The sequence below is a fragment of the Carya illinoinensis genome, chromosome 11 (assembly GCF_018687715.1).
Source record: "Carya illinoinensis cultivar Pawnee chromosome 11, C.illinoinensisPawnee_v1, whole genome shotgun sequence".
Classification (NCBI taxonomy): Eukaryota; Viridiplantae; Streptophyta; class Magnoliopsida; order Fagales; family Juglandaceae; genus Carya; species Carya illinoinensis.
In genome coordinates, this window is record NC_056762.1 from 1,204,324 (window position 1) to 1,336,737 (window position 132,414).

General features: G+C 35.4%; 6 protein-coding genes, 3 long non-coding RNA genes and 1 pseudogene across 11 annotated transcripts in view; 8 read left to right on the plus strand and 2 right to left on the minus strand.

The window, feature by feature from the left end:
* LOC122280413 overlaps positions 1-1,446 on the minus strand; it is a 7,686-nt gene extending 6,240 nt beyond the window's left edge. For both annotated transcript variants that reach the window (XR_006229898.1, XR_006229897.1), the window contains exons 1-2: positions 1,354-1,446; positions 1,211-1,257 (exon numbers count right to left, since the gene is read on the minus strand). This is a non-coding gene — a long non-coding RNA (uncharacterized LOC122280413). The remainder of the gene's footprint in view (positions 1-1,210; positions 1,258-1,353) is intronic.
* A 22,656-nt stretch (positions 1,447-24,102) lies between these two features.
* LOC122280588 (F-box protein At5g50450-like) lies at positions 24,103-25,612 on the plus strand. Its single transcript, XM_043091550.1, has 3 exons — positions 24,103-24,382; positions 24,476-24,638; positions 24,745-25,612. Exons 1-3 carry the CDS (start codon positions 24,225-24,227, stop codon positions 25,477-25,479), a joined length of 1,056 nt encoding a protein of 351 aa, XP_042947484.1. The 5' UTR covers positions 24,103-24,224; the 3' UTR covers positions 25,480-25,612.
* Positions 25,613-28,822: 3,210 nt separating this feature from the next.
* Positions 28,823-31,087, plus strand: LOC122280982. Of its 2 annotated transcripts, XR_006230110.1 has the most exons (3): positions 28,835-29,396; positions 29,508-29,556; positions 30,822-31,087. It is a non-coding gene; the product is annotated as an uncharacterized LOC122280982 (long non-coding RNA). The 2 variants fall into 2 exon arrangements; XR_006230109.1 differs by having other exon boundaries at positions 28,823-29,396; positions 29,508-31,087.
* A 5,623-nt stretch (positions 31,088-36,710) lies between these two features.
* On the plus strand, positions 36,711-37,621 carry LOC122280352 (ATP synthase delta chain, chloroplastic). Its single transcript, XM_043091208.1, has one exon. The coding sequence runs from the start codon at positions 36,816-36,818 to the stop codon at positions 37,545-37,547; it is 732 nt and encodes a 243-aa protein (XP_042947142.1). The 5' UTR covers positions 36,711-36,815; the 3' UTR covers positions 37,548-37,621.
* A 432-nt stretch (positions 37,622-38,053) lies between these two features.
* LOC122280353 lies at positions 38,054-40,539 on the plus strand. The gene is made up of 2 exons (XR_006229887.1): positions 38,054-39,125; positions 39,974-40,539. It is a non-coding gene; the product is annotated as an uncharacterized LOC122280353 (long non-coding RNA).
* Positions 40,540-44,823: 4,284 nt separating this feature from the next.
* Positions 44,824-50,390, plus strand: LOC122280538 (probable inactive purple acid phosphatase 27). The gene is made up of 12 exons (XM_043091484.1): positions 44,824-45,139; positions 45,635-45,726; positions 46,018-46,087; positions 46,185-46,307; positions 46,515-46,607; positions 46,831-46,960; positions 47,569-47,650; positions 47,734-47,866; positions 48,650-48,855; positions 48,946-49,071; positions 49,508-49,811; positions 49,978-50,390. Exons 1-12 carry the CDS (start codon positions 44,930-44,932, stop codon positions 50,281-50,283), a joined length of 1,875 nt encoding a protein of 624 aa, XP_042947418.1. The 5' UTR covers positions 44,824-44,929; the 3' UTR covers positions 50,284-50,390.
* Positions 50,391-63,027: 12,637 nt separating this feature from the next.
* Positions 63,028-64,405, minus strand: LOC122281292 (uncharacterized mitochondrial protein AtMg00810-like). Its single transcript, XM_043092663.1, has 2 exons — positions 64,260-64,405; positions 63,028-63,508 (listed from the first exon to the last, which is right to left on the minus strand). Exons 1-2 carry the CDS (start codon positions 64,403-64,405, stop codon positions 63,028-63,030), a joined length of 627 nt encoding a protein of 208 aa, XP_042948597.1.
* Positions 64,406-67,707: 3,302 nt separating this feature from the next.
* On the plus strand, positions 67,708-73,001 carry LOC122282006 (probable inactive purple acid phosphatase 27). The gene is made up of 12 exons (XM_043093914.1): positions 67,708-68,145; positions 68,719-68,810; positions 69,100-69,169; positions 69,277-69,399; positions 69,607-69,702; positions 69,874-70,003; positions 70,604-70,685; positions 70,771-70,903; positions 71,187-71,392; positions 71,492-71,617; positions 71,860-72,169; positions 72,542-73,001. Exons 1-12 carry the CDS (start codon positions 67,954-67,956, stop codon positions 72,845-72,847), a joined length of 1,866 nt encoding a protein of 621 aa, XP_042949848.1. The 5' UTR covers positions 67,708-67,953; the 3' UTR covers positions 72,848-73,001.
* Positions 73,002-84,526: 11,525 nt separating this feature from the next.
* On the plus strand, positions 84,527-90,491 carry LOC122282746 (probable inactive purple acid phosphatase 27). The gene is made up of 12 exons (XM_043094753.1): positions 84,527-84,906; positions 86,945-87,036; positions 87,303-87,369; positions 87,453-87,575; positions 87,672-87,764; positions 87,959-88,088; positions 88,380-88,461; positions 88,552-88,684; positions 88,874-89,079; positions 89,193-89,318; positions 89,463-89,772; positions 89,919-90,491. Exons 1-12 carry the CDS (start codon positions 84,694-84,696, stop codon positions 90,222-90,224), a joined length of 1,881 nt encoding a protein of 626 aa, XP_042950687.1. The 5' UTR covers positions 84,527-84,693; the 3' UTR covers positions 90,225-90,491.
* A 14,782-nt stretch (positions 90,492-105,273) lies between these two features.
* On the plus strand, positions 105,274-124,403 carry LOC122282747 (annotated as a pseudogene).
* The last annotated feature ends 8,011 nt before the right edge of the window (positions 124,404-132,414 follow it).

Consider the following 132,414-nt stretch of genomic DNA (forward strand, 5'->3'; position numbering starts at 1 on the left):
CTAAATAGGTGTAAAGCTATATTGTCATTTTCAATGTGCTTTACAGCTTGCATGATGTGATAGCTTGGCAAGGATTTTTTTTTTCTTCACATCAGTTTTACGCCCACATATATTTCTATCTCTCTTCGATTCTGATTTCCCTTCCTCTCCCTCCCCACCTCTCTTTCAATCTCCTTCTCTCTCAAACAACTTCATCTTCCATCTAGATCTCTTTCTTCGTCCCTATATTTCAATGATTTCGATGGCAGACTGTATTTCTTTCTCTAAACCCATTTTCGGCCCTCCATTTTTCATCTTGAGAATGAGTTAAGAAGTAAGGTAAAAACCTTAACTTATTTTACACCTCTTTCTTTCTCTCCCGCTTAGAAGCTCTCTGTTTTTTTTTTTTCTTGTTTCTTGCAAACAACATCAGATCTATATGTGCTCATTTAGATCTTTTAGTTTTCATTTTATTTTTTAGATCCTAGAGCTTCTTATGTTAAACATGGGTTTGCATGTTTTGAGTTTTGTCTTTGGGTTTTTTTTTTTTCACATTTTTCGTTTGATCGACTGGATGTTTTTTGGTTCTCATTTCATTTTTTAAAAAATATATAATTTTTGTGGTCATTTGATGGGGTTTTTTTATTTTATTATTTTTATTTTTTGCTTTTGTGGATTTGCATATTGTGAGTTCTGTGTGTTTGGATTTTTTTTATCTTTGTATCCTAAACTAATAATTTGATAAGTCTTGAAATGTTGATCGGCACATGAACTGGGCAGAGACACAATAGTATATATGCTGCTAATTAAGAATATAATCTGTTGAGAGCATGTATAAATAAGTATTCAAGTCGCTGACTTTTGAGCCAAATTTCAAACATCAAATTCTAATTTGCAAATAATATTGTTGATAATAGTGTTATTTTCATGGTTCTACAATCTATCACTATAGGATGAACCACTTCTCCAGATACTTTCTGACTTTTTATTACCTCAATTTTTTAGCTTGATTTTATGATTACTTATGTCACATTTTTCTTCTTATTATTGCTTGACTATAGAGATTAGGTTTTATTTCTTCTTGAGTTTTTGTATAAGTTTTTTAATAAATTCTATGGATCTCTAAATTTTATGATATTAGTTGTTTAATTTCTTAGAAATATGAACAAACATATCAAATGCATAGATAGACTATATATAATATAAACACACAAAAGGCAGTAAGACTGACCTTTTTAATGTATCTTCAAATCTTTGCACCACTGCACTACTTCACACCTGATTTGAGAGAGACAAAGCACGAATAAACATGAACAAACATATGTAATGCATAGATAGGCTTATACTATAAACACGCAAAAGAAAGTTACTCACTTTTCAATCTTCCTTGAAACCGTAGCACCAATTGACTGAAACTAATAGAAGGTATCAGTCACTTTTCAAATGTTTGCACCACTGCACGAAAGTAATAGAACAGTTTTCTTAAACCCCATTCAATGCCTCTTGAGTTCCTACGAAATGTCTCTTGGTATTCAAACTTTGAACATGACTATTGCACTACTTGGCCATTAGGCTACCTCATCAAGTGATTAAAATTACTAATTTATCCCTGCCTATACATATGGACATAAAAAGTAACTTATTGTAAATTATAACTTATACTGTATATTATAAAAATTTATTATAAATTTCTATTACATGTGATTAAAATCTGCCTTCACATATTTATAATTTATATTCTCTCTTTTTTTGTAGCTTCCATTCCAATGCATGGACAATATTCAAAAATTCAATAGCTGGCACATGTACAAAAGGGGAAAAATAAGAGCAAATGGGACTGTAGTTTTTCCAAATTATAACTTATTATAATGTTTTGCCATTATAATGTATAGGAAAAGACAATAGTATCCCTGCTTAGAGTCAGGGAATTTAATTTTCCACTGTTTTTCTCCAAAAATTTTAGTTATTATGTAATAGAATTCAAACATACACAAATGGCCACTAACGGATATACTTGTAATTTGGTACTGTATTTTTCAAGATTTTAAATTATTAGATAATGGAATTCAAGCAGTCAAGATAAATGGCTACAAACGGTGGCTTAATAGCTAATTAAGGAAACAATAAAACTAATATAAATGGCTACAAACGGTGATTTAATAGATATTTAACGGAAACAATAAAACTAACGGTGAAATAAGATTGTCTGTTAAAACAACAAAATACCGTTTTATAGATACTTTTTATATATAGAAGATATGAAATGGCTCTCTAAAATACTCTCACACTTTGTGAGACATTGTGTCGAATAGTTTATATTCAACTGTCTTTAATACTGGTTGGCACAATGGCGTATACAGCAAATGGTTCCACAATTGCATTATAGATTATACCTTTGATCAATCACAAATGTTGCAAGAAATATATGTGATTGATTAAATGGATAATATATAATGCAATTGTGGGACCATTTACTGTGTTTACTTCTCTAGCTGGCTTAATGTACAATGCAATTGCAAATAAATATAATAAATCATGTTCAAACTTTTTAGTTTATTAATAAACATAGTTACGAAAGAATTTCATAATTGTGAATATACAATTACTTATTTGTGCAACTGAATCTTTATAACTATTTAATTCACTGAATGAAATGATATTATAATTTGGTGGCTGCAATGCTTCTTCATTATCTAAAATTTCTTCAATGATTGTCCTTGAGTTTAAGATCCTTTAGTATTGATGGGTTTCAATTCTGTATTTAGAATCTAATGGCTTCATATAAGAATTACTGATGTAGTATGACTGAAATATATACAAAGTGTCATTGTGCGAATCAATATCTTTATCAAATATGGTGGCTTGCAGTCGATTTTCTTGCAAAATATTAAAACCATATATTTTCAATACAGACTAATACATGATTGTTATTATTATTATTAAGATAATGTTTTCTGTTATGAAACATAAAATTACAATTTTTTTATAAAGATAAGAAATAACAAGTACTATACCTCGACATTAATCAAGGTTAAGTTTTGATATTTTAACAGTGAATATTGTGTTGTACATTTTGGAGACTTGTCTGCTACAACCATTTTGATTTTTCAATTTCTTGTGTTTGGCAAAATGTCCTTGATAGATGTATAAAGCTTTCACATCTTGAACACTAATCATGTAAAAAAGAAAAAAATGAACTAGTATTTAAACTTGAACTTTTATAAAATAATGACAATAGAGATGTAGACTATTTAATCAACTTACTTGTATAATGTTAAGATGAAAATGCCAAATTTAATAATTCTCTATACACTATTTTTTGTGTAATTTTGTTGAGATCTATCAGTTGATATAAGCCTTATTAGATTTTTTACTGAAGTAGCAGTCTTAGCTCTTGATAATGCTACGTATAATTGTCTATGAGAGAATACAGGTTGTGGCAAATATATCCCTACAAAATCAAATATTTTGCCTTCTGCTTTGTTGATTGTCATTGCAAAGTTTAATCTAATAGGAAATTGAGTTCTCTTGAATGAGAATCCATTGTTTTCATCAGGATTTGGCAAGAATAAAATTCTTGGTATAAAAACTCTTTTACCACCATAATGACCAACTACAATTTCTGGATCAATGGTGTTATATTTAAAGTTGCGACCTATCATATGAGTTCCATTGCATAAGCGTTCTAAAGGATTAATGTTTCTAAGCAACATAATTAGACCATTTTTCTTAAGTAGCAATTCACGAGACGGAACCCCACTTAGTGTCAAAACATTCAAAAAATCCTCCATAATGCCTTCTTCAGATGAGCAGAGGAGCAATATAAAAAGTCAGCAGGCAAATACTAGTGGGTTATCAACAGTGGACCAAATCCCTCACATAAGGGATAAGATCCTTAAACCAAACTAGGGGAATTAATGGGCGAGTTGTGTTGTGCATTAGTGGGATACAAATCCACAGAATCCACAAATCAATGCCATTTGGTGCCCACTTTTCTACCACTAGTGCATAAAAGGCCTTTGAAACAACCAATAAATAAAGAATGGACCACCCTTTTTTGATTAAACACCACAAGAAAAAAGGACCATAATGTATGATAACTTAGCAAATATGGATTGCTGAGTATCTCAATAAGCTAAAGCTTAAAATGATGACTTACCTGAATCAGCTGCATCCCTGCTATCCAACTCATTATCATCGATGATGCTGAAAATTCAACAAAAAAAAGACATCACAAACCTTGACATGGTAAGTAATACAAGCCCAACAAAGGGAATAAGCAATTCTCCATTAGGTACATATATGCTTTAACCCCAATTATAATCAGCATCAACCTATCATCTAAAACACATGTAACTCATAAACTTCTCCTTTTTCCCACCTTTCAAGCACCATGAAATATTTCTTCGTTCACAATAAAAGCAGGAGGGAAGCGCTCATAGAACATGGTCAATAAGATTTAACTGCATTAAACCACAACAGTAGCCTTACAAATACACACATGCACGTTTCCATCTCTTCTATTTCTCCAAAATTTGATCTATTCTTCCCAAGTAATTCTTGGTACCAACTCATCAAGCTCTGAATTCTTATTGAAGCCAAACTCATTATTTTGTTATAGTATACATTATATACTCAAAACAGACTAACAACATATGCAAAACAATACCACCTAAACTGAATTTGGATTTGCAAGCGTGCCATTATAATAAGAATGGGAAAAAAAAAGTTGAGCCTATATTTGCAGCATTGATACTCAAAGGATATCAAATTGTATCAAACTAAAAGAAATGAAAATATTAAGGTATACTAATAAAAAGTAATTTAAGTTGGTAGGGGTAAAACTATTCTGATAAAAGCTTTCCTCGTATGAGCAGTTAAAGCCCACAAAACAAGGAGGTGGGTTACTGTAGTGGACGGATCTCAATACATCAAGTGATGATGGTTAAGAAAGAATGATAGATAGATCATTTCTATAAAAAGAAATATCAGTGAACAGTTCCTCAAAATCACATATAGAATTGAAGATGATGTAAACCTCAATATGTAATGAAGCCATAAAACACAAAATTTCTGTAAAGCATTTACCTCCAAGATAACATCAGGATTTACATATGAAAGGATTTGTATACCAGCATCTTAAGACTAAACTGAAAAGCTAAATCAACTCGCATCCATTATTGGCGTAGTCATATGTTCCTTCACTAAAATAACTTTCTTATGCTCATGAAAGACAAGCATAGTTGGTCTGGACAACAGATAGGGAGATTCAAAACAGTCGATAAAGGTGGAAAAAAAAGTACATGTTATTATAAAAAAATCACTAACACAAATTGAGAAAATTATATGATAAAATTTTTAAATATGAATCAAGGATGAGAATAATGTGGATACTTGTTCTAGTCGAAAGAATAACCTATTCATGTTTGCTAACTCCACTTTGTCATAATCATAGAACAAAAGACAACCTATCCCACACCTTGTCAGCATCTCAGCAATAACACTTCCTACACCACCTATGCCCTGTGACCAATAAAAGAAAATTAGAACAACCCCACTATATGTGTCGATTTCTATAATGTATTGTGCATGTTACAAAGAAATATGTATAAGTTGGGAAAATGATGGAAGGGGGCCAAAAGTAACTCGATTGAACCAGATTTGTTTTTCTATTACTGTCCAAAATAATCCCAAATAATATCAACCAGCGAGCCATGCTAGCATTACTAGTTGAAGATAAATGAATCTACTAATTCATCTTTCTACTGAATCACAAGTGATGGGTGTTTTGTAGCAACAATTTTGGGATTTGGTTTTAAACACCAACTGAACCATATTTTGATGCCATATATTGCTTTAGTTTCATGAACAAAGTAAATTAATGGATAAACTGTGATGACCCGCTTTTAAGTGTATTTTCGCTGAAATAATTGTTTTTATTTTAATTAATATATCAGATATTTTATTTTATTTTATTGCGTTTTTAAAGTTGGTTTTTAATTTAATTTATTTATTTGAGGTTGTGTTTTATTTCTTTTAGTTGTTTTTGTGGTTTTAATCTTTTTGGCGGTTTGTTTCTTTTCCCGGAGTGAGGACTGGACCTCATTTCTTTTCACATCTTTTTTCTTTTTCTCTTTTTCCTTTTTTTTTTCCCCTTCTTTTCTTTTTTTCTTCTTTTTCTTTTTTCTCTTTCTTTTCTCTCTCCTCTCTCCCCGACTCGGACCCCCCCCCCCCGGTGCACTCTCTCTCTTCTCTCTCTCCCTCACGCCGGCGTCAACCTTCCCCAGCCCCTACCGCCGCCGTCCGGCCACCGTTCGGCCTCCCACCGGTCCCATTCTCTTCCTCTCCTTCCGGTCTACCTTCCCTCCAAAACCCACCCCCAACCGGCCGGCCATTTGGCCGGAAAAAGCTCAACAAAGGCGCACGGATTTTGCTCCGATCCGCCGCCGTCGCTCCACCACCGGCCACCATTTCTTCACCACTTCATCACCGTTCCCTTGCCGTCCTAACCCACCCATTTCCGGCCTCCAACGACCACCGGAGCAGCTCCCACGAGCTTGTTTTCCGATTTGCCATTTTCGGCCATTTCCGGCCATTCCGCCGCCACCCACGGCCGTCCGTCACTTCCAATAGCTTCACAACCACCTCTAGACCATTCCCTATCAATCCCGTGTCCTAGTTTGTCCCCGTTCAAAAGTGGGTTTTTCAGACCCACGGCCACAGTGAATTTTCACTGTGACGTTGCTGTTTTCCGCCGCTTGCAACGCCGCTTGTTTTCTAAAATTGCCGTATAGCGCTGTAAGTATTTTCCAAACCCTACTTTCAGATTTAAATATATATTGCTCATTCCATAAATATCTGTTGTTGGTTGTTGATTCCGGACTGAGTCCGAGGAGTTTCGGGGGTCGGATGGATGGAGGACGGAGTTACTTGTTTTATTGATTTATATTGTTGGATTATTTTAAAATGCATTGATTTGGCATTTCAAGGTGCATGCACGTGTGTTTGTGGGATTGTGTGAAAAGCCTGTGTATTGGCGTGACTGGTTTTACGGGTGCGTGTATATCACGAGCCCAAGCCGGGATGGGTTATTATCTCGGTGGAGCTCCTCTGGTCACTCGGGAGCGGAATAAACTGAGTGATGTCCCCTGAGTTATCGAGAGAGATGACGGGAGCGGGACTAGGGGATGCTTGGCTACGAACGTGCCGGGCATGGAACCGGGCATCGCCCTACTCACCGACTCCGTGGCCCTTCGCTGGCGAGGGCTAGAGGATGCTTGGCTACGCACGCGCGGGGCGCGGAACTGGGCATCGCTTGTTAGGTGTCACATGCGTGGTGGTACTCTGCGGTGTGACACTGGAGCCAGGGTGTGCGGATGACTCCTAGGGGAGGTCATGGTGCATACGGTTAAAATTGGATAATGGTTTATGAGGCCAAATGTGACTTTTGGCGTGTTTTTCGGAATGGATATGTTTTTGGGCCAAGTGGGTTTTTGGCGTGTGTGGAAAACTGGTGTTTTTGGGCTTTGTGCATTGAGCATGTTTCATGCATCTTGTTTGAGTTATATGTGTTTTTATCTGGTAGTGTTTGGGGTTTTACTTACCTGCGGAACCATTTGTGGTTCCGTAGCTTTTGGTGCAGGAGTTGAGGATGAGGAGGAAGAGGCTGAGCCCGAGGATACGGCTCCGCCGGGTTGCTGACGTTATCTTTTTATTTGTTTAAAACTGTATTTGTGTTTTGTAATATTTTATTTATGTACGTTTTAAACAGCTTGTATTACGTTAAGAAAAATTCTGGTACTTAGTTATGACTTTCTTATCCGCTGCGTGTCTCTCTGTACACAATTGCTGCCTTGCACACACTCGGCACCCGTCGATGGGATGGTGACCCGGGGTGTCACCATCCGGACGTCTCAATTTCCCCGTGTTCGGGCGTGGGGATTTTGGGGGCGCCACATAAACAGAACAAAGTAATTGGAAAAAGATAATACATCATTTGTAACTTCCCATTCTTTATAGTTTTCAGCAAGTTTGTAAAATCAATCAAGAAAATCCAACACTATGGCATTAAAACCAAAACAACAATTGCAAATTTTGGGGCCTTGGGGGAGAGGGTCTTAGTCTCAATCTCGGAATTACTTATCTGAAACACCCAATAATGACTTAGATTCTTCACTAGGAAATATGACCAACAATGTACTTATTGTTACAAGGATAATTTAGGTATATATATATCTAGCTGTATATAGCAGACAATAAGGCTGTAGATAACGTGGGAATACTTAACGTATGGGCTATAGTTAACGTAGGAAATATTTTACGTGTACAGAATACTTAACGTATGGGCTGTAGTTAACATAAGAAATACTTTACATGTACAGAAAATTCTGCAGCAACATATATGTAACTCTTTCTATAAATAATGAAAGGAACCCAAGGGAAAAGCGATTTCAGACCAAACTTGACATGGTATCAGAGCTTTTACTCTGATTATCGTTTCTCGGTGGTCTTTATCATTGAAAGTTTCTGAGTTGTGACAGTGGGTGAGTTTCTAAGTGTGTGGTGATTGTTTTCTCACACGTCTGTTGAGTTCCAACTTGTGGGCTCGTTACCTTGGTGGATTTGAGGCTTTCGGCAGGTTCTGTGTGGTGGTTTGCCGTGATCTTGTTCTGGGCAGTGTAGTTTGGTGCTTGTCGGCAGTTTCTGAGGAGTTTCTGGTGGCTGAAGACGTGCGGGTATCTCCTTTGGTGAGTATCGGCAACTTCTGTGGAAGTTTCTGGTGGAGTCTGAAAATTTCTGGGTGCTTCTTGGCAGTATCTGAAGATTTTCTAGTGGAGTCCGAAAGTTTCTGAGTGCTAGACAGGTCCTTTTTTTTTTCTCTCCTGTTTGAACTGTGGGATTTCCTTGTTTTATTTTTGCCGTGGGATTTTTCTCTGCTTGGTTTTTTTATACTGGTTGAGAACTTGAGTGGGTATCGGGCTTATTTGACTGTCTTACTTGGAGTTAGCTCTTTATTTTCTGAACTGGGCTATTTGACCGTGGGCTATTTTCTGAACTGTTCTGTTATTTTTGAGTTCACGACTGAATTACTTGGAGTTAGCTCTTTATTTTCTGAACTGGGCTATTTGACCTTGGGCTATTTTCTAAACTGTTCTGCTATTTTTGACCGTGAACTGGGCTAATAGTATTTGACTGTTTGTTCTCTTTGCCTTGGTTTATTGATTAAATTTGCTTTTTGGGTTTATTGAAAATACTATTTTCATCATGTCTATTGAAAATACTATTATTCGTTTTACTGGAAAGAATTTTCCTACGTGGGAATTTCAATTTAAGATGTTCTTAAAAGGAAAAGAATTATCGAATCACATTGATAATTCTACTAACATTCCAACTGATGAAAAAGAATTTGCTCAATGGGAAGTCAAGGATGCCAAGGTAATCTCTTGGCTATTAGGGACAATTGAGTCTCACCTTGTGACCAATCTTCGCTGTTTTACCACGACTCAAGCTATGTGGGACTATCTCCATCGCATTTATCACCAGAATCACAGTGCTCGAAAATTCCAATTGGAGGTGGAAATTAGCAATTATACTCAAGGTAATTTAACCATTGAACAATTTTATTCTGGTTTTATTAATTTTTGGAGCGAGTATTCTGCTATTGTTCATCCTAAAGTTCCCCCTACGGCCCTCGCGGCTCTTCAAGCGGTTCATACTGAGAGTCAACGCGATCAATTTTTGATGAAACTTCGCCCTGAATTTGAGCCTGTTCGAGCTGGTTTATTAAACCGTAGTTTGGTTCCTTCTTTGGATATTTGTTTGGGAGATTTATTACGTGAAGAACAACGGTTATCCACTCAGATGGGTATGACTTTTGAGAAAGTCTTTTCTGAGGCTGTGAATATAGCCTATGCAGCACAAGGGAGATGGAGGAACAAGGTACAGTGTTTCAATTGCAAAGAATTTGGTCATATTGCCCGAAATTGCTCTAAGAAAGTTTGTAACTACTGCAAGAAAGAGGGTCATATCATCAAAGACTGTCGAGTGCGGCCTCAGAATCGCCAATCACAAGCTTTCCAAGCTGCTGTTCAATCCTCTTCTCCTTCTTCTTCTGCACCACCTATTGTAAACTCTGATTCATCTGTTCTCACACCAGCAATGGTCCAACAGATGATTGTGTCTGCTTTTACGGCCTTAGGCCTGCAAGGTACGGATACTAACTCAACCTCTTGGATTGTTGATTTGGGCGCTTCTAATCATATGACTGGAAATACGACGGGTCTCCATGGGGTTCATAAGTATAGAGGCTCGCAAAATATTCAGATCGCTGATGACAATACTCTTCCTATTACTGCTGTTGGTAAATTGGGCTCTTCATTTAGTGATGTTTTTGTCTCTCCTGGATTATCTACCAATTTGATCTCTGTTGGACAATTGATAGCTAATAATTGTGAGGTTCACTTTTCTCGTGGTGGTTGTCTTGTGCAGGATCAGGTGTCGGGGACGGTGATCGCGAAGGGGCCTAAAGTGGGACATTTATTTCCTTTACAGTTTTCTATTCCTAATGTTGTTTCTCTTGCTTGTACGGCTACTGCCAATACTAATGAAGTCTGGCATAAGAAATTAGGTCATCCTAATTCTGTTGTCTTGGCTCATCTTATGAAACATGGTTTTTTGGGCAATAAAGATTTCGTTTCCTCTTCTCTTGTATCTTTTGATTGTGCTACTTGTCGTCTTGGTAAAAGTAAAACTTTACCTTTTCCTGCGCATGGTAGTCGTGCCTCTAATTGTTTTGAGATTGTGCATACTGACGTTTGGGGTGTGAGTCATGTTATTTCTCATGGTCAGTATCGTTATTTTGTCACATTTATTGATGATTATAGTCAATTCACCTGGATATATTTTCTCCGTTCTAAAGCTGATGTATTTTCTGTCTTTCAAAAATTTGTTGCGCTTGTCGAGACACAATTCCGTACTTGTATCAAAACTTTACGCTCCGACTCAGGTGGGGAGTACATGTCTCATTCTTTTCAGAATTTTCTTCAGCAAAAGGGGATCATTTCCCAACGTTCTTGTCCTTATACTCCTCAACAAAATGGAGTCGCTGAGCGTAAGAATCGTCATCTCTTAGATGTTGTCCGTACATTGTTGATTGAGTCTTCTGTACCTTCTAAATTTTGGGTAGAAGCTTTATCTACTGCTGTCTATTTGATCAATCGTTTGCCTCTTGCCACTCTAGATTATGATTCTCCCTATTTTCGATTATTTGGCATATCCCCTGAATATCAATCCTTTCATATTTTTGGATGTGTTTGTTTTGTTCATTTGCCTCCTGTTGAGCGTCATAAGCTTGCTGCACAATCTGTCATGTGTGCTTTTATGGGATATAGTCCTACTCAGAAAGGAGTTGTTTGTTATGATACTCATGCAAACAAATTCTGAATCTCGCGGAATGTGATTTTCTTTGAAAATCAATATTTTTTTCAATCTCAAGTTATTTCTGATCCTCCTATTACTCTTCTTCCCGCTTTTGATGATGTGTCCTCTTCTATTGAGCGATTTAAACCAGGTAGGGTGTATCATCGACGTCTTCCCCCTTCTTCCACGCCCCTTCCAGACACTGATCCGTCATCTGATTTTGCGGTTCCTATACCTCGGCACTCCACCCAGGCTACACATCCACCAGATAGGTATGGTTTTCCTCATATCTCACTTACTGCCACTCTCGACACTGTCTCTGTTCCTCACTCTTATACCCAAGCAGCCACCCAAGTATGTTGGTAGCAGGCCATGCAAGAAGAAATCCAAGATCTTCAAGACAATCACACTTGGGATCTTGTGATTTGTCCTTCTGGTGTTAAACCTATTGGTTGTAAATGGGTGTACTCAGTCAAGTTTCAAGCTGATGGCTCACTGAACAGATATAAGGCCCGTCTTGTGGTTCTTGGGAACCGACAGGAGTATGGTATTGATTATGAAGAGACATTTGCACCTGATGCCAAAATGACTACTGTGCAGACTATCTTGGCACTTGCTGCGTCGCAAGGGTGGTCTCTCCAGCAGATGGATGTAAAGAATGATTTTCTACATGGAGATTTGAAGGAAGAAATCTATATGTCTCCACCTCCCGGCATGTTTACTATACCTTCCTCAGAGGTTTGTCGGCTACGCCGATCCTTGTATGGACTGAAACAGGCTCCGCGTGCATGGTTTGATAAATTTCGCTCTACACTGCTTGCTTTTCATTTTACTCAGAGTCAGTTTGATTCCTCTCTTTTTCTTCGCAAGACTTCTATAGGAATTGTATTGCTTTTGGTATATGTTGATAACATTGTGATTACTGGCTCCGATACTAAGTTAATTAAGCAATTACGACAACATCTCAAGGCCTCTTTTCACATGAAAGATCTTGGTCCCCTGCAGTACTTTCTTGGCCTTGAGGTGCAGCTTACTCCGACTGGTACATGGTTACACCAGCACAAATACACACGGGAAATTATTTCATTGGCTGGTCTCCAATCGGGTAACTCTGTTTTTACTCCCTTTGAGGTAAATCTTAAGCTTCGTCAGGAGGAAGGCGAGCTTCTATCAGATCCATCATTGTATCGGCAGCTTGTCGGGAGTTTGAACTACTTGACAATTACTTGTCCTGACATTTCTTTTGCTGTGCAGCAAGTAAGTCAATTTATGCAGGTTGCCCGACATCTTCATTTAGCCGCTGTTCGTCGCATTATCTGATATCTAAAGGGCACCTCTACACGTGGGTTGTTCTTTTCTAAAGAATCTTCCTTACAATTGGTGGGATATAGTGATGTTGATTGGGCTGGATGTGCGGATACTCGTCGCTCTGTTACTGGCTGGTGCATGTTCCTAGGCAATGCACTCATTTCTTGGAAGAGTAAGAAGCAAGACAGAGTTTCCAAATCTTCCACTGAGTCTGAGTATCGTGCTATGTCTTCCGCATGCTCTGAGATCACATGGCTTCGTGGTTTATTGGGTGAACTTGGTTTTCCTCAGCTGCATTCCACTCCTCTTCATGCTGATAATACTAGTGCTATTCAAATCGCCGCTAATCCTGTCTACCATGAGCGTACAAAACATATTGAAGTCGATTGCCATTCTATACGTGAATCCTTTGACAAACATGTTATTACTCTCCCTCACATTTCCACTGAACGTCAAACTGCAGACATATTCACTAAAGCTCTTTCTCGGCATCGACATCAGTTCTTGGTTGACAAATTGATGCTTCTCGATCTACCAGCATCAATTTGAGGGGGGATGTTACAAGGATAATTTAGGTATATATATATATATCTAGCTGTATATAGCAGACAATAAGGTTGTAGATAACGTGGGAATACTTAACGTATGGGCTGTAGTTAACGTAGGAAATACTTTACGTGTACAGAATACTTAACGTATGGGTTGTAGTTAACGTAAGAAATACTTTACGTGTATAGAAAATTCTGCAGCAACATATATGTAACTCTTTCTATAAATAATGAAAGGAACCCAAGGGAAAGGCGATTTCAGACCAAACTTGACACTTATCAATTCACACACAAAACCGTATGTGCATTACAAAAATGTGTTCTTGTGCACCAGAGTTCCATTCTATAGCAACAAAAAAAATACTGAAAGAGGAGATAAATACAGACAACTATGGCAACTGAGAACTCCCGTATTCTCTCGTAGCCCTCCATAATTCCCATTCTCTGAAGTGCCATTAGCCTGCTATAAGGATTGCTATCCACCACCTCTGCACTCATATCCTGCCACCACGGCAATTAAGGTATGATTTACTAATATTACCATTGATGATTAACGCTACTCATTTCACCACAGGGACTTTCAAACGCTGAATGGATACCGCCTCTTCCGGACTCGTGAGATGTTCTACAGGCAATCATAGCTACAAAATAAATTACAGATTAAAAAAATTTTTTAAAAAAAAGGTGTTATCTTTCAAAATGAAACATTCTTAGTACAATCGGATAAAAACAAAACATATCGGGCCAAAATTAAAATTTTCCATCTTATGAGACCAAGGAAATCCAAAATAGAAAGTTGTCAATTTCTTCCTCACCAACACAGTAATATGCATAAAACATTAAATTGTACCCTACCAATGCCGAATATTATTAGCGACTAAACATAAACACACCAAAAACAGGACAAGAAAAAAGAATGCCGCTTCAGTTATACATCGAGCAATTATGTTAAATCATACTGTAAAATTGGACTAAATATTAAAAAACTAAGCTACACAAAGAAAGGCAAGTTTCTATTTTGAAATTGTTTTTTCATTTTAGAACCAAAAAGTATCAATATAGATCAGAACAAAGATTTCTACGTCAACAGAGCTACACCATCAATATATATTAGAACATAGATTTTGTTCTTATTCCATTTTATTCAAGTATGAAGTATTTCGTCTGAATACGTAAAATCCAGAATTCAAGCTAAGATCCATTAATTTTAAATTCATGAATTGTTATATAGCTACATACAAAAATGCATATATGTACATATATGCCCCATGTGAATTGGATATACCTTATCGATTGAAGCACAATGAGAAGGATCAAAAAGAGATTGGCTGGGAGATTCAGATCATGCAGCAACTCCTTGAATTCTACCTCCAACACCTCTCTCTCTCTCTCTCTCTCTCTAAATATATATAAATATGATATATCTCAGAGACTGCGTCCCGTTTTAGATTCGTTTCCCTGCTTGCAATAATCGTCGTGGAGACAGAGGTCATAGGGACGGAGCTTCGTTTTGGAGACTTGGGGAGTATTAGAGGCAGAGCTTTCTGTGTGCGCGCTGTCACTGTGTGCAGGCTGCCAAGTGGCAGTGGAGATCTACGTTAGCGTTTGTTGTGTTGGGCCATTGAATGGCCCACGGTTCTGGGCTAAGCTTAGAGCTGTTGAATAAAGTTTGTAGGCTTGGACCCTCTGATAATTGGGCTCTACATACTGTTATCTGCTTGCTTGCATGAGGGAGCTTCAAATTGACTTCTTCATCGATGTTGTAGGGTCTTCTATTTTTTTTATTATTTATTTTTAAATATGAATATCAGAAGTCCCATTGTAAAAGCTAGCCGATTCTCTGAAGATTCGGTCTAATATGTTTGATTAATTGCAAGGTTGATTGTTAAAACCCAAAAGCTAATAATGAAATCATTGAAATGGATAGGCAAGCAACTTAATCATTTTCCTTTCCATAACGTTCAATGATCTTTATTTATCCCAATAATTTTGCGCTTTCTACATCAGCTGTCTATTCTCCAAAATTGGGTGGATCCCACAAAAATAAAGAAATTTCAGATCCCAAAAGCAAATATAATCACAAGTTGCTTGATGTCCAGGCTTCTTTGCAATATTGTTAAGAGACAAAAGAGTTTGATAGCCCACCCACCACCAGTCTTCCGGAGATCAATGTTACATGCCCTCGCATACTTCAGATCTGTCACCACTAAACATCCATCTCAATGCATGTCCGCCTCTCTTTAAATAATGGAATAGAGTTGCACATAACTGTGACACATAAAAGATATATACAACATGATCAAAAGCCCATATAATGTAGCTATAGTACTAGCCATCTCTCTCAAGAATTGAAGAGATCAATCTCGTTTTAGTTGCGCATGGCATGAACGGATTGAGAAGGCCTTCGTGTACGTACCAGAATTTGATTTTGAATATGTACGTACCTTTTACTTTTAGCAACTGACCAAGGAATTAATGGTTATTTTGAGATTTTCTGTTTATTCGACATCTTTATTCGGTTCACTATTTTCAGAAAGTAGAAGTACGTACTGATCATACATTGGCTGTACATGCAGCTTTCAGCATGAGAAGCAAGTGCAGCATGTTAATCATTACGTATGATGTTAATCTGCAGCGATTCTCATGCATGGGGTCTCTCTCCTATGCTTTGATCATTAGGATCAGACTCAATGATTTGTTACATAAAAGTGTCCCATGTAGAAGTGGTTTTAGAACTCCTCAGCCTCATCAATATTATTCTTAAATATTCCTGGTCTCTAGTATATATTCGTCCCCATCGGCAGCCCCGAAAATGCAGTGATGGCTGCTTAGGAGCATCTGTTTGTTTGGTAAGCCATAAAACAGTCATGACTGAAGCATTATCCATTGAAATAATTGGGGTGGATGCTATCATGCTCGCACACTAGTTAGCAATCTATCCTTCGGCTTTTTGCCGCTCTCAAGTTTTGATATATATTCAAGCATGCATGTGTATGCAATTAGTGCTGTAATAATGCCTCTGAGGAGTAATCACATGTACTATATTCTGTAATTCAGTGCCTCTCTCTCTCTCTCTCTCTCTCTCTCTCTCTCTCTCTCTCTCATGCACATAAATTGGATATATAACGACGATGTGGGGTTCATCGATGATGATCAGTGAATGTAAACAAAAACATGAGACGTGCATGCGTTAATTCATCAAGCACTACCATTTACATCAGTCATTTTCATGCTTTTCTAAGCAACAAGTTTGTGGCCCCTTTGTGCATTATTAATTTGCTTAAGGTCATGACTATGTAATCGAGGAGAAAAACAAAAGAGTCACAATAATCATGCGTGTATTTCTGCTGAAGTAGTTAGGTACCGACCATTCATTAATTAATTTCTATGTATTTAAAAAGAGAAAAAAAATTATTTACAAGCCTATTTATTAACATGCCAATTAATACATTATTATATTAAAGTTTATCTTATTAGCTAGTATAAAAATATTGCTTGTTTGGATTTAGAGATCATGGGATGTGATGTTTCAAATGAAAGTTGAATAAAATATTATTATAATATTATTTTTAATATTATTATTATTTTAAAATTTAAAAAATTTCATGAATTTGGATTTGAAAAGGCTGAATTGTTTATTATATATTGTGAGAGAATTTGAAAAGGTTTTAATAATGAGATGAAGTAATCTCTAACCAAACAAGCTCTAAACTAGCGGGGTTCGATGATAAACAGTGTTTACGTATCAATTTGTAAGTAAAACAATCCAATTAGAAAAATAAAAGTGATTAAACTTATTTTGAGTACCGAGGAAAAATAATATTTTGATAATGTGTGATTGATATATCGTAGCAAATTATGTGCTTAATTTCTGCCTCTTCAAGTCCAAATAAGCAACAATATTAAGGGTGAAAGCAAACCAAGAGGAAGCATGGGTTGCCCCAAGGGCCAAGAGGAAGCGAGCCCGAGGCAGAAAGCAAACCAAGAAGAAAGAAGAAAGACTTCTTCTGCTCTAAGCTCCCAAAGAAATTAAGGGTGACATAATAGTTCATCTTATGTAGTTCTATCTTCTTCTTCTTTTTATACTTGTGGGCGAGATTTTTCCCCGTTAGTGAGTCCTAAATACGTTTTTATTTTGCATATATATAAATATATATATATTTTTTAAACAATACCTCAGTATTTCATTTCTCAATGTCTAGTGTTAATACAACGTTTATCAAACTCGAGACTCCTTGCTACAAAGTTTGGTACATCCTCTAGATCTATCCAAACTGTTTTTTCTATCAAAGTTAAAGCTTTCTTAGCTAAAGTTTGTGCCACTATAATTTTTTCTCTGTAAGCAAACTGAATATTCTAGTGATCTTCTATTAAAGAAAAACTTTGCATCATCAACTAAGGAGCCAAAAACTAACAGCTCCTCTTCAGCACGTTGCACTACCTCTATAACATTCATTGCATCTCCTTAAAAAACAACCTTATGTATGTTGAGTTCACTGCATAGCTCCAAAGCCATCCTCAAAGCATAGCACTTTGCCACCACTGGGTTATCCACATTAGCCTTTTGATCACAAACAACAACCAAAGCGTTTCCCTCCTCATCTCTAATTATGATTCCAACCCCCATTCTTCTCCCTTTTATATCTAGTGAAGCATCTTAGTTCAACTTCACATTTCCACATTTTGGTTTTTCCCACTTCATTAAACCCCTTGTAGTACTAACTTGCCCCTTCCCAGCTTCCTTTCCTTTTATTCCCATCCTTACTTTGACCCTCTTCCTTATCACTCCCTAAACCATATTTCCCCTCTTTCACTCCATCTTTCCTCCCGTAATGCCCCAATTTTTCAATCCCTCCTCCAATTACTACCTTCCTCCTTCCACCATGTGTCACCACTATAGCTCCTTGTTTTTTTAATCAGCTTGGCCCTCAGCCCAGAGCCATACTGCTCTTCCATCCCATCATTGTCACCTTGACCCCCATTGCACCCATTCACTCCATGAACAATGCATCCACATGAGAAGTATATTTTTGGCAATTTCTCATAACTGAAAGGGGCCCAAAAAATGCACCCTCTCACATTCACAGTTCTACCCCTAGCAATAGGCTGTGTCAGATCCAAGAGAACTTGAACCCTTAAGAAATTTTTCCAACCACTCCCGTCTTCCTGCACACCAACCCTCTCTACCTTACTTACTGAACCACCAATTTGTTTAGTCCTCATTTTTGTCAGACAAGAGACATGCAAATTATGGATTCTCAACCAAAAACTTTCAATGCCAAACTTCATTTGATGTAAGGGTGTATACCCCTCAAAATCCTTCAGAACTAGCACCTGCTTGTCAAACAACCAGGGTCTCTCTTCCCACACTCTCAGTTTATCAGTGATGTCCTCAAAGATAATAGCAAAAACATTTAGACTTATCTCAATGAACTTTGTCGCCTTTCTTATCCTTCAAAATTTTGCCATTATCGACTCCAGCACCTCCTTGCTAATTGACCTCAGTGAACAAATCCTCCCCAACACGCTTCTTTGTTTCTTATGTATGAACTCAATCGAAGAGTCTTCATCAAGCTCAATGCCAACTTTCTCCTCTTCCAGCAGCCTAAGCCCCTTCCATTTTTCCTCCAGCATTTCCCTTTTCCCTAAATCTTCGACCACGTACCATTGTAGCCTGTAGAATCCCTCCCCCACTTGACTACCATTGCCACTAGAGAATAATCCTACTAGATAATAATCCTCTCTCACCTTGGCCCACCACCATTTGAGAATCAAATTTTGTTATAATTGTTTACTCGTGCCACTATCACACCCCGCACTTCATCCCTTTTCTAGAGAGAAAAGAGAAAAAAATTTTTACCTCGTATTCAATATCCTCCCACTCCCTAGACTAATGTTATAACCTTCTAAGTTTGAAGCCAAATTTCAATTTCTAAGGTACCCCTACCTCTCATCTTTATTTTGCATATATAGTTCTTATAATCAAGTGTGAATTATCACCAATGTTGGATTAAATAGTTGAGATAAAAAGTTTCAAATTTTGTGCATTACTTGAGGCATAAAAGTCAAGAATCAAGATCAAAATGTTTGCATATGTGTAATAAGGGTATATAATGCTATATACTGTCTTAAAGTGTGTAGTCAACATGTACTCTTTTAAAAAAAGTGAGGTTTCCTATTAAAAAAATAATTTTTTTCATGTGAGTTTAATATTTATCCACTTTTTTCAAAAGAAGTGCGCAAAGACTGCACACTTCAGGATTGCAAATATCATTTTCATGATATCATAATATACAAATTAAAAGTTGAATAGCTATATATAGGTATTGTTGTTCAGGGATTTTTATGGTAATTCAAACTGAGAAATAAGCTTGGTTTGGTTTCACAAACTTTTTAAACTATTTTATCCCATTTCATCTCATTTCAACATCCAAACATCATTTAAACACAAATATTTTTCAATTTCAAATTTTTAGATTTTCAAATTTTTTATTTAATTATTACCTAATAGTTTTAACTTTCCCAAATTCACAAGCAAACACAAAAAATAATTTAATTTTTTCAAATTTCAAAACAAAAATAATATTAAAAACTTATATTCTGATCCTTTTTTAACTTTATAATTTTTTTATTTAACTAGTTTTTTTCTTTGCTTTCCCAAAACTCTATAAAAATTTTAATTCAAATTATTTTCCTACTATTCATAAATTATTTTACTATTAATATTTATAAATTTTTCATCTATCTCATATTATCAAGGAAACCCTTTTCCTCATTAGTTAGCTGCTAGGTGTTTTTCCTACAACACTCACTCCATTGATTAAGGCATGGTATATATACATATATATATATATATATATATATATATATATATATATTTATTTATTTATTTATTTATTTATATATAGAATGGTTTTCCCTTTTACCACGGGTCAATTGATAGATCATAGAACTATGGGAAATGCTTGTCGGTAGCTCTCTTGGGGGTTATCGTTGACTTTTTTTTATTTATTTAATAATTAAGTTAGTATTTTTTAATAATATTGTAAATTTTTTTATAAAAAATAAAATAAAATATTAAAAAAATATATATGTAAAAAAAATTAAAAATAAAAACACATGCTACAACTAGCTGTAGCTGTAGCTGTAGCGCTGCCCTTGAACTATATATGCTCTTACAGTGATTTCAGAAAGTTCAAACTTGACATGAGATTTTAAATCAGACATATCCCTTTCACATTAAATGCTGGACTACCTATTATCAAGAACCGAGCAACTAATACTTTGACATACGATATCATAATTAAACCAACGAGATTGTTGAGTTGTCAAATCATATTTATATATATATATATATGTAATATCAACTCGTTCATCATCGATCCATGCCATTTCAATTTGACGCGTGAAACACTCATGTTACTAATTTCACACCACTGCTCACAAATCACAACTTACGATTGAATTGTATTAATTAAGAATCTTCGATGCCAAGATTTTAATGGGCTAGCTATGAAATTCTTTTCAAGTGCCGTGAGGGGCTTTCTTCTTATTAATTTATTAATTCTAGTTATTTTTCTCTCTTTTATTTGGTCTCAGGCTTTTTTTCTTTATAGGAAATTATTGTCATCCGGCGACAATACTTAGAATTCATGTCAATGATCAAATTGTGTTATATACGTGACGTATTGCATATATATATATATATATATATATTTGAATCCATCTTACCTTTTGTTCAAAATCTGAACGCAGCCCGGTCTAGGTCTTTACCAATTAACTCGAGTTTGATCATGTTTGTCACGCGTCATGAGGGTGAATGAAGTTAGCTGATCTCAAGATTCTCAACAACTACCTAGTACCCAAGCATGCATGCATGTTGCAATTGATGTACCGGCCGGTTACAATTGTTTTCTACCTATTTTAAATATTTACATCACCGATAATTTGTGATTAATTAATGCTTTCTACAAATTTTTATTTTTTAGAGTTTTTGATCTAACACAAAAGCCTAAAGTGAGAGAGGGCCGGATATACACATAAATGTGTATTATACAATATTTATAAGAAATACTTCAATCACAAGGAGATCATATGTACAAAAATAAATTTACAAACTGACGTGACTTGATGTACTACATATATTAGATTGTAAAACTAATTTTATTGTAAAGTAAATCTAATGTATCATATAAAATCATATCAATTTATGAAATAATCTTTTTGTGACAGTAACACTTATCAATATTTATTATTGCCTGAGTGAGTTTCTTAATAGTATTAGATGATTAATAATTATTAAGAAACTCATTGAATGCGTCTATCTATCTCTCTCATTCTAAGTCGTAGAGTTGGATAAGAAATTTTAAGGCATCTATATATGTTCTAAAGTTGATAATTAGGCTGTGTTATAATTTAGTGAATCCAGAGGAAGAAAAAAAGGAATAATAAAAAAGGTGAAGATTAATGAAAAAGGTTTAAGAGATGGGCGCCGGGGCATATGGCAGTATTGATGCCGCAATCGTTTCCTACCAAACCGAGCTAGAGATTCTTCATTGATGTTTAGCTTTTCGTTGTGATCAGTGGAAAAAAGATCATTAATTTGTTATTGTTCGGTTCCACCAACTCGATCCACATGATATTCAAATTCAAACCTGATCCAAACCTACATTCCCGGCCATTTCCGATCCAATTCAAAACAGTCCCAACTTATATTGATCATTGTCAACAACACAATAAATATCATGTAGCTTAATTAATTAGCTTGATTTACGTACACATGAATTAATTAATTTGAAGTAGTACCTCCACATATATATAAGGCCTTATTCCCTTGTTTAAACCTTAAGTATACCGAGATCAATCATCACGATATTACGTACACACGAACCGATCAAGTGGACTTGATTGGTGCAAGCAACGTACAATGTTATAATCAGATAACGATAAACATCGATAATATTAATGCTTATTGACGTTATAATTGCTTCGAATATCATTTGTCTCACATTATATGTATTAATTAAAACTTGAGTTAGATCTAAGTCCTTAATTTGGCGTTTCCGTCACTCTAATATATATATTGTAGTCAAAGAGCACGTTTATATATCGGGCTTGCAGTTTTGTGGGGTTTAATATACATATAGAGAGAGCTCTCAGATTAATATATAAAGAGATATACGCAGATCATTGATCGAGTAGGATGCACTTTAGGTGGCTTTTCTTTATCCAAAGTAGCTAGCTAGCCGCAGGGCATGCACTTAGCTAGCTAGGGTTAAGACGTTGGTGTCTGATCTCTTAAGTTAAACCAATTGTATATATAATATGGTGACCATCACACGGTACTACTTATCAACAAAAGTCATTAATTGGCCGTTACGTTAATGAAACCTCGTACTTAATGCATAGTAGCGCACCTCTTGTTACTATTTGCATTTTGAAGGTAAATTAGTTATAATTAAGTGGTTGATTTTTGAACCGGGATATTAGTATTTATGGGCATGTATGCAAGCTCTCTCTCTCTATATATATTATACATACATAGGTTAAAAAAAAAAAAAAAAAGCTAGCTACCCATAATTCAACTAAATATCATCTGTTCAAGAGTTTGATGGTGATGACATATTATCTGATTTTCCAAACAAAGAACTTGAGTTTAAAACCCCTCATCTCGTGTATCAAATTAAGAAAAAATAAAAAACAAAGAGCTAAGTATCAAATTGGTCCGCTTAAAGTACGTCACTACAAGAAAAATAGACAATTACGACTAATTAATAGTAACGAAAAGACTATTAACAACTAAAATTGATTGTTAATAGTATTTTCGTTACTATTAATTGATCACAATTATTTATTTTTCTTATAATCCGTCTTTGACCAATCGCTTGAGCACCACAAATATTCATGAAACTAAACCAAAGCACTTAGTCGTTTCAATATTTATTCTCTTTGCTAAATGAATGCCAAACCAAAGCACTTGCTTACAATTTCAAAGTTGTCAACTTGGCTGCGACAAGTAACTTTTTCTTTATCTACAACAAATTTTCAACGAAAGATCATTAATGCATGGGCACCGAACTTTCGAGTACATTTTTTGTTTTGGATTTAATATTCATTAAATTATCAAAAGTTAATTAAATAAGTATTTTCATATGTTGAGTTTGGATATTTATGATTCTATTTATCCGAATCTTACAGACACCACACATATGTGTGTGTATAGATATATATATAACTTAATAATAAGATGTATTTAATTAGTTACTAACATCTTTTTCATTGCTATTAACATATGCATATTTAGTTACTAACCTAATTAGTAATTACTATCCCCCCTCCCAACCCATAGATTTTTAATCCACATCGTATATTATGTATAGAATTAGAGTTATTCTATTATTAAATTAGTGTATAAAATATATAATATACATCATTTAATCATTTAAATGATAAAATTTTATTTATAATATTCAGATTTTAAAATTTATATTTTAAATTAAATTATATTATGTAAATATTATATTAAGTGTGTTATATATACTGACTTGATAATATGATTTTTATTTAAACTATGATAATATATATTTAGATGTATTTCTAAGTTAAAAAAAAATAGAAAAGAAAAGATAATTATATACACGAATTTACTTGTAATACAGAAAGAAGGCGCAAAACTTGCAAAATGGGAAATCAAAAATGGAAGGGAGCGCTCGTGGTTAGGGACGTGGTGTAATTAGGTTAAATAATTAATTAAGTCACACGTGGACCCAACCCACATTACCTGTTGCAGACGTCGCTGACGCTGAGGTTCCACTCTCCATTTCCTCTCTGCCATATATAGCCACGATGCCCCTTAGACACATTCCGCCCGAATATTTGAGATCAGGAACCCCACTCCGCCATTCCAATTTCTAACACTTCCTACGCTTGCAACATGCAGTATAGAGGCTAGAAACCAAGACCGCCCTAGCCATGTTGTTCAGGAAGAAGCCAAGAACTCCAACCAGAACCTCGCTCCCCGAGAATCTTGATCTCTTCGACGGCTTGCCGGACGATCTCGTCGTCTTCATCCTCTGCAAGCTCAGCTCCTCCGCTTCTTCCCCCTCTGATCTCATCAACATTCTCTTCACGTACGTACGCCTATATATATGCATCATGCTCCTTTTCTTTTTCTTCTCCTTATTTTGTGAAAACTCTTTTCATGGGGCTAATTTCTGCAACAGATGCAAAAGACTGAACCGCTTAGGTCTACATCCTCTGGTTTTATCCAAAGCAGGGCCAAAGGCGTTTGCAATCAAAGCCAAAAACTGGTCCGAACCCGTTCATCGTTTTCTCAAACTGTGTGCTAACGCCGGCAACGTCGAAGCCTCCTATACTCTAGGAATGGTCAGTAGTTTTATTTCTGAAAATTGTTAATTTATTATAGGTTGAACTTCGGTATTTCGGTATGTTGTTTTATTTTTAACTGATTCTTCGTTTTCTTCTGTTGTAGATCCGATTTTATTGTTTCCAAAACCGAGGAAGCGGCGCTTCGCTTATGGCTAAGGCGGCGATGAAGTCCCACGCGCCGGCTCTGTACTCGCTAGCAGTGATACAGTTCAACGGTAGCGGAGGATCCAAGAGCGATAAGAACCTTCAAGCCGGCGTGGCTCTGTGTGCCCGAGCCGCCTTCCTCGGTCACGTGGATGCGCTTCGCGAGCTTGGACATTGCCTCCAGGACGGCTACGGAGCCCGCCAAAACGTTGCCCAGGGACGCCGGCTCCTCGTCCAAGCCAACGCGCGAGAGCTCGCGTCCGTCGTACGCTCCCGCTCGTCGCCGACGTGGCGCCGACCCCACCAAAACGACAGCTTGCCGTGCTCAACCGGTCCGTGTTGCGGAGGGCTGTTGAGCGACTTCGGGTGCAACGTGCCGGCAGCGGAGGCGCACCCAGTGAACCGGTTTTTAAAGGAGTGGTTCGAGTCGAGCCGGGGAGGGCTGGGTCAGGAACTGAGACTGTGCTCACACGGAGGGTGTGGTCGGGTCGAGACGCGGTCGCACGAGTTTCGGCGGTGCTCGGTCTGTGGCAAGGTGAATTACTGCTCGCGTGGGTGTCAAGCGCTTGATTGGAAGCTGCGGCACAAGCTGGAATGCATGCCGATGGAGCGGTGGTTGGACGAGGTAGGTGCAGTGGACAATGGCGCCGATGGTGTTGGAGGGATGGTTGAGGTTGAAGATGATATTGAATGATACAGAATTAAATGCTAAATGTTAATTAAAATCCTGTATTATTAATGGGAGAGATCCAACTTTTTCCCTTTCGTTGACGTTATGTTTTTCTGTACATAGGTTGAAAAAATCATAAATTTTTATTTAATTATTATTAGGGTTTGTTTCTACACTAGGTGAAGAAATTTATGATACAACTTTATATTATCAATTATTGCCATGTAGTAATTACAAAATAGAAAAAAAGCCAACAAAAGATGATCAATAATTGATGTTTCCTATAACATTTTGGAGAAATATTCTATTTACATAGTACCTTACAAAATAAATCTTAGGTAAGATATATTAGATTGCAAACTTGTTTTTATTGTAAAATCAACTTGATATATCACCTTAAATAAGGTTTCGTTTGAATGTTGATCAGTTGAGTTGAATTGAGATGAGTTGAGTTTTTTAAGTTGAAATCATTAAGTGAGTTTTAAGATGATTTTGAATATATTTATGAGAAATTGAAAAAGATTGTGTATTTTACGTGTAAAGATGTATTAAGTTGAAAAAGGTTGTGAGTTTTCGTATAAAGAAATTTTAAATTGAGATGAGTTTAATAATTTAAAAGTTGAGGTCTCGTTTGGTTATACAAATGAAATGAGATAAGATATTTTAAATAGTAATAAATAAAATATTGTTATAATATAATTTCTCTATAATTTTTGAATATAAATTTTGTATTGAGATTTAAAAAAGTTAGATTGTTTATTATATTTTGTATGAGAATTTGAAAAAGTTGTAATGATGAGTTAAGATGAGATAAGATAAAATTTTTAGTTTTGGTTAACCAAACAAGGTCTCAAATATTTGAATGTTAGATTTAGTTTAAAATTAAATTAAATTAAATTAATTTTAATTAAATCTAATTCCGACTGCACAAGTCAGTTTGTAAATTTCTTTTTTTTATACAACCTCTTTTTTTACATTTCTCAGCATTTTATAACTGTTTTAGTAAATGTTTAATAAATAAGATTATTTATGTTTTACTTTTACCATTTTACCTTAAATTTAAAAGCTAGACGAAAATATAAAAAAAGGTATAAGATCTTAGAAAGGTGGGTAGGAAGATCCAGCGGAGTAAATGGACAAAGGCTGGATTTGTGTACAAATTAAGCATGGACAAAGAAAGATCCACAAGGAAAGGGACATAAAGTGATTAAGAATGTGTGTTTTGCTGGAAAGAATCGATATGACCATGAGAGCAGTAAAAAGTTAAAACCTTTTCTGTTCTGCTTCTATTCCCTTCTCTCTTTTTTATATTTAGCGTGCGAGCATTAAACTCTTCGAGGACCAACTGTTTCAAACCAAAGAAAAACCTTCTCGTGGGTCGTGGTAAAGTCTCCCAGCTCTTGTAGTCGTGGATGTATAGATATTACAGTCTTTTTAAAAAATTAAATTAATATAAAATTTATATAAAAAAATCAATTTTTTTAAAACGATTATGTGACGTTTATATATTTTATAACTACGCTAACATTACTTTTATGTATATATCCTTGCAAGACCAGGTTTTCAAATCTTTATAGCTTTCGGTGGATATTTGTTGGTCCTTGCTTTTCATGACTTTCCAATAATAACTATTCTAAGATCTAACAAAAATATGTCAATTTATAATTTTAATTTTATAAATTTTTTTTGTGATTATAATTTTTCAGGGGATTTTTTGCTGCTAATTCCAATTCATTATCAAGCTGGAGAATGATGTTGTAACCTCTATATATATATGTATATGTATATGTATATGATGATCTGAAAATCAATGAAGCCAGCCCAATACTTTTGCATATTTGGCCGAGAAGAAGCTAATTTTGGTCCTTTCCTTTCGTTGCTCGGGCATAGGAGTTGGATTTGGGAAACTTTCGATAAACTTTTACTCGGATTTAAGAATGTCGTTAGACAAAGATGGACCTATCTCCCAAATTCGACAGTACAACAACGAGTGGGGGCGGAAAAATCGACCACTCCGCCACAAATCCAAAACAAAGACTTGGATATGCGGTCCCATTAAATATTTTTTTTAGGCAAATCATTAATAAAATAAGGTAAGGTAATGATACTCGGCCTAATTTAACTAAGAGTCGTGTTTGTAAGCCCGAAGCCGCATGAAGTGCTGAGTCACAAATTTATTAACTTATTTTTTTATATATTTATTTTAAAATTAAAAATATATAAATTATATTTTTACATAGTGATGTCACATCAAAGATAGCAGGCGCGCCTGCTTGATGACCTGTGAGTGAGCGTGTGCATCATACTGTGCATGAAGTCGTCTCTGTACAGCTACTGCATTATAAGCTCTGGATACGTACCATACGTTTGTTCATTTAAATTATTTTTTAAAAAAATATTTATTGGCAGACGTAATTTATCGTTATCCATTAAATTAAATTAGATTTAATATATTACAGTAATTTCTATCGGTCTTAATTATTTTTTTTTAAAGATTTATGCGTAGATTTAATACTAATATATAATTTTACAACCTTATAATGAAAATTAGTCGTATTCTCTTTTAAAAAATAGTTAAATTTAAAATTTACATTAAAAATTTATTTTTTAAAAATAAAACATATTCATTTTCAAAAAAATTAAACGAAATTTGTATATTATTTAACATTGCTTATAATGTACAGTGCTCTGGCTCCCTATTCTTGCAAGTCACATGACTAAGAGCATTGGCATTGGTTTTGCCAAATTCATCTTTAAATTTGACCAAAAAAACACTTTTTTACATTTGCCTACTCTATCAAAATTCAATTCACACATTGGATTAGCCATTTATTCTCTACATAATAATAAAATATTATTAAATTAATAAATTTTTTATTTAATTTATTTTCTCATATTTTGTAATTCTACCAATTAAATGTTAATAATAATTATATTATATTAAATTAATATTACAAAAAGTATTATTAAATATTAATAGTAATTATATTCTAATTAAATTAATATTAAAAAAGTATTATTAAATGTTAATAGTAATTATATTCTAATTAAATTAATATTTAAAAAAGTATTATTAAATGTTAATAATAATTATATTCTAATTAAATTAATATTAATATTACAAAAAAGTATTATTAAATGCTAATAGTAATTATATTCTAATTAAATTAATATTAAAAAAAGTATTGTTAAATGTTAATAATAATTATATTATATTCAATTAATATTAAAAAATATTGTTAATAATAATTATATTCTAAATGTTAAATGTTAATTATATTCTAATTAATTTAATTTATTTGTTTGGAATGAAAAATTAATATTTTAATGTTTGATGAATGAATAGTGGTCTTCCATCTTTAGAGCACTGGCATTGGTCTCGGTAAAATGAAGAAAACTTCAAAATTTGAATGGTTTGGAGGTTAAAACGCTGGCATTGGATTCGGCAAACGGTAAAAGTCAAGCTTTGAGCTACAGTAAATTTAGTTTCACCTTCATCTTTGAAGACTCACTGTTTACCGTCTATCACATTATTTTATTATAAAATCACTTCTTTCAACTGCTCCTTTCCTTTTCGCCCGTGATTCCGTTTCTTTCTCACCATTTCTCTTCCTCTGCCTTTCTTCCTCTCCCAGACGTTTCTTTCGCCTGTGAATCCGAAAAAAAAATTTCATTTCTCTCTTTCAATTTTTGCTCTCCATTTTCTCTCTTCTTTTTCTCTTTCTCTATCTCTCTCTCTTCCCTCTAGAGCCCGATACTCCCTCTCTCCCTTTCTCTCCATTTTTGATTTAGTTTTTGCTAAACCCAACCTCATAAACTCACCCTTCTCAATCTAAATCACGCTTGAGGAGCATAAGGAAATTTTAGTGATGTCGTTCAAGTAAATCGCTCTTGAGGGGTTGAGGAAATCACTGCCCAATCCAGGAAATCACAACTTGAGAGTATTTTCTTGCATTTTTCTTGCATTTCTGTTCTGAATCACAAGGTTTCTCAACTCCGAGCTCAATCGAGCACTTTTTCTAACCTTTCAATTTTCTTTTTACAAATTTCAGCGAAAGGACTCGTAACTTTTTTACCCATCAATGCGGTTGCTAAGCAGCGGTAGCCTTTTACTTCAATTTTTCCTTCTTTTGTGTGCGTGAGTGTGTGTGTGTTTTTTTTTTTAATTATTATTGTTGGTGACATTCCTTTTCTTGTTACCAGGTTGGTTAATAATTCGTGCTTTTTTCTATTAAGATTCGCTTTGCTTTTATCCATTTCTTGAAACTTTTACAATCCCCAAACAGCTTCCCTAACTTGGATATTGAACTCTATATTCCTGTGATTATTATGCCATGGGTGCATGTACCCATTTTTTCTTTCAGAAAAAAATCTTTGAACAATGCCATTTTATAAATATTTAGTGGTTAAGTGCATATTTAGAAGGAAAGCATCTACTCAACAACTTGTATATCTGAATTGTTTGAACAGTCAATGCTTTGTCTAATGAGCAGGCTCAGAAGAGAATTTTTTCTGATAAGATAAATTTTGCAGTCTGTGTAACTAATTATTTGTTGGAATAGGGTAATTATGTGGTTCAAGTGCTTGGGATTGTTGATCGATGCTTGTAGTATTGATTTTTGAATTCACAAATATGCTTTCTAAAAGATAGGATTTAAAGACTAAGAAAGCAATTCTTGAAAAAAGTGGAGGTTACAGTATTGCAGAAGTAGCTGCAAATAAGAGGGTTTTAAGGATTTTTTGGTTGGTCATTTGATGGCTAAAGAGTGTGAAAACTATATGTGAATTTGGGGTTTAAATAGGTTAAAGAAACGGATTTGTTTTGGGGGTAAGGATATATCATGCTTAACCAAGCTGTCTTTGTGGCATCAACTACTGAGTTGATGCTGACTGTCTTTTAACTTGCCATAACTTTTTAAGATTTCTCGTGAGTTGGCTATATTCCTGGATTGATTTCTTGTATTATCTAGTGTTAGAACTCTCTTGATATTTAGTTATTAAGTTGATTGATTATTTTGGTTCTTTCTTTTTCCCTGTTTATCATATCTTCTTCTTGAGTCACTTTATCAAGCTAAAAAAGTTCTCTTGTATGATTCCCCAGCGGTTAACATGAGATATTATAGATTCTATTCTCACAACCTTGATAACATTTTCAGTCAACAGTCCAAAGTCCCAGGTTTGATCATGCTTCTACCCTCAGTTTGATTACTAAATTTGATCATTGGAATTTCCACATTTTCTCATCTTTATTCTGAGGGTTCATATTATCCTTCTGCTTTGTTTGTTTGAGATCTGTGGTTGATAAATGACATTTACTATAGCCAATGAGCAGACTGCTGCAATAATTGATGGTAAGTCAATTGCAGGGTAGATTATGTCCAGAATAGCTTGTGAGGTCTGGAGGATGAAGGAGTCCATTGGAAGCGTTCCTGGATTGGCTGTCATTATGGTGGGATAGAGAAGGGACTCCCAAACTTATGTACGCAACAAGATAAAAGCTTGTCATTATGGGTTTTCAATATCTTTGTATAGAAGAATTGGTGGCCACTGATATTGCACTTAAGTGTGATTTTTCCAAATTGTAGATGTATATATTTGTTTCATAAATTGTATATATAATTGTTGGGTAGAAGAAGGGTTGGCAAAATGAGTTTGTTGGATAATTAGGTTGAGGAAAAAAATTAGTTAGGAAACAATAATTTAAGTCTCAAATTAAATTATTAATGTACATATGGTTAGTATAATTGTAAAATATGAAAAAAAAATTATATTTTTTAAAATATTATTATTAAAAATAATATTATATTATTATTTTGATGAATCTAATAGCTAATCCAATGTGAGGTTATAGATAGAAAGGTTATGAATTTATGGAAAATATGTACTTTTCATCAAATTTTGAAGATGGCTTTGATGAAGCCAATGTGAATGCTCTTAGCCAACCACTATAGCAAAAGTCCAAATTATTTTAGATTTGCCCAATTCAATGTGAAGAATTTTTGAGCTAAATCATGTAAAATTTGGCTAAGCACCTCATTTGACCAAGCCAATATTGATGCTCTAATATTAATGAGTTTGTTCCAACTGCGCGCATGCCCATTCCATACGTTCAGACGAAGACTTGACCTGCCCCTTACATATATCACACGAAAGCATGATCTTCTGGATCATTGACCCTACCCCCCGTTTCATCATTTTAAAAAGAATAATATAATCGTTTTTATATAATTTATATATATTTTATTGATATAATTAGTTACTTTAATTTTTTTTAAATATATAATCAATCATATGAATAAAATATATAAAAAATATTTAAAAATAACTGTAAATAAAATTTTTAGTTTAAAAAAGCAAAGACCTAACAAATGGAATTTTTATATAGATTTGAGTCCTTAATTCTACGGACAGTATGTCAAAAACAAAAAACAAAAGACAAAAATACAAAGTAAACGTTGCGTGATCATGCATGAAGCATGAGATCTTCACATGATCTGATGATGATTTTGGTACATACGAAGTGTCTATATATATATATAGAGAGAGAGAGAGAGAGAGAGAGAGAGTACTGTTAGAGATAAATTTCAAATGTTCAAACTTCACATCAATCTTTTGTAAAAAACTGATCCTCACCGTTAAAAATAATATGCAAGCCTCACTTTTTCTTAGTGGGATCTATTATTTTTTAAAAATCATGTAAAAGATTAGTATATTTGAGATTTTATATATCATAATTCATATATATATATATAGAGCAATGTTACATATAGTCATGGAATTGTAAACGTTGAGCAATCGTTTTGAAAAAAAGTAGGGTCCACGATTAAAAAGTTAGTTTTTTTATGTGAATTCTATATTAATTCATTTTTTTCAAAACGACTGCACGCCGCTTACACAACTACGACTGCAAATATTATTTCTCATATATATAAGTGTTACTATAATAAAAAAATTTCATAAAAATAAAGTCATAAATTATAAGATTTATTTGTAGTTACAATATTTATAAATATATATATATATTAATGGACGGATGTTGCATGCATGCAGCGTCAAGCTGACGTCTAAAGGTTTGATTTGTATTTGTTTCTTGCCGCATTGATCACGTAAAAGAAAACGTCCCAGCAATCAGCATGCAAGTAATGCTCGATCCTCTCCGGCATTTTTCCGTTTGTTTATAAAGAAATTATATTTGTGATCGTATATTTCGCTATTATTGTTAACTTTTTTTTAAAAGGGAGTAAATATTAGATTTATCTAAAAAAATAATATTTTAATAATAGATCTCATTTTTTAAAAATTAATAATTACAAGAAGGTTGCATACTTCACAAATACTATATGTAACATTACTCTTATTTATATATAGAAAGACAAACAACAACATTGGTATTCCTTGGGGCGCCGCTTGATGTAAGTTGGAAGGATACTTCAAACACTATATATATATATAGATGTAAGTTGGAAGGATACTTCAAACACCATATATATATATATAGCTGATTTCTTACCAAAATTAACTTTTTAGAGCATTCTTATGCGGTGTCTCAAATTACCGGATTCTTCATAATTTGAGAAAATATTTAAAAATTTCATTCCAAACCACCTACATCTCATTCTCTATTTTGGGATGAATGGATGAAGTTGTTACAGTGAATTTTCAAATATGAGGATCTATTATTTGTCTCCAAACTATTATTTTAAGTTTATAAAATTATTTGTAGTTAAGTTTATAAAGGAATGTGAGAGACAAATATAATAAAAAAATATTATTTTAATAGAATAGAGAAATGATAGGAAATGAAATGTAGAAAGTTTTTGAAAGATAGATAAAATTTAAGAAAAAATTTTAAAGAATGTATTTTTTAATTAAATTATAAATAATTTTATAGATAATAAGATGTGAATGCTCAACCATATATTTTTCTGAGATAGAGTTTAAACAATATTATTGATGTACGTGACAGACAGACAGACATGCGTACCCGTATTTGTAATCAAATCAAGCTTTACTTTTTTGTGTTTAAGTGCTATATATGTCCTAAGCTGTTGGTGCAAGTTACAATAAGTTTCTAATAGCAAAGGAGGAAGACAGCTTTGTTTCGTTCTTGGAAATGCAGTACTACAAGTCTACCAAGGGAGAAAATGCATCTTTCATTTTCACCAAGTTTCAAAGCACTCGTTCCAACGCGTTTAGGCCCTGTTCGAATCTAGAATTTCTGGACCAAGATTCTCCAAGTCAAGTGAAAAGAAAGAAGCGCATAAAACGAGCCTCGTAATGTTTAAGCAGTAACAAGTACTGTTTTGAAAACTACGACAGAAAAAGGTTGAAGGCAAACAAGGAAAATCAATCAATCAATCACATGCACGTTGTAAAATTAACACCATCAGACAAATTAGTGTCTACTTTTATATAGAATTGTAAGAGATTTTATTATTATTATTATTATTATGATAAATAAAATATATTTTGGAGTAAAATTTATTATTAAGAATAAATTATATTATTCATTAAATACATATTTATAATATCATATTATAAAAATCTTAATATTCACTTTTTACTCTATTCGTTTGAGTGAACTTTCTATCTAATAATTACTCGAACAACTTGTCGAGCAACTGTCGAAAAAATTCTCTACTTAATTTCATTCGAATGAATTATCAGATGTATTTCAACCGAACTCTCTAGCGCTTCCTAAGTTAAAAACAACACCAAAATTTTTCTTAAGAGCTGCCCAAAGTCTAACGGACATAGACAAGCCTAATTGAAACTCCATACAAAAAAACAAAAAAAAAAGGGTGATAAGATCTTGCTGGCTCGGTCATCAAATTGGCCACCACAACAACAGACCAGACTCTACAAAATTCAATAATACTATAAGACCTATTTAATGTATTTATTTCTTTTCACTCGAGGTCCAAAATCCTAATTCTAAATTCTAGATTTGGACAGACATTAAGATAAACTTTATATAACCATCTCTTTTTAATTGGAGAAAATATTTTTCCAGAATTTCATATCACATACATATAAAAGGTAGTCGGAAATGACATGCTCTTAAGTAATCGGTGCTATCTTTGAACGTGACTGAAGACCATACCACTAGCAGCACCATGCGCAGAGATATGCGGGAAGTATGAGAAAGATGGGTATGAGCTGCACATCGTCTGTCACATCCCATTATGGTTTACCCACCATATATATATGTGTCAAAACTTGGAGCAATAAGTTCGCCATTGCTAAGCTTGACTTTTTACCAAGTATTGATTACAATATTATTTTGGATCAACTTACATGGTAATTATTAAACTTTTGACATTAACTAAAGTTGACGCGTTTGATGTTAATTTGTCCTTACCAGTTACATCGATCATTAGGGCTCGAAGAACTTTTGAAAATAAAATTTAAAAAAATGGCCTCTTTGAGCCAAAATTTCAAAAAATCAAACCCAAAAGATTAATTTTAACCCAAAAGATTAATTTATTTTAAAAAGAAATAAAAATATATATAAATTTATTAATAATTATTTTCTTTGTCATTAAAAAAATAAAATAAAAGTGCGGTTAAAATGATGCGCGATTTAGCATTTCTCTTTGTTGTTTGCCATTTTACTTTTTCATCACGCCCCTCTCTGGCAATTAGAAAACCTTCGGGCTTACGTGGGCCGATTTTCTAGCCCCATAGTCCATTACTTTCTTTATTAAGTGTTTTGAGCCCAACTTCCGATCAACTACCCCATTCCCATGTCGGACTATCGTTTGATTGCATCCGGTCCTTGAGGATTCTGTTTTTGCGGTATCATCATTTGATTGCATAAAATATTTTATGTTTTGAGATTATTAAGGTAAAGATTGCTTTTTAACAGCATGATATATCATGGTAAGATTAGAGAATGCTCGGTGGGGGAGCATTTGAGGTTGAAAAGTAGAACAAAAATAAAAAAAACTAAATTAAATAAAAATTCTACTTATTATTTCTTATACTATGTATTAATATATGAGTTATTATTTTTATTCTTCTATTTTTTTAAAGAAAACTGTCATCATTCATTCATTAATAAATTTACATTCATGAACAGATGTATTTTGAGATGTCCCCATATCAAATATGACATCATAAATCAAAATAATACATTTGAAATTTTACCAGTCCACTATTTTATTTTGTAATTGGTTTGGTTTTTGTTATTACTAATACTCTTTACATACAAGCTTTCAAGAGAGAGTTTAATCTCACCATTCATAAAAGGAGATGACTTAACTTTTTTTTTTTTTTTATTATTAACAATAAGAAAATAAAAAAAAGAAAGCAGTAAGATAGATGTGAAAAATAATAGATTAAAATTTAAATTAATGCCGATAGATTTTGAAATTTGTGACTCTGCATGAAGGCAAGATGCTTATCTTTTTTTAGCCACAATGGTCAAATTTGAAAATATATGGTGGTGGCAAGTTCAGTGATTTGGCACGTGTGGTGAAAAGAACTGTTAGAAAAGGGTGGTGTGTGAGGACCACTCGTGATGATTTTTTTAAAACCGCAACTTTCTTTCAAACAATCTGTTGCTTGAGAGTTTACTTGAGCTATACATATTTCTTTAGAGTTGTTGAAAAGTTATAAATATATCTTTTTTGATCTTGAATGAAACAAAATAAAATTAAGTAAAAAGAGCTGTCTTGATAGACAAAATGGATGGATAGAGGAAGGAAGAAAATGTGAGGGAGGAAGAGAGAGAAAAATTCTAGCAAAAATCAGATTTAGACACCTTAATTTTTTAGAAAAGAGAGAGATGAGAGAAGGAGAGAACTCAGGGCTTCTCTCTTTATGACGAGTACCTTCTATTTAAATACATATATATTGATATGAAAATATGTATATTTAAATAAATAAAAATAATAAATCACCTAAAATTAAAAAATAATGTTAGATCTCCGTGAGAGCTATTGTTCTCCAAATTTTTTTTAGTGATTAAGAAAAAATTGTTTAATATTATTATAACTTTTTTTATATTTTTTTAAATATTTAAAAATATTAAAAAATTAATGTAAATTTTTTTTTTTTTTTTTTTTAAAACCTAACTGAAGCTATCAGTGGTGCCGTAGCATGCTCTAAAATTAAATGAGGCTTCTCTTGAATAAAAATCTCCGACACATTGAAATGCATACGCGTGTCAACTCCTTATCTTTTGTGGATAAGCGGCTACGCTTTTGCACCAAATAATTTAAGATACTGTTTCAAAAAATAAAAAAAATTCAATATACTGTTCTCATATTTTAGCCACCGTATCAGTATGTCACCGAACTCGCCAATACACTTCCTCCACCCACAGCCTCAGCCAAAGCAATCCGCCACCAACAACCATGGCCGTCCTCCAACACACCCCTATCTCCCTCCAATCCCCCAAATCTCCAGTGTCCGCTAGAATCCCAAGAACCTTAACCCACAGCCTCTCTTTCTCCACCGCATTCCCATCTCTAAGACTCAAACTGAGACTCTTTGTTTCTAATGGTAAGGGTGGCGCCAGAATGTCCTCCGCAGCCGCCGGAAGCTACGCCTTGGCTCTCGCCGACGTCTCGAAGTCCAAGAACACCCTCGACACGACCAGCGCAGACATCGAGAAGATTGAGAAGATTTTCTCGGACCAGCAGGTGTACGATTTCTTCGTCAACCCCACCATCGACGAGGAGAAGAAGCGCAAGGTGATCGACGAAATATCGGCGTCGTCGGGCCTCCAGCCCCACACGACCAACTTTCTCAACATCCTGGTGGACGGCAAGAGGATCGACCTGATCCAGGAGATCGTGAAGGAGTTCGAGGTGGTTTACAACAAGCTGACCGACACGGAGGTGGCGGTGGTGAGCTCAGTGGTGAAGCTGGAGTCGCATCACTTGGCCCAGATCGCAAAGCAGGTGCAGAAGCTGACTGGAGCCAAGAACGTGAGGATCAAGACCCTGATTGACCCGAGCTTGTTGGCCGGATTCACCGTCAGGTATGGGAATGCTGGCTCCAAGCTGATTGATATGAGCGTCAAGAAGCATTTGGAAGAAATTGCTGCTCAGCTTGATGTGGGTGATATTAAAATTAGTATATGAATTTTTGTATTTTAGAGTTATTGGCTGTAATCTACTTCCAAATCAATCCTTACACTCCTTTCTGCTTCTCAATATTTTCTGGACTAAATAATAGTAAATATATCACATATCTATATAATTTAGATCAGTTAAAGAGAGTATTTACGATACTTCTTCATTAACAATAAACATTAATATGGTATGTTCGATTCTTTTGTTTTTAATGGCGATCAATCAATTTTGGAGATTGCGAAAATAAAATATGTATATTGCACAACTATTATTAATCTAAAGTTTTCTTCTTTTCAAGATTTTTCAGCTTGTTAATGAATAAATGATCATGGGATTGGTTCTCCGATCTCCAGCGTTCTTGTTCGGCTGGAGAGCATCAAAATCTCTCTCTCTCTCTCTCTCTCTCTCTCTCTCTCTCTCATATTTATGTTTAGAATTTTGCTACGTACAAGTAAAATTACATACTAATTTATGTATCAATACTGATTATTTCATACTTAAAAATTAAAGTAACACTGTTTTTAATAAAATCTATTTTTTAACTAATCATAATAAATTAGTGTACATATTAATACATAAATATATTTACAACTAAACTTTTCCTTAGATTTATATTTATATTTTATTTTTCAGTCATAGCTACTTTAATCACAAGTTGGATTTGTCATCTGTGAGGAGGTGGAAAGATGGTTTGTGCTGCGAGAATTCCTTCTAGCTGGTCGGGTTGGCTTTTCCCATTTAACAGCCACCCAATAATATTTTGACACGTAAGTCTTCCACCTGAACTAATGTAGACTTTTGATACATCGAATCATCCTCACCGAAATCATCACTTCCACCTGTGCTCGTGCCCTTCCACCCAATGAGACCTAGAATCGTATAGTTCGAACCCCGAACGCGTGCTCGTGCTCGTGCCGTTGCAGGTGAAGGAGCGAGTCGGGAAATACTTCGCCGAAGGAGCGAATCGTGCTCGTGCCGTCGCAGGTGAAGGAGCGAATCGGGAAATACTTCGCCGCGAATCATGCTCGTGTCTTCTTCTCTACGATTTCGACGCCGGTAAGCATTTTTCCAGCCACTGATTTCACACTCAGATTGTCACCACCACTCACGTACACACACTTCAATTCGTGAATATACAAATAGTTATGAAATAGTCATGAAATTTTTAGGATTTGTAGTCTCGATCTAAAATTTGAAATTTAGCCCCAAATTTATGAAATTGGATCTCAGAATTGGGTCAGAAAACTCATTTAGAAAAGAAAATTAACTTTGTTGCTTAAATGAGTGATGATCACTCAGAAGAGTGACGGCGGGAAAATGAGTGAAGCCAACATGGAAAGAGTCAATGGCAGAGAGAAATCTCCCACACGCAAGCGGATTGGCTGCATAGTGAGAGTGAGGGGAAGCTTCACAGATATGGAAAGGAAGAGCAGAATGAGAGTGACAAGAAAGAGAAGAAAAAGGGGATGGGCAAGGATCAAAACGTCAAGATGACATGATCTTGAGGCCAAGGCTTGTCTTGGATAAGAGGAGCATCAGAGTGAGGTTTATGAATGGTGGAAAGAGAGAGCGCAAATCCAGGAGGAGGTAAGTCATTCTTGTATATATGGTAAAATGGAAATGGAAATTTGATATTGCTCCTACTTATTGAATATATATTCAATGTAGTAGAGAATTCCTTCTAGCCTCGTTGGGTGGAAGGGCACGAGCACGGGTGGAAGTGATGATTTTCGGTGAAGATGATTCGGTGTATGGGTGTTATATTTGCTTCTGCTCTGGACTGACCTGTTTGAGTCTTTATCTTGACATATTTAGCAGAGGACTCGAGCTGCGCTGTAGGATTGCGGCTTGAATGTATACATTAACATAAACTGTAGGAATTCTCCTGTCTTCAATATAAGTGACCTTTCATGGAGAAGAATTTTGTTTCAGATTCTTCATATGGTTTGCGTAGACTAGTAATTGCCGACTCCCGAGCAATGTGACAACCTTAATTTAAGTGCAAGAACAATTGCACCATCATGGGACCATCCCAACGCCTAAGACACCCAGAGTCGTGTTAATATGGTTGACTTCTTTTTCTTTCCTTTTTTTTTTAATTAAAAATGAGCAAACATTACATGAAATTAAAAATGTATGTACTAAAATAATGATACTTGCAGTTGTGATATGTTGTACTTTGGTTGCTGATGTAAGTGTGGCATAGAGAACTTTGGTGTTTGTAGGCAAGAAAAACAAGCAAACATATGCATGCCTTCCCTTTTTCTACACTGAAATTTTTCTTGCTTCTCGATGTCTTTATGTTCAAGTTGGAATATTGTGTTAACATTCTCAGAATTTTTTACTCTGCTTGGTTAGTTTGTGTTAACATTTTGTGAAATTTATTAGCTGCTTGGTTCTTTTTTAGTATAGATTTTCATGCCTCTTTTTTACAGCAAGTTCTAGAGAATGGCCTCCTCTTCTGCTTCAAGTGAGTGTACTGGAAAAGGGGAAGACAAAGCGTGTGTTGAGCGACCATTCTGCTATTGTGGATGCCAAGCATCGTTACGGATTTCAAGAAAATCCAATAGTTTTGGTAGAAGATTTTACAATTGTCCAAATTATAAAATGAAGCAACAATGTGAATTTTTTGAGTGGATTGATCTTCAAAGTGACCAAAACAACTGCTGTAAGCTGACATTAGAGTTAGCGGAACGAAGAAACGAGAGGGTACTTCATGAGCGTCTACGCATTGAACAAACTAGATTCAAATCAATGGAGAAGAAGTACAATAGAGTCTTGATTGTGTTAATTTTGTCATGGTTTTATTTTTTTTGGTTTGTGCTGTAATTTAAGACGTCTTGGTTAGTGTAATTTAAGACATGTTTTGGTTAGTTAGTGTAACTTGAACAGATGTAACTGGATGGTTAGTTTATGTAACTGGATGTAACTTGTTGGCCCTTTATGTAACTGGATGGTTAGTTTATGTAACTGGATGTAGCTGGATGTTTTGGTTAGTTTATTCTCTAAGTCCATCTATCTTGTTGAGTGGAATTTTTTGGAATAAATTGCAATGTTCAAATGCTGAAAAATACCCTGCTATGTTATACCTGCACGTTACATTTTTACCCATCCATTACTACGGCTAACAATTGACCCTTAAATCAAGCATGTTCTCTCTACCCTTATAATCATAAGGGTGCCGCTGGACTCTAAAAAAAATAACAACCTGCATGTTTTTGGAAGACAAAATCCTAACAACCTGCATGTTTTTAGCAACCCGACTAAATTCTGCATGTCCTTAGCTCAATTTTCTCCATACATACAAAGCTTCCAATTCGATACGGCTATCAAAGCTTCCAAAAAATATAATGGCACAAAATGCATCTTCCAAAAACAAAATAATCAAAGTTTCCATTTAACAAAACTTCCGCCCAAATAAAATTTAACTTAGAATTGTTTTTAACAAAATTTAACAACCAAGTTACCAAAAAATAAAATTGTACAAAGCTTCCGCCCAAATAAAATTGACTAACTTAATTTCCATCTATTCGGAATTTAACAACCTCCATCTACCAATATACAAAATTTAACAAAGCTTCCAATAAACATGTAATTTCTCAAGAACTCTACTACTAGCTCGGAATCAAGTAACATGTGGGCGTCTTCCACATCCTCAAATAACATACCAATGAATGGCTCCGAAGGACCACTACTCGATGAGGAAATGACATTGGCTCCTCCATCAACATTCGCTCCATCTTCCACTTGGACTCCATCTTCCAAATTAACAATATTTTCTAAATTCACATCTTCCAAATTCACATCTTCTAAATTCACACCACCTTGTACACTTGTGTTACTCATCAATATCTCAACTTCATCACTATCAGAACTCATTGTTTTGTCCTTTGTGTCAAAGTAAGAAATACAAGTCAGTACATGGGCTATTTCTATGGTTATATTTACATTAAAAAAATATATATTTCATCTTAATATTTGTAATACAAACTGCATATTATTGGAATTACTCAAGTGTTTAATTTAAGAACGATAATGAAATATAGAACTTCTAAGAAGTTAAATAACTTGCAATTAAGTTGAAAATAGAGACTTTCAAGGGTTACCATTTTGACCTTTTTCTTATCTTTGTTTTTTTAATTTTACATAAATTATTAATAAGAAATATTTCCTATTTTGTTATTATTAACTTCATTGCAGGTTTTCAGATACGTCTAGTTTACCAATTTGTTTGTTGCAGGATCCTTTCTGGTGTCACATTGAAGTACTTCCTTTTTTGGGGGGAGGGGTTGGGGGCACTTGGGTTGAGGTGCTTCTTTTTTTCTATGTTTATTCTGTAGAATTGCACTCAAGATGAATGGTATCATGGTCCTGTGATCGCTATTGAGTATGGAGTATGGAGTAAAAGTAGAGCATACTTTGAACAATTGGTGGGCCATTGTAATCATCATATCAGATAAACCATGATGATGAATAAATTCCTTTCTTTCCCAAGAATAACTTTAGACCGGTCGGTCTAATAATCATCAAATAACAGCCCTCTAATGTGCTGTTGACAAGTAGACTCCCCATTCTAATTTTGATGTACTTGCATCTCAAGTGAAAACTTGCACCCACTGAACGAGCCCATCCTCTCCCCTCCCTCCTCTCCCTTGTCTCATCTTCTCACAGCAAAACCCACATATGTCTACTTGTTCACAAAGTCAAGCAAAGCTTGCTTCTCCTCACTTTGCGTTAAAATCCTAATTCTTCAACCAGATAACAAGTTGTTTCTACCAAAACAAAAAACTTCTCTTTAACATGTATAGTTCTGGTTGAATATGAACCAAAACAAATAGACAAAAAACTAAAAGAAAATAAAATGAAGGAACTGTCGACAAAAGTATTAACGGGTCTCAGAAAATTCACACAAAGAAATGAACTTGCAGACTTTGAACGATGCATTTCAGTCAAAAAGAGGTTTATTTTAATCTGAAAAACAATTTGTTCCAGCTTAGACACGTATGCAATTTTAATTTAGGGCAGATAAACCTTACCACAAGGAACCATCTCCCTCTTTATACCTTTTCTCCCTCTCTCCCATCTGCGTCTGCGTTCCTGACCCCATCTCACTAAACAAAAATGGCATTTGCGTCTCTGTTCCCTCCCCCATTTGAACCCCACGGGAAACTCTCCTCTCTGTTCCCTCCCCCCATCTGCACCCCACATCTTTTGTATTGGACTATCAAGTAGTTATGTATTGGACATTTGATTCACGATTTATTGTTTCTTTCTCGTGCATTCTCGAAGTCATGACTTGCAGGCCGAGGTAAGATATTTTCATCAATCTCCCAGCTCTGTGTAAACTTGACAACATGCTTTAAACGTTTTTAACAAAGCTTTAAACCGATTCAAAAAATAAATAAACCGATTCAAAAAAAATAAAGAAACACAAAGTGTGCGGAAAATCGTTTTTACCTGGGCGTCAACAATCGGTCGACTTTCAGGCATTGTGGTGGAAATGGCAGCCTCGGAATCAAAGCCCACTGGCAGAGGTGGCAGCCTCGGAATCGTGCTGGACTGGTGGAGGTGGCGTCGGGAGGTGGTTGGCGCTCAGGCTTGGACGTGAATATCGGCTTCGTGCCCGACTAAAATCATGGGCAAACCAAGCACGACTCAGCCTCGGAATCGAGGTGGTGGACTGGTGGAGGTGGCGTCGGCGAGGTGGACGGCGCTCAGGTGGAAAAATGTTGGGGGTGAGGTTCATCATCGTTCGAGTTTAGAGAGGGGGCTGCTTTCTTTTCACTCGATTTCAGAGATGGCCGTGTTCTTTTCACTCGGTTTCAGATTGTTGCCTTCCATCCTGTGTAACCGGTTCTACTTGTATTAAGATGTAATAACTGACGTGTCTAAATTCTATTGGCTGGCTGTAAACAGCCCTTTACCAGCCCGACCGCTTAGAAGCGGTTTTGTTGTGCTGCAATGGCACGAGCCCAAGAAACAGGTCCTATTTTCAAGGTGTACCTATCAAGAAAGTGATGCGAGTAAATGCCCTCAGGTTCTGGTGGCCTAGGAGTCATGGTGGTGGTGTTCCCATGTTGAGACGCTAATTTTCTTTTATTTTCTTGAAAATGCGCTATTTCCATTCAATCTACATGCGAAATCTCTGTTTTTGTGGACAAAGGTAAAACAAATCGTTTCGTTGAAAAAAATCACCGTAAAATTAGAAAAAGGTGCCATCTTCAGAGATTACTCATATAATATGTAACTTCAATAAAATACAGATAGATGCCGAGAGGATGAAGAGCTTTGTGATGAAAAGGATCGATCAACATTATTGCTTACCCAACCATCCCCCGCCCACTATGACAGAAATGGTCCAAATTTGTATCGTCCCTCCATGTTAGAACGATGAAGGGTACGTACGTAGGGTCGTCTTGCAATTCCTTGGAGGCTTCTGCAGTGCTGATCTATTCTTATTTGACTAATGTTACCTACAAATTTTAAATACACAAATCTTGTATAAGTCTTTTATAAAAATATGAATTTCATTAAAAATATATATATATTTTTACATTTTTTCAAGATAGGATTTATTTATTTTTTTAACAAAAACCTGCACGAAACTTGTTTGTACAAATCATTTCATTTCTTTTATATATATATATATATATAGACATACATATTTTCGTTTCCGTGTGAAGTGGTAAAGGAGAAAGTCAACCCCAGCCGTTTCACTCAAACAGAAGCATGCATAAAATACATCTTATAATATCAGTTTAATAATATCAAAATAATTAAAAATAATAATAAAAAAGAAGAAATTGCCTGTGCCGTTTGAAATTAACGAGAAAGTCATTATTTTCAGAACGTGATCTTCAATGTTATTAGTTTAAGCTTTGTACCACGCACGTGGGTTTTGAACTATCAGACAACAAAGCATGTGAACATGCACGCTCTTGTGAACCTCAGTTGTGTGCGCTGAGAAAAACAAAACCATGAAATTAATAAAGAAACCAAAGTTTCAATCATGAAATTACACATTTTTTTTCCTTAATAATTAATATTAGAGGAATGTTACACATCATCTCACACTACATATTTTATATATTAAAATATTATTTTTTATTTTTTTATTTTTATTAAACTAATTAAATTATTCTATTTATCATCTATACACTATATATTTATTATAGATAAAATGAAAAAAAATTAAAATAAATATAGTGTGTGAAGTGTGAGGATGAGAAAAAAATTTTCAATTCTCAATTGGCACGAATACGTCGAATAGTCAATATATACGGCAGAATGACAAAAAATATAGTGAGGGGGGAGTCAGAGATGGCCATGGCCGGCTTCTTATATACACAATGGCTGAGGCTTCAATGTAAAGAATGAGTGTTGGATGAATCATGCTTTGGTCGTTTTATACAATGGATAGATTGGTGTCGTTCCTGAGAGTTCCCTTGGTTTTGTTGTTGCTAGTGCGTTGTGTTGCAATTCATGTAGGAGGACATGGAGTTGGTGAGCAGCCGCTGTCCAAGATCGCCATCCATAGGGCCCTCTACGCCCTTCATGATAATGCCTCCATTAAAGCTGAACCGGTCCTTCTCGGCATCAAGGTAACAGAAACTACTGCTACTTCTTCTTCTTCTTCTTTTCATTTTTGGGTTTAAAGAGGTTTACTTAGTTGACTTCTGAAAGTCCTTGTTTGGTTCGTTTTGAAAGGATGGGGAATAAAGAGATTTTGAAAGCTGCTAAAGCATGGAACTATGGAAGTGATTTTATTGTGAACTTAGATCTGCAATTTTAAAGCTTATCTCCTCTCTCTTTCTCTCTAACTTTCTCTGTCTGATTCAACAATCAACATTGAGGGTAATATTAATTTTGAAAGGTATTATTGGCCAAAAAAAAAAGTCTTAAGAGAGCGGATTTATCTATAAATTCAATCGCTTAATGACTAGGGGTACTATCTCATGTTGGTATAGTGGCCATTCATTCATCTGTAACTATTAATGAAGTTGAGACAAAGCCGAAGCAAGTCCCACGTACCTGTTTACTGTGCAAGACACCAACATCTATTTAGTAATCATTTTCTGATTGATTTATATACGCAGGGGGAAGATTCTCAGTGGATAACAGTGAAAATTGACAGTCCTGGCCCTTCTGAAGATGATTGGGTCGCTGTCTTTTCTCCAGCAAAGTTCAAGTAATGTTTGCCTTTGTACCTCTTATGAATTTTCCTCGTGATCTTTCTTACATAGTTTGACTGTTTGGAGTACTGGAATTCAAAAAGTCATATACTAAACTCGGAAAGTAATTGTAAGCCTTAATACTTGGTGTCGCTGAATCCATTAGCAATCGTTTCTGAATGTTTTATAGGACCATAATCATGCTCATTACAGTTGATATTGATAAGTTCTCATTTTAGGATTTTTGTTAATCCATATCTTGGAGCCTGTGGATTGAAAAATATAATAAAATGATCCTATAATGACAGCTCATCTACCTGCCCATCCGATGATGAACCACGACAGCAGGCTCCATATATATGCTCAGCTCCAATAAAGGTATTTGCTAATATATCCTATGCCTAACTCGATTCAATTTTGAACCATTTAAAATTAACTTTTTCTCAGACTAATTAATGGTGGTTTGGATTTTCAGTACAAGTTTGCCAACGATTCCACTGCCGATTATACAAAGACAGGGAAAGCATCTTTGAAATTTCGATTGATCAATCAGCGGTCAGATTTCTCATTTGCATTATTCTCAGGCGGTTTGTCAAATGTAATTTCTTATCTGTCTGCCGTTTTGGTGATTTGTGATCAATTCTATTCTTATTGTTCAAAGCTTCATTATACTACATATTTCCCTCATGGAATTTGTGCTGTACTGGGCAAATTACTTACTTTCTTCTAATTGTCAAGCCTTAATTATTCAGCAAAGCCAAGGACGCCTCAAGTGTTGAACTAAGTTTGTGTTGCTGTATTGCAGCCAAAATTGTTGGCAGTATCAAATACTATAGCTTTTGTGAGTCCAAAGGCACCACTTTATCCTCGCCTCTCCCAAGGGAAGTCTTGGAATGAGGTAAGTTCATTTTGTCTTTTCTGTTCATGGATATTAATTACTAAGCCTACGTACATTATCGATAGAATATTATTTATAACATCGATTATCACTAAGTTTTAGTTTTATTGTGGAAGCCAAAGTTGTCGAGTGTAATGTAGCAATGTTTTGTGTAATTTATTGATCTGGACTTAAGAATATGAGCATTCACATGTCCATAAAATATTGTTATGCTATAATTCAGATGACAGTAACCTGGACCAGTGGCTATAACGTTATTGAGGCTGTACCGTTTGTTGCGTGGGGTCTAAAGGGAGAACCTCAATCTCAAACGCCTGCTGGAACATTGACTTTTAGTCGAAATTCCATGTGTGGTATGAACCACGTTCTCCTCTAATTATGCTACTTTGATGAGGCTGTACCCTTTTATTTTTAAGTTGCTTGATTGGTTACTTTCAAATGAAAACCCTGTTCAGCTAGCAAGCTATTGTAAGCAATATCATGTTGAAAATCCTGACATGCTAAGCTTTTATATGAAACAACTATTCTTTAATCAGGCTCATCCCTTAGTGATTGATAAAAATTAAACAAGAGAACAGAGAAACAAAAGAAAGATAGCAAGGAAGGAAGGAGAATATTATTATGGATTAATACTCGAGAAATTTTTATAATATCTAAATAAATGAGAACTTCTCACCGCATGAGTTGGGAATTGACTCTGTCAAGATTCTATTTTATATCCCTACTGAAGACTACCGTTTGGCCAACCGTTCAGGAGAAATTTGGAAGGCGGGGGTAGAATGTGAAAGAAACACAGAAACTACCAAATTTTACTTAAATACAGAAAACTTGAGAAACTATAGGAAGAAACTAGGAGAAGCATTTGAACTTCTATGTGGACCTAAACAGAGACAATTTACCCAAGAATATGAAAATGACACTAAATCAATGTAATAACAAATCTTGGCTCTCCATTCTGCAGCTCCACCGGCACGAACAGTTGGTTGGCGTGATCCTGGCTTCTTCCATACAAGTTTCTTAAAAGAATTGTGGCCAAACTCACTGTAAGTACCTTAACCAAGAAGCTTTATGTTATGGAACTGCTTAGATTATTGTTCTCAAGGCTCTTATGATGATGGTTATTCAGGTACACTTATAAGCTTGGCCATAGGTTATTTAATGGTTCCTATATCTGGAGCAAATCTTATTATTTCAAGTCATCGCCATATCCAGGGCAGGACTCATTACAGCGTGTTGTAATATTTGGTGACATGGGAAAGGTAGTAGTATTATAAGTCATAGAAAGTATGATAAATGAGGAATGAGTACCTTCTGCTAGTAAACCTTTATTTCTTACTCTATATTTTTATTTCCTGACCTGTTAATATTACTTCCAGTTCCTGTACCTTGAATGATATGGTTTGTTTCCATCATTCCATCTGCTTTCATTCTTTATTTATTGATCAAATGGAATCTGATTACAATAATGAATGATAATTTTTGGTTCTCAAAAGAATAATCTAGAAATTCTCTTTACATATGTTTCGAAAGCCAATGCATTGATCTTTTCTTTCCTACTGCAACGAACTAATACTGTATTATTGGTGGAAGAAATGCATCAAGAAATGTCTTCCTAAGCACGCCTAACCAATTTATGAGTGAAAGTAAAAAGAGCAATGATTAAAGAAACTATTCAACGAGTTTATAAACTGTAATTGTGATTTAGTGCAACAATTATTTCCTATGCAATTGGAGAAGATGAAATCCTAGCAACTGTTAAGCACGTATGTCCTATAGGCTATAGTTGCTTCTCCAAATCTCTGCTTACCAGCGGTACCTCTTCCTTTGGTGTCAATAGATCTTAGAAAGGTTCATTGTTTTTATTCCTTTGTTTTTCCCAGTTCTCATTGTAAAGTGTATTCCCTATCAAGTATCAACTACCAAAAGAATGTTGAATGGACGATAAAAGTTGTCACCAGTAAATTTGTAGCTTTCTAGGCAGATATTATACATTTTCCCAAATTTAAAATATGATATTTACACTTTGTTCCCATGTGTTGCAGGCTGAACGTGATGGTTCTAATGAGTACAGTAATTATCAGCCAGGGTCACTCAATACCACCGATCAACTCATCAAAGACTTGGATAACATCGACATAGTTTTTCACATTGGAGACATCACATATGCAAATGGATACATATCGCAGTGGGACCAGTTCACATCACAGGTCGAGCACATTACATCAACAGTACCATATATGATTGCAAGGTTTGGATACTTGCTGCATTGCATGTAAAAGTTATGTTTGAAGCATAGTTTGGTTATATTGGTTGGAACTCACAAGTAGTACTCCTGCAGTGGCAATCATGAACGAGATGTGCCAGGGACAGGATCCTTCTATGACTCTAATGATTCAGGTGGTGAATGCGGTGTCCTTGCCGAGACCATGTTTTATGTTCCTGCTGAGAACAGAGCCAAGTTTTGGTAAATAATATCGACTCTTCTTTGAGTTATTAATTTTTTATTAGTACTGTGAATTCCCTCTTCAGAGTTATTAGAGGTGCCGTTAGAAGAAATAGTTCAGAAAGATAAACAGTAAATGTTAGTGATCAGGGGGGAGTTGAGATTCAGGCATTGATAACTCAATTTTTCGAAGAGTATTTAGAGTATTGTCTACCAGGTTACTGTCTACAAGAATTGTTAAAGCATGCCAAAATGTGCCAGTATATTGCTTAGTTAATAAAATCTTCTGCACTGGCTTATGATAATTCCCAGTTTTCGAACAAATAAAAAAGAAGGTTATTCTGCTTCTATTAAGGACCATTTTTACAAGTTTCATTTTGAATTGCTCTGCTTGCTAAATCCCACACTGACATGTCCAAACTTCCCTTTTGAAAATCTTGTTGATTGGTCGTTACAGGTATTCAACAGATTATGGCATGTTCCACTTCTGTATAGCCGACAGCGAACACGATTGGAGGGAGGGTTCTGAACAGTACAGATTCATAGAGAACTGTCTTGCATCAGCCGATAGACAAAAACAGCCATGGTTGATCTTTGCTGCTCATCGTGTGCTTGGTTATTCCTCCTCTTACTGGAAGGATGGCTCATTTGGGGAGCCCATGGGAAGGGAAAGCTTGCAAAAGCTCTGGCAAAAGTACAAAGTAGATATTGCATTCTTTGGCCACATCCATAACTACGAGAGAACATGCCCCATTTACCAGGTTAGGAACAATAGAAATCTTCCCATGTTTTGAATGAAAATTTATTTATTTTATTTATATTTCCAGTATTGCCAAATGCTTATTCAATCAAAGGGCAAGCCCTTTCTGTTAGATACTTCACACAAAAGTTTTTTTTTATCACTTAAAGCTTACGTGGGTGATGCAGAATCAGTGTGTGAATAAAGAAAGATCTCACTACTCGGGCACTGTGAATGGAACAATCCACATAGTTGTGGGAGGCGGAGGGAGCCACTTATCAGAATTTGGGCCAGTGCAGCCCACTTGGAGTGTTTACAGAGATGTTGACTTCGGCTTTGTCAAACTGACTGCATTCAATCACTCATCCCTTCTGTTCGAGTACAAAAAGAGCAGTGATGGAAAGGTTTATGATTCCTTCACCATTTCCAGGGACTACAGGGATGTGTTGGCCTGTGTATACGATGGCTGTGAACCCACCACATTAGCTTCCTGATCTAACGTGATTTATTGCTGTATCAGTATGATTGACAAGAAAAATGTTTCAGCATTATTAATGCAATTGATGTCGCCATTACAAAATAAAAAAGAAAGTTATATGCACCTTCTCTTTCCTCCCTTTCCAATAGATTATGTTTAATAATATGGAAGATAATCATTCTGAGCCGTATGTTAAATTGCCAAAGCCCAGAGGAATCAAGTTCAAATTTTTATCAGTACAGCTTTGTATGGACTTTTGGACACCCCATGAAAGATAATCAGTGTTTGATGTATCATTTCAGGCCGAATTCTCTGCTTTGATTCTTAAAGATAGACAAGGAGGTCGCTGTTAATTCTTAAAGAGAAGTGCTACGTTCCCAAAAAAACCTCACAAAAAAAGCTCTCCTTTTTTCCTTTTTCTTTAATGGGTAAGTAACCAATGGCATCGCATCCAAATTCAATGATTAGAATCTATTTTTTCCCACGGAAAGTGGCGGCGCACCCCGCCGGGGGGGGGGGGGGGGGGCGGGGGCTGGACAGCACTCTACAGATCTGTTGTAGCTACCACTAGGGCTGTGCAAATTTTCGAGATTTCCGACTCTGCTCCCAATTCCGCTCCGAATTCGACTCCGACGGAGTCGGAGTAGTCGGAATTCGGAATCGGAGCCACTCCAAAAACGGAGTCGGAGTTCGGAGTCCGGATCTACTCCGAACTTCGAACTCCGACTCCGATGTTTTTAAAAAACAACACAGAAGCAAAACGACGTCGTTTTGCTTCTGTGTTATTTACATTCTTAATTTAAACGACGGCGTTCCTTTAAGATAGGAACGACGTCGTATGGCTGCGGGCTGGGTATAGACTCCGGCCGAGGCTGGTTCTTCACTCTTCAGTTCTTCTTCGTCTCGACTCCCTTCTTCCATTCGCGAAACGCCGAAACATCCCCATTTCTTCTCTCAATCTCGGACTCGTTTTTAATCTTCAATTGTTGGCCACCTCAAAGTCAAAGCTCTCCCAAGCCGTCAACACAGTGCCCGCCGAGTCGCCTGCATCGATTCACCATTACAAACTGGTAAGCCGTAGGCCCGTAAGCTTTGTATTTAGGAATGAAAATTTGGCCACTGATTTTTGCTGGATGTATTTAGGTCCTATTTAAAGTATGTGTTTTGGAAATTGCTGGATGTATCTAGGATAAATTTACAGTAAGAATCATATGCTGTTGAGGTGTAAATGGATTCTTGCGCCAGGTGTTTGAATAAATGCCTCAAAGCCTGAAAAAGCTTTGAGGTCCATCTGTATCTCCCTCTCGGTTCTGTCCATCTGTATCTCCGTGAATGTTACTCAAGAATGTTGAAAATATGGAGGCTTGCTTAATGTTTATTCTCTTTTTAGAATTTCTAGCCTTGAGAGAATATTGAAAATAGCTTAAAAAATATTGAAAATAGCTTAATGTATCTCCCTCTCGGTTGTAATTGCCTTCAATAATTTAATTATGTGCCGTGCGTAAAGTCATAGAAAATGATGAAACTTTCCCAGCTTTCCCTTTCCTTTTCCCTTTCCAGACTAATGCATGTCATTTGTTTCTGATCAACACGATCATGAGTCCTTATTAATTTATGTAATAATATATATATATATATATATATATAGAAAAGTCTCAACTCTCAAGTGCATATATAATGCAGACCACATTGATCTGACGTGTTTCCATCAAGTTCTTACTATGGGTATATATTATCTCTACGTTCAGAAATTTTCATGCATGGTACGTAGCATATTCATTTATTATTTTAACATTATCTCAGAATCGGATCTGTCCATCTTGATTCAACTCTTAGAAAAATAATATATTGGGTATTTTGAAAGTAAATAATTTTGAAGGTAAACTTGCACTTGCAATTTATTGTGGAGTTCCTAGCTAATTAATATGCAATTTATCATACTTGAACAAATCCAAAATGTATATTTTTTTATATTAGCAGTAAACTTCTACATCAATAATATTTCTTTTATATATAATATTCATGTATCAAAAAATGAGTTTGAAAATAGATATTTTTTTTCCTAAATAATGCCCTTCTAAATGCGGTATTCTATTTTTTTAAGTTTTAGGCATTCCTAGCAACAAACACAACAAATGAAACAACTTCAAAATGCAACAACTTCAAAATGCAACAACTTCAAAATGAAACCACCTGCAGGTGCAACAACTTCAAAAGGATTTGGAATCCCTAAAACTTTTATTTATTTCTTTATTTTTAATAGGAAAACCAATATCATTGATAGAAAGAAACATTACAAGTACTTTTTGTCAAGCCACATGGCTTGAGAAACAAACTTGGGAACATTCTCACTCATTCTCATAACTATCAATATGTGAATCCCAACTCAATTTGCCAAATGGGGCCCTATCACACCACAGAAAGTGTGAACCTTCATTATTCTATAAATTGCACCATGAAAACTTTATTAAAGGTGAAGGGGGAAAATAACTATTTTTAAAATGGTACAAGATACATGGTGATTTTCATGTGGCATATAGATGAATTTATATTAACTATTTATTTTATTTTATTTTTCTATTTATATTAACTATTTCTTTTATTTTATTTTTTATAGATATGGAGGCTTCACCTAGTAGAAGGTCAGAAGAGAATCCAAGCCCCACAATCCCGTCACCGACACCGAGATCTAGACCCACTTCTAAAGCAGCTACTTCTTGTGCAAGTAGCCGATTTCCAATGCCAGTAGACATAGAACAGGAGGATGAGTTTAATGAGGATGAGGAGATGGGTATTGGGGATCTACCACCTCCATCTACAACTCCACCTCAACCACGAAATACTAGAAAAAGGTCTTGGACATGGGAGCATTTTACCAGGATTCCTGGTAATCCTGAGAACCCACAGGCCCAATGCCACCACTGTGGGCAACTCTGCAAATGTCATTCAAAGAAGCACGGCACCGCTGTCTTAATAGCTCATCTCCAAGGTTGCCAGCGATATAAAATGTCGAAGGGAGATGCAGCCACTGATCAGACCAAGCTTAGTTACGAAGCTTCTACGACTACTGATGGTACACAGATAAAGAAAATGGTCATCCCTCAATACAGTGAGAAATTGGTGAGGGATATGCTTGCAGAGATGATAATTGAAGATGAGATGCCTTTTACCACAGTCGATAAAAGAGGCTTCCGAAAGTTTGTCAAGACTCTTGAGCCACGATTTCCATTGCCATCACGGTATACGGTGATGCGGGATTGTATGAAGAAGCATGCAAAAGAGAAGGCAGAGATGAAGAAGATGTTCACTACCACTAGCCAGAGAGTGTCATTTACGACTAACACATGGACTTCCATACAGAACATTTCCTACATGTATATCACAGCGCACTACATTGATAGTGAATGGAATTTGAGGAAACGGATTATTGGGTTCAAAGAAATTATTGATCATAAGGGAGCATCAATTGAGGCACTGATGGATGATTGTTTGAAGGATTGGGGAATTCAAAAGGTTTTATGTATTGCAGTTGACAATGCCAGTGCCAATGACACCGCAATTGAATGGTTCAAGAGAAATACGAGTATGAAAGCTGATGTCATCCGCAACCACGAATTTATTCATGTTCGATGTTGTGCTCATATCCTCAACCTTATTGTCAGTGAGGGGTTAAAAGAGGTTGATGATTCCATTACCAGAGTCCGCAACATTGTGCGGTATGTGAGGGCTTCCCCTCAAAGGCTGTCAAAGTTCAAGAAAATAGCAAGCCAGCTTGGAATTTCATGTTCTAAGACATTGTGTTTGGATGTTCCGACTCGATGGAACTCAACATACTTTATGTTGGATGTGGCACAAAAGTACCAAAGAGCATTCGAGCGGATGGAGGTCGAGGATGGGGCTCTTAAGTATGCTTTGCTGGAGTCTGCAGGAAAGGGGCTTGGTGCGCCAGACACACATGACTGGACTAGTGTGGGGTATTTTGTGAGATTTTTACAAGTTTTTTATGATATGACTATGCGGATATCTGGATCCGCATATACAACTGCAAACTTATTCTTCAGCGAGCTCTCAGAGCTTCACTACCACTTGCAAGAAGGTTGTACGGGTTCATGTGGATTATTATCTGGTATGGCTATGAGGATGCAGGCCAAATATGATAAATATTGGGGGGATGTTGAGAAAATAAATAGATTGCTTTTTGTGGCTGTGATCCTTGACCCCCGATATAAGTTGACCTTGATAGAATTTTGGGCAAATTCCACAATGGGGGCAGTGAAGGCTGCACGGTTTATTACAGGGCTTAAAAAGGATCTTGATGACTTATATTCTCACTACAACAATAGTGGTCAACCTTCATCCGCAGCGGGCACCTCACACTCGAGGCCGACACCTCTATTCGATGACCGTAGCTCAGATGACTCATTAAATCCACCTCGTCGAGGTTATAACATTGTGAATCAGTATCATCAGCTCGTTGCAACGAGGAATATTATGCAGTGTACTTCTGAGATTGAACGGTATTTTATGGAAGAGGTCGAGGCACCTAGCGAGTCATTTCAGCTTTTAACTTGGTGGAAGGTTAATTCCACCAAGTATCAGATCCTTTCTCGTATTGCCCGAGATGTGATGGCCATTCCAATCACTACAGTTGCCTCTGAGTCAACATTTAGCACTGGAGGTCGAGTATTGGATTCTTACCGGAGTTCATTGTCACCGTCAACTGTGGAGGCCCTCGTTTGCACACAGAATTGGTTGAGTGATACGCTCATTGGACTAGATACCATTGGCTTTGATGCTGATAGTTATAAGCTTGAATCAGGTAACTTTGTTTGAGTATTTCAATTGATTTATTTAATTCTTTTTATGATTTCATAAATCTATTAACCTTATACTTTTTATGATTTCATAGATATAATTGTGAATCCTAGCATACTTGCCGATGACTGATACTTGGAGTGTGGCTAAGTTGATAAACTAGCGATTAAAAAATATTGGTGAGAAATGATAATCATTTGTTTCTGAATCATTTTTATTTAATCATTTTTTTTTCTTTTTATTGATTGTGACTTTTTATTTTAATTTCAGGTATCACCAACGAGTCAACGACAAACCACGATATATTGAAAGATGTTTTGGAGCACCTCTGTATTGGAAGATGTTTTTATTTTGGTATTGGAATTTGGAAGATGTTCGGAATAGCATTTAAACTATTATCAATGTTTTGGACAATTGTATAAGAGTTTCTTAAAGATGTAATATGTATTATATATATATATATCTATATATCATTTAAAAAAAAAAAAAAAAACTCGGAATCGGAATCGGAATCGGGCGGATGTCGGAGCCCGATTCCGTTCGGAATCCATCGGAACTCCGATCGGAGTTCGAACTCCGAACAAGGTATCGGAGTCGGACTCCGACTCCTCGTCGGAGTCGGAGTCGGAGTGAAACTCCGTTTCCGACTTCAGTTGGAGTCGGAGTTCGGAATTGGCAATTCCAACTCCGTCGGAGTCGGAGCCCAGGCCTAGCTACCACTGTTGACAGTATCACGTTTGCATTGGAAAAGAATGGTACAAAAATCGTGTTGCGTTTTGTTGCCATTGTGTAAAAAAGAACCCTTGTTTACTTATTAGCATTTAACTCGACACTTTCTCTCTTAATGAAATTGAGAAGTGTATAGCTTTTTTACAATTTTATTTTAAACGAGGATTGCTTTTATAAAACAAGTCACATATATTTATTCATATATAAAAATAAATAATAAAATTTTACTTTTTTTTTATTAATTTTAACTTTTTATATAAGTAATAATTTCACCTAATATTATAATAGACATTTGACTTGATCTGAACTCTTTACTCTACTCCATTAATTAAACTTATGCCAGTAAAACGAGACACTGTGTCAACTTGGGTTGGCGATTCTTTCGAAGTCAAAACAGAAAGTGATGCTTTATTATTTATTTATTTATTTATTTTTAATTTCTCTCTCTCTCTCTCTCTCTCTCTCTCTCTCTCTCTCTCTCTCTCTCTCTCTCTCTCTCTCTCTCTCTTTTTATTATAAATAAAACTCTTTCATTCATATAATTGTGTGATCAATATATTGTTTATCAAAATGTAAATTATCTAAAACAAAAGTTGGGACCTCTTCTATCCACACCTTCTCCTCCTCATCCAATATGGCAGTTTTGCCAATTTGTGAGCTAAAACATTAGTATTTCGATGAGAGTATTGGACCTTCCATCTATTACATCCTTTGAGACTCTTCCTCATCTCTTCAACAATGCTGCCAATATATGATAAATTTTCTACTGGAGCATTAATTGCTTTTATGATAACTTTAGTGTCACCTTCAAATATGACTTTATCAAAATAAAGATCCCTGCACAAATCCATAGCTTTTCTAAATGCATAACATTCAACTGTAACTGGTGTTGCAACATTTTGTTTCCGTTCATGACAAGCTACCATAACCTCTCCCCTTTCATTTCTAATTATCACTCCCACACCCACCTTCTTTGCTTTAACATCAAATGCTGCATCCCAATTGGCCTTTATCATGTTCTGCTTTGGTGGGTTCCATTTTTTTCTCCCCCCCCCCTTTCTGCACTATTCAATCCCTTTGGTATAGACTGAACTAAATAATACTAATTCAAGTCCTCCTTTGCTAGTCTGATAACACAACTTGGACTAACAAACTTTTGTTTGAAAATAAACTTGTTTCTTCTGATCCACAAGCTTCTCATAATAGCAGCCATCTCTTTTATTTCAAATTTATTGAGCTTATATGATAGCTTATCCCATAAACCAACAAATCTTCTTCTTCAATTCTCCATTTCTACATGATCTTCGAGTACAAGCATCATTTGCAGCAGGACAAGACCATAGCACATGCATAACATTCTCATATTTTTTGAAACAAACTGGACACCTTGAATTATCACATACTTTTTGAGCAAATAAGTTGCTTTTTGTAGCCAATAGATTATTACCTGCTTTCCACAAAAATAGTTTCATCTTACTAGGCAAATTCAGGCTTCAAATGTGTTTCCATCAAGCATCTAACTCAGTACCTCTAGAAGACTCCCCTTGACACCTCTTTGATCTATCTTGTTCTAAAAAATAGGCACTTTTCACACTGAATAAGCCTTTATTAGAGGGATCCCAAATCAACTTATTCTCAACCTTCTTTCTGCTCAATGGGATACAACATATCTGATTAGCCTCCTCTTCTCTGGAAATGGATCTAATTAAATTTTCATTCCACTCCTTCTTACCCTTTACCATAAGCTCACTGACTTTTGCTTCTCCATTTAACTTAAAAATTGGAGACTGTACCTTATAAGAAGAAGGAGTAGATAACCATCTATGATTCCAAATACGTATCATATTACCATTTCCCACCCTCCACCTTAATCCTTCCTTCAACTACCCAATAGCACTCCAAAGACTTCTCCAGATCAGTAAAGGTAAGGAACCTAGTGAAAGGCGGTCTTGCATTTTCTCGGAGACTTTCAGTACTCTTATGTTTAGTTGCTATAAGAAGGTGAAGGAAAAGTGGATTAATATCTTTTGCATGAACACATTGAAGAAATTTATAAATCTAACTCATCTCTTAGAATATGTTCAAAAAGAGAAGTTTGTTCCAACCTTATAAACATGTTCAAGACCTTATCTACAGGCAATGTAAGATTTATTCATCAACATCCTCCCTCACGTGCATGTCAATATTTTTTCCTGGTTCTTATCATGAGGTAAGTAGTGTGGATTCACATTCCTTTTGTGGTATGCTCTAATACTATTAAGAAATTCATGGACCTAACTCATCTCTTAAAACCGGTTCAAATAGACATGTTTACTCCAATCTTATAAACATATCTAAGACCTTATCTACAGGTAATGTGAGATTTATTCCTCAACACATATTATAATCTTGTTATTTATACATACAATAGTTAAATTCATGCATTTACTTAATTAGTTTCCTTTTATTTTTCAAACTTTGATTACCAAGAAAAAAATAAATTCCCCTTGGCATGAGTAGTCAATATAAAGCGCTGCTTGACAAAACTATTGTAAGAGGACTTGAGATGATGGATGTAAGACCCAAGCCCCTGCGCGACCCAAACCAGATTCAGTCTACGTTATAGAGCCAAAACGACATCGTAGTGGTAAGTTTTTTTTTTTTTCCCCTTTCAGTTTCATCCTTTCCCGATTGTTTCTCCTTGTTTTCACATTTAGTTCCTCTATTTTTCTCCCTCAAATCCTTTCTCCTCTCTCTTTTCTTTCAGTTATCTCTCACTAGTTTTTTGCTCTCAACTTCTTGGCAAAACCGTGCTTCTAATTTGTTTTCCTTGGAGTTTTAGTGCTACTTTTTGAGTAGATTTTCAACGGTGTTGCTGGCTTTTGTTTAGGTATAACAGTAAAGAATATCGATGGGTGCGGAGTAGAATTTAAGAAGATTTGGATATTTTGTTTTGTGGAGTTGTGAATGGAGAAGAGGTTGACGTGGTTATTGCTTATTTAGTTGAGTTTGTGGTTGTTTGAGTCTTGGGTTGTTGTATTGGTATTGATATTTCTATTATTTGAGTTGATGGTTGTTGATGGGTGTATAGGTTAGTATTGAAGTGGGTATATGGTAGATTGGGTTGAAGTGTGGGTTGTTCGGGGATTATTATGTGGTTGTTTGGTTTGCGTTAATGTGCTGATATTTGATGTGGAATTATGGATTTTAATTAATTAGATCGAAGTGGCGATTGTAGGTATTTAATACTTAGTGTATATTTATTTTTTATGAATAGGTGACGAGACTAATAGAGGTTGAATTCAAGGCATTGATAATACACTACAGGAAGCAAGTAAGCGGAGTTCCTATGCTAGATTTGCATAAAAAAAAACAAAAGAAATGAATTGAGGCTGGTTTGTAAAATGGGCATTATTATGTATTTTTAAAAGAAAACATGAAAACAACCTCAATATATGTGTTTTGCATTCACTCATGAAAAATATGTACGAAAAGAAAAATTCTTTCTGACATGAATAGTGTAGACATGAGCAATTTTTGACATGTTTATGAAATATGCAAAAGAGAGAATATGAAAATTGAGTTTTTATTTTTATTTTTTATACATGTTTTAAGAAATGTTTTAGATATGTTATTAATCATTAGAAAATGATATGAATGTATTCAGCACATGGTTTACTATGATATGAATATGAAAAACTTTTGGCATACTTATATGTTATTCTGATTCTGAATATGGTTTTGATATGATGATACTGGTTCACGTGATATGGTTGGTACCAACATGATATGATATGAGTGCAACCACTTTAGAAACAAAGTGGTCTTTTATGTGTTCTTTCCTGTGTATACACTCAGGGCTCCGATATTGAAAAAGGAAAAGTTTCACAATATGATACTGTCTGATTTAGCCACCGGGGATAGCACAACCCTACCACGGGGGTTAAACATGGTATATGATATAATATAATACGATATGATATGATAAGATGAGGATATTCAGTTATGTTATGCCAAAGTGGTTTTTAAATATGAACAGTTGTTTTATTCTGAATATGAAAAGATTGAAATGTCGCTTTGTTTTTCCTAATAATATGTTTTCAAATCTACATATGAAAATGAAATTTTTTCGTTTCCTGCATATGAAACTCTATGAAAATGCTCATGTTGTGCACACTAGTATATGTGCTTCGCTTATTGACTTGTTGATAACTCATCCCCTTATTTTCAATTTTTTTTTTCAGATGATATGGAGGGTACAACTGAGGATCAAGAATAGAAATTTGTGAGTGTGGATGTGGAAGGTTAAGATGATGGAAATAGAGTGTTGAATTCTTTAGGGTACTGTTAATAGAAGGACTTTCTGTTATTCTTTAGATTTGTTATTATTTCTAGACTTAGTAAGACTTACGGGTTCTTTTTTTTTTTTTTTTTCCAGTTATTTTGTTGGGACAAATGGGAAATTGTGGACCCTTCGATTTATGTTATTCATGGAAATGACTATATGGACATCTTTAAGCGTTAGTTGTGGAAAATATGATATTGTTTATTTTTTGAAGTTTTTGAGGATTTTAGATTTGATGAGATGCAAGTTTACAAGTGACGGGTAGTAATTCTCCGACCCCTATGGGATCGGGGTGTTACAATGGAAATTAGAATATAATAGAATTGCAAGGGAAATGAGAGGAGGATGAGAGAAGATCTTTGGGTACTATACTTTTAAGATAATTCTATGTATCACACTTTTATTCTATTGTGATAAGGTGATATTGCCCATTAACTTTTAAAATTTTCTTTTCAACTAATAGTGATAAAAGTAACATATTTTATATGACGGAAAGAAAGTGTACGTGGAAGTATGTAATGTCTAGCATTACTCACACTTTTTATCATGACTAATGCTACTACATACCACATTCACATTTCACTTGTATCTCATTATGTAAATTGTGATAGCTTTTATCATCCTGTGAATCATATTTTATTTTTATTTTTTAAAAATCTAAAAGTTAAAAGATAATGTCACATCTTAATAGTGGGATGTGAGTTTAGTGTGCAAAAATTTCTTTTTAGTATCCTCAATGTTAGATTAATGTTAGATTGAATCAAAGTTTATATATCTATTTATAAAGAAAGTATATAAAGATAAGATAAATCAATAATTATAAAAATTCAAATCTTTAGATCAAACATCCTAATTGGAATAATAATTTAATCAAATTCAATGTAGAGAACTTTGATATCTGAATATAGCCCTTATATTTGTTGAATGATTGTAGTTGAGATGATTAAAATGTATGTATTGATGAAGTGACAATCACAAATGGTGAGATCGTGATTGTCAATTAGAACATCAAATTTGGAGCTCTCATTGGCAAGAATTTGATAATTGGCCAAAATCAACATAAGGTTAATAATAGGTAAAGAGATTGAGTCAACAATGAGCTAAATGTGACCTTAGTAACTGCACTAAAAATAACAAGATGCCAACAAAAATGGGTTTGAGAATTCAAATCATGCTCACAATTAAAATAAAATAAAAACAATTAGACCAACAAATAATCTGTTATGAGGCCCATAAGAACAATGAGATCAACTGAGAGCCCAAGCATTTTACTATAGGATTGGCCCATTACCTTAAATCTTGGAGGCAAAATGCAGCATGAAAGGAGATTGAATAAGTGACGTGTTGAGAGAAGGGAACAATGTGTTTAAGTGTTCTAGAAACTAGTTAGTTGTTTTCATAATATTACTTAATTACCAATTTTCCCTTTTGTAATTCATATTTTATAGTACACGTGTCCTTTATTAATTAGTTTAGTTTGTTATTCCTGAAGAGCATAAGAGGAGGGAATTGGGGGTGAAGAGTCATTTTGGAACTTTTGTAAAAGCTTGATCTGTGTATGGAGGTTGGAAGCCCTCGAAGCCTTCTCTTTCAATATACATACGGCTATGATAACTTCTATCAAACACCTTTCCTATGTGATTTATTTCCATTTCTAAAGCAGTTTATTACATTCTGTTGGTTCTTTTTTAAATTCGGCAACTCCATTCAACATCACAACAGAAATAGAAGAAGATCCATTCAACACAGCATTCACTTGTTAAATTCATTTCATTTCTCTATTATACCCATTCCATACAAGAGAGTTCATAACATAATCTAATAAAATAGGCTTGTAGCTAACGAAGATGCTCGAAAGATATAGTTTTGAGATGAGAAGTGGTTAAACGACATTAAAGATTCCTTAAGAGAGGTAAAGCCAACGAAAGGGTTGAACAAAAAAAATTATTCCACAAGATCAAGCCTGGCGTTAGCCTAGGCCTTTGTACTATGATAAAAATTAAAATATAATAATAATTGAAATTGAAATAAAGGAAGGAGGATGAGGGAAAGAAAAGAATTCCCAATACTACATTTTTATTATTCTTAATAATTGAATAAAAAGAATTAGATGATAGTGTTAAGTTTCAGATGAAACTTAAAAATGGAACTCGGGATGGAGCAGAGAGACTTAGAAACTAAGAAAAATATCTTGTATTGACTGAATGAATTAATTACAAAATAGAATTATGTATTTATATAAGTACAAGAAGAAAATAAACTAACTGACTAACTAACTAACTCTCTTCTTCTTTCATTTTAACACGTGCTGCTTTAGACTTCAATTCTATTTGTTCAATCTTGGATGCTATACTCCAACACCCCCCTCAAGATGAACATGGATATTAATGATGTTCATTTTGCGTAAAGTATGGTGAAATTGGAGAGAACAAAGGGGTTTTGTCAATATATCTGCCAGCTGAAATCTTGAAGGAATGTGAAATAACTTGATGACTTTTTGCTGCAATTTTTCTCTGATAAGATGACAGTCTATTTCTATGAGATGACAGTCTATTTCTATGTGCTTTTTACTCTCATGCTGAACATGATTGTTGCTATGGATAAGGTTGCTTTGCTATCTATATAAAACATAGTTGGCTGATAGTGATTAATGCCCAAGTCTTACAGGGCATAAAGAAGTCATTGGATTTCATACGTTGTTGATGCAATGGCCCTGTACTCTGCCTCTGCAGGTGACCTACTTATTGTTGTCTGCTTCTTACTTTTCCATGAAACCAGTGAGTTTCCTAGAAAAATAGCAAACCTTGTTACACTTTTTCGAGTGTCAATGCACCTTGCCCAATCATTATTTGAAAAAGCCTTCAATTGCAATTCTGATGATGAGGGAAAAAATCATCCCTGTCCTAGTGTTGCCTTCAAATATCTAAGAACTCTAGTGGCTGCTTGATAATGACTGATTGCTGGCTTGGCAAGGAGCTGACTTAAATCCTGAACTGAATAGGCAAGATCAGGTCTGGTGAGGGTTAAGTATAGCAATCGGCCAATCATTCTTCTGTAAGCTGATGGATCATCATACAAGACAAAATCTGTTCTAGTGAGCTTAAGGTTGGATTCCATTGGGAATGTAGCAGGCTTGGCAACAAGTACCCCAGTATCTTGAAGTATATCAAGAGCATATTTCCTTTGACATATTGAGATTCCATTCTTAGACCTTGCCACTTCCAAGCTGAAGAAATAGTTGAGTTCTCCCAAGTCTTTAATTGTGAACTTATTATGTAAAAAATCTTTGAGCAATTGAATTTCTATCAAACTGTCACTAGCCAATAGAACATCATCCACATAAACCAGTGTAGTTATGAAAGATGATTCAGACCTTTTGATGAACAAAGAAGAATCTGAATTACCTTGGACAAAACTATATTAAAGCAAGGCCCTTGACAGTTTTTCAAACCATTGTCTACTAGCTTGTTTTAAGCCATAAAGACTCTTAAGAAGTTTGCAAACTTTGTTTTCTCCCTTTTGAGCCATATCGGGAGGTAATTCCATATAAACTTTCTCATGTAAGTCACCATGTAAAAAAGTATAATTTACATCTAGTTGGTGAAGATGCCAATTTCTAATGGCAGCTATGGCTAAGATCAACCGAATAGAAGTAGCCTTTGTTACTAGAGAAAAAGTGTCAAAAAAATCCAATCCCTCTTGTTGATTGTAGCCTTTCGCTACCAACCTAGCCTTGTGTCTCTCTATAGTACCATTTGCTCTATATTTAATTTGAAATACCCACTTACAGCCTATGGTCTGTTTGTGTTTAGGAAGAGTAACAAGTTCCCAAGTCTTATTTAACTCTAAGACATTTATTTCTTTTTGCATAGCAACTTGCCATTCAGGTATTTGGATACCTTGTTTAAAGGTTTTGGGTTCTTGGGAGGCTGAAATTAATGCAAAAAGCTCTATGAGATGAAGACAGTTTACTTGTAGATATAAAGTCAGAGATGGGATAGAGAATACATTTGTTAAGAGAACAAGTAGCATGAGGAGATGAAGAATTTGCATGTATAACATTTTGGACAGAACCACAAAAATAATCCTGCAAGTATATAGGTGCTTGTTTAATTCTTGAGGACCTTCTAAGCCGCTGAGAATGATCAACATTTTGAGGATGTTGATCACCAGAGGATTCAGTATTTACATATGATTCAATGGAAGAAGAGTTTGGTTCTGACATAGCATTTGGACCATTTGGTTCAATTTGTGTTTCAGTGCTTGGCATTTGTTCAATCTATGAATTTGATTCATTGGAAGATGGATTTGAAGGAGTTTCAGAAAAAAGGAAAGAAAATTTTGAAGCAGAAGTATTTGGTAAAAATAAAAAGGAATTAGCTTCAGAATTAGGTGGGAGTGCTTTAAAAGGAAAATTGCTTTCATAGAATATTACATTTCTTGAAATGAATATTCTATTTGTGTTTAGATCTAGCAATTTGTATCCTTTGATATCAGGGGGATATCCTAAGAATAAACACTTTGAAGCTCTTGAATCAAATTTATGCTTGTGATTTAAAAGTGTTGATGCAAAACAAAGACATCCGAATACTTTTAGATGAGAAAGATTAGGAGCTTTATGGAAGAGCATTTCGAAAGGTGTTTTATTTTTAAGGAGAGGAGTAGGTATTCTATTTATGATGTGTGCTGCTGTCAACACACAATCACTCCACAAAGTTAAAGGGATGTTTGCTCGAAACATTAGAGCTCAAGTAGTATTTGGTAGGTGTTGATGTTTCCTCTCCACAACACAATTTTGTTGTGGAGTTTCCACACAACTCTTTTGCTGTAATATGCCATTATCATGATAGAATTGAGGAAGAAGAAATTCAGATCCATTGTCTGACTTGAGAATTTTGACAGAAACACTAACTTGTGTTTCCACCATTTAACATAACATTTTTAAGATGGAGGAAACTTCAGATTTTGCCTTGAGCATATATACCCAAACACAACGTGTGAGATCATCAACTATTGTAAAGAAAAATCTGAAGCCAAAATAAGAAACAACACAAAAATGGCCCCATATGTCACAATATATCAAATCAAACATATTATTTGAATTTTTATGAGAAATAGGGAAAGAAAGATTTCTTTGTTTTGCAAAATGACATGTATCACAAACATTATTTGAATAAAAAAATATGGAAGATTCTGATTGTCTAAGAAAAGGTAATCTGGAAGTAAAAACATGACCTAATCTGTTGTGCTAGATATCTAAATGGCGTTGGGTAATAGCTGAAGTAAAAGGTAAAGAATGAAACTTATTCTTGGTGCAAGTAGTAATTTGTTTGAAGTGTTAAAGTCCATGTTTTTCATAAGCAATCCCAACCATCCTCTTTCTTGATTGATCCTGTAAAAGGTAGTAAGAGTTAAAGAAAGAGACAGAGATATTAGTGTCTTTGGTTAATTTTGAAATAGAAAACAAATTGAAGGAAAAACTAGGAACACATAACACATTATTTAAAGATAATGTGTCAGAAAGGCAAATGATACCAATGTAATTGGCAGAAACTGACTGAACATTAGGTAATAATAAGAGAATTAATGGACCTAGGTGTAAAAGAATATAGAAGAGGTGAACAAATCATATGATATGTTGCACCAGTGTCTAATATCCATGAGATTTCATGCTTTAGGATTGAAGAAACAGAAAAACAAGAAGAGGTTAGAAGGTTACCAGAGAAGTGAGAAGTAGCAAGATTCATAGCTGGTGTGGGGTTTGTTTGAGTAGGTGGAGTATTCGAATTAGCAAGTGCTAGAAGTTTGGTAAATTCCTCATGAGTTAAAGAAAACTTTTGGTTCTCATTATTGTTGGAAATGTAGACCTCTTCATTAGAAATAGCTGCATTTGCAGTAAGTGAATGACGCTTTCCTTTAGGTCCAGTCCAACCAGGGGGATAGCCATGCAACTGGAAACATTTCTCCACAATTTGTCCATTGTACCCATAGTGAGTACAGTATAGAGAGGATCTCTTTGGCTTGTATTTTGAGAATTTAGGTTACTGATTAATTTGCTTGACCAACAAAGCATGAGTTTCATGTTCAACAGAGTTATGCAATTGTGGTTGACTTTTTTCTAGAATCAGCAAAGAGAATACCTTTGCCATGCTTGGCAATGGAGAACACAAAAGTAATTGACTCCTTATTGAAACATAAGAGTCATTTAAACCAACTAAAAACTTCAAGACATAGTCAGACTGTTGTCTCATTAGCAAAAAATCAAATAGATTGCAGGTACATGAAGCCATCTTCCCACAGCTACAAGTTGGAAATGGTTTGTAATTGAGATATTCATCCCATAATGTCTTGAATGAACTAAAGTACTCAGTAATCATTAAAGAATCTTGAGTAATGGAACTTAGAGATTTTTCAAGGTGAAAAACTCTAGGACTATCACTTCTCAAATATCTGGTTTTCAATTCATTCCATAAATTGACAGTAGATGCAACATAAAGTAGACTATTTCGTATTTCTTTCGATATGGAGTTCATGAGCCAAGAAAGTACCAAATTATTGGCTCGCAGCCAAGCAGTGTGAAGAACACGTTGATCAGCAGGAGGAGCAAGAATTGATCCATTGATAAATGCAGCTTTGTTCTTAACAGTTAACGCAATGGTAATCGATCGACTCCACACGATGTAATTATCACCAGCAAAGATTTCTGAAACAAGCAACGCACCAGGATTATCACTTGGATGCAAATAGTATGGACTGGCAGAATCGTCCGAAGGATTTTGACGAAGATAAGAGGAATGAACAGAGACATCATCATCTGAAGAACTCATTTCTGGAAATTTCCAAGAAATGCAAGAGAAGATTTCTAGAGATTACAAAGATTTCGAAGCAAAGAACACTGTAATCGAAGCAAGAATTGAAAGTTGCGGAAGCAAAATTGTTCTCAATCTGATACCATGTTAAGTTTCAGATGAAACTTAAAAATGGAACTGGGGATGGAGCAGAGAGACTTAGAAACTGAGAAAAATATCTTGTATTGACTAAATGAATTAATTACAAAATAGAATTGTGTATTTAGATAAGTACAAAAAGAAAATAAACTAACTGACTAACTAACTAACTCTCTTATTCTTTCATTTTAACACGTGCTACTTTATACTTCAATTCCATTTGTTCATTTTTGGATGCTATATTCCAACAGATAGCTTCCTATTTATAAGAAAATTATATACAAATGCATGAAATAAAATAAATCAGTTAATAATTATAAAAATTAAAACTCTAAATAAGTTAAACCTCTCAATCAAGTAGGAAAAATTTAAAAATAGAATGTGCCATAAAATAGCTAGACCTCTAAATCAAATATTGGTGGCTGCCAGCCATTGGATTCCGACGTCCGCCGACTGGATCCGGTGATCGGCTACCCGATTTTGGTCAATTTTGTCGAAAAAGTAATTAACAAAGTTCTTCAAACAATTAGCATTAGAGTTTTTAAAGTTTAGAGCTTTGTATTTTAGGATTTAAAAAAAAAAAAATTTAAATTCGAAGTAGTTTAGCTCATCGATGAATTTGCACTCATAGGAGGCTGGTGCGCAATTGGAGGACGTAAAACGATACGTAGTTTGAGATTACAATCAAATTTAAAGAGACGTTCTTAGGCCATAGATTGAGATAACAATCAAAAGATTTGATTGTTATCTCTTTCACGACGAGACGTTCTTAGGCCGGCTTTTATTATATATATACGATGGGTTGCTCAACTTGCTCATGAGGCTTCAACCAAGTATTGAGTTTTAGATGAATGCTTGGTCGCTTTAAACAATGGAGAGCCTGGTGTCGTCCCCGAGATTTCCCTTGGTGGTGTTGTTGTGGCTAGTGTGTTGTGTTGCAGTTCATGTAGGAGGACACGGAGTTGGCGAGCAGCCGCTGTCCAAGATCGCCATCCACAGGGCCCTCTACGCCATTCAACCTAATGCTTCCATCAAAGCTGAAACGGTCCTTCTTGGCAGCAAGGTAACGTAAACTTCTTACTCTTCTTCTCTTTGATAATACCCGGACCTTTTGGTGGTTTAAAGAGGTTTACGTTGTCGACTTCTGAAAGTTCTTGTTTGGTTCGTTGATAAATGATATCAGGGAACAAAGAAATATTTTGAACGCTGCTAAAGAATGAAAGCCATTTTTGTAACACTTTCAAGCTTAATCTTCTCACTCTCTCTCTAACTCTCTCTCTCTCTGATTCAAGAATCAAACTTGATGGTAAAATGTTGAAAGGTAGTATTGGCCAAAAGGAAAAGTCTGAAGAGAACGGATTTATCTATTATAAATTCAATCGCTTAATGGCTAACGGGGCATTATTCTCGTGTTGGTATCGAGGCCATTCGTCCATCTGTAATAATTTGATTGAGTAGAGAGTCAGAGACATAGCTGAAGCAAGTCCCAACTGTTTACGTACCGTGCAAGACACCCACATCTATGTAGTAACCATATGAACATGTGTATCTGGAATATATTGGTTAATCCTTAAAGCTATATCTCTGTGTCTTGAGGTAATATGGGATTAGCAATGTCTGATTGATTTATGCACAGGAGGAAGATTCTCAGTGGATAAATGTGCAAGTTGAGAGTCCTGTCCCTTCTGAAGATGATTGGGTTGCTGTATTTTCTCCAGCAAACTTCAAGTAATGTTTGTCTCGTTACCTCTTATGAATTTTCTTCATGATCTGTCTTACATAGTTTGGCTGTCTGGAATACTAGAATTCACAAAATAATACTAAACTCAGAAAGTAATTGTAAGCCTTAATACTTGGTGTCGCTGCATCCATTAACAATCATTTCTGAATGTTTTATAGGACCATAATCATGCTCATTATAGCTGATATTGATAAGTGCTCATTTTAGGATTTTTGTTATCTATATCTTAGAGCTTGTGGATTGAAAATTAAAAAAAATAAAATCCTATAATGACAGCTCATCAACCTACCCATCTGATGATGAACCAAAAGAGCAGGCTCCATATATATGCTCAGCTCCAATAAAGGTATATATGTGTTATTGCAATATATCACTATGCCTAACTCGATTCAATTTTGAAACATTTAAAATTAACTTTTTCTCTGATTAATTAACGGTAGCTTGATTTTTCAGTACAAGTTTGTCAATGATTTCTCTGCCGAGTATACAAAGACGGGGAAAGCATCTTTAAATTTTCGATTGATCAATCAACGGTCAGATTTCTCATTTGCGTTATTCTCAGGCGGTTTGTCAAATGTAAGCCCTTGTCTGTCTGCCTTTTTTGTGATTTGTATTCAATTCTATTCTTCTTGTTTAAAGCTTATTGTACTATATTTTTCTCATAGGGAGTTCTGTGTTTTCCTGAGGAAATTACTTATTTTCTTTTAGTTCTCAAGCCTAAATCTTTCAGAAAATCACAGGACACTTCAAATTTTGATTAATTTTGTTCTACTTTAATGCCAGCCAAAATTGTTGGCAGTCTCAAACACTATTATAGCTTTTGCGAATCCAAAGGCACCTCTGTATCCTCGCCTCTCCCAAGGGAAGTCTTGGAATGAAGTAAGTTCATTATCTCTTTTCTTTCATGGATAATAATTACCAAACCTACCTAAATTAATGATAGGATACTACAACTAATGTAATGGAACAATATTTTGTATGATTCATTGTACTGGGCTTAAGAATATGTACACTCACATTTCCATCAAATATTGTTATGCTCTCATGCAGATGACAGTAACTTGGACCAGTGGCTATAACGCTACGGAGGCAGTACCTTTCGTTGCGTGGGGTCTAAAGGGAGAACCCCAATCTCAATCGTCTGCTGGAACATTGACTTTTAGTCGAAATTCCATGTGTGGTATGAACTATGTTTTCCTCTAATTATACCACTTTGTTGAGGCTGTACCCTTTTATTTCTAACTTTGCTTGATTAGTTACTTTCAAATGAAAAACCTGTTCAACTAGCAAGCTATTGTAAGATATATGATATTGAAAACCCCACCATGCTATTATGTTATATGTTACAACTATTCCTTAGTCAGACTCATCCCTAAGTGATTAATGAAAATTAAATAACAGAGAACAAGGAAAGGAAGAAAGAATATTCTTGTGGATTAATACTTGAGCTTTTCTCATAATATGTAAATAAATGAGTATTTTTCACGGCATGAGTTGGGAATTGACTCGTTCAAGATTCTATTATATATCCCTATTGGAGACTACTGTTTGGCCAACTGTTCAGGAGAACGATTTGGAAGGCTGTGGTAGAATGTGAAAGAAACATAATACAAACCACCAAATTTGAATTGGTACAAAAAACTTGAGAAACGATGGGAAGAAATTAAAAGAAGTATCTGAAATTCTGCGGACCTAAATAGGGAAAAAATTGATCCAAGAACATGAAAATGATGCTAAGCGAAACCAATGTACTAATGAAGTTGGGCTCTCCATTCTGCAGCTCCACCTGCGCAGACAGTTGGTTGGCGTGATCCTGGTTTCATCCACACGAGTTTCTTAAAAGAATTGTGGCCAAACACGCTGTAAGTACCTTAATCAGTAAGCTTTATGTCGTGTAAGTGCTTAGATTATTATTCTTAAAGGCTCTGATGATGATTAGCTATTCAGGTACACTTACAAGCTTGGTCATAGGTTAATAAATGGTTCCTATATCTGGAGCAAGTCTTATTATTTCAAGTCATCACCATATCCTGGGCAAGACTCATTACAGCGTGTTGTAATATTTGGTGACATGGGAAAGGTAGTATTATGATTTTTATAATCTTCGATTCATACCTAGGCTACTTCTCCAATCATTATATGCCATGATGCAAATCAGCATCCCTGATTAGAGAACTAAAACTTGCACCCGTTTAGATTGTTTGAGATCATTGCTATGCATTTAAGGCTCCATTGTGAGCCTTTCCTTCACATTTTATGTCTGGTTTTATATTTTTTCTTTAAGAACAATTCAAGTCAATTGATTTTCTTGTGTTTGATGATGCACACATAAAACTATCAACATTTGTTTTAACGTCTTTTAGGCGGAGCGCGATGGCTCAAATGAATATAGTAATTATCAGCCGGGTTCACTCAATACTACCGACCAACTCATCAAGGACTTAGAAAACGTTGACATAGTTTTCCATATAGGAGATATAACATATGCAAATGGATACATCTCGCAATGGGACCAATTCACTTCACAGGTGGAGCCAATTGCATCCACTGTTCCATATATGATTGCAAGGTTTGTGCAATTATTCACCCTATACTTGTCTGTATACTGATTTGGATTTTAATATTACTTTTATGACTGCTTGATTTTTATTTTTAAATTCCTCTGCAGTGGCAATCATGAGCGTGATTGGCCAAATACTGGCTCCTTCTATAACAAAACGGATTCAGGTGGAGAATGTGGTGTACTTGCTAGCACCATGTTTTACGTTCCGGCTGAGAACAGAGCCAAGCCTTGGTAACTGCATTTTTTCTTTACGCCTATTTTAAGCATTTGTAGGTTGCTAGTATAATGGATGGTGTTCAAAGATTCACAAACAATTAAACCTCCCTTGATAATTTTATTTAAGTTCATTCTATGAGCACGTTTGTGTTTGGTTAGAGTGATTGGGAAAGGGGTCCAATCCTTAACAGCGGTGCTCCTAAAAGGCAGTTTTGTTTCTAACTTCTTAAATAAAAATACTCTAAATATGCATGCAGGTACTCCACGGATTATGGGATGTTCCGCTTCTGTATAGCCGATAGTGAGCAAGACTGGAGGGAGGGATCAGAACAATACAGATCCATTGAGAATTGCCTTGCGTCGGTGGACAGACAGAAACAACCTTGGTTGATCTTTGCTGCCCATCGTGTCCTTGGGTACTCCTCTGACTATTATTACGCCTTGGAAGGCTCATTTGCAGAGCCCATGGGAAGGGAAAGCTTGCAAAGGCTTTGGCAGAGGTACAAGGTGGACATTGCCTTTTATGGCCACGTCCATAACTATGAAAGGACATGCCCCGTTTACGAGGTAAAGACAATAGCAAGTTTATCCAACTTCTATAAAGTTCATTCAAGTAAGCTTGATTATCTATGAATCCACACATGTACAGAGTTTCATGCTGCATACATCAGCCTACAAAGATGTGATATCTGTATTTAATCAAGCCTCCCTTTCAATATGCCATATCTGTAGTTAATTAAGTTTCAGTAGTTAGTATTAGCGAGTTCTGTATATCAGTATCAACTCCATTAGTTGTGACTCAATGAAATAGTATTCAATGCCTGTTAGGTAGCACTACAACTTTTAATCATTTTCAATTCCAAATAGCTCAATAACTGGGTTTTAGATCACTTCAATGCAATGTCTTTAAATAATAATGTTAATTTGTTGGTGGTGCAGAGTCAGTGCGTGAATGCAGAAAGATCTCATTATTCAGGAACTGTAGAGGGAACAATCCATGTTGTTGTTGGAGGGGCAGGGTGCCACTTATCAAAGTTCACCCAAGAGACACCCAAATGGAGTCTTTACAGAGATTATGACTATGGATTTGTCAAACTGACAGCATTCAATCACTCCTCCCTCCTCTTCGAGTACAAGAAAAGCCGCGATGGAAATGTATCTGATTCCTTCACCATAGCAAGAGAGTACAAAGATGTCCTGGCTTGTGTGCATGATGGTTGCGAAGCCACCACTTCAGCATCTTAAACTTTACCTTGAAATTCAAATTCTTTTAAGGTTACTTGCACCTGAGATTCTCCTCTCCTGCTAGTTGTGCCATATTCTCACATCTTTCCTATATTTTTGTTTGTTCATATATTCAGCTAAAAGGAAGAGGCCCTGGAAACTTGAAAGGAAGTTATATTTGGACTTGCCAAGGATAAAAGAAACATGAAATATACAGGCATATGAGCATATGAGAAGCTTATATATCACTTCACTATACACTAGGGCTGTGCAAAATTCCAAAACCTCCGATTCCGGCCAACCTCTACCTCCGACGGAGTTTAAGTTTTCAAAATTCAGAACGGAGTTTGGAGGTGCTCCAATAATTTATACGAAGTCGGAATTGGAGTAGGAGTCTGGAGCCCCTAGTTTGACTCTTAAAAAAAAAAAAAAAGAGAGATTCTAGATGTACAATTTACATCTAGATTTTAAAAAATAAAATAAGAATGACGTCATTCCACTTAAGCCTGTATGTTTACATTGGCACTATTCTGAAAAAATACCAATAGCTCTGAAAATTAAAAAAATGGACAAATTAGATGTGAACAATAATGCAATTGTCTTTTGAGATGCGGTTTACAACTTTCAAGCTACCGGATCATTACCAATACTTCTTTAGCCCTTTTGGGAACACAAACTAGCTTATCTCATTTCATCTTAAGATTTTTCATAATTTTCTTCTTCAACATCACTCATACATAGATATCTTGAAATTTCAAATCTTCAACTTTTTCACCTAATCACTTAATTATTACAACTTTGCCAAATTTTTAAACAAAATACAAAAAATAATAATACTTGTTTAAATTTTAAAACAATAATATTTAATTCCTTTGTGAATGAATTGGTCGCCAAATTAAATTATTTTGCGATGGATCTTCAAGTTTTTTTTTTTTTTTTAAATGTTTAGTCTTTCTTTTATTTCTCTTAGGCCTAGTTTGTTTTCACAAACCTTTTAAACCATGTTATCTCATCTCAACATCAAAATACCACAAATAAAAATATTTTTTAATTTAAAATTTTCAATTTTCTCATCTAAGCATTACAACTTTTCCAAACTATAAAAAAAAGGCAAAAAATAATTCAAATTTTTTAAATTTCAAAACAAAAATTATATTAAAAATTATATTCTAACCCTCTTTTAAATTTATAGTTTTTTATTCAAAATTTTCTCTCATTTCTTAAAATCTCATAAAATATCTTAACTCAACTCATTTCACTATAATTTATAAATTATTTTCCCATTGTTCACAAATTTATCATCTCATCTCATCTCATCTATATAACCAAATGAGGCCTTAGTTTTGCTACACCAAGAAACCGGTGAGAAAATCTTGGTAGAAAAATCAAATATTTGAGAAAGATTAAGCAGAGGAAGAAGATAATAATAGAAAAATTCTACTCATCATCTTCATACCATACATAATTTTTTAATTTTTAATGTTTTTTCTCTTACTAAATATATAGTATATAGATGATGAGTAAAAAAACTCAGTTAGTTTAAGAAGAATAAAATTAGAAAAAAAAAATATGGTTAATTACATTTTACCCCCTTGAACTTTCACTCAATTCATAATGTACTCCCGAAACTAATAATTGCAATAAAGTGGACCTACTTACTTTCAAAACTTATCAATCGCCCATTTCGTCTACTAGCAGCATCAAATGTAAAGGAAAGTGCCTCCACATGCTGCTCCTATGACGCCTCAACTCCCAAGTACGAAAACGCAAGAATCGTGACGTCAAGATGCTGACGACACGGGTCACGCACCCCAAAAAAAAGTGGTAGGTGTGTGAACATGCACTATGTGTAAAAATAAAAGTCGCAGCAGATAAATTAAATTTAGTCGACCAAGTATCAAAATTTTAAATACAAGTATCCCAAAATTAAATGCCTTCAAAAGTTATATAGTGATTAGATAAAAATATAATACAAACCAAATATGCACAGCAAAATAGGTAACAAATCTCAAACCATGAAGAAGCAACCACAATCACTTCTCTGGCAGAGCCAAAGTCTCAAGTCTGACGTCCTCATTTGTATCAAAATTTACCGTACCATAAAACAGTACCGTAGGGTATTAAATACCACGTGAGATATGAATTTCAGTAAATAATCAACCAAACAATCCACGAGATAAAAGCACATTTTTACAGCCAACAAGTATGTATGCATATACTGAAATATGTATAAGATCACCATCATTTTTCTAAAATAATTATTTTCCAACGCACACCAAAAATCCCATTTGGTTAAAAAATAAATTCATTAAAATAATTATACGCCATAGCTCTACATAAAGTCTACAATTTTTTCAGAAAATGGTCCACATAAATCCATTTATCAAGCCTGCCATTTTTTCTAGAAAATGGCCTAATATCCATTATATCGTATGCATCATTATCTCCCATAGGCACCATCTGCACACCCTGTCTTCTTTTGTTACAACACGAGTAACAACTATGCATGTGACTTCGTAATGAGCGATGCCCAACTCCGCGTCCGTGGCAAAGCATCCTTTAACCCCCTCTAGCAGAGAGGCTACAGAGTTGGTACAAGAATGTTACTATCTTATCCGATCCCGTTGTCTCACAACGACAACTCAAGGAACATCAATCAACATATTACGCTCCCAAATGACCAGAGGAACTCCATCGAGATAATGCTTCATCTCGGCTTGGGGTCGTGATACACATATACCCAAAAATCCTTCTTGTATGAAAATCCAATTTTCATTTATAACACATAAACATGCATGAAATTATACAATGAATAACATGATACCCAACTCAACATAAAAACACCAAGCATAACCCAATTTCCACAAATAGTACATCCTCCAATCCAACCTGACTCCCATACTCCTCGGGCTCAAGGCCCGACACAATCAATAGACTGCAGAAAATTGTTAGTGTAAAAATATATTTAAATCTAATAAATTTCCTTGGAAAGTCATTTACAATGAAGAAAGACAACTTTGAACAATCAAAGGTCACACCAAAAGTGGCGGAGCAGCGGTAGACAGTGTTTTCCAAGCAATGACCGTGTGAGAATTTCAAATGGGAGCTATAAGAGGATTGGGTTGGCTTTGAAGAGGCTTAAGGAAGTTAGTGGAATTGATGGTGGTGGCTTAGAGTCGTGGGTGGCAGAGCTTGGCTGTGGGTCATGGAGGACCCTTGAGATAAAGAGGAGAAACGGGGAGAAGAGGGGTTGTTGTGGGTGCTGGGTTGAGTGGAGGGAAATATTGCCGATATAAGGAGAAGATGCTGGCAGCTTGAAGGTGGCCTACATCAAGGCTAGCAGTGGTGAGAGGAAGAGAACCTGTAGGGATGGATTCGTGCATGAGAGAGGATGGTAGGGAGATGGACGCTAGGTTCAAAAGAGGTGGGTCATCGGCGTGAGAGGGAGCCGGTGAGGTGGGTTGTGATAGGTGGTAGGGCACGACGGCACGGCTTGGGTGCTTTGCAACACACACACACACACACACACACACAGAGAGAGAGAGAGAGAGAGAGAGAGAGAGAGAGAGAGAGAGAGGTTGCGTGGGGAGGAGCTCGGCGTGGAGGGGTGGTTGCCTACGTGGGGGGAGCTGCTAGTGACTGGTGGTGAGGCTAGGTGTCTGGCAGCGGGGCTGGTTAAGCTGAGAGAGCGAAATGAGTTTGGGGATGGGTAGAGCACAGTTGAAGGGAGAGGGGGAGAAAGAGAAAAAGAGGAAGAAGGGAAAACAAAAATGAAAAAGAAAATGAAGGGAAAAGAAATAAGGTCCAATCCTTTCAAGTCGAGATCTCAAAACTGATTCAACGAAAAAGATTTCAAAACGGTAATTTAAATAAAATAATTTAAACACGGTAACTAATTAAAATAAAATAATAAAATCCAAAAATAAAACAATAAAATAATTTAAAATAAAGAGCAATTTAAATAATGAACAATATTTAAAAATAAGAAAACACTTTAAATCAAATTTCACAGTTAGAAGTCAAATAATACCACGTAAGTCATCTAAAATTTAAAACATGAAAGCCTAAAATCTTAGTTAATTAAAAAAATCATTTAATTAAAATACACGTAAATACGAGGTATCACAGCTCATGTGCATAACATTCACTGTAACGACAAAAGCACTCCTAACTGCATCGAAATTATTAGTTTGGGGGGCACATTAAAAATTACATGAAAGTTTGATAGGACAAAGTGAAATTAACCCTAATTAATAAATCTAAAATAAAAAACTAAGAGAAATATATGGTCAAAACTCTAAAGTGTATTGGTTAAATATATATATATATATATATAGATTTCTATCAATGTGAAAGAAATAGTTGTGCTTCAATGATTTTTTTTAACTTTAAACAATTTTACTAAGAGGTATGATGCATACAATTATTTTTGCATATTTTTACTAATTATACTGGTGTAATTAGACAAAACAGTTATTTTATATTGAAAAAAGTGATGCAGCTAATCACATTAATGGAGTGCACAAAAAATACGTAAAAGTGTTTACAAATAAGATTTTTGTTAATCAACCACTTTTTAACAATAATAGAAAACATCAATTACAAATAATTTTATTAATATTTTAAGAAATATTTATAAATACATATAAGTCACGTGTATTCTATCGATTTGTAATTATTAGATAAAGTTATGTTAGATTTATTTATTTATTTTCATTCACCTAATACAAATAAATTTATATAGAATAGTATATTCATATGTATTTTTGAATAGTATAAAAATTTCTAAAATACACATGTACTTTCACTTTGCCCACTCAAACTTTCACGCAATTTACAATATGCCCCTCAAACTATTTTCAATGCAGTCAGGAGTGTTTTTGTCTTTGCAGTAAATGTTATGCACGTAAGCAACGTGTGGAGGAAGTTTCTATTACATTTGAAGCTGATGGTAGATGGAAGGGAGAGATTGATATGTTTTGAAAGTAAGTGGGTCTACTTTGTTATAATTGTTCGTTTCGGAGACACATTGTGAATTGAGTAAAAGTTCGAGGGGGTAAATTATAATTAATTCTTAAAAATAAGTGTTGTATGTTGTGTGTAGGGATGATGATTAGCAAAACTCATTTTTTAATAATGGACTCTATTATTTTTTAAAAAAATTACGTAACACTTATACACTCTATAATTGAATAAAGTATTACTCTTTTATCAGAAGAGAAGTACTATAATCATAAAAAGAGTTTACAAAAATATTCTAGTAGTTGATGTAGATTTATATGATCTGTAAAATCTATTTTATATTTAAAATAATTTTATAATTTGATGTGATTAAAGTATTTCTGTTTCCAAAATAATAAAATCAATGTTTATTGAATTTCTTCAACGAGTATGTTAAAGAAAAAGGTGAATAGGGGCAATTGACAAATAAATCCTATTAGTTATTATTATTTCTTTCGCCGGCCCGGCTGCTGTCAAGTTGTCAACAGATCGAGATAAAATATTTCTTAGGTGGACCATGTCGGTGGATTTATTTAAAAGTCACATAATATGAAACGCATGGTCGAGCAAATAGTATAAGTGCTATAAATGTTTGTTTTAGGTTCAGTTGGAGTGTTTTGTTTATTAATAAATGTACTCTATTTTTATCTATATATATATATAAGAGCTATATATACATACAATTTTATGCATAATATTATAATTATTAAATAGCAATCTATTATTTTAAAAATAGATAGTAATTCCATTTTATTAATATTTTTATTTTCAATTTGAAATTCAAATTTCAAATTTTAAAATTTTTACCATTTTTAATAACTGTCATATCAGCACATAGGGCTGTGCATCCGGATCTGGATCCGGATATCCGGGAACAACCGGATCCGGATCCGGCTTTTTAAAACCGGGCGGATATCCGCCCGGATAAATCCGGTAAAAACACGGGCGGGTATCGGATTTGATACCGGATACCCGGATTTTAACCGGATCCGGATTTTTTTTGCATTTTTTTTTTTTGCATTTTTTTTAAATTATATTTTTAACACTTTTTAAACTGCTTTCTGAAAAAAAACCTTTTTATCACTTTCTAAAAATATTCTTTTAGCACTTTTCTAAATGATTTTTTTTTTTAAAAGATATATTTCATACAATTTTAAAGCATTTTAAAAATATCTTTTGAACACTTTTTGAAAGGGTTTTTTTAATAAGCCATTATGTTGATTTTTTTTATAGGCATTTTTTATATAATGCCTATAAAGCATTTGAAACTGTTTTAATCTTCAAACAATGTTGATTTTTATCATAGGCATTTGAAACTTTTTTTTGCCCATTCAAATTTTTATATAAAAAAAAAAATTAATAACAAATATCAACACACAATACACATTACATTGTAGTTTACATTATAATGCAAAAAATCCACTTAACGAATAACAAATAAGAAATGCCCCCCATAATTCAGAGCCATCATCCTGCAGATTTGGAGGTAGCTCCATTGTTTGAAGGACTTGGTGCCAGCTTTCCTTGAAAAACAAAATGAAAACAAATCTGGGTTATTTTTATCTTATAGCGTGATATTGAATATAAGCAAGTGAAGAATGAACTGCTAATTACATACCAAGATTCATTAGATAAAAGACACGAGTTACATGCGTAATGAAAAACAAGAGACATGTTCCTTATCCAGTAAATCCAACTCCTAGTAGAACTAAACTCAAACTAATTACATCCAATTGGATGGGAAAAAAGAAAAGAAAAAGCAACATTTTAGTAATGAATCAAACACCTACCACGCATGCTTGCATGATCTTCTCAAAACTTGACTTGGAGATGAAGTAGATTCAAGTTTGGTTGATCTGGTTAAGCTCATGTCATATAGAAGTGATTGAGTTGTATGAGAACTCAATGGAACCAAAAATCAAACATATAATTAGGATGAAGACAAGAATATAAGATCATGATAAGACTTGTGACTTGTGATGAGTACAGAGTTAGACAATTATAATAGGATACTGATTGTATGCAATTGTAATAGAATACTGATGCTATGTAAAAACAGGTCTACCCCCAATATCTTTGCATCTCTTGCAATTGATAAGACAAAAAATAAAGGCCAAGAAAATTGAAAGATGGTCAGAGGGGATTTGCGTAGGAATGTGGTAGTTGAGTGGAGCCAAAGAAATTAAGGTGGTTTGGATCGAGGAGTGGATATATAGGACCATTAGGAAGCTGGTTCACTAATTCATAATTTACAATGACTGATGGATCAATCACATCCCAACTTCCAAGCAGTTACCCCACCCATTACAACGATGATGTTGGTAAGGAATCTGAGAAAAGGAGAACAATCAAACCTCAGTGCAAGAAATTTATAGAAAAAAGACCCATAGACATACCTGCAACGAAAAAATATATTTTTCAAACCTCCAAGTACAATCAAAGTCACAATACCCAGATTTGGGCAAACTACATCTAGAACTCAAAAATATTATTGAGAACCCATATCTCCAATTTTTTTTTTCTTGTTTTTAGAAAGCATATTGGGCGGTTCATCACATGGGTGTATGGAAAACAAAACTAAGATATGGGAAACAGAGGAAATACCCACTAAATCTGACGGCACAAACAAAACCTAGACAAGAAATTAGAGGCCCGAGATAAAGAAATCAAATAAGATGAGGAACAGAAAGGGGAGAAGACAGACCTCTTTCTTGTTGTGCTCTAGGATGGCGAAGCGTGCGAGGCTATCGATCTCGGCGCTGTTCTGAGAACCCTTGCAGTCGTGATGGGTTGTGCTGATGACTCTACAAGAGGGAGAGACGATCGAGACTGAAGAGAGGGAGAAAATGGCTTAGGGTGGGCGCATACAAAATAGAAGATGGCTTAGCTTTTGCCTAGGGTTTTGGCCAGAGAGAGCAAGGGAGAGAGTGAGGAAATGGTCTTCGACTCTTTGTTGTGGTTTGTAATTGTTGCTGGAGGCGGGGACGAGAAATGCTTCTTGACCTAATGTATTTTTTTTTTAAACAATGCGGTCACGGTAAACCGCATGGCCAAACCGGATCCGGACACTAATCCGGGCGGTTACAGATTTATTTTAACCGCCCGGGTGTAATCCGGGCGGATAACCGCCCGGATTCACCCGGATCCGGATTTCCGGACCGGATCCGGAAAAAAACCGGTCCGGATGCACACCCCTATCAGCACATATGATTATGTATGTAAAATTATAAATATAAATAATATTTTATATAAAATAATACTATATACAATTCTAAAATGTGCAACTCAGTGCACTCTCTTTAAAAAAAATAGATTCTATATTTAAAAATAATTTTTTATGTAGATCTTATATTTACCTTTTTCATTTTTTTTTTTTTTTTTGTAAATGAGTATACAAAACTTGACTACCGTCCACTATTATCTTTTGTCTTTTCCATAAAATAATTAGTTAAATAAGTTTCTAGAAAAGAAAAAAACAATTACACACAATTAGTTAAATAACTTGACTACCGTCTACTATTATCTTTTTTCTTTACCCATTTCTTTTCCTTTATTTTACTTTCATTTCTTTTCTCTCTCTCTCTCTCTCTCTCTCTCTCTCATTAATTCAATCACAAACAATTGTTTCAATTGTGAAAATCAAACAATTAAATTTAACACAAGAATTTATAAAAATTTGAAGGAAATCAATGAAACCCTAAAATGATAAAGAACCCAATAGTCTTAATAAGATAAAATTTTGGCCAACACAAAAACCTTAATAAATAAGATAACTTGACAACTTCAAGATGATGTATTTTGACCAAACAAACTCTAGGATAAGCAATTTAATCAAACCTCAAAAAATAATGAAAAATCCGCAGCCTTTTTAGTTTTTTTTTTTTTTTTAAAACCCTATAACTAAGACTGTTCATATGGGCCAGATAAAATCCGGCCCAGCCCGGAACCTGCCTAAACCAGATTCCGGTTACGAGTTTCAGACCGAATCAAATTCGAGCCAGTACCCGTATCTTTAAATCCGGATCCATCCAGCCCGGATGTGGTTTTATAACATCTGATGCCAGTTTAAACTCGTTACCCGTAATAAAAACCTGTCCTAAGTTACACTATGTTGCCCTAGCCACCACTCCCCCTTCCAATTCAGTCCATCTTCTCCCTCTCACCCCGATTCACTTTCTCTTTTATGCTCTCTCTCACTTTCTTTCATCTAGTCTATCTCTTGCTCTGCTCTCTACTCTTTCTTTGTGTCTCTCACGTGCGTCATCTTCTTCTCCCTCTCCCCCCTATTCGCTTTCTCTATTATGCTCTCTCTCACTTTCTCTCATCTACTCTATCTCTTGATCTGCTCTCTGCTCTTTCTCTGTCTCTCTCGCGTGCGCGCCCCAACGGTAAAGCCCTAAGTTTTTATGGTTGTCTCTCTCAATGTTCTCACTACTGGCATTTCGTTAAACCCCTCTCTCTCTCTCAATGTCGATTTGGGTATTAGAATATATCTTATATTGAGTTTGGGTATGTCTTATTCTCTTTATTTTTTTTTTCTCTTTGTTAATTTTGGGTTTGTTTTGATGAGAATGTTTGAAGAGTATTTTTATGGGTTAGATCTATATTGTTTTTATGAGTATGTTTGTTCTTTCTATAATGGCGTGAAAATTTTGATGAGTTTGTTTGTTTTGTTTTACATTTTGTTTTGGTTTGGAAGCTGTCGGATGGGGTTTTTCTTGCTAGTGTATTTGGATTGCTCTGTAATGTAACCTTCAACTTTGATTTGTGTTAGTTTTGTTATGTTTTGTATAGATTTGATGAACTGAGTCTCTTTTTTGTACTTGGAACTTGTCAAATGAGTTTTTCTTACTTTATCAAATAAATCTGCACCTTGCTAACAATATAAAGTCGATTTTTGTAAGTTTTTCTTGAGTTGTTGGGGAGATGACAAATTGGAATATGTTTGGTGTTGATAACGTTTTCAGTAGCCACCACATATATGGCTTTAATCACTGTAGCATAACCCCTTTATTTTCTATGCACGTTTTGACCATTAATCATCATGGAAGATCATCATCGATCATGATGATGACAAAAGAAAATAGTACTGTAAAACATGGAAGGTTGTGAAGGCTAAAAAAATCACGTTTTGACAACAATATTAATTTACTCTGTATTTCAAGCTCGTGATCATCGAGTCTGATCTTGACAACTAGCCGCTGGCTCAATGCTAAGAACAAATTGAACAATAAGGCCATCGTATTTCCATTTTATATAAGACCTCTAAAATTAAAGATATTTTTTTTAAAAAATAAAACCATTTTATTAAATAAAATTTTAAATAAATTTATATTTTTAAATATATACAAGGCTCCATAATATTAAATTTAATATTTAATATAATAAATTATTTATATTTTAAATAATTTTTAAGATATTATAAAATTGAGATACAAAATTTATATTGAGATCTTATTTTAAATCGTAATATTATATATAAATTCAAAAATGTTTTATTTAAAAATTTTAAATAAAATTTCATTTTATTAAAAATTAAACAACTAACTTAAATTTTATATTAAATCTCAACTTGTATTGAGTTGCCCGGCTAACTCCTCTATATTATATATATAACACGCCAGTGTTGCCTTTTACCTCTACCTCACAGCCTAATAACCCCTTGCAACCTCCATTAATGGCTTCTTACAACTAGTACTTCAGCTCTTCTCTTCTCTGCATTTCTTCACTCATTCCAGAACTCCCCCGATCCTTCTAAGCCAGAAAAAATTAGGTTAACAAAAATGGCAGACACGGCCTTGAGCCGCGGTCTGATGATGATGAAGTTGTTTACAATTGGGATGCTATGGTGGCTGGGGAGCATGGGCTTGGCATCAGGTCACGGTCATGGTAGATTTGACAAGCACCCACTGTCTGAGATTGACATTTACAAAACCCCTTTATAAATAAATAAATAAATAAATAACGTTTTCAGTAGCCACCGCATATATGGCTTTAATCACGGTAGCATAATCCCTTTATTTTCTATGCACGTTTTAATTATCAAAAATTTTATGTGCAGTTCTTTTTGTGCACTCTTTTGTGCACTCCAGTGATATAATTGGTTGGATATTAAAAAAAATTAATCCAGTCAATTATATCAGTGGAGTGCACAAAAAATATGCAAAAATGACTGTATATAGCATTACTCTTTAACTATTAACCATTAACATGGAAGGTTGTGAAGGCTATAAAAAATTACGTTGTGACGGCAATATTAATTTACCTCTGTATTTCAAGCTCGTGATCATCGAGTCTGATCTTGACAACTAGCCGCCGGCCGGCTCATTGGTAAGAACATTAAAGCCATCATTTTATATAAGATCTCTAAAATTAAAGGTATTTAAAAAATAAATAAAACCATTTTATTAAATAAAATTTTAAATAATTTTTATATTTTTTAATATGTTCAAGGCTCCTTAATGTTAAATTTAATATTCAATATAATGAGTTATTTATATTTTAAATAATTTTTTAAGATCTTGCTAAATTGAAATATAAAATTTATATTGAAATTTCATTTTAAGTTATAGTATTAAGTAAAAATTTAAAAATATTTTATTTTATTGAAAATTAAATGACTAACTTAAATTTCATCTTAGATGTCAATTTGTTTTAAGCTGCTCCGCTAACTCCTCTATATATATAACACGCCGGTGTTGCCTTTCTCTACCTCACAGCCTAATAACCACTTGCAACCTCCATTAATGGCTTCTTACAACTAGTACTTCAGCTAGCTGAGTTTATTCCTTCTCTTCTCTGCATTTCTTCACTCATTCCAGAACTCCCCCGATCCTTCTAAGCCAGAAAAAATTAGGTTAACAAAAATGGCAGACACGGCCTCGAGCTGCGGTCTGATGATGATGAAGTTGTTTACAATGGGGATGCTATGGTGGCTGGGGAGCATGGGCTTGGCATCAGGTCACGGTCATGGTAGATTTGACAAGCACCCACTCTCTGAGATTGACATTTACAAAACCACTCTTGCCCTCCGTGACTCCGTCTCCATCAAAGCCAGCCCCATCATTCTTGGCTTGAAGGTATCTCTCATGCATGATTTATTTTCTCATCCACGTACAATTAATTGTATGCTAATTGAGTACTGCTCCACGCTGCTAAGTATTATAATTAATTTCTCTCTCCTTTTATTCATGTCATGACGTGAATACGTTGTAATTTAAACTTAAATGTTGCGTGCGATATCTGAATAGTGGGATCTTGTAGCCACAAATAGATAAAATAAATTTATAAGTTAACATAATTTGATGTAATTATAAAACTATTTTTATTATAAAGTTGATATAACATATCATATATATATATATATATATAACAATGTTAATTTATAATCTTAGAGAAAATTGGAGTATTTAGATTTCTTGTGGACTGCTGGATTTAGTTCTAACTTTTTGTGGGTTACTATATAAGATGAATATATGGTGTCTACCTATGTATACTGTCTATATTAATACCAGTTTTTTTCCTCTAAAAAAGAAGAAAAATTATGAGAAGAGTAATTAATATTATTGAGTTATTAATTAGGAGCAGGCCGCCCATATTGGCATATTCGTCGGCAGGAAGAATTTCGTATATTATATTTGATTTGGTTTGCTTGGTGGAAGAACTAGCCATTCATGTAGTCCATATGCATGGCTGTCAGATAGAAAGGGACTTATCAACGAGAAATATGATCAATATATAAAAAATTAAGGAGCTAGCTGGCATCACGATGGCCCAGGTTGGCCATGCATGCACCATCCATGCATGTGTTGTATAAATATGGATTGCATCTCATAATAATCATCTTAATTTTGGAAGATGAATGTTATAACCAAACAAAAATTATAAAAATATAATCTTATAAGTTGATGTGATTTTATTTGATCTGTTAGATTTAATTTATAATAAAAATAACTTTACAATCTAATGAACCACGTAAAACCACGTCAGTTTGTAAGATTACTTTTATGTAATTTATTTGTAATTAAAATATTTCCCATTTCAAAATATGTGATTCTCACTTTCTTTGACTCATTATTTTAGATCATGATTTCTTGTTTGATATGAGGATATTTTAGAATATATCCGATCATGAATATAAATTTATCTCATAATAAATGAATGATGGCAATTTTCTTAAAAAAAAAAAAAATTGAATAGTGTGTATAATTATTTGATTGAAAATTTGTCCATCCTATTGTAAGAGGATCACATGATATTTCAATTGTTTATTATGGACTTACGCAAAACTTTATATATAATATAGATTATATAAGCTCTTGCGCGCATTTAAAACATTTTAAGAAAATAATTAAATATTGAAATTTGAAATGTTTAGATAAGATAGACGTAAGTACGTCCTTAGTTCAGACCGCATGCGCCTTGCAGTACTGGATTATGGAAATCTTATGAATATTATATAATATGATTAAAAAATTATTATTATTATTTATATTTTAATCTTTCCAAGTCCTGATAGTAATGAAAGCTTATCATGAATATCATTTTCATATTTTTAATAAAACTTCAGATAAATTTATCAGATTTGGAATCCTAACATTTCATTAATGGATCGGAATGATCATGATCTTATGATTTACAAAAAAATATTGTTATTTGGGGTTGTTTGTATAACACCACATACGCACAGGTAATTATATTGTAAGTGTTTATAATATATATGAATATATCAATAATAAAATGTGGTCCAAAAGTTATAATTGTTTATTATTAATAATAATATATGCTAGAAATAATTCTAAGGTGTGCAAGTATCACACATTTAAAAAAAAAAAAAAGAATAATTAATTTATCATTGAAAAGATATTTTTTTAATGTAGATCCCACATTTATCATTTTTTTTTTCAAACTAAAAGCGTGACAATCTATTATTATATAAAACATTTCCCTTATTGATAAATAATTGAGTAATCTGACAACATGATTACGTCCAAACAACGTGCGTTGTTTTATGATTAATTTATCATTCGATTATTGGTGTTGATGATGATATATCATTGTTTTTGCAGAAGTCTTAATAATTTGTCGGGTGTTTTCTATTCTTTTATATGATTACAGGGCGAGGATAAAGAATGGGTGACAGTGAATGTTGTGAACCCAGATCCATCTAAGGATGATTGGGTTGCGGTTTTCTCTCCTGCAAAGTTCAAGTACTAATCATATACATCTCTTAATACCATTAATACAATCTAGCAAGCTACTCAATTTCAATACACATTAATACCATTGAATTATAAAATGCGATTTAATTAGTTTTTGGCCTTTTACGAACTGAATTATATGGAGATTAATATAGCCATGAGACCAAAGTTAATCATGCATAGACAGGGAATTAGAATCATGTTTAGGAGTTTTGCTGCATATTCTTCTGTGAATGCTCTCAAGTTGAAGGAGTATTTTTGTTTTGAAATGGCAGCGCATCGACCTGTTCCCCAGTGACTGGTGAAGAAGAGGAGCCATATATATGCTCAAGCCCGATTAAGGTGTCTCCATTGTGAACTACTTTGAAATTAAAATCAATGGAAAGTTTCTTTGGTTTAATTAACGTATTTGATGTTCTTTACAGTTCAAGTATGCAAATTACTCCAATTCAAAGTATACAAAAACTGGCAAAACTGTTCTCAAATTCCAGTTGATCAATCAGAGGGCAGATTTCTCATTCGTATTATTTTCAGGCGGTTTGTCAACTGTATGTCCATTTCCCCCCCTGAGATCCTTGTAAAGGTGTTTTTATGCTTTATGTTTCTGCATCACTTATGAAAAATTATGTTTTTGGATATTGCAGCCTAAACTAGTGGCAGTTTCAAATTTCATTACATTTGCTAATCCTAAAGCACCTCTATATCCCCGCCTTGCTCAAGGGAAGTCATGGGATGAAGTAAGTTCATTTCACAACAGTTAATAACACCCATAAAATCTTCTTTTCTCCATCCCTTTGAGTAATAGAACCCAAGGAAGACTTGGTTTAAGAAATTTTAACACTATCAGGAGGGTTTTCCATACATATTTTGGACTTAAAAGGACACATGTATACAAATGATTCAAGCAGTGATCGTTTGATGATATTTGCAGATGACAGTAACTTGGACTAGTGGATATGCATTAGATGAAGCCGTTCCATTTGTTGAATATGCTGTGAAGGGACAAGCTAAAGCTCGATCCCCAGCTGGAACATTAACAATTGATCAGAACAGCCTTTGTGGTATTATTCGTTTCATCTGCCCACGAGTATGGCATACTTTTTTTGCAATACATAACTAGTTCATTGCTTTCAAGAAAGTTTTTAGTGATGACAAAAGTCCATGAGTGTAATCTTTATATTTATAATTAAGGACAAACCATTCAACAGCTTTCCAATGCATCTGAGCATTGCTTTGAATCATGTTTCTAAAGTTCTAATGTTTTGGGACACACTAGTTTATTGATATTTGCTTTCGGATTCAAAGTGAGCCGCAAGGCGGTTGCATGATGTGATTTTCTTGGTATTTTGTAGGTTCTCCTGCACGGACAGTAGGGTGGCGTGATCAGGGTTTCATACATACAAGTTTCTTGAAAAATTTATGGCCCAACTTTGTGTATGTTTTTATACATTTTTATTAACATAAAACTATCCTAAATTGTTGACCGAAGATATCTATTGAAGGTTGGTTATGATGGTATTTCAGGTACACTTACAGGATGGGTCATCTCTTATCGAATGGTTCATATATCTGGAGCAAATCCTACTCTTTCAAATCATCCCCTTATCCTGGACAGGACTCACCACAGCGTGTTGTAATATTTGGCGACCTTGGGAAGGTAGTTATGAGAATTGACTAAACGAAATCTATAGATTAGCAATTAAAAGGAGATTAACTCCAGTCACTCGCTGATATGTCCATAGCCTTGGGAGGGTACTTGAAAACCTCTGCCAAGAGTTTAATTAATAAGATTTATTGTGCATGAATTATGGTCAAAATATTTTAAATTTTTTCCTCTGTATATCAGGCTGAACGTGATGGTTCAACTATGTATGCCGATTATCAGCCAGGATCTCTGAATACTACCGACCAACTCATCAAGGACTTGAAAAACATAGACATAGTTTTCGTTATTGGAGATTTAGCTTATGCAAATGGATACATCTCACAGTGGGACCAATTCATGTCACAGGTTGAGCCCATTGCATCAGCTGTCCCATTTATGGTCGCAAGGTTTGCCTCGTTACACGTTCCCATCTAATCACATAACCTTGTAACAATAAATCCCAAATAGTTAAATTCACCTCTTTGTATTAAGTTATGTATCTTTATTGGTTATCATGCAGCGGTAATCATGAACGTACGTGGCCAAATTCAGGAGGCTTCTATCAATATACAGATTCTGGAGGGGAGTGCGGTGTGACTGCTGAGACCCTTTTCTACTTTCCTGCTGAGAACAGAGCCAACTTCTGGTAAAAACAATCACATATACGTTTTTCAACTTCTGGTAAAAACAATCACATCTACGTTTTTCAACTTCTGGTAAATCCTTTGTTTTTTGTACAATGACTTTTCTTTTTTGAGATTCATGACGGAAATTTCAACTCAATGAGCAGGTATTCAACAGATTATGGCATGTTTCGATTTTGCATAGCTGATAGTGAACATGATTGGAGGGAGGGATCAGAACAGTACCGATTCCTTGAGCATTGCCTTGCAACAGTAGATAGAAGGAAGCAACCTTGGTTGATCTTTGCTGCTCATAGGCCTCTTGGATATTCCTCTAATGAATGGTATGCCGAGGAGGGTGCATATTCAGAGCCAATGGGAAGGGATGATTTGCAGAAGCTTTGGCAAAAGTATAGGGTAGACATTGCATTTTTTGGCCATGTCCATAACTATGAAAGAACATGCCCCATTTACCAGGTAATGGATGCTGCAAAAATCTCCGCACTTTTTGTCTCAAAAGTTTAAAATGTAACTTCAATTATTTAAATTACATTCTCTAGTAACATTTCTAGACCAAACATCACATGAAAATTACTTCCATGCCATTTTCTACGTTGTTGTAGAATACATGCGTCAAATCTGGAAATACGAGTTATTCCGGCGTCATGAATGGAACAATCCATGTTGTCGCTGGAGGTGGAGGTAGTCATTTAGCATCCTTCGCCACGGAAATACCCAACTGGAGCCTTTTCAGAGACTATGACTTTGGCTTTACAAAACTGACAGCATTCAACCACTCTTATCTGCTCTTCGAGTATAAGAAAAGCAGTGATGGGAAGGTGTATGACTCCTTCACTATTACAAGGGAATACATGGATGTCTTGGCTTGTGTTCATGACAGCTGTTCACCGAGCACTTTGGCCGCTTGAGATGTGTTTCGTGCACTATCCAACTGTGGTAGTTATCCAGCAGCAGTAAGAGATCCTTATAATAGGGGACTCTAGCAGCAGTTATGAACTTATTATCTCATCACTTGTCACATTTTTATTGTTTATCCTTAATTGTAGGGTGTTATCTTTATCAGTAGAGAGTCTAGCCAGTTATCGGGTTGTTATGTTGATTGTTGCCATCGTGTAAGTCTATTGTCTATTTATTCAAACACCATTAATGAATATAGCTTCTGGTTTGTCATTTTATTGTTCTAGTACTGTGCGGGTTCATTGTTAATACCTTGAAGAGAGTCAAGGTACGTAACAAAGGTATCTAGAGCCAGGCTATTTGAATAATTGGGAGGTCCAATTTGCCCGAAAGAAACCAAAAACAGGTCCGGTTTCCCTAGAATGAAACCAGAAATACCGGATCAGTACACGAGCGACCCAACCATAGGTCGAAAAAAGAACAAAATCGTAGTTTTTTCAGGTTTTTCCATTGTTTCTCGAACTATTACAAGTTATTTTTCACATAAACTATAAGAAATGCAACCAAATGTGAGCAAGAATCAAGAGTGTGTGCTGGGCGATGAAAGAAAAAGGTATGGAAGAAAGTTTCTCCTTTTACTTGCTTGATAAAATGTCTGTACAAAAGAATGCTTATATAAGCCTACAAAAAAAGCATGTGATTTCCATCGTACAGATTCTCCATTATCTCCCTAGCTAACAACCTTGACAGAAAAAACAAAAGAAAAGAAAGTGGCTGTACAAGCAGACAAAAAATTGTACACTGAAATATTGCTCTGCATTTCTGTACACTGAAATATTCTCTGCATTTTCTGTACACTGAAATACTGCTCTGCATTTTCCTCTAAGCAACTTCACTAGTTTCCAATAGCCCCCCTCAAGATGGAGAGTAGATATCTACTACTCCCATCTTGAGCATGCATGAGTAGAGACTTTGAGAATCCAAAGCTTTGGTAAGCATGTCTGCAATCTGAGATTTGCTCATGACATGCTTAGTGACAATGCTTCCATCTTGTATTTTGTCTCGGATTAGGTGACAATCAAGCTCTATGTGCTTGGTCCTTTCATGAAAGATGGGATTTGTGGCTATATGCACAACAAACTTATTGTCACAATATAAAATGGCAGCTTGGGGATGTGTTACCTGTAAGTCTTCAAACAAATATCTAAGCCAAGTTAATTCACAACACAAATTTGCCATAGCCCTGTATTCTGCCTCTGAAGAGGACCTAGAAACCACTTGCTGCTTCTTAGACTTCCAAGACACCAATGACTCTCCAATCAAAACACAATATCCTGTCACAGATTTTCTGGTATCAGGACAAGCACCCCAATCTGAATCACTATACCCATGCAACTGCAGCTTTGAATTTATGGGATAAAATAACCCTTGGCCTGGTGCCCTTTTGATGTATCTTAGAATTTTATGTGCTGCATGCAAATGTGGAACCCGAGGACTATCCATGAATTGGCTCAATAACTGAACAGGATATGAAATATCTGGTCTTGTTATTGTTAGATACAACAAACAACCAACCAATCTTCTGTAAAGTGTTGGTTCTGGAAGTAATTCTCCTTCTTCTTTACTTAACTTCATGTTCTGGTCCATAGGGATCCTAATAGGTGCAGAACCGATGGTCCCTGAATCACTTAGAATGTCTAGGGCATATTTCCTTTGGCATATGTGAATGCCATGCTCAGACCTGGCCACCTCAATCCCAAGAAAATATTTCAATTTTCCCAAATCCTTGATTCTAAACTTATCATGAAGTGAAGCTTTGAGATGATTGATGGTGTCAATGCAGTCACTAGCTACAATAATATCATCTACATACACTAGAATAGCTGTGAATGAACTATTGCTTTTCTTGGTGAATAAACTGTAATCAGCTTTAGATTGAGTGTACCCTTGTTCAACAATGAACTTGGACAGCTTAGAGTACCACTGTCGTGATGCCTGTTTCAGTCCATATAAACTTTTCTTAAGTTTGCATACCCTCTTGCTATTACTATTAAAATACCCAGGAGGGAGTTCCATGTACACTTCCTCATCTAACTCACCATGCAAGAATGCATTATTCACATCAAATTGGTAAAGATTCCATACTTTTATTGCTGCTACAGCCAACAAGGTTCTTATAGTGACTAACTTAGCCACGGGTGAGAAGGTCTCATGGTAATCGAGACCTTCTTGTTGGGTATAACCCTTTGCCACTAGTCTTGCTTTAAATCTCTCCACACTCCCATCAGCATTGAACTTAACCTTATACACCCACTTGCACCCAATGGCTTTCTTATGAGGAGGTAAATCAACTAAAGACCAAGTGTCATTAAGTTCAAGAGCCTTAATCTCAACTCTCATGGCTGTGCACCATTCAGGATAATTCTTGGCTTTTTGGTAATCTTTAGGCTCAGATTGTGAGGTAATGGAAACAATAAAAGATTTGTGTGCAGTGGACAGTTTTTCATAGGAAATACTGTTACTAAGAGGAAAGGGGTTACCTGAGGGGTTTTGGCCCTTTTGTTCGTCCAAAACTTGGGATGAGTGAAGAGAGGCAGCTTGTTGGCATATGAAGTCCTGCAAGTAAGGAGGTGCCCTTCGAATTCTCATTGATCTGCGAGGTAAGTGAGTTATAGAGGTGGTATTTGGTGTAGAATCATGGCTAGGAGGATTTTGAAGGTCATTATCAGGTTCACTTTGATCAGAAGTTTATGAGATTTCTTCTTCAGAAATTTCAATTTGAGTATTTGTCTCTATTCCTTGTGGGACAGGTTTTGTAAAACTGGTAGGAATTTGAGTAAAACTGACATTTCCTTGATCTGGTTGGGTTTGAATATTTGTGAGAATTTCTTTGTAGGGAAAGACATTTTCATAGAAAACAACATTCCTAGAGACAAAAATCTTTTTGGTTTCAAGATCCAACAAAGTGTATCCTTTGATTCCAAAGGGATATCCTATAAACATACATCTTTTTGCTCTAGGGTCAAACTTGTGCCTTCCATTAACAGTTGTTGTAGCAAAAGCTAAACAACCAAACACCTTAAGATGGTTGTAATCAGGTTTCTTCTTGAATAAAACTTGATAAGGGCTTTTGTCATTTAATGTGGGTGAAGGTGTTCTGTTTATGAGATGGACAGCAGTTAAAACACAGTGATTCCAATATTTTAGAGGGATGCCACTTTGGAATTTCAATGCCCTAGCAGTGTTTAGAATATGCTGATGTTTTCTTTCTGCAACAGCATTTTGTTGGGGTGTTTCAATACAAGTCCTTTGGTGTGCCATTTTTAAGATAAAAGTCTCTCATATTGAATTCCCCCCCATTATCACTTCGAATGATTTGTACTTTGGTTTCAAATTGGGTTTCTACCATGGCATAGAAATTTTGAATAGTGGTAGTGGCATCAGATTTGAATTTTAGCATGTAGACCCAAGTGCATCTACTGAAATCATCCACAATAGTCAAAAAATATCTAGAACCATCACTTCCTATTTCATTGCAAGGACCCCAAATATCACAGTGTATTAATTGAAAACATCTTTCTATTTTGTGTGAACTTATAGGAAAGGGTAACTTGTGCAGCTTAGCTAGAGGACATATGGAGCAAAGCTTATCACTAGTTTGTTTTGAAAACTGAACATCATCATTCATTTTAAAAATAGAATAAGAAGAGTGTCCTAGCCTATAATGCCAAATGTCAAAGTTTTGGTCATCCTTGATGACTGATGCAGAAATAGGAATTGGAGATGGGACATTTAATTTGATCAAGACATCTGATAGAGCTGAAGAAGAGACCTCCTCTTGCAGCATATGGTATAGCCCTTGCCTAACCTCACCCATGCCAATCGTTTTCCAAACTAAAAGGTCCTGAATATAGCAAAAATGAGAGAAGAAAATCAAGCAACAATTGAGAGTTTGAGTAAGCCTTTTGGCAGATATCAAGTTAAAAGAAAAACTGGGAACACACAGAACATCATGGAGAATTAAGGAGTCTGTGATTTTTATTGTACCTATTTGAGTAACTGGTGCTACATCACCATTAGGTAAGATAACAGAATAGGAAACTTTGGTTTGAGAAGTAGAAAATAGGGAGGCAGAACAGATCATGTGATCTGTCGCCCCCGTATCAATTATCCAAGGTATTTCTAAAACATTTAAAAACTTGGAAGATGTAGATAAACATGTTGATATACTAGAAACTTGATGGATGTCTCCATCAGAGGAAGAAGCCATAATACTCTGAACATTATTTGCTGAGGAAATCAAGTGTGAAGGATTTGTGCTTGGTTTGAGCAAAGCTAAAAGCTGTGAGTATTGCTCTTGGCTTAAGGACACTTGAGATTTGTCATTCACCATTTCTTGTGTAGGAGCAGAAGTAGTAACTTGGTTGACAACAAATCTGCTCTTTTCATCAGACTTGTGGGTTGATGGATATCCATGGAGTTTGAAGCACTTATCTGCAGTGTGACCTGGAATCTGACAGTGAGAGCAAACTGATTTGTTTGGGTTAGCTTTAAAACTTCTCTCAAGTAAGTGCCCTGGAATCTTGCAAAAAGTGCAGTAGTATTTATCTCTCTTTTGTGTGGGATTGCTGGTTTCACCCCTTTCTTTGTGGTTGCCTCTAGTGAATAGAGCCATAGAGTCTTGGACAGGTCCTTCTGTGGATTTTCCCTCCTCTTTTCTTCTTGTTGTATTATAGAGTAGACTTCGTTAAGGCTAGGGAAAGGTTTTATTAAAAGGATTTGAGCTTTGATTCCTTTGTAAGAGTCATTTAGTCCCATTAGGAATTTCATGACCCAGTCCCTCTGCTGATTTTGAACAACAGTTTTTAAACCTCCACAACTACAACTAGGAATGACTTCATAGTTCAAAAGTTCATCCAAAAGAGTTTTGAGCTTGGAAAAGTAGACACTTACAACATCCTGGTTTTGCATTAGCATGGTAATAGCTTGCTTAATTTCAAAAATCCGAGGTGCATTTTTTTGAGCAAAGCGTTGTTCCAGCTCAAGCCAGAGTTGATGTGTTGTCTCAGCATACACAGTGCTGCACTTAATATCTACAGCCATGGTATTCTGCATCCAGGTAATCACAATGTCATTGCAGCGTAACCAATGCTCTATGAGGGGATCATTTGGATCTATAGGTTCACATAGGCTTCCATCTATGAAGCCAAGTTTATTTCTGATGCGTAATGCCCTCTTCATTGATCTAGCCCATGAATAATAATTACTGGCATCCAAGCTATGAGTGACAAGCATGGCACCAGTACCATCATTGCTTCCAATAAAATATGGGCTATTTGGATGGGTAGGATCATGAGTGTTTGAGTTTTAGTTTTGGTTTTGATTTTGATTTTGGTTTCGGTTTTGGTTTTGATTTTGGTTTTGGTTTTGGTTTTGGTTTTCTGAGTTAGGATCTTTCATAGCCAAGCTGTGATACCATATAAGAAATGCAACCAAATGTGAGCAAGAATCAAGAGTGTGTGCTAGGCGATGAAAGAAAAAGGTATGGAAGAAAGTTTCTCCTTTTACTTGCTTGATAAAATGTCTGTACAAAAGAATGCTTATATAAGCCTACAAAAAAAGCATGTGATTTCCATCGTACAGATTCTCCATTATCTCCCTAGCTAACAACCTTGACAGAAAAAACAAAAGAAAAGAAAGTGGCTGTACAAGCAGACAAAAAATTGTACACTGAAATATTGCTCTGCATTTTCTGTACACTGAAATATTCTCTGCATTTTCTGTACACTGAAATACTGCTCTGCATTTTCCTCTAAGCAACTTCACTAGTTTCCAATATAAACAACAATCTACAATGGAGGCAAGAACTTCACAGCTAGAGTAGTCAATGAAGGCAATATCAGAAGGGCAACAACAGTTAATAGAAAGGATGGCGGAAGTATTCCTATTGACCAAGATAAGAGTTCTCTCGCCCAAAAACCAAGCCAGTGCTTTTGTAGGTGGCCTTTAGGAGTCTATTAAAGCGAATGCTATAGCAGCAACTAGCAAGGCCATAAGACCTATCAATGACAGTGGTGCTAACAAGAATTTATAAGAACGATTAAGGAAAATTCTATACACCATACTATTATCTCACTTATATCTCATTAAATAAGATGTGATACATTTATTATAATTAAATAATGATTTATTGTATATTTTTTTATCATCAAATAGTGATAAATACACTACATCATATATAGTTAGATGTAAATAGAATAGTGATGTGGTTACTCAAAAATTAATGTCTTGTGAAAACTGCCATGGGGGTAGCTTAAGAAGAATATCAGAGACACTCACTACAAAGAAAATGAATATTTGTGATCAATTTTTTACAATGAACATGACTGTTTGCAATGAAAATAAATTTATTTTAATTAAAAATAGTTATTTCATTAGAAATAACTGATTGTAAATAAGCAATTTTCTTACCGTGACTCGTGGAGGAGAAATGAAGACAATGATGACGGTCAAACGACTAATCCTAGCAGAGCTCCGAGAACGGCAAGAAAAATGCTTATTCTTCAAACGTAGGGGTGTCAAATCGTGTTAATAGGTCGTGTTCGTGTCGTGTCAAAGTATGTATATTATACTATATAGCTAAACACTAACCGATCCGTTAAGCTTATCGTGTCAAAATCTCAAACCCTAACATGATCCATTAACATAACGTGTCGTGTCTTGTCGTGTCAACTTATTTTGACACATTAATGAATATTACTAAATAAGTTGACATGACACAATACGACCCGTTTCAAATTGTTTATATAAATGAGTTGAATAGACATGAAATTAACCTATTTGACTTAATTAAATTTAACATAATTTTCTGTAAATGTTAAAATCACAATATCTATAAAAATTAGAAAACTAACTACAAGTCTAAAATTACAATCTAAACAATAAAAATATCGAAATTAAAACTCTAATAATTTTACTTTTGAGTAGAAGGATATAATTGTAATTTTAACTTTCTTAACGTGTCATAACGGGTCAAAACAGGTTGACCCGTTATCAACCCGTTAAGCAATAATGTCTTAACGGGTCAACCCATTTTGACCCGAACCCATTAGGACCAAACTCTAACCCGCTATTATCGTGTCGTATTCGTGTTGGGTTAACGGGTCGTGTAACAAATTGTCACCCCTATTCAAACGGAATGAAAATAAAAGGCTTAAACAAGTTTCTAGAAGATAAAACTAAAAATCAAAGTAATTACACACGTTTAGGTATTTTTTTTATGTTTTCAGTTAAAGAAATTAAATAACCAAAGGAACATTAACATCTGGTACTGATCACAAACATGATTAATTATTACACTGTGTACATAATAATTTTGAAAAGTGCTATAATTAAAATGAAATCTTATAAAAATAAATTTACAAATTAAAGTGACTTGATCACATAATATGTTAGACTTATTTCATAATAAAAATAGTTTTAAAATTACCAACCTTCAAAATTTATACTAATAGTATTTATTTAATGAAACTTATTTATAAAAAAAATTATAATTTAATATATCACATTAAATTACGTTAATTTATAAATTTATTTTTATAAAATCTATTTATAACTAAAACATTAATCAACTAAAACATTAATCAATAACTTTTATGTCATGCAAAAGCACTACTTTTGAAGGCAGCACATGCATTGTAAACGTTTGTATTAACGTCGGTAAGAGGAATAATTTTGAAAAATACCACCGTGAACGTACGTAATGTTGGAAATCTCCTAAGTGTGAAATATCATTTGAACTTATAGCCAGCCAGCCACCAAAAATTTCTAGCAGCAAATATTGACCAATATTTCTGCACCGAAAGAAGCCTGCTTTTAGTCAAGAAGTGTGGGTATTTTGTCTTCCATGGCTTCTCCTATAAAAGGAGATCATTTGTTGAAGATTAAATTCATCCTTACTGCGGTGAGCGATCAAACAGAGGGTTGAGGGCGAAATTTAGGTTCTGGAGAAATCCAGAACAGAGGGCCATTTGAGAGATAGAGAGCTTGTTTATGAATGTTTGTAATTTTGTACAAACATATTGAAAATACTGAGTTTCCGATTCAGTGGATGTAGGCAAGTTGCCGAACCACTTAAATATTGTCTCCCTATCGTCTTATTTGATTTTTTGGATAGGCCAGAGGCGCAACAATTGGTATCAGAGTTTTGGTTTCGTACTGTCCAAAAAAATCAAGTTGATCCAAATCAACTTTTGACCACACAATGATGTTTCTCGCATCAAGACGAATATGTTGCCGCAAACAGCATAAAAAACGGATGCTGGAGGGGCCCGTACACACCCCTAGAAGTCGGAGAGTGCACAAACGAGCCTCAATCGCACCAGAGGAAGAAGACGTGTGGAAGCGCCAGAGGAAGAAGACGCGTGAGAGACACACTCCCACGCACCCTCACGCACACCAGGGGTTGAATACGCGTGATAGTGACGCGCTCACGGGCCCCCACGTGCCCTAGGAGCACTCGACGCGTGTAATACACGTGCCACAGACGCCTTGCTGCAGTGCGTGTAAGCCACGGGCTGGATGATCTGGATCATCCGTTTTTCAGATTTTTGGTGGGCTAGATCTATGCTATTTGGAGTACGATTTCAACGATCAAATAGTATTTTCTAACTATTTGGATTATTCCGGATTCATTCGTATGGTGAGAACGTTGAGATTCGCCATCGGTACTTTCAATATGAACCGTGCATAAGTTGCAGATCATTTTGGGCTTAATCTATGCCAGTTGGAGTTCAATTGCGATGATCAAATAGTTCTAACAAACTATTTGGATTATTCCGGACTCATTTGTACGGTGGGAATGTTGAGATTCGCCATCGGTACTTTCGATCTAGATCGTCCATAGTTGCAGATCATTTTGGGCAAGATCTACGCTAGTTAGAGTTCAACTGTGATGATCAAATAGTGCTGACAAACTATTTGGATCATTCCGAACTCATCCGTATGGTAGGAATGTTGAGATTCGCCATCAGTACTTTTGATCTGAACCGTGCATAAGTTACAGATCATTTTAGGCTTGATCTACTCTAGTTGGAGTTCAAATACAATGATCAAATAGTGCTGACAAACTATTTGGATCACTCTGGACTCATCTGTATGGTGAGAATGTTGAGAATCTCTATCTGTACTTTCGATCTGAACCGTCCATGAGTTGCAGATCATTTTGGGCTAGATCTACGCCAGTTGGAGTTCAATTGCGATGATCAAATAGTGCTGACAAACTATTTGGATTATTCCAAACTCATCTGTACAGTGGGAAAGTTGAGATTCTCCATCGGTACTTTTGATCTGAACTGTATATAAGTTGCAGATCATTTTGGGCTTGATCTACGCCAGTTGGAGTTCAATTGTGATGATCAAATAGTACTGAAAAACTATTTGGATCATTCCGGACTCATCTGTACGGTAGGAATGTTGAGATTCTCCATTGGTACTTTCGATCTGAACCATGCATAAGTTGCAAATCATTTTGGGCTTGTTCTACGCTAGTTGGAATTCAATTGCGATGATCAAATAGTGCTGACAAGCTATTTGGATCCTTCTGGACTCATCTATACGGTGGGAATGTTGAGATTCGCCATCGGTACTTTCGATCTGAACAGTGCATAAGTTGCAGATCATTTTGGACTTAATCTAAGGCAGTTGGAGTTCAATTGTGATGATCAAATAGTGCTGACAAACTATTTGGATCATTCCGGACTCATCCGTATGGTGGGAATGTTGAGATTCGCCACCAGTACCTTTGATCTGGACCGTTCAAATTTTAGATCCGTTGTGGGCTTGATCAAAGCCTTTTGCAGTCCAATTACGATGATCAAATAGTGCTGACAAACTATTTAGATCATTATGGACTCATCCATATGGTGAAAATGTTGAGATTCGCCATCGGTACTAATGATTTGGACCGTTCATACTTCAGATCAGTTGTGGGCTTGATCGTAGCTAGTTGGAGTCGTGACAGACTCATTTGTTTAGGGCTTGATCGCAGCCAGTTGGAGTCATGACTGACTCATATGTTTTGGGTTTGATCTCAGCCAATTGGAGTCATGCCAGATTCATTGGTTTTGGGTTTGATGTCAGCCAGTTGGAGTCCATTGTTGCCGGACTTAGTTCGTTTGGGCTTGATTTAAGCTAGTTGGGATCATGAAGTTTGAGGAGCAAACTTCAGATCATTGGACGATGCTGATTAACTTTTTATATCAGCAGGTTTTGGCAATCATACAACTCATGGAGCATAATGTTATTAAGAGGAGAACCGCAACGGATCTCATTGTGGCTTTCTTTGAAAAGCCAGTTGTAAATAACAAAGTGCAGATGAAGAAACAATTTAACTTTAGAAAATGCAAAAGGTACTATTGTTGCCCAATAGTATTTGGTGTTGTGGTCAAAAAGTTGGGAGGTCATGAGAATGGCTATGAGTAATTCTACAAAGTAGTCGAAGTTGAAGTTTCATAATGTAAGAGATCTTATCTTAAATGAGGAGGTGCGCAGAAGAGATTCTGGAAAGATCTCAAGTCTGTTGGTCCTGAATGTTGATAATCAGGTCAGAAACTTAGATTAGTCAAAGTCCATGAATAAGGACAGAGGCAAGTCAAGATCTGGACAACAGATGACTCACTAGAAATTGTGGCAAGACAGGCCACAAGAGACTGCTAAAATTAAGAGAAAACTGAGAATGTTGTTGTTAATATGGTGACTGAAGAAATACATGACGTCGTATTTCTTGCAGTGCACAATGCTGTTACAGACAGCTTGAAGACATCAGTCATTCAAGTGTGTTTTCTCAAAAGGGTGTGGAAGGTCACGAATGATTCATTGGTCTTGGCTTGTGGTAATAGTCGTGTGAATTAGATGAGGAAGTTAAAGGAAATCAGTTTTACTTTTCCTCATCTAAACCTGAAGAAATCTCCCTAGACCACGATATGAAGTAAAGGTGTGAGAGATGGGAACAAAACATCAGATGTTCAAGGGATATCTACACCTAAAGTTGATGATTGCATGACTGCCAAGACGATCAGACTTCCATGGTGTTTACTACCTTAAACTATATCCTGCTGAATGAAGGTAGTGAACTACGATATGAAAAAAAATCTTGCAAGAATGGACATTATGCAAGTCGAAGTTAGTAGAGACTGCACACAAGATGGGCACATCGACTGAAGACAGGATATGTTAGTAGCAAGATGAGGAGTCAGTCTCCAAGGCAGAGATGGAGACCTCAGCAACAGGTTCTGTGATATGTGTCAAAGTCCATACGAGACCATTGATTCCCAGTGCAGTGGGAGATGTGTTGCCCTATATAGATGTATTGATTAAGGGCATTGTACATGATGAACTAAAGTTATGCATCACTTTAGTTTGTCTTCTAACTTGAAGACATAAGCTGTAAAATTGTAGAGATGATAAGGGATCATCCTGGAGATAAAGGCTAGCATGTTGAAAACCAGTCTCCAAGTTGGAGATTGGTGTGATTGTAGGATTATAGAGCCTGGTTTTGAAAGCTGTAAGGGCACCAGGTAGATTGTTTGCTCCACTGTGGCTCGAGCAAAACTCAGTTTGCTCAAGGTGTACATGAATGCGGACTCATGGACTTGAGTGAAAAAAGAATCCTAAAGAGTTGAGATTGTGCAGTAAAGTACTTGTAAATCTCCTCTGAAAAAATCCCTTGCAAGCTCTGTGAATATAGACGATGCTGATGCATTGGAAGATACATTTGGAGAGGCATCTGGACATCCATTTGAAGAAGTACCTGCAGATGCATTTGATAGCGAAAATATCTCATGGCTAACAAGCATTTCAATGAAGGAGTGCAATCATTTGAAGGATGCAACTGTTTGTAGCATCCTAGTATGGCATACTTGGGTGGAGGGGGTGATTGTTGGAAATCCCCCAAGTATGAAATGCCATTTGAACTTGCAGCCAGCCAGCCACCCACTGAAAGTTTTTAGCAGCAAATATTGACCAATATTTCTGCACCGAAAGAAGCCTCCTCTTGGTCAAGAAGTGTGGGTGTTTTGTCCCTCATGGCTTCTCCTATAAAAAGAGATCATTTGCTGAAGATTAAATTTATCCTCACTGCGGTGAGCGATCAAACAGAGGGTTAAGGGCGAAATTTAGGTTCTAGGAAAACCCAGAACAGAGAGCCATTTGAGAGATAGAGAGCTTGTTTATGAGTGTTTGTAATTTTATACAAACATATTGAAAATACTGAGTTTCCGATTCAGTGGACGTAGGCAAGTTGCCAAACCACTTAAATATTGTCTCCCTATTGTCTTGTGTGATTTTTTGGACATGTCAGAGGTGCAACACGTAATATGTATTGTTTGTTTTTAGAAATCTAGAAAAAGTAAGATTAGAGGAATAATCCATAACAGCTAGGGAAAATTAATTAGAATTTGACGTTAAATTGGAAGGATCAAAATCGTACGTACTTTATTTTCTATGCATGTTTTAAAATGATAACCATTATGGAGGAACATCACGATGATAAAAGAAAAATGTCACAAAAAAAATAATGATAAAGAAGGAAGAACGTACAAACAATAGTTTACAAAGCTTGTGATCATCAAGGCTGATCTAGGCCACTAGCTCCTCTATATAACACGCCGGTGTTGCCTTTCTCTCCCTCACAGCCTAATCCCTTGCAACCTCCATTAATGGCTTCTTAGAACTAGTAATTCAGCTAGCTGCCTTTATTCCTTATTCTCTTCTCTGCATTTCTTCACTCATTCCAGAACTCCCCCGATCCTTCTAAGTCAGAAAAATTAGATTAACAAAAATGGCAGACACGGCCTGGAGCTTCGGTCTGATGATGATGAAGTTGTTTACAATGGGGATGCTTTGGTGGTTGGGGAGCATATGTAATACCCTAGTCTTACTATGTGAGTTTTTATATCATTTTATTTTATTCCTTAAGTTAAATATGTTCATGTAAAGATTTTTATTATTTTATTTATGATGGGTGTGTTTTTATTTTTATTTTATATGGGTTGTTAAAATAAATTAAGTACATGATTTTTAAGGTCTTATAGTATTTTCTCTTAAACTCTAAAATTTTATGATTTATGAAAGAGCACAAATGATTCCCGCCATTGGATTGGTAATTGGAATAGTTATCTTCCTAAATCTAATCCTAACCCTTCATTTCCTTAAGCTTTTAATGACCAAAAATTTAACTAAGTCTTCTTCTCTTATGAATCGTTGGTCTACACCTAATAGATGAAAGATTTTCTCTTCAAACCCATCGGTCTACACCTAATAGATGAAGCATTTTCTCTTCAAACCCATCGGTCTACACCTAATAGATGAAGCATTTCTCTTCAACCTCATCGGTCTACACCTAATAGATGAAGGATTTTCTCTTCAAACCCCTCGGTCTACACCTAATAGATGAAGGATTTTTTCTTCAAACACATCGGTCTACACATAACAAATGAACCCCTTCAAACCCATGGGTCTACACCTAACAAATGAAGAACAAGTCTTCTTCATCTCTCTTTTCATGCTAGCCAACACCACTTCCCTCTTTTCTTCTCCTCTTCAAGAAATCAAACTCCTCTCATTTTTCTTCAAACTTTGGACCTTCACTTCACCTCTTGAAAGAATCTAGGAGCTTAAGGTAAATTGTTTAATATGATTTTATGTGATTTTGGAAGCTAACTAAATTGTTTAGCTTATGTTTTGATGTTATATTTTATATATCTACATATATGCTCTGTTTTAAGGGATTAAGTATTTATATGGGGCTGTTTTGATGTTATGTTTTGTATATCTACATATATGCTCTGTTTTAAGAGATTAATTATATATATAAGGTTGTTTTAATGTTCTTTTTTGTGTATATATATAATTATGTTCTGTTTTAAGTGATTAAATGCATATATGGAGTTGTTTTGATGTTATGTTAACTAAATTAACTATCTTCTTATGTTACTCTTGTAAAGATTTGTCGAGATGGTAGTTATTTGAAGTAACATTAAGGGTAGAAAATGACGTTAGATTTATAATTTTTTCAGCCATCGTTAAAAGGGGATCTAAAGGATGTTGGATGAGTTTTAACACACTTGTTATTTATTGGACTAGGATTTTCTGAAGTTAAAGGGATTGCAGCGGATCGAGGTAAGTAGCTATGACCATGCGCCCACGCCAAGTTCTCTTGTAGAATAATATTTCTCTATCTCTTTCCAAACATTCCTCTAATTAAAGAATAAATTGAGTTTATATTATATACAAGCTTTTCTTAGTAGCCCTTGTTAAGTATCCTATTGATTATAATTGATTGTATGTATATATGGTAATGCATGCATGTAGACCCTAAGTTATGAAATTTTTATACATGCTTCTTGAAATAACTAAGATTTTATTTATATGTAAGCATGACATAAAATGCTATTTTTCAAAATAAAAGCATATTCATCGGACTAAGGAAGATATTGAAAACGTCCAGGTACAGACGAATCTATTGAGGAGCTGAGTATTTCTGAGGAGGGAGGGACCGATGTTTAGTAGTCCCTGGGTAGTTTGGTTTCTTTTTATGAAAATATATGTTTCTTATATTTTAATATTGGACTCCACACGGGGATGTTTTATTGAGTTAACTTCTAGACAAGATACCTTCGGGTATAAAGTATATAGTGGGGTAATGAAAATCCCTCTTACTTTAAGTTAGTTTCCTTTTGTAAAGACTGAAGGGACTGAGTCCCTTTTTGTTTAAAGTAGTTATGTTACATAAATGGATGACGGACTTTGAGAGTCCTTTGTAAATGAATGTAAAGGTATGTCTATTAGATGTTTCTTTTAGTTAGAAATTAGAATTTATGCGTGATGCGTTCGAATCGTCTCGCATTATCTTTAAAAAAAATTATTAAAATAATAATAATAATAATAATAATACTAATAACAATGTGAGAATTCATATATAAATAAATTTATTGTTATAATAAGAAAATGAATAGATACGAGATCACAATCTCGCTCTTGATAGGGTGGGGTTGTGACAGCATGAGCTTGGCATCAGGTCACGGTCATGGCAGATTTGACAAGCACACACTCTCTGAGATCGACATTTACAAAACCACTCTTGCCCTCTGTGACTCCGTCTCCATCAAAGCCAGCCCCCTCCTTCTCGGCTTGAAGGTATCCCTCATGCTTTTTCTCATCCACGTACAAGTAATGTATGGTAATTGAGTACTGCTAGCTCCACGCTCTTAACTATTATTAATTTCTCTCTCCTTTTATTCATGTCATGTGAATACGTTGTAATTTAAACTTCAATGATTAGTGTCATATCTGGATAGTGGGATCATTTAGCCACAAAAAGAGATCTAACTAAAATAAATTTATAAGTTGAGATGACTTGAAGCGGTTATAAAGCTATTTTTATTATAATCTTAAAGAAAATTGGAGTATTTAGAATTTTTGTGGACTGCTGGATTTATTTCTAACTTTTTGTGGGTTACCATATAAGATGAATATATGGTGTCTAGCTATATATATTGGATCTATATTAATACCAATTTTTTTTTTCCTTTAAAAGAGAAGAAAAATTATGAGAAGAGTAATTAATATTACTGAGTTATTAATTATGAGCGGGCCACCCATATTGGCATATTAGTCGGCAGGAAGAATTTCGTATATTATATTTGATTTGGTTTGCTTGGTGGAAGAGCTATATATCCATATGGCTGCCAGATAGAAGAAAAAAGCTACACTTATCATCGAGAAATATGATCAATATATAAAAAAAATTAAGGAGCAAGCATCATCATGTGATGGCACAGGTTGGCCATGCCCCAATATCCATGCATGTGTTGCAAATAAATATGGAATATTACTTCTCATAATAATCATCTTAATTTGGGAATATGTGATTCCCACTTTCTTTTTAATTATAATATAGTTACTACTTTATTGAAAAAAAGACAGTTAGAGAATAACGAGGGCGAGATTTAAAAATATATATAATATATATTAAGATGAATAATAATTTGTACCAGTTCTAGATATATAAGTTTAATTTGCAGAGTCATTTTGTAAACCATAAATCTCATCATAAAAAAATATATCCTTTTTAATGAAATATACTTTTTAAAATACAAAGAATGTGTGCAAGATCGATCGACTTTGAATGAGTTACTTTTTAAACGTACAAATGTATATAATATATACTTTTTCAAAACAGACTATATACTTGAGATTACTGTTTTAACGACTACAATATTGAGTTACCATACTTGTTATTTGGGGTTGTTTGTAAAACACCACAGGTAATTATATTGTACGTGTTTATAATATATATATATATATATATATACATATATATATATATCAATAATAAAATGTGGTCCAAAAATTATAATTGTTTATTAATAAGAATAATACTAGAAATAGTCCTAAAGTGTTTAAGTATCACGCATTTTTTTTAAAAAAAGAATAATTAATTTATCGTTAAAAAATAGATTTTTTTAATGTGAATCCCACATTTATCAATTTTTTTTTTTTCAAACGAAATGCATGACACTCTATGATTATATAAAACATTTCTCTTATTGATAAATAATTGAGCAATATGGCAACATGGATAATATTTTTCGGATGCATCTACACATGATTACATGCAAACAACGTGCATTGTTTTATGATTAATTTTTCATTCAATTATTGGTGTTGATGATGATATATTATTGTTTATGCAGAAGTCTTAATAATTTGTTGGGTGTTTTCGATCTTTTCTTTATATGATTACAGGGCGAGGATAAAGAATGGGTGACAGTGAATGTTGTGAACCCCAAATCCATCGGAGGATGATTGGGTTGCAGTTTTCTCTCCTGCAGAGTTCAAGTACTAATCATACAAATCTCTTAATACCATTAATACAAATTAAAACCATTGACGTATGGAATGCAATTTAATTGGTTTTTAGCCTTTTACAAACAGAATTATATGCAGATTGATATGGGCAATAGCCATGAGACCAAAGTTAATCATGCACATACAGGGAATTAGAATCATGTTTAGGAGTTTTGTTGCATATTCTTCTGTGAATGCTCTCAAGTTGAAGGTGTATTTTTGTTTTGAAATGGCAGCGCATCGACCTGTTCGCCAGTGACTGGTGAAGAAGAGGAGCCATATATATGCTCAAGCCCAATTAAGGTGTCTCCAATGTGAACTACTTTGAAATTAAAATCAGACAAAAAATGGAAAATTTCTTTGGTTTTTTTGTTCTCTTAATTAACGTATTTGATGTTCTTCACAGTTCAAGTATGCAAATTACTCCAATTTAAAGTATACAAAAAATGGCAAAACTGTTCTCAAATTCCAGTTGATCAATCAGAGGGCAGATTTCTCCTTTGTACTATTTTCAGGCGGTTTGTCAACTGTATGTCCATTTCTCCCCTAAGATACTTGTAAAGGTGTTTCTATGCTTTATGTTTCTGCATCAGTAACAGTTCAGATTAACCAAGATTTTGTTCTGTGTATGCATGCTAATGAAAAATTATGTTTCTGGATGTTGCAGCCTAAACTAGTGGCAGTTTCAAATTTCATAATATTTGCTAATCCTAAAGCACCTCTATATCCTCGCCTTGCTCAAGGGAAGTCTTGGGATGAGGTAAGTTCATTTCACAATAGTTAACAACACCTATAAAATCTTATTTTCTCCATCTCTTTTAGTAATAGCACCCAAAGAAGATTTGATTTAGGAAATTTCAACACTATCAGGAGGGTTTTTCATACATATTTTGGACTTAAAAGGACACATGTATACAAATGATTCATGCAGTGATCGTTTGACGATATTTTCAGATGACAGTAACTTGAACTAGTGGATATGCATTAGATGAAGCCGTTCCATTTGTTGAATATGCTGTGAAGGGACAAGCTAAAGCTCGATCCCCAACTGGAACATTGACAATTGATCAGAACAACCTTTGTAGTGTTATTCGTTTCATCTACCCACGAGTATTGCATACTTTGTTTGCAATAAATAACAAGTTCATTACTTTTGTTAGAAAGCACAGTGAAAAGTACCTCAAGCCCAGCTTATAAAGTTGCTCCACAAGTTTATCTAGATCGACAAGAGTTTTCACTTAATGGTAAAGCATACTACTAGAGTAACGCTTTAACAATCCACAGCCTAAATACTATCTTAAGAGAGAATAAAAGAGAGAGAGATTTTTCTCGTTTCTGATTTCTGATAATTTCCAAAATCAAAAGAGAGGGGCTATATATAGCCCCCTTCATTAAGGCCAGCCTTAATCTGAATGTATGTAACGCATGGCTTAAAGCCATGCGTTAGGTAAATGAAAAAGATGGGTCTACCCCACGTGGGCGGCCCTCCAATTAACATCTCCCACTCGTACACAGTGGGCATGACCCCAGGTCAGCATCTCTCTAATGTTCTCAATCTTATTCATACAAGTAAATAGGCCGTGCGACCACCAAGCATATCTATAGAAAGGTGGGAGTACATACACTAAATCTCTCCCAGAGAAGACTAGCATAGTAACATCCCTAAAGTGTTTGGTTATGTCCTAGACTCATTCGATTGCATCAGTTCAAGCATTTTTGAAACCCTCTTAAGTTTCAGAAAAACTCAGAACAATGCTTGACTATCTCTAAATCATTTCAATATGTTCACAACCTTAGTCGCTACCAGTATGTAGCGTCATAGTTTGACATCAGCAAACACTATCGAAGATGTGATATCGAAAAATCTTCCTTTTGCACTCATATCATTCAATTTTGGTCAAACTGCTTTCCCAGCAATGCCTCTTTAGACCATATTAATCATGGCCATAGACAACATGCCAAAGTAGCAGATATTATAACCTCCATTTTGTGACATAGTCAAAAGTAAAGGACACTTAAAAAATGAGACTCACACAGTGAGAAAGAGGGGAACCATTTACTCACTTACTCATTTGGTCGAATAAGCACATGTAGTATGAAACACATGCTACAGTAGATTTCTCTTTCTCAAAGAGCATATGTCTATATCAACATCGTACAGATCTTAGTCTAGCTGCTCCTTAAGCGTTTAACCCGAGTTCCTCTATTTGCTCGCCTCCAAGGCGTCAAAGAGGATCTCACATCTGGCTAACCACAGGCTACATAGGTTGTGGGGTAACCCATGCATAGTCCTCTCATTGGACCTGATCTTAGCTCCCACTAAAATCGACATATCTTTGTGTCAACTAACTTATCCATTTGGACAAGTATGTAAGAACACAATATCTCATCTCTACTCGCTTCTCAAGCGCTAGAGGAGATCGCTCGTGTGAGTGAGCCGATCTAAGCCTGTTGACATATCTTGTGTGTGAATTAGAAAGACAATACGATAAAGACAATAACTGAATCATATTGTATTAATATCCCAAAGGAAAGGTTACATCTCAATGTCATTTGAAACACAAAAAACATTTACAATCTACGCAGTCCTAGATTCCTAACATGAGCCTCAAAGACATCTCTTGCTATGGGTTTCGTTAAGGGATCAGCAACCATGCGACTTGTAGAGAGGTGTTTCAGAACCATTTCCTTTTGCGCTACCATGTCTCGATGTAGTGATATCTGATATCTATGTGTTTGGTTCTTCCATGGTACTTAGAGTCCTTAGCATATGCGAGAGCAGCCGTGCTATCGCAGAATATTGTCACCGGATCTGAAGAATCTGTGCCAATGTCTAAATGCTTGAGAAATCTCCGTAACCAAACAGATTCTTGAACTGCTGCAGAACAAGCTATGTATTCTGCCTCCATGGTGGATAAAGCTATACAAGGTTGTTTCTTGCTGCTCCATGTAATGGCGCCATTGTTGAGCAGAAAGGCATACCTAGTGGTTGATTTACGCTCATCTAGGTCACTGCCCCAGTCGGCATCACTGTAACCTTTTAGCTGCAAATCTAAACCTTGATAGCACATCACATAGTCTGCAGTTCCTTTGAGATATCGCATAATCCTCTTGACTGCTTTCCAGTGAGCCAGTCCGGGGTTAGATTGGAATCTACTCACTAAGCCAACTGCATAGCATATGTCAGGCCGAGTACACATCATTGCGTATATCAGACTACCCACAGCATTAGCATAAGGGATACGGGCCATCTTTTCCTTTTCTATTTGAGTCTTAGGACATAACTCTTTAGATAAGTTCTCGCTTTTTGCAACAGGGGTGTCAATAGGTTTACATTCATTCATTAGGAAATGCTCGAGGACTTTCTTTATGTAAGTCTGTTGGGACAAACACAAAAGTCTCTTTGAGCGATCTCTGTAGATCTTAACTCCCAGAATGTATTCTGCTTTACCCATATCTTTCATCTCAAAATTAAAGGATAACCACTCTTTTGTGGCAACTATCAACCCTTTATCATTTCCAGCTAGTAGTATGTCGTCAACATATAATGACAACATAATGAAACTCTTCATGGACCTTTTGACATAGACACAATGGTCCTCTGTGATCATCGTAAACCCATTCGAAAGAACGGCTCGATGGAATCTGAGGTACCATTGCCTAGATGATTGTTTTAGGCCATATATTGATCGTTTGAGCTTGCATACTTTGTGCTCTTGACGTTTGACCACAAAACCCGTTGGTTGATCCATATAGATCTCCTCATCTAGTTCTCCATTGAGAAATGTTGTCTTAACATCCATTTGGTAAAGTTCCAAATCCATGTTTACTACTATAGCTAGAATCAGGCGAATTAAAGCAAACCTCACCACTGGTGAAAAAGTTTCCTCATAGTCTATACCCTCTTGTTGGGTATATCCTTTCGCCACTAAGCGAGCTTTGTACTTATCTATCGATCCATCCGACTTGCGTTTGACTTTAAGAACCCATTTGTTCCCAATAGTCTTACGCCCTGTCGGTAGATCAACCAGATCCTAGACCTGGTTTGTCTTCATAGACTCAATTTCATCATTAAGAGCTTTCATCCACTCATCTTTAGTAGAAGATGAGAGAGCCTCATGAATTGTCCTAGGCTCATCATCATCATGCGGAGCTACCATAAAAGCTTCTCCTTCAATCTCAAAACGACGACGAGGAATACTTTCACGTGTGCTTCTACGCGGCTGAGGTTGTTGTGATTGATTGACAAGCGGTGTGCTCCCACTCGGATTTAAGTCTCTTTTATCATTTGTAGAAGCTTGAAGAATTTCTTCCTCATTCTCAACTAAATTCCTTGGAGCACTTTCCTCTTGTTCCACAATCCCATGAAGTTCTAAACTCCTATCAACCTCACCTCTACTTGGAAATTCATTTTCAATGAAGTCCACATCTCGTGATTCAATCTCAGTTACACTTCCATCAGTTTGTTCACCTATTAACACATACCCTTTAGAGTGTTCTGAGTACCTTATAAAGATACACTTCTTCCCTCTAGAGCCTAATTTCTCATACTTATGAGAAAGATCATGAACAAAACCTGTTGAACCCCATGGCCACAAATTACTCAAATTGGGTTTCTCGTCGGTCCATAGTTCATATGGTGTGGAAGTTACTGATTTGGAGGGCAATCGGTAAAGAATGTAAGCAGCAGTCAAAAGTGCATCCCCCAAAAAGAAATTGGTAGGTTTGCTTGCGCCATCATTGACCTAACCATCTCAAGCAGTGTTCGATTTCTCCTTTCCGCCACGCCATTTTGCTATGGCGTACTCGGCATCGTTAACTGTCTTTTGATTCCTTTTTCATCACAGAGCCTTTTAAATTGCTCAGAGAGATATTCTCGTCCTCGGTCAGTTCTTAGAGTCTTTAAACTCTTATCTAACTAATTCTCGACCATTCTTAGATATCGCCTAAAACATTCCAATGCTTCAGACTTATGGGAGATTAAGTAGACATGACCGTAACGTAAAAAATCATCTATAAAAGTGATGAAGTAGATACCTCCGTGTCTTGCCCTCACACTCATTGGACCACAGATGTCTGAGTGGACTAATTGCAGTGGAAAAGATGCCCTAGTGGCTTTTCCAAACGGTTTTCTCTTAACTTTTCCCATTAGACAATGTTCACACGTGGGCAAAATGACTTTAGCGAGATTGCCTATCAGGCCTTCTCTAGCTAATCGAGTCATTCTATCTTGCCCTATATGGTCAAGCCTAGCATGCCATGTGTATGAATCCAAATTATCAATAGATGAAGAAAGAAAAGCAATAGATTCATTTATATTAGAATAAACTAAATCCAATATCATAAAACCGTCTTGAAGAAAAGTATTGCCATAAAACACATGGCCCAAATGAAAGGAAACATAATTGTTTTCAAAAACAATCCGAAAACCAAGTTTTAATAGAGTAACAATTGAAAGCAAGTTTCGTCGAATCTCGGGAGTGTATAGCACATTGTGGAGGAAAAGAGTGCGGCCACCCCGCAAGTCCAGCTTGTAGGTACCAAGTCCCAGTACCTTTACGCTAGCTCCATTCCCCACCTTGATATCACGACTCCCAGTTGGAATCCGGTGATACTCCACAAATCCGACTCTATTTCGCGTTGTGTGCTCGATCGCTCCTGAATCAACAGTCCACAAAGGATAGGATTCAACAACCATCACATGGCTAGTTACAAAAACAATATGAGAAAAGTTAGAGTGTACATTCTTCGGCTCCGTGCAGTCACGAGCGAAGTGGCCAATCTTTCCGCAGTTGAAGCACTCTAATTTTGACTTGTTTTTCCCGCGCATGCCCCTCTTGGTGCGCTGAGAAGTTCCTGACACTTTTTTAATATGTCCAGCAGCTACTCCATTCTTGAACTTCTTGCGCTTAGGCCTTGATGCCTTGCGCGGACCAGCATTAGCCACATAGGCCGTATGATTGGGCTTAGCAGCCTCTAGGCGTTCAGCCTCCAATTCCAAGTGACGCGAGACATCATCAAAGTCTTTGATATTCTCGTTATGCGTCAGGTTCTAGCTCATATTCTCCCAAGAATTTGGTAGTGATCTTATCACTGCCTGTACTTGCTGTTCATCTGTCAGGTTGTTTCCTGCCGACCTAAGTTCGCGAATCATAGTTGACATAGCCCTAAGATGCTGCTTCATCATGTGGTTAGAGCGCATCTTATAGGAGTCGAACCTCATGGTTAATCCACGCAACCTAGTGGCTGAAGTTCCACCAAACTTCAACTTCAAAGCCTCCCACATGCTTTAGGCAGTGTCATAGATCTTGAACTCACACATTAGATCATTGTGCATGCTGCTTAACATAATTATGCGCGCGCACCGATTTTTCTTAGCCCATTGGGTATAGGCTTGTTGATCTATCTTGTGTTGTTCCGAGTTCCCTTCCCTGGGCATAGTAAGGGTGTGAGATAAGGCCTCCAAGACCTCTTGCTCATCTAAGACATATTGGATCTTGCGATGCCATATGTCATAGTTTTTCCCATCTAATTTCTCCCATTTGTTTAAGTCGGCAACAATATTCTTGGATGTCATTTCACTACAATACGCAAAGACGAGATATTACTCACACATCTAAGAAATCTGCTGCGTCCTTTCAAGTTAGAAAAAGAATAATTTAGACATGTCACAAGATCGAAAAATCGCTAGGCTTCAGAATCATCTCTTGCGCCACAATATCCAATTATTAGATTTCTACCTCAATTTCTGCGCAAATTTTAAAAAAATATGGGAGAATTTATCATCATAAATCTCAACCATACTCCCACTATCTTAAGTAGTCATCTAGGCCTAGTCACATGTAAAGACACAACATACTAAAATCGCAGTAACCTTTTGGGCCAGTCTACAAGGACAGCTACCCAGACCATGGCAACCTGTTGGGCCAGTCTACAAAGATGGTTCATATGAGACCATTACAGTCCATTTTTCTTGTTCCATCAGTGCATTTACAGTTCTTACTGGGATCACCATGGCCTTTTGGCTATACAGTTCATTTATAGTTCTTACTGGGGTCACTGCAATTCTTTCAGCCTATCATTCACACTGACAATTCTAACTAAAACTACTTAGTGGGATTTTTCTATTTTATCACTAAAAGAAATAAAGACTAATATCTAAACATTCAAGTCTAATATTCATAGATAATAAAATAATCATATTTCCACATGTTCAATACACACATACATGTTATCACATTTAATCTCAAAATTAAATAAAAGATCACATGTAATATAACATTATGGAAAAAAATAGCATGAAAATAAACAAATATTCACATGTTATCACATTTAATCTCAAAATTAAATAAAAGATCACATGTAATATAACAATATATCTATGCATATATTGAATCATGCCAAAATTTTTTTTCTTTTTTAAACAGAAAACAAATGGGCCGAAAGGCCCAGCCCATTTCATTAAAAAAAAAAACACAGTGGGCTGAAACAGTGGGCTGAAAAAAACAGCCTAAGCCCATATGGAAGCAAATGAGTTAAGTCATCTTCTTCCTCCAGTGGGTACTGTTCACGTGAACAGTAATTCGAAAAACAAAAAATTTCAGCTGCCGTTTATGGACGTCACCGGGGCCACTGTTGGCCGGAAACCGCTTCCAGAGCAAGCTGGGTGCTGCCGCAACACCTAGGTGGTGCTGGCAGCATCTCACGGTGCGCGCAGCACCGAGCCGGCGCTGCTCTGGTGCTGGCAGCACCGCTGTGGTGCCCCCACGGTGCACCATGCACCGTGGGCTCCATGGGTGCTTGCGGCACCGTGGTGCGCGCAACACCATTGCAGGGGTGCCGCACAGCACCCTACGGTGCGCGCTGCACCACCATGCTCAGGTGGTGCGCGTTGCACCACCAGGTGCAGGGGTGGTGCGCGCTGCACCACTGCAGCGGCTTCGGCCAAAATATATATATATATTTTTTATAAAAAAAATACTGCAGCACTACATGTGCGCAAATAAAAAAAAACACAGTTTACAGTTTACATGCATATGCCAAAAAGAAACTGAAAGCAATTATAAAAGCTCTGATACCAATGTTAGAAAGCATAGCGGAAAGTACCTCAAGCTCAACCTATAAAGTTGCTCCACAAGTTTCTCCAGATCGACAAGAGTTTTCATTTAGTGGTAAAGCGTACTACTAGAGTAACGCTTTAACAATCCACAGCCTAAATACTATCTTAAGAGAGAATAAAAGAGAGGGATTTTTCTCGTTTCTGATTTCTGATAATTTCCAAAATCAAAAGAGGGGGGCTATATATAGCCCCCTTTAAGGCCAGCCTTAATTTGCATGCATGTAACGCATGGCTTAAAGCCATGCGTTAGGTAAATGAAAAAGATGGGTCTGCCCCACGTGGGCGGCCCTCCAATTAACAGTTTTCAAGAAAGCTTTTAATAACGACAAAAGTCCATGAGTGTAATTTTTATATTTATAATTTAGGACAAACCTTTCAATAGCTTTCCAAAGCATTTGAGCATTGCTTTGAATCATGTTTCTTAAAGTTCTAATGTTTTGGGACATACCAAGTTCATTGATATATGCTTTGGGATTCAAAGTGAGCCGAAAGGTGGTTGAATAATGTGATGTCCTTGGTATTCTGTAGGTTCTCCTGCACGGACAGTAGGTCGGCGTGATCAGGGTTTCATACATACAAGTTTCTTGAAAAATTTAGGGCCCAACTTTGTGTATGTTTTTATACGTTCTTCTTGACATAAAACTATCCTAAATTGTTGACCGAGATATCTATTGAAGGTTGGTTATGATGGTATTTCAGGTACACTTATAGGATGGGTCATTTCTTATCGAATGGTTCATATATCTGGAGCAAATCCTACTCTTTTAAATCACCCCCTTATCCTGGACAGGACTCACCACAGCGTGTCGTAATATTTGGCGACCTTGGGAAGGTAGTTATGAGAATTGACTGAATGAAATCTATAGCTCAGCAATTAAGAAGAGATTAATTCTAGTCACTTGCTGATATGTTCATAGCCTTGGGGGGTACTTGAAAACCTCTGCCAAGAGTTTAATTAATAAGAGATTAATTTCAGTCACTTCCTCTGTATTTCAGGCTGAACGTGATGGTTCAACTATGTATGCTGATTATCAGCCAGGATCTTTGAATACTACCGACCAACTCATCAAGGACTTGAAAAACATCGACATAGTTTTCGTTATTGGTGATTTAGCTTATGCAAATGGATACATCTCACAGTGGGACCAATTCATGTCACAGGTTGAGCCCATTGCATCAACTGTCCCATTAATGGTTGCAAGGTTTGCCCCGTTACTTTCCATCTAATCATAATCTTGTAACAATAAATCCAGAATAATTAAGTTCATCTCTTTGTATTAAGTTATGAATCTTTTATTGGTTATCATGCAGCGGTAATCATGACGTACGTGGCCAAACTCAGGAGGCTTCTATCAACATACAGATTCTGGTGGGGAGTGCGGTGTGACTGCTGAGACCCTTTTCTACTTTCCTGCTGAGAACATAGCCAACTTTTGGTAAAAACAATAACATATACGTTTTTCGAGTTATCCGATGGATTGGTAGCAACTTATAGCATTCCTTTGTTTTTTGTACAATGATCTTTCCTTTTGAGATTCATGACGCAAACTTCAACTCAAATGAGCAGGTATTCAATAGATTATGGCATGTTTCGGTTTTGCATAGCGGACAGTGAACATGATTGGAGGGAGGGATCAGAACAGTACCGATTCCTTGAGCATTGCCTTGCAACTGTGGATAGAAGGAAGCAACCTTGGTTGATCTTTGCTGCTCATAGGCCTCTTGGCTATTCCTCTAATGAATGGTATGCCGAGGAGGGTGCATATTCAGAGCCACTGGGAAGGGACGATTTGCAGAAGCTTTGGCAGAAGTACAGGGTAGACATTGCCTTTTTTGGCCATGTCCATAACTACGAAAGAACATGCCCCATTTACCAGGTAATGGATGCTGCAAAAATCTCCACGAGTTTAAAATGTAACTTCAATTATTTAAATTATATTGTCTAATAACATTTCTAGATCAAACAACAATATCACTTCCATGCCATTTTTTAACCTTTTTTGTATGTCCTCAATGTTGGTGTTGTAGAATACATGCGTCAAATCTGGCAACACAAGTTATTCCGGCGTCATGAATGGAACAATCTATGTTGACGCTGGAGGTGGAGGTAGTCATTTATCATCCTTTGCCACGGAAATACCAAGCTGGAGTCTTTTCAGAGACTATGACTTTGGCTTTACAAAACTAACAGCATTCAACCACTCTTATCTACTCTTCGAGTACAAGAAAAGTAGTGACGGGAAGGTATATGATTCCTACACCATTATGAGGGAATAAACCGATGTCTTGGCTTGTGTTCATGATAGTTGCGCCGCAAGCACTGCGGCCTCTGGAGAATGTATCTTTTTCTTATGTTTCTTATGCCTGTTGTAAATTTGCAGAAGCAAACTGATACAAGATGTATTTTTCTTTCAGAGTTGTTGTTTATTAATCCAATAAATGGCTATGGATGGTCAAAGTTATTAGATTGTGATTCAGTCAGAATCAAGCTTGATGATCAATCACCTTCCTTGATCACCTTGTATTGTATCGTAATGCCTACTAGCTGCAATTAATGATTTAGAGGGCTTCAGGCTTCAAGCAAATTGATAATATTCTTAGGTGGGAAATTCATGTGGTATCCAAAACTCTACATTTTACAATATCATAGTAATAGGTATTTTCTTTTATAAAGAAAATTTTAGAATAACATTTTATAATGTTTTTTCTTATTTAACATTTTATAATGTTTTTTCTTCTATTTATCTCAATGGAAAAGAAAAATATATTTGAAGAATGAAAATAGAAATAGATAATTATGTATGTACCTTAATAATATAATATAAATAATTAAGTTTCCTTCTTCCTATGACATAAATTTTTGAAATAGGTGGTAATTTCATATGTATTAAAGCATAAGTCCTTAAATCGAACTCTAACTATACGTTATTTTATTATATTTAATTAATTATATTGTTGCACAAAAACTTCATTAAAATTGAAAAATGATAAATACACAATATTTTTCACAACACTTTACATGATTATGTCATAAACTAGGAATACTTTTATAAAAGAACATTATATTCATGGAACACTTTATAAAAATAACATCATTTTATAAAAATATTTTTATTTTAAAATATAATTATAAAATGTGTTGTAAAAAGTCTTCAGTGCTATCTTGGCTAGTTAAAAAATTAGCACAAGACACCTTCCATTCAACGGCTTCTACCTCTACGAAACTACATAGACCAGTCGTGGTTTCTTACAATTGAAGCTGGACTTTCCCTGCTTCTCTTCCCTCTAACCACTCACGACATTAACGTCTTTTAGGTGTAGCGCGATGGCTCAAATGTGTTGGAATCCCCCCAAGTATGCATGCCCATACACAGCTATCTCCTCATGTGTAACCACCCACCCACCAAAAGTCCCTTGTCTATATTAAGACACCCAAATTCTCTTGTAGCAAACATTGACCATAAATTGCTATACCGAAAAAAGCTATTGAAAATCTTTCTCTTGGTCAAGAATTGTGGGTGTTTGTTCCTTATAACTTCTCTTATAAAAAGAGGACATTTGTTGAAAATTAAAACCATCCTCATTAAGGTAAGTGATTAGGAAGAGGCAAAATGTAAGAGATCCTCACTGAAATGAGCGATCAAGGCAAAATGTTGTGGGCGAAATATAGGTTCTGGGAAAACCCAGAACATAGGGCCCTTTGAGAGATAGAGAGATTGTTTATGAGTCTTTGTAATTTTATACAAACATATTGAAAATACTAAGTTTCCACTCCAGTATACGTAGGCAAGTTGTCGAACCACTTAAATATTGTCTCTTTATCGTATTGTGTGATTATTGGACAAGTTTGAGGCGCAACAATTGGTATCAGAGCTTTGGTTTGCGCTGTCCAAAAATCAAGTTAATCGAAATCAACTTTTGACAACTCCAGTGCATTCCTCGTGTCACCACAAATGAAATTAAAAACTGAAGTCGGAGGAGATTGCACTTGCCTCGAGAAGAAGGATATTGAACTCACTCGCCTCAGTCGCAGCTAGAGGTTGAAGACGAGTAGAATCCATGCTTCCACGTGTGGTCAAGGTTGAAGACGCATGTGATACACGTGCTCACGCACCCTAGAAGCCCTCAGCATGTGATACACACACGCCCCAGACGTATAGCCTTTGCGCGTGTAACACATGTGCTAGACGATCTGGACCGTTGAAATTTCAGATCGTTTTTAGGCTTGTTCTAAGCCATTTGGAGTCCGATTTCAACGATCAAATAGTATTTTCAAACTATTTAGAACATTTCAGACTCATCTGTAAGGTGGAAATATTGAGATTCACCATCGGCACATTCGATCAAAACTGTGCAGAATTCAGATCATTTTGGATTTGATCTACGCCATTTGTAGTCCAATTGTGATAATCAAATAGTGCTGACAAACTATTTGGATCATTTCAAACTCATATGTAAAGTGGGAATTTTGAGATTCGTCATCAGTACTTTTGATCTTAATCGTCCATAAGTTGCAGATCATTTTAGACTAGATCTATGCCATTTGGAGTCTAATTGTGATGATTAAATAGTACTAACAAATTATTTGGATCATTTCAAACTCATCCGTACGGTGAGAATGCTGAGATTTGCCATCGGTACTTTCGATCTGAACTGTCTATAAGTCACATATCATTTTAGGTTTGATCTACACCATTTGGAGCCTAATTGCGCTGATCAAATAGTACTGACAAACTCTTTAGATCATCCCAGACTCATTAGTACGGTGGAAATGTTGAGATTTGTCATCGGTACTTTCAATCTGAACCGTTTGAAATTCAGATCAATTTTGGGCTTGATCTACGCCAGTTGGAGTCTAATTGTGATGATCAAATAGTGCTGACAAACTATTTGGATCATTCCGGACTCATCCATATGGTGGGAATGTTGAGATTCATCATCAGTACTAATGATTTAGACCGTTCAGACTTCAGATCAGTTTTGAGCTTAATCTCAGCCAGTTGGAGTCATTTAGGACTCATTTGTTTTTTACTTGATCGCAGCCAGTTGGAGTCATGCAGGACTCATTTATTTTTGGCTTGATCGCAACCAGTTGAAGTCGTGTCAAACTCATTTGTTTTGGGCTTGATGTCAGCCAGTTAAAGTCCAATGTCGCCAGACTCAGTTCTTTTGGACTTGATTTAAGCCAGTTGGGATCGTGAAGTTTGACGAGCAAACTTCATATCATTGGACGATGCTCATTAACTTATTATATTGTCAGGTTTTAGAAGTCATAAAACTTATGGAGCACAATGTTATTAAGAGGAGAACCGCAACGGATCTCATTGTGACTTTTTTGAAAAGTCAGTTGCAAATAACAAAATGCAAATGAAGAAACAGTTCAACTTCAAAAAATGCAGAAGGTACTTTTGTTGCCCAATAGTATTTGACGTTGTGGTCAAAAAGTTGGGAGGTCATAAGAATGACTATGAGTAATTCAGCAAAAAAGTCAAAGTTGAAGTTTCATAACGTAATAGATCTTATCCTAGATGAGGAGGTGCGCAGAAGAGATTCTGGCAAGATCTTGAGTTTGTCGATCCTGAATGTTGATAATCAAGGCAGAAGTTTGGATTAGTCAAAATCTAGGAATAAGGGCAGAGGCAAATCAAAATGTGGACAACAGATGACTTGTTAGGAATTATGGCAAGACAAGCCACAAGAGAAATGCTAAAATCAAGAGAAAATTGAGAATGATGCTGTGAATATGGTGACTGAAGAAATGCATGGCGTCGTATTTCTTGCAGTGCACAATACTGTTAAAGATAGCTTGAAGACAGCAATCATTCAGTAGTGTTTTCTCAAAAAGGCTTGGAAGATCACGAATGATTAATTGGTCTTGGCTCGTGGTAATGGTCGTGTGAATTAGATGAGGAAAGAAAAGAGTTTTACTTTTCTTTACTTCCTCATCTAAACCTAAAGAAATCTCTCTAGACCATGACATGAAGCAAAGGTGTAAGAGATGGAAATAGAACATCAGATGTTCTAGGGATGTCTACAACTAAACTTGATGATCACATGATAGCCAAGATGATCAGACCTCCATGGTGGTTACTACCTTAAACTATATCCTGCTGAATGAAGGTAGTGAACTACGATATGAAAAAAAATCTTGCAAGAATGGAGACTATGCAAGTCGAAGTTAGCAGAGACTAAACACAAGATGGGCACATTGATTAAAGATAGGATATGTTAGCAACAGAATGAAGAGTCAGTCACCCAGGTTAAAGATGGAGACCTCAGCAATAGGTTCTCTAATATGTGTCAAGGTCCGTGCAAGACTATTGATTCACAGTAGTGGGAGATGTGTTGTCCTATATAGATGTGTTGATTAAGGGCACTGTACGTGATGAACTAAAGTTATGGATCACTTTAGTTAGTTTTCTAACTTGAAGATATGAGCTGTAAAATTGCAGAGATGATAAGGGATCATGCTGGAGATAGAGGTTGGCATGTTGAAAACTAGTCTTCAGGTTGGACATTAGTGTGATTGTAGGATTATGAAGCCTAGTTTGAAAGCTATAAAAATACCAGGTAGATTGTTCGCTTGGCTGTGGCTCAAGTGAAACTCAGTTTACTCAAGGTGTATATGAGTGTGGACTCATGGACTTGAGCGAAAGAAGAACCCTACGGAATTGAGATTGTGCAATAAAGCACTTGTAAATCTCCTCTGAAGAAAATCTCTTGCAAGCTCTATGGATGTAGACAATGATAATGCATTTGAAGATGATTTTGGAGAGGCATCTGGACATCCATTTGAAGACGCACCTACATATGAATTCAATAGCAAAAATCTCTCATGGCTAACAAGCATTCCAATGATGAAGTGTAATCATTTGAAGGATGCAACCGTTTGTAGCATCCTAGTATGGCACACTTGGATGAAGGGGGTGATTGTTGGAATCCCCCCAAGTATGCATGCCCATGCGCAGCCACCTCCTCATGTGTAGCCACCCACCTACCAAAAGTCCCTTGTCCATATTAGGACACCCAAATTCTCTGACAGCAAATATTGACCATAAATTACTATCCCGAAAGAAGCTATTGGAAATCTTTCTCTTGGTCAAGAATTGTGGGTGTTTGTCCCCTATTGCTTATCCTATAAAAGGATGTCATTTGCTGAAAATTAAAACCATCCACATTAAGGTAAGTGATCAGGAATAGGCAAAATGTAAGGGATCCTCACTGAGGTGAGCGATCAAGGCAAAGGGTTATGGGTGAAATATAGGTTTTTGAGAAATCCAGAACATAAGACATTTTGAGAGATAGAGAGCTTGTTTATGAGTATTTGTAATTTTGTACAAACATATTGAAAATACTGAGTTTCCGCCCTAGTAGACGTAGGCAAGTTGCAACCACTTAAATATTGTCTTTTTATCATCTTGTATAATTCTTGGACAGGTTTGAGACGCAACAAACTGAATATAGTAATTATCAGCCGCGTTCACTCAATACTACTGACCAACTCATCAAGGACTTAGAAAACATTGACATAGTTTTCCATATAGGAGATATAACATATGCAAATGGATACATCTCACAATGGGACCAATTCACTTCACAGGTGGAGCCAATTGCATCCACTGTTCCATATATGATTGCAAGGTTTGTGCAATTATTCACCCTATACTTGTCTGTATACTGATTTGGATTTAAATATTACTTTTATGACTCTGCTTGATTTTTATTTTTAAATTCCTCTGCAGTGGTATGAGCGTGATTGACCAAATACTGGCTCCTTCTATAACAAAACAGATTCAGGTGGGGAATGTGGTGTGCTTGCTAGCACTATGTTTTACATTCTGGCTGAGAACAGAGCCAAGCCTTGGTAATTGCATTTGTTCTTTACACCTATTTTAAGCATTTGTAGGTTGCTAGTATAATGGATGGTGTTCAAAGATACACAAACAATTAAACCTCTCTTGATAATTTTATTTAAGTTTATTCTATGAGCATGTTTGTGTTTGGTTAGAGTGATTGGAAAAGGAGTCCAATGACTCCAATAACAGTGGTGCTCCTAAAAGGCAGTTTAGTACGTTGTTTTCATTTGCTTTCTTTGCTGTAGATCAGTGCCTTATATTCAAGCTTTTGTTTCTAACTTCTTAAATAAAAATACTCTGAATATACATGCAGTTACTTCACGGATTATGGGATGTTTCGCTTCTGTATAGCCAATAGTGAGCAAGATTGAAGGGAGGGATCAGAAAAATACAGATTCATTGAGCATTGCCTTGCATCGATGGACAGACAGAAACAACCTTGGTTGATCTTTGCTACCCATCGTGTCCTTGGGTACTCCTCTAACTATTATTACGCCTTGGAAGGCTCATTTGCAGAGCCCATGGGAAGGGAAAGCTTGCAAAGGTTTTGGGAGAGGTACAAGGTGGACATTGCCTTTTATGGCCACGTCCATAACTATGAAAGGACATGCCCCATTTATGAGGTAAAGACAATAGCAAGTTTATCCAACTTCTATCAGGTTCATTCGAGTAAGCTTGATTATTTATGAATCCACACATGTACAGAGTTTCATGATGCATACATCAACCTACAAAGATGTTGATATCTGTATTTAATCAAGCCTCCCTTTCAATATGCCATATTTGTAGTTAATTAAATTTCAGAAGTTAAGTATTCAATGCGGTCTTGTAGTCTGGTGAGTTCTTTATATCAATTGTGACTCAATGAAATAGTATTCAATGCCTGTTAGGTAGCACTACATCTTTTAATCATTTTCAATTCCAAATAGCTCAATCACTAGGTTTTAGATCGCTTCGATGCAATGTCTTTAAATAATAATGTTAATTTGTTCGTGGTGCAAAGTCAGTGCGTCAATGCAGAAAGATTTCATTATTCAGGAATTGTAGAGGGAACAATCCATGTTGTTGTTGGAGGGGCAGGGTGCCACTTATCAAAGTTCAACCAAGAGACACCCAAATGGAGTCTTTACAGAGATTATGACTATGGATTTGTCAAACTGACAGCATTCAATCACTCATCCCTCCTCTTCGAGTACAAGAAAAGCCGCGATGGAAATGTATCTGATTCCTTCACCATAACAAGAGAGTACAAAGATGCCCTGGCTTGTGTGCATGATGGTTGTGAAGCCACCACTTCAGCATCTTAAACTTTACCTTGAAATTCAAATTCTTTTAAGGTTACTTGCACCTAAGATTCTCCTCTCCTGCTAGTTGTGTTATATTCTTACCTCTTTCCTATATTTTTGTTTGTTCATATATTCAGCTAAAAGGAAGAGGCCCTTGAAACTTGAAAGGAAGTTATTTTTGGACTCGCCAAGGATAAAAGAAACATGAAAAATACAGGCATATAAGAAGCTTATCTATCACTTTGTTATACACTAGGGTTGTGCAAAATTCCGAAACCTCCAATTCCGGCTAACCTCCACCTCCAAAGGAGTCAAAGTTTTCAGAGTTCGGAGTGGAGTTTGGAGGTGCTCCGATATTTTATACAAAGTCAGAGTAGTAGTTCAAAGCCCCTAGTCAGAGTAAGAGTCCAAAGCCCCTAGTTCGACTTTTTTTTTTTTTTAAAATCTAGATGTAAAACATTTGGATATAAAAAAATAAAATAACAACGGCGACGTCATTTCTTCATATGGGGGTCTAAAACGCAGGACCCCCTTCTAGGTCTTCCTTCTTCCCCTCATGGTTCACCTTTCCCTTTCTTTTGAATCTTTTTTGTTCCCTATCTAAGTCTCTATTGCTCCATTCCTGTTTGCCGTCGTGATCTTGCCGTCTTCTGCACAGTTGCCATTCAGCCTTTGCGATGCTGTAAATCGTAAGTGTAGTCCGAGACACTTGAGCCCTAAATTAATTATGTTTCTACATATTATTTTTTGCCATGATGTTGGGTTGCCTTAATTATTTGATGCTTTAATTTATTTGATGTTGCCTTAATTATTGTGTAACTGGTTGCTTGTAATTTGTTATTGTAAGGGTGGCAAATCATGTTAACGGGTCATGTTCATATCGTATCAAGGTATATACATTATACTTAATGGGTCAACATGAACACGACCTGTTAATGATTTCGTGTCAAAATTTCAAACCTTAACATGATTTATTAAGTTAACAAGTTGATACGATATGATCCATTTCAACCTGTTTACGTAATGGGTTGAAGTTAGTGACCCGTTTGACCTGATTAATTTTATATAAATATTAAAATATAAATAATAGCTATAAAAAATCAAATACAAGTCTAAAATTACAATTCAAATAATAAAAATACCAACATTAAAATTCCAACGGTACCAAATATGATAAACACACAAATATGATCCACACACATTGTAATAATATTAAAATTACATTCCAAATATAATAAACAAAACACATTTTAAATATATTAATGTTACAATCCCAAATATGATAAAAACACATGTCTAAACAAATTTAAAACTTAAAGAAGGAAGTGGGTCATAAGTGTTAAGGGTTTTTTGAGTTTTAAGTCTAAGGGTATAAAAGGAAATCTCATTTTCTTAACGGGTCATAACGAGTCATAATGGGTTAACCCATTAGTGACTCATTAAACAATAGTGTCTTAACAAGTCAAATCGTTTTGACCTAAACCGGTTAAGACATTTTGACATAATTCGTTTTTATCGTATCATATTCGTATTAGGTTAATGGATCGTATCACATATTGCCACCCCTAAATTTGTAAATGTAATATGAAGAGAATTACAGTAGAGTGGAACACTAGGAAATGGCACTAGTGTTACGAAGGGAACGTGTTTGTGAAAATGTTAATGTGAATTGTGAAGGTGCAACACTGCAATTTTTGTTAATGAATTGATAGTGTTTTAGTTTAGGGATTTGTGAAAATTCTTTGGCTTCGAGTAAAAATTTTTTAAAGTTTTAATCTAGTAATTAAGTGAATTTTTGTGTTTTATAGTTTTAGTGGTATTAAGCAAATCTAGTTATTAAGTAAATATTTTCTCCTTTAATTGTGGTATAATTTGTAGGTTGGAAGTAATCTAGTAATTAAGTGAATTGTCCATGTTACAATAAATTGTCCCACATCAATATGTAAAAACTGACTATTAGTTTGAGCTTGAGAAAATGCCAAGGTTATACTTTATAGCCACTGCCTAACAACTCATAGTCTCATACCACGTAATATATTAACTCTTTTATATTGGAGAAAATATTGGGAGCTGCCCCTATTTGGAATAAGCTGAATGCACACCATACGTGGCGCTGGTGTAATGATGAAATTATCCCCAGCTTTCTGTTCCCTCCCTCAGTATTTTCACATTTGATTTTTGAAGAGACAGGGCTCAATCTCCTCTCTCCCGAACGTCGTTCCAATACCGAGTCATTCTGTCGTCAGCATCCCCCCACCAGCACCTCCAAAATCATCATCGTTCTTCCGTGTGCACTCTCAGCCCACTCTCCCCCTTGTCTCGCTCATCCTTTCAAACTCCTCCTCCCGAATCTCCTCATCCTTTCGTCTTCTTCTATCTCAGCCCTCGAAGCCAAGCAACCACCGAGGATCTCCTCAATTTTTTTCTTTTATTTTCAAATTAATATCAATTTTGCAAGAACACGAGGAAGTCCGTTTGAATAAGTTTTAAGGAGGGTGAAAGCATTCTGCAGCCAAGTCAGTGATTTCAAAAACAAACCAGAGAAGTTTTGAGTTTTCTCCGTATTAAGTTGAGCTAGAAACCCACAAGGATGGAAGAATATATTAGCTTAAGAGACGGAGAGGCACTAGAGATTTTACATGCAATTCATAAAGCTGAACGTGTCCTGGGAGATAATCATGGGGCCTTGAAAACTGGGGATTGTGGCCTAAATGATCATGAATACAAGGAGGAAGCTCCTTTGAACTCGATTTCTCTTTTCCAAAAAGAGCTACCAGAATCAACACTTGGTTGGCCACTTCTCCAGAAAATAGCACATGTGAATCAGAAAGCTCTGAGAAAATCTAAAGGTAGGAATTTTTCTGATGTTGAATGGGTAATGAGCCTACTTACTCAATCTACGTCTCTAATTTTGAAAGATCATACTGCTTTGGATGTGAATAAAACTAACATACCTTCTGAGAGGAAGGCTGTCAACTTTACCTTTGAGGAAGGAGATAATGAAGATGAAGTAGCGTCTCTCAGTATCGCTGGGCAGAGAGACGGTGTCACCGGTGGCGCTAGGCGAAGGAAGGTGATGCAGGGGCGAGGGAGAAGGGGGAAGGGGTTTCGAGGAAGGAATTCGAAATACTGTGTTTCGACCAAAATATGAGGTTTTGTAAAAACGCACGTTTTGAATTATTAAAAAAAAAAAAAAAAAAAAAAAAAAAAAAAAAAAAAGAAAAAAGAAGAAGAAGAAGAAGAAGATGCCATGTATGGTGTGCAAAATGTGCACCTGCTACAGTTGTGGATGCGTAGAATAACTCTTTATATTGCAATCAATCTTTTCTCTTCAATTGGCCAGGAAAATGGTAATTTTTCCCTTTTAAAGGGATAATGAAAGAGATTGATTCTGGGCTTTTGTCATTCTCTTTTTTTTTTTTTTTTTTTTTTTCCATAGCCTCATTTTTTATAAGTCCATTTCTCCTTTTTGAGAAAGTGACCTACCTATTTGTTGTGTTCTCAGTTCTCTTTATCTGAAATTCTGGAGCTTCACTCTCCCCATCTGTTTGCTCTCTCTCTCTCTCTCTCTCTCTCTCTCTCTCTCTCTCTCTCTCTCTCTCTCTCTCTCTCTCTCTCTCTCTCTCTCTCTCTCTCTCTCTCTCCTAGAGGCTAGGGTGATGAAAGAAAGTTAAATGTTTTAGAAAGGATCAAATCTGTCTCTCTCAAATATATACACCTGGACATATTCAATTGAAGCTCTGTTTGGAGGTCCAAGCTCCAACTAGAGCTTGAAACTCTAACCTCTGATCGAAGTCGTAGTCAAAGTCCAAATTTTCCTCCAACTCTGATAGTTGGAGGTTGGAAAACACAACTCCAACTTCAATGAAGTCGGAGCACAGCACTACTATACACACACAGAAGCTTGTATGTTTACACTATCACTATTCTAAAAACAAAAGCAATATTGTAAAAAAATGGACAAATAGATGTGAACAATAATGCAATTGTCATGTGAGATGTGATTTACAACCTTCAGGTTGTCGAATCATTACCAATACTACTTTACCAATACATAATGTTTTTAATTTTTAATTTTTTTCTCTTACTAAATATATGGTATATAGATGATGAGTAAAAAAACTCAGGTAGTTTAAGAAGAATAAAACAGAAAAAATTAAAAAAGTTAAAAATAGGATTACTACACTTTGCGTCGTCGAACTTTCACTCAATTCACAATGTGCCTCCGAAACTAATAATTGTAACAAAGTAGATCATCTTACTTTCAAAACTTATCAATCCCCCTTCCATCTATCAGTAGCGTCAAATACAATGGAAAGTGCCTCCACGTGCATAACATTTACAGCAAAGACAAAAGCAACCTGACTACATCGAAATTATTAGTTTGGGAGGCACATTGTAAATTACATAAATGTTCGAGGGAACAAAGTGAAATTAATCCTAATTAATAAGTCTAAAATAAAAAAAGAAATATCAATTTGATGCAAAATAAATTAAGAGAAATATATGGTCTAAAGTATGTTGGATAAATATATGTAGATTTCTATCAATGTAAAGGAAATAGTTGTACTTCAATGACCTTTTTTTAACTTTAAACAATTTTACTAAGAGTTTTACTGCATACAATCGTTTTTACGTATTTTTGCGTATTCTACTAATGTGCTTGGCCAAAATAGTTATTTTATATTAAAAAAATGATGCAGCTAATTACATTAATGAAGTACACAAAAAATATTCAAAAGTGATTGCAAATAGGATTTTTGTTAATTAACCCCTTTTTAACAATAATTGAAAACATCAGTTGCAAACAATTTTAATAAAATATGAATAAACAATTTTATAAGTACATATGAGTGACGTGTATTTTATCGATTTGTTATTATTATAATCATCAAGAATATATTTGAATAAAACAATGCAACTTATATAAAATTATGTTAGATTTAATTTTTATTTTCATTCAAATAATACAAATGAATTTATACAGAATGGTATATTCGTGTGTATTTTTAATACTATAAAAATTTCTAAAATACACATGCACTTTCACTTTACCGTCTCGAATTTTTACGCAATTCACAATGTGCCCCCAAACTAATTTCAATGCAAACAATGGTGCTTTTGTCTTTGCAGTGAATGTTATGCACATGAGCAACACGTGGAGGAAGTTTCTGTTACATTTGATGCAGCTGGTAGACGAAAGGAGGGGATTGATAAGTTTTGAAAGTAAGCGGATCCACTTTATTACAATTATTAGTTTCGGGGACATATTGTGAATTGAGTGAAAGTTCAAGATGGTAAAGTATAATTAACTTTTAAAAATAAGTGTTGTATATGGTGTGTGAGGATGATGATTAGCAAAACTCATTTTTTAATAGTACTAGATCCCATTATTTTTCAAAAAGATTGTGTAATGTTTGCACACTCTATAATTATATATAATATTACTCTTTTATCAGAAGAAAAATACTACAACTACAAAAAGAGTACAAAAATATCCTATAAACTGATTTGAATTTATGTGATTTATTATATCTATTTTATAATTAAAGTAATTTTATAATTTAAAGCAATTAAAATATTTCTGTTCCCAAAATAATAAAATCAATGTTTATAGAATTTCTTCAACGATTATGTTAAAAGAAAAAGGTGAATACGGACAATTGATAAATAAATCTCATTATTGTTTCTTTTGCCGGTCCGGCAGCAGTCAAGTTGTCAACCAGATCGAGATAAAATATTTCTTAGGTGGCCCATGTCGGTGGTTTTATTTAATTGGGCCCGATAGGACCACCCAATAAAAGATCCAAAGTCATATAATATGAAACGTATGGTGCACGAGCAAATAATAAAGTGTTATAAATGGGTGTTATAGGTCCAATTATAATGTTCCGTTTATTAATTTTATGCATAATATTATAATTATTAAATAACAATCTCATTATTTTAAAAATAGATAATAATTCCAATTTATCAATATTTTCATTTTTCAGTTTGATTTTCAAATTTCAATTTTTAAAATCTTCACCATTTTTAATAATTGACATATCAGTACATATGATTACGTATGTAAAATTATAAATATAAATAATATTTTGTATAGAATAATACTATATATAATTGTAGAATGTGTAACCTAATATACTCTCTTTGAAAAAGAACAAGCTCTATAATTAAAAATAATTTTTTTATGTGAACCTTAATTTTTTTTTTTTTTTTTTTTTTGGATTACCTAAAACTTGACCACCGTCTACTATTATCTTTTGTCTTTTCCATAAAATAATTAGTTAAATAAGTTTCTAGAAAGGACAAAAAAGACAATTACACGTTTGTACATCCTTCATTTGTTGGGGGGTCCTCCATGTGAGGGAACTTGGTAAGGTTAGGAGAGAGAATAGGAAAGTAAAAAAAGAAAAAGAGTGGAATTGCAGCCGTACCTAGAAAGGCGGGAATACATCTTTTTCTAGCACTTTTATAAGAGTTTTGAAGAGTAATTTATGGTTAGATTTTGACCAAATTTCATATGTTATTTTTTATTGTTGTCATTATATGGTGATGATTATATGTTGAATTAAGAATATAGATGTTCTTTATTAAAAGAAATATATAGGTGTTCTTGATGCACTAATAGTCACTATAGATTATTTTATAAAGAATAATCTGTAAATTTATTATTATTAATAGTGAAAGTTTTAACTAAAATAACTCACGTGATTATTCCATTCGCATTGAATAGTTTTCTACGTCAAAATCTTGGTATCTTACTTGAGAATTATTTAGTGTTTTTATTATTTGTGAATTTATTTTTACTAAAATATCAATTTAATTTAAAAGAAAAAAACAATAAATATTTCAAACTATTTAATTGTATTCAGCCTAACATCGTTTTATAACTGATCGGTAAAATGATTAATCATTACCCCCTGTAAGTACGTAATAATTTTTGGGATCCGAATTTAGGTTTTGAATTTACAATAGTTCTACATAAAATCGTCAACTATAAGTGGGGTGCACGTCAGCTACTATTTATTAAAAAACAAATTAAAAGGGCAAAAACGCACGGAAAGCCTTTCACTTTTCATATTTCCCGTTCTGTTTTGCTTATAGCCATTGGTGTGAGAGTATTGCAGATCCAAGCAGCTCCAACTCACGGCATCACTAAGTGGGGTGTTCGTTGGTGTGGGTGCAAAAATGGACTGGCCAATTATCATTATTATTTTTATGTTAGGATATTCTTGAAATTGATTTAGTAAAGTTTACAAATTACATGTACGGTTACTTTGGACCACTGTCTACATGGTGACCAATTTTTTCGCCACATCCAGCTGGCAACCAAATTCCAAGTAAAATTCAGGTGATTTTTCAACTTTTACGTTATGGATTTTTAGTTATTTAATAATTTTTTAAGTAGTTTAAACGTTTTCATTTTTACTTTTAAGCAGAACATTGGTTACCCGTTTCAATATGGGATGGGACCTCCAAGATCAATTATCAGTACAAAGTACTCCACAACGAGCGCAAGAGTTGGTCAAGGAGATAGACCCGATTGTATGGAAACTTAAGAGCCATGTAGTTTCGCTAGAGTTGATGAAGAAATTCTGTTGGAAAAACCAGATGAACAGAAACCGATGATGGCACTACCGGTACACCACGAGTAGGTCCATCATCTTAAGTGCATATAGGATGTTTCAAAATGAGGTCCATCAATATGAGGTGAGGCAAATTTTGAAGCTGAATGTGTGTTTAGATGCTGAAGATTCTATTTTCTGGGTATATGAGAGAAATGAAATATACTCGGTTAAAAGTGCATATAGGATGTTTCAAAACTCTGGTGTATAGATGTTGGGTGAAAGTTCAAGACAAAAATCTGTTACATCCTTTTGGAAATCTTTGGCATTTGAAGTTACCTAAAAAAAAAATGAAAATATTTGCTTGGAAAGCTTGTCTGGAGAAGTTGCCTGCATATTAGAATTTAAAGAGAAAGCATGTTATTGATGATGATGCGTGTGTGTTCTATGGGAGGGAAAGAGAG

Bases quoted from the DNA above. Each gene is read 5' to 3' on its own strand.
- LOC122280352 (XM_043091208.1), top strand. From the start codon at position 36,816: ATGGCCGTCCTCCAACACACCCCTATCTCCCTCCAATCCCCCAAATCT.
- LOC122282006 (XM_043093914.1), top strand. From the start codon at position 67,954: ATGGAGAGCCTGGTGTCGTCCCCGAGATTTCCCTTGGTGGTGTTGTTG. The intron at 70,904-71,186 runs GTAGTATTATGA...AACGTCTTTTAG, and splicing joins TATTTGGTGACATGGGAAAG to GCGGAGCGCGATGGCTCAAA. The intron at 71,393-71,491 runs GTTTGTGCAATT...ATTCCTCTGCAG, and splicing joins GTTCCATATATGATTGCAAG to TGGCAATCATGAGCGTGATT.
- LOC122280538 (XM_043091484.1), top strand. From the start codon at position 44,930: ATGCTTTGGTCGTTTTATACAATGGATAGATTGGTGTCGTTCCTGAGA. The intron at 46,308-46,514 runs GTAATTTCTTAT...GCTGTATTGCAG, and splicing joins TCTCAGGCGGTTTGTCAAAT to CCAAAATTGTTGGCAGTATC. The intron at 47,651-47,733 runs GTAAGTACCTTA...ATGGTTATTCAG, and splicing joins GAATTGTGGCCAAACTCACT to GTACACTTATAAGCTTGGCC.
- LOC122282746 (XM_043094753.1), top strand. From the start codon at position 84,694: ATGGCAGACACGGCCTCGAGCTGCGGTCTGATGATGATGAAGTTGTTT. The intron at 87,765-87,958 runs GTAAGTTCATTT...TGATATTTGCAG, and splicing joins AAGGGAAGTCATGGGATGAA to ATGACAGTAACTTGGACTAG. The intron at 88,685-88,873 runs GTAGTTATGAGA...TCTGTATATCAG, and splicing joins TATTTGGCGACCTTGGGAAG to GCTGAACGTGATGGTTCAAC.
- LOC122280588 (XM_043091550.1), top strand. From the start codon at position 24,225: ATGTTGTTCAGGAAGAAGCCAAGAACTCCAACCAGAACCTCGCTCCCC. The intron at 24,383-24,475 runs GTACGTACGCCT...TTTCTGCAACAG, and splicing joins CTCATCAACATTCTCTTCAC to ATGCAAAAGACTGAACCGCT. The intron at 24,639-24,744 runs GTCAGTAGTTTT...CTTCTGTTGTAG, and splicing joins CCTCCTATACTCTAGGAATG to ATCCGATTTTATTGTTTCCA.
- LOC122281292 (XM_043092663.1), bottom strand. From the start codon at position 64,405: ATGCCAAGCACTGAAACACAAATTGAACCAAATGGTCCAAATGCTATG. The intron at 63,509-64,259 runs GTCCTCAAGAAT...GTTCATCAAAAG, and splicing joins CATTCTCAGCGGCTTAGAAG to GTCTGAATCATCTTTCATAA.